We start from the raw sequence: 144179 nt of genomic DNA, 5'->3' as shown, positions 1-144179 counted from the left end.
TAATCACCTCTTACGTAGGTATAGTATACCTGTATCTAACCTATCTGGACACATGTTAACCTATAAGCCACTCCTATGGAAGGCCTCGACAATAATAATAATAAATAAATCTTTATTCGGTTTGTTCACAATGGAAAAACCATAAAAGAACACAGAATATCATACACTGTAAAAATACACATATTACAAACATTTCAGATAAAATTCATTTCATAATTAAGAAGTTATTCAAAATGTGCAAGGTACCGCTTGTGATGAATATAACATAATTTTTTAGAGATTTTTTCTATGTTTCATGATACACTTTAGGAAGCTACTAACAAAATAACAGACATTCACTGTTTCCAGCATTTGCAATCTTAAAAGAGCGGGTCTGCACTGTCTCAATCCCCAAGATTTGAGTATCGGTAAAAGCCAGATCTTTCTATGGGCTTGATGGTATTTGCAGAGCAGGATCACATGCAAGTTCGACTGCGCTGATAAACCGTCACAGGGACAAGGCGGCAGTATAGCGTCCCAACAGTTTTGTCACGGAAAAGTGACCATTCTAAAAAAGATGTTTAGCCTAAATCTTGTGATTAACATTCTCTCGTAAGTTGATAATTGGAGTTCCAGGTACGGGTGAATGACAAAGGCTACTTGGATCATGTTTGCGTGGATCACTGACGTTTTTGAGGAATTGGATGCGAGTCTTAACGATTCCAGGTGACTTAGTGCTTTCTGTTTAAGATCTCTTTTTGAAATGTCCGTAATAGATGCCGGGTCTAAATAGTAATTCTCAAGGCCTAGGTCATTAAAAAAATTCCTAACATATAAAAGCCACTTTATTTTTGCAGAATTGTCCATACTCATTGAGTCTGCAATGATAGCTTGTGTCAGAGAATTTTTGTTTGACCTCCAAATGCGGCGCCACAACATCAGAGGTTCTATTTTAATTAGATCCTCTAAGTAAGGAATGGCTAATTCTAGGTGCATTGCGTAGGTTGAGGTGCCTTTGGGGGTAGCTAACAAAAATCTTAAGAAGGTGTTTTCCGCCTTCTGGATGGGACTGATGTCTGTATACCCCCAGACTCCTGCACCATATGTTGCAATTGCCTGGCATTTGGCATTATAAATCTTGAGGAGCTCTACTGGTGGTCTTTTGCCTAGTCTCTGGGAGAAAGTTATTAGGGCGGCAATTGATCTCCTAAATAGAAGTGCCCTTGTGTTTACTGCTTGCTTCCAACTGAGTTGATCATCTATCATGACCCCCAAATAGGGATAGTGGGGGGTACGTTCAAGCTTTTGGTTGTTCAGCAGTGTGGGATATGTTCTTTTTTGGCCTCTGCCAGCTGTCATAACGAACGTTTTTTTCACGTTCACCTTTAAGTCTAAGTTGCCCATAAAGGACGTGTATCTGCTCACTGCTTTCTGGAGTTCTCTGGGAGTTCGTGCTAAGATAACGGCATCATCCGCGTAGAGCAGGGCGGGGATCAGGCGGCGATTTATGCGTGGGAGGTCCTGAGCCCCCCTCAACATCTCCTCCTCCAGGCCATTAGTGTAGAGTGAGAAGAGGAAGGGGGCCAGGACGCATCCCTGCCTGACCCCACGCCCTACGCTAAACTGGGACGTCAACTCTCCGTTTACGCCAAAGCGTACTCTGGCTGTCGCCCCGGTATAGAGCTCTCTAAGAAAATCTAAAAGGGGTGGATCTACTCCCAATTGGGCTAAGACCTTCCACAGTTTTGTGTGTGAAACACAGTCAAAAGCTGCGGAAAGGTCGACAAAGACCATGTATATCTTGGTAGGGAAGGCCTGTGTGTATTTCCCCATTATTAAGGTAAGGTTGAGGACCTGCTCTAGGGTGCCAAAGCCTTCTCGGAAGCCGAATTGGATATCCGAGATTATGCCCCGGTCCTCAGTCCACTGCTGGAGACGCTCTAGAATCACTCTCCCCACTACTTTCCCGAGCGAATCCAGCAGTGATATGGGCCGGTAGCATTTTACGTCTTGCCGATCCCCCTTTTTAAAGATGGGGACCATTATTGATTTTGTCCAAGAGGTTAGAATTCCCTCGCTCGCTGCCGCTGTACAAACTCTAGTTAAAATGGGGGCCCAAAGGTCTTGGTTGCTTTTAAAAAAGTCCACCGGGACCCCGTCGGGTCCTGGTGCCTTGCCTTATTTGCTACTCTGCAGGGCGTCTACGAGGTCTGGAATGTCAAAGGGAACCAGAATAGGATAGTTCACCTTGGGGGGTGGGGATTCTGTTGGTAGGGTGTTTTTAAAAATTTCCTCGAAGTGGGAAACCCATGTATTTTCGTCGATAGCGACTTCTATTTTCGGGGTATCCTTTTCTGTAAGGTATGGGGTTCTGACTGTACGCCAGAACAGCTCACTGTTTTTTGAAACTGCGCCTTGGTGGAGATCGTCCCATAGCTTTTGCTTAAGTTGGGCCGTTCTCAGCTTTCTTTCCCCTGTATATTGGCGCCTCAGGAGCTGGATCTGGGCCGCATCGCGTGGGTTATTTTTAAGTGCAGATTTTAACTTTGATAGGGCCGCTGTACAGTTATGATTAAACCACTTTGGTTTTATGACGCGGTTCAATTTGGATTTTGGAGTAAGTAGGTCCTTTATAGCATCTAATATTAAGTTAAAATTTCTAAGGACTTCCTTGTGGCTAGTTGTAAGATCCAGGCATTTCACTATGTTTGGGTAGGACCGAGTTATTAATTTTTTCGTTATGTCAGATGGGTTGATTTTGGCCCATTTGATTGTTAGTCCATTATGTTTACCAACCTGGATCTTGTTCTGCGTGAGGGTAGTCGCCATCTCCAATTTATGGGAGGCATTGGTTGGTATAGACAGTGTTATTGTTAAGGCTGCGTGATCGCTGAGGGGGGTGACAATAACCTCAAAATCTTTAAGTTTAGTCATTAGATTTTGGGAGAGAAATATAAAGTCTACTGTGGTCTTGTGTCCTCTGCCCACGTAGGTCGGAATAAATTCATTTGAGTCTGCTTTTAGATGATTGGCGATCTGAAGGTCCAGATCTGATAGGGCGATGTTAATTATATTTCCCAATTTAGTGTGAGCGAGGTGCGCTAGTGGGACGTTAAGTTCGTCCACTATCCCACAACACAGTAAATTAGGGACTGTGCAGGGGTGGAGATTAAAATCACCTCCCCAAATTAGGTAGGTTGCCCTGTTTGCAGGGCTCCGGTGATGAGCTTGTTTCAATTTGTCGGTTAGGGTAGTAAGAAGAATTATGAAATTTTCTTCCGACAAGTTATTATATGTGTTGGTCAGGATAATTGTATCCTTATTGGGAAGGATTAGTGATAAGATTTGGTGGTTAGCGTCCTGGGAGAGTATAACCACTTTGTTAAGAGGCAGGGAGTTTGAGATGTAAGTTGTGAGCCCCCCTTTTGGTCTGCCCATTGTGCTGGTTAGTGCTGGGACGTTATAAGTTTTATAGCCTTGTAGGTGTAGTTCTTCTACAGACCATGTCTCCTGGAGACAGATTATTTGGTATGGGGTTAGGAACTTCTGCGCAGAGCCATCCTCGATTTTATTTCGTAGGCCCGCAATGTTCCAATAGGATGCCATGATGGATAGGGAGTCGTCACCAGATTCTGCTTTTAAGGTAATGGGATCCTTATTACCGATGGCTTGGGAGGTGATAGCGGACTGTAACGGGGAGGATAGTTGGATGTCAGTTGGGGGGATTTCTGTTGGTGGTCAGTCGACCATTTCTAGACCGCTATACCTATTGTTTAGCGGGATGTTATGCCATGGATCCCATCGTGATTGGTCTCTATGTGGGGGCCATTGTATGTAAGGTCTTCTGTCATCCCACCTTCCTCCCTGGTGGCGTTGTCTCACTGTGTGCCAGGAATAGTCTGGCTCGTAAAGGTTAGGAGGACCATGATATCTGATGTTTAATTGATCATCCTGCCTGGGGAATGGGACGGACCAGGGAGGTTCCTGCTCCTGTATGTATCCGTCCACTTGCCTAAAGGGGTAAAAGAAAGAGAGTGACTTGATCTTGATTCCTCCATTTGGGGTGATGTCTTCCCAGGCACAAACATAATCCGCTATTCGAGGGTCCTCGAATGTGATTGTTATGCAGTCCCCAGGAATGGTTTTTCTGGTGTTGCCCACCCACGGTACCCTGGCTACAGATCTGATTCTTCCACGCCAGGAGGATGGAATTGGGCGGTTGGTCTGGAGCCAATGTTGGGCTTTATTTTTTAAAGACCAGACCGGTTCTGGGGTAAGGTCTGGTAATTCAGGAACTCCAGCCATAACCACCACATAGGGTGAGGCCTCAGGAGGAAACTCTGCTGGGAGTCGTGGGGGACCAGGATTCCTCGCAGTATTTCTCTTGGGCTTATCCGCAGGTGTTTTTGGTGGTACGGGTGGGGGGGTAAAGTTTTCGTTGTTGTTTTATTCATATTTTTCCCTGGGGTTTTATTGGCTGAGCTGCTGGGTGCCATCGGAGTCGTGGCAGTAGTAGCAGCCGCAGCTGGAGAGATCAAAGTATTTGTCTGTTGTGGGTTGTTAGTGGAACTTTGAGCTGCTGCTGTTTTTGTTATTTTGGTCGAATTAATGGTGTTCTTATTAATGGGCAAATTTGGAGTGGTTATTCGGAGGGTCTTTTGTTGTGGATTGGGCAAAGATGGATTGACATTAGGTGCGTTGCTATTAATTGGTTTTTTACTGTTATTTCCGCCCGGTTTTTGAGGACATGGCGGAAGAGATGGCTGTTGATTTTTTAAAAAGTTGGAAATTTGCGATTCTATAAGTGCTAACCGGTGTTCTAGGGGTAGTAATGCATATTTGACTACGTTGGCTATGCTAGAGAGAGTTAATTCCTGGGCCTCAACAACATTCAAATCCACTTGGACTTGTTTGGTGGAGTGAGGGTCCAAGACTATCGGGGAAGATGGTTCCTTCTCTACCTGATGGACTGATGCTAGAATCTCAATATGTGACACCCTATCATCTTGGATTTGTGGGATAATTGATGGTATTGTCAGGTTTTCTGGTATTGTGGGGTTTCTGGGTACCCTTTTTTTGCTAATTGCTCCCTCCCTCCTGCCCCTTTCTATTCTTTTTTCTGAAGAGGAGATTTGCACAGGTGTTGTTGGAAGCAGTTCTGGAGTTTTTTCTAAATCAAAGCTAAGTTGAGAGTCCGCTAGCTGAGATACGGACAGATCTACTGTATTTGGTAGGCTGCGTCTCTCTCTAGTCAGCGCTAACCCAGCATTTGAGGCTCCTAATGCTGGAGATCTGGCTTCCGCCAAAGTACCTAATGAGGATCTTTTTGCGAATGCCAGATCTAGGGAGACCCTTTCTTCGATAATTGATATGCTTTCGTCAATAAGAGTGTTGGCCTTCGCTAAAAAGTCATCCATAGGGCCGAGCAATTTGCCAGCTGCGCTGGGGGCTTTGGTTTTGGTTTTGTTCCCTCTCGTAAGGACCATTACTGTAGCTATAGAATTATGGGTCTGGGGTAGGTCGTAAAATGATACAGTGGGGAAGGATCAGATAAAAATATAAATATCAGGGGGGTGGCCCAGTCCAGTCTCTACCAGCCTCTAACGGCCTAAAACGGCCCAGTCTTTGCCCGGGTCTTCGCCCCGGGCTGTGACCCGCGGCGCGACCCGCGGCGCGTTAGAGACTGGCCAGATATAGAGGAAAGTAAGAGGGCGTGGCCGCCGGGGGAAGAGGCTCCGGCTGCAAAGAGCGGTGGTTTCTGGGCCTCGCAGTCCCCCGGTAGGCTTTTCCTGGGCACAAGCAATGCACTGCAACCTGGGCGGGTCGCGCTGAGAGCGAGATGGAAAACTGCCGATTGCAGTAGCGCTCCCACCAGCCGACCTCTACCTCAGGGAATGCGGTAAGGGACTTGAACAAAGCAGAGGGTCCTCAGTTCGAAGCAGAAGAGCAGGTCAGTGAGCGGCACCCGCGCAGCGGGTGGCGCGAAAGGTTTTGTAGCAGCGGTCAATTCGGTGGGCGTGGCCGCCGGGGGAAGAGGCTCCGGCTGCAAAGAGCGGTGGTTTCTGGGCCTCGCAGTCCCCCGGTAGGCTTTTCCTGGGCACAAGCAATGCACTGCAACCCGGGCGGGTCGCGCTGAGAGCGAGATGGAAAACTGTCGATTGCAGTAGCGCTCCCACCAGCCGACCTCTACCTCAGGGAATGCGGTAAGGGACTTGAACAAAGCAGAGGGTCCTCAGTTCGAAGCAGAAGAGCAGGTCAGTGAGCGGCACCCGCGCAGCGGGTGGCGCGAAAGGTTTTGTAGCAGCGGTCAATTCGGTGGGCGTGGCCGCCGGGGGAAGAGGCTCCGGCTGCAAAGAGCGGTGGTTTCTGGGCCTCGCAGTCCCCCGGTAGGCTTTTCCTGGGCACAAGCAATGCACTGCAACCTGGGCGGGTCGCGCTGAGAGCGAGATGGAAAACTGCCGATTGCAGTAGCGCTCCCACCAGCCGACCTCTACCTCAGGGAATGCGGTAAGGGACTTGAACAAAGCAGAGGGTCCTCAGTTCGAAGCAGAAGAGCAGGTCAGTGAGCGGCACCCGCGCAGCGGGTGGCGCGAAAGGTTTTGTAGCAGCGGTCAATTCGGTGGGCGTGGCCGCCGGGGGAAGAGGCTCCGGCTGCAAAGAGCGGTGGTTTCTGGGCCTCCCAGTCCCCCGGTAGGCTTTTCCTGGGCACAAGCAATGCACTGCAACCTGGGCGGGTCGCGCTGAGAGCGAGATGGAAAACTGCCGATTGCAGTAGCGCTCCCACCAGCCGACCTCTACCTCAGGGAATGCGGTAAGGGACTTGAACAAAGCAGAGGGTCCTCAGTTCGAAGCAGAAGAGCAGGTCAGTGAGCGGCACCCGCGCAGCGGGTGGCGTGAAAGGTTTTGTAGCAGCGGTCAATTCGGTGGGCGTGGCCGCCAGGGGAAGAGGCTCCGGCTGCAAAGAGCGGTGGTTTCTGGGCCTCGCAGTCCCCCGGTAGGCTTTTCCTGGGCACAAGCAATGCACTGCAACCTGGGCGGGTCGCGCTGAGAGCGAGATGGAAAACTGCAGATTGCAGTAGCGCTCCCACCAGCCGACCTCTACCTCAGGGAATGCGGTAAGGGACTTGAACAAAGCAAAGGGTCCTCAGTTCGAAGCAGAAGAGCAGGTCAGTGAGCGGCAGTAATATAGTTAAGGCCATGGCTGATGGTGGCTATTTCAGGGTCCTGTGCTACGCTCAATGCATAAATATCACTGTACAAGACTTGCTCAAAAAGAAGACCAAGCAAACAACTTACTGTCCACCTGCAGAAACCTCTGCACTTATTTCAGCCATTCATTTAAAAAGCCCGGAAACTGCTGAGGGTCATTCAGCGTGATAATAGAATGCCTAATAAAGCACCCAAACAGGAGGTGCCAACAAGTTGGAACTCCACGTATTACATGATTCAACGCCTGTTTGTGCAGTACATACCTACCAATGAATATTTCATTCAAAGAGCAGATGCAACTGTAAAAGCATGATCATTGAGATGGACCAATGGGGCCTAGTCAAATGCCTAACAGAGATGCTGCTTCCTTTTGAAGTGTTCACACATGAAGTCAGCAAAGAGGACAGTACCATGGGCCAAGCTATCCCATTGGTGCACATGCTACAGGATCAGCTAAAGGAGGTGTCTGCAATTTAAAGAGGTGTGGAGGAAAAAAAGATGCATATGACTTGGTGGAGAGCTTAATCCTTTGCTTGTCTGCTAATGTAAGGGTAGAAATAGATAGTGTATAATCCAAAACATTACATCTGTGCCACATTCTTGATCCACGGTGTAGGAGAGCAGGGTCTGCTATCCTATGGTCACCCCAAATTTTTGCTTTTTGCTTCACTGGTTTATGACTTAATGTGGCTGTGGGCCTGCTAATCAGACCCACAGCCTGCTGTTATCTCTCTAAATTAATACCGATGCACTTTAGGTGCATTACGAATTGGAACTGGTTCGCCTTATAGGCCCCTGTAACAGTGTACCCCGGGTACCCAGGGCAAAGGTGCATCCAAGGCCTACCAGGGGCTGCAGCATGTATTGTGCCACCCCTGGCCTGGCCTCCATATTTGACACAACTGGCTGACCCGTCAGCTTGGGTAAGTTGGTGTAATCACCTCTTACGTAGGTATAGTATACCTGTATCTAACCTATCTGGACACATGTTAACCTATAAGCCACTCCTATGGAAGGCCTCGACAATGCGGGAGGCAGAGTGCTTGGTTTCATGTGAGATGGTGCTCGGGCATGAGCTGAGCCCGTCTGCAGCTGTCGGGAACAACTCCCTTAGCTGTTCCGGGATATTGCCATACCATATACTCCTAAGTGCATTATAATCCTCGCGGTTATTTGCTAACTTTGGTTTGGCTTTCTCAAAACATGTCGAGTAAGGTGTCATACGAATTGGGATACTACCCCCTCGCCAATTCTGGTGACGGGGGTAGCATTCCACCATTCTAGAGGGACACGACATGTACATAACCTGAACCCCAGTTAAAGTTAAACTCGAGCCTCAGCATCACAAAATGGATGCTGCCACAACAGACACAAGTCTGACCTCCTGCTGCTGGGAGTCCTTCCAGTGAGGGAGGCTTGGACAAAGGGTTTCCTGCCTTGGGAGGTGCAAGCACCACCCCAGACAGGATTTTGTGTATTGGGTAGGACAGGGCTAAATAGAATGAGACATGCCTGGGGCACACAAGGTGTCCCCATGCATAAGCCAGTCCAAACCGGTGCTGGAGCTTTCCAGCCCCAGTCCTGGCGTGGAGCTGGACAAAGGACGGGTGTAACCGCCCCCCTTCCTGGTCCCACCCAGAGGAGGAACCTAGCAGGTGATCCGGCCGCCAGATTTGGAATAAGAGTAGGAGCTGTGTCCCTAGACTTCAGATCATCCTGAACTCGACTTGAAACTAAGAATAAAACTGGACTTCGACATTATGCTGCACAAAAGACTGAAGAGCATCTCCCTTGTGGCCAAGGAGTGACCACCCTATGAATACAGACACCATCCAGCAACTCAACGTCTACTTTGCCTGCCGGAGCCCAGAGCCTGACGAGACCCAGACTCTCAGACATCTCAGAGCCCAATCCACAGTCCCTAAAATGAAGAGATCCGTGGAGGCACCGAGAGACGTGGGACCGGCCATCTCGAAAGACCCCCGAGAAGCTGACTGCGCAGCAACCGAGGCCCCCTCGATGCTGTGCTTTGGGGTTTGAGAAGCCCCACCACCGAGCAGCATCTGCACCTAAGATCAGCCCCCAGCATCTCTACGATCTGCGTGGGGCCCTTTGCATTTTTGCCACTTGACGCGCCATCACAGTGACTAGTCCGTTGGCTAGTGGCCATCTTGGCAACGAAATCCAAAATCAACATTGCTGGTCTGGTTTCTCCAGACTGGCCCTTGCTCCTGTAAAAAGTAGCACCCCCTTTGACCTTGCTGGTCAGAGTGAGAAGCTTACATCGTCTCCTGAGTGGCTTGCTTTAGCCAAGGCCTGTTTGCTCTGATCAAGAAGCCGCCACCGCCATAAGCGAGAGCCTGAGTGGGACAGCTCATGACCGATGCCTGGACGTCCTCTACCTCTTCGTGCCCACGTGGCTGCAGAGACAATCTTCACTTCTTCGCCTGTTTGCACCCAACATCACCTGGTTCCATCCTGGTTCCACGGTAGTCACTGGCTAGTGACTTTGAACATTGTCCCCTCTGCTTTCAGGTCTTCACCTCTTCAGATCCATCCTTGGATCCACCGGAACTCTCCACGACGACCCGCCTGCAGCATCTTCATCTACAGGCTCCATAGACCAGCGCGACGAAACCCAACACACTTTGAGACATATGCACCCGCTTCCTGTGTGTGAGGAAAACCTGGCACTCAGGTGCCCCTGTGTATCAATACACCTCTAGTGTCTATGTTCCAAGTTGCTAGGTTCTAGGTCATCCGGAAGGTTCGCTTTTCACTAACTTTGTAACCTTTACGCACCATTGACATTGCATTGGTGCATGCGTGTGGTTTAAGTGCTGCACCCGAGTCCCGTGGGCCTTTCCCGACTTCTTCACTGTTTGTCCCGAACAGCTCCAGCGATTCTCCAGGCCCTAGGCCTACTTCCTTTCCGATTCGTGGTACTTATACCACTATTTTAGTATATGGTTTAGGTGGCCCCTAGGGTTCATCCAGATTGTGCAACTTTTGTATGTTTAAACTGTGTTTTGTTTTAACGCATTTGCTTCTGTGCTCATAAAGAGTATAGGGGATATTTGTAGTAAATAAATATATATATATATATTCAATATATATCTGTGTGGTGTCCTTTCATTTGGTATTCAAGGGGATTGTGTATGGTAAAACAGCTTGCTTCACATGGCTTTACAGAGTTTAGCCTAAGACTGCTTTGTCCACGCTACTAGGATAGCTGGTCTATAAGGTTGACTTACAACCAATCATCATAAGGGTTGCTTGGCATGGTACAAGGTGATCACTAGAACTGGTGAACATCATATACCAGGCCAACTTCTCACACACGGTACATACCAGTACTTTCAACTTCCATTCCTTTTTCAGACGGGGATGTTAGAAAATACAAAACAGGGATAGCTGAGTTAGACAGTGAGCTTGAAAAAGAACTGCAGGGAATTAGAGGCCCACTAGTCCAGGACACACATCCTGGGGAGCAGTCTTCAAGTTCAGAGCCTGAGGGAAGTGCTGTTGACTCACAGAAGCCAACCCCAATGACAAGAACATCATAAACAAAACCAAGACCAGCAGACTCAGCTAAAAATCTGCCATTGAGTGGTTTCTACTGGCAGGGCTTAAGTCCAGTGCAGAAGCGAAGGCAAAAGAGGTTGAGCAAAGTGGAAACCAGCAATAAACATTGAGCTAATGGTCCAAGCCTATCTGGATGATGCAACAGAGGTCTACTTTGATCAAAACCCATTGGTGTATTTGTATGGTAAGAGGTGCCAATGGCTAGTGCTCAGCAGTCTGTCAAAAAACTAGCTGGCATTCCCTGCAGCCAGTGTCTCTGCTGAGTGTGTTTTCAGTGCTGTTGATGTCATTGTCACAGAGAGAAGGACCAGTCTCGCACCCTAAAATGTTGACAGATTAACCCTGAACGAAATGGATCTCCACTTTATACCACAGGATTACACCATACCTGAAGTACCATAGGAGGAAGATGAGGGAGCCTCCGGTCATGGAAGTAGTAGGTTAGATAACATACTTCTGGGCGAACCACCAGAGTTTGAGGATGATCTCTACTTCCCTGACTTCTAAGCTTTCTCTTGTTGATGCCCCCCCCAAAATATATAGCTAGTGAACATTATTTACTTTATTATTTGTGTTTGGCTGACTGTCTTGTTTACCAGTTCACCCCCACTGACTTACTCATACACATTTGTATTGCCGGATTGGAGTTTAAACTGTGTGCATTAGTGAAGAAGTCCTGACGTGCCATCCAAAGCCATTTCTCTCAAGTCAGACATTGGACAGAGAATACAAACAAATGTGTGCCTGCCTCCAAGCCAAGGCAGTGACCATCTATGCTTTCCTACCCTAGAGGGACTGACCCACATGTGACATATATATTTCGATCATACTGGCAATTATCTGCTCCGTGAATATGGAGGATTTGCATTCTACAATGTAGCATCAGTCGATCAGGGTGAGCGCACTGGAAGAAGAGGTAAATGCTGGCATGTAATCCACACTGAGTCACTGTTGTTTCTTGTGCTTGTGATGTGGACTTGTGATATGTCATGAACATGTGTATTGAGATTGAGAAGAGATGAGAAGATTCATGTGTTGGCAGGCAGTGTGAGACTGGGTGTTTGTTTGTTACAATTAATGTGTTAGTGATGAATTTGAGAGTCATCATTTTGGTGGCCTACCAACAGCTGACCAGTAATTTGTAGTTTTCCCTGAAGGTTATTTTATTCCCTCCCTTTTGAAAGATAGGATAGTGAGATTCCTTCATTGTGTCCAACTCCACTACACACAGTCCGCACTGCTTTAAATATTTATTGTTTTATGCTTTATACTCCTCAAAGCCTTTAAACGCAACCAGCCCGTTAGATAATGCAGAGTATGCAAACACAAACATTCTTGTTGTTCAATAATAAAATTGTACTACTACAGGCCGATAAATTGCATTTTGAGTGGAGACTCAGGACACTGGTAGTACGGACTCGGACAACACCAGACCTACACAAGTCTGTGTAGTTGTGGTGAGTGGTGTGACTGACAGCAGTGCATTGATTTTTCACTTGATTGGGAAAATGCTATGTTGGTGTGTGTATGTGCTCACTGCTTGGTACAGTCTGGCTCAAATTCATCATTTATTTCAAAGCTAAGTGGTTGTTGGGTGGGGTGCCTGTTGTTGAAGAAATTGACATACACAGACACTTAGACATGCCACCTCTGTATCTTCTCTTCTTGTTGCACTCCTCTTGCAGTTTAACTTTTCTCCTTGACTCTCCAATATCATTTTTGTTTGGCAATCTACGCGGCCTGCCTGGCCATACAGTAAAAATAATCTACACTTAATGTCACACTTACCTTACTGAAACACATCTGCCAGGCACCCAAGATTGATGGACAGTCCAAGAGGAATGCAGATGCAACTCCCAATTTGGCAATACAGTATATTTGTTTCTCTTAAGTCATTACAATGTGTGCTGTTTATGTTTGTTTACGGATCTTTTAATTTTATTGGATATCTTTCGAAGCTTGGTACAACAGTTACAGAACATAATGTAACTTGGGTCTCTCTGGGGCAGACAGAGAATTTGATTTGGTTTACCTATACCTACTATTACCTACATGTATGAATTTCCTTTTCCTCCTAACTGATTTATGATGGTTGGCTGCCAAGATGAATGTTTCCCTTCTGAAGCATTTGTCTTTGTCACACCTTTCCCTCAAATCCCTCTTCCTATGCATACATTGAACCCCTAACCCTCTTCCCCCAGGCTGTGTGATTTATGAGATGTGACTAGATTAAATTTACACCTTTAATTGATCACACACTTGGTGAGGCAGATGTGGCAAAAGCAACACCAACTCAAGGCAGGGTAAGGATTTGCTTCTGCTCTAAGTATAGCCCACGCTCGCAATATTATATATACCTTCGTTCATCCAATCAATACAAACTCCAGATTCCTAGGACGAGGAGAGCCAGAATGGGTGGTCAATCTTTTGCTTTTCTGGCACCATCCCTGTGGAACTCTCTCCCTCTATCTATTTGGATTGAACCCAATTATCTGAAGTTCAGCAGAGATGTAAAAACTTGGCTATTCAATCAATAATCTTTTGCGGCAGGCACCTCCCTTGTTGGTTTAGCGCCGGGAAACCTCCGGGTCGCTGCGCGCTCTTTAAAATTAAATATAAAATAAATATATATTTGATTGCCCACCCATGCACAGTATTCAATATTATTTTTTTTTTCAGAGGAACATAATCCATCATAATAATACATGCCAGGATCATCATCCTTCCAGCCCAAAGCAGACTAAAGGCTTGTCCACTTCATAGCTCGAGTAGACTTCAGTTTGCAACCTGTACTAGCCATCTATTCTGATTATTTATTTTACTTTTGCATTGATTATAATGGTTTATTGTTTGGCAGTCTTCTTCTTTTGCACTAATAGTCAATCTTTTCTCAAGTCATCCTCTGATGACTGTCTTATTTTTTTAAATGGCATTAACTTAGTTACTTTTTATTTCAATGTAATAATTTCCTGCAATCAATATTCCTCATTCCTACAGTTTGAGTTCGGCTAGGAGGGAGGGGAACCTCGCTTCTGGATCTGGTGCTTTCACTAGTATTCGACTAGTCCGCTAGCATGCTGCTACTGTCTACTACCATGGTACCACCACCGTGGCACCTTGGGAAACCATGCAGCCATACCTTCGCCTAATCACAGGTCGGAGAAGAAATGTTGGGGATTCATTCATTGTTGAGCTCCAATAATCTAAATACTATATAAAGTCATACACCCACACCCCCTCTGAGTCCTTAGGGGCTAATATAGTTGTAGACTTCAGAGACTAAGAGGAGAGAGTAGTAGGACGAGTGAGGGTACTGCTTAACTATTGGTATGTTACACTAGCTGCAGATTTTAAAAAGGAAAATAAATAGTGCAAAGTAAAAGAGTAACCCCCCCAAAAAGATTTTAAATCATATGTACAATCATAAAAAAAGAATTTCCCTAACAAATAAACTAGAACACCCTCAACACCTGTCCCACTCCTCTCCCTAACCCCAACCAATGTTCAAAGTAAAGAAAGTCCAAATAATTTTTGAAACAAATGTCCATAAATAAATAAGCCGAAAACTCCAAGATATGCCCAACTCCCACATTCCCACCCTCTCCCCAACAAATCCCACTCACCAAACAAAAGTTTAAAGAAGGGGCAAAAGAGAGATCTAGAGGCGGGCTAGAAGCTTCCTTTCGAATCGGTCAAACGGCTACTCTATCCTGGCTTCCAGGCGCGCCATCCTCAGGAGGATGCAGTGCTGAAAGGCTCCATAGAGTCCATGGGGGGGAGATGCAGTGGTTGATGAATGGCGGTAGGCGGCCTACTGACCATGGCGACGTACAACTGATGTCACTGGGGACTGGCTGGGGCCAGGCGCATTGGAGGCTGCAGTTGCTGCCGCTGCCCCCTCCTAATCCTCCACTTCAGCCACCAGCCACTGATATTTGGCCCTGATGGCCTTCAGCATCCTTTGCAGGGACCTGGCTGCTATCTCCTACCTGTTGAGTTGTGAGTCTGAGGATGATGGTGGATTGGGAGGAGTAGCTATATCAAGAAAGAAAAAAGACAATTTGTAACCAAAACAAAACAGTAACATATAAAATTATATAGTGGCACTGTAGCATTAGCTGTACATAACACTTGCTGGTATCCTCCATTCCCCAGCCCATTCGATGTTTATGTGATTGCAGTTCTAGGCCTTAAGCACTACGAAGTACACAAGGATTCTTCCTGTTTAGCTAAAATAAAGTAGGCATGCTGGTTGAGCTTGTGCCCTAGACAGACATACTTGTGTCTTTTTATACACTTTGCTACTGTCTGCAGATGGGGTAATTCAGCTGCACCACACAATTATCTCTTTTCCTATAATGGCCAGGCTCTGTTAAATCAAATGCTCACTTTTACTTTCCCCCTGACTACAACAAGGCAGATGAAAAGTTACTGATATAAACCAAAACTGATCAGAGCGATGGACTAGTCAAGTTGCACCTCACTTAGTTAATGCAATTTAGTGTGGAGATTTGTGCACAAATCTTCCCTTCCAGCTCTTGTCGCACCTTTTGTGCCACTGTAAACAGATTTCAAATTTTGATAAAAGCAAGGCGGTGCACCAACAAAGCAGATTTAGTCCGTTATAATTCTTGAAGAAAATTCTTTATTCAAAATTTCATGCACATTTAATGAACAACCGGCCAACGCATTTCATTTCCAAGATACATTCATGGAACTTTGTCAGGGCTATGTAATGAAAAAGGCTAGTGCCCCGTAAGAATACATCATGAATTGGTTATCGCCATATGATAAAAGGAAAATTCCAGGCATACAGTCTGACAATTTGCTACTTGTCTAAACTTCTCTTCTGTGGTTCCGTGTTGATTTCGATTTCCTTTTATCATAAGTAATGTTAGGGAATCACACATTTGTTTGCAGGTCCTAAATGTATAGCAATTTGCCATTCCCAAATAGCGAATTGGTAAAATTCACTATGTGGGAATCACAAAATTTAGGCTTGATGATTGTGCCCCAAAGGTTTTAAGAACTGAATGGAGTGGACGCAGGTTGCTAAATAACTATTACTAATTACCACTATCTTAGTGGCAGGGCAAAGTAAAGGAGTCTCTCTCCAGTCTTCATTACTTAAGTTCTTATATAATCAGCACAAGCAAGCGCATTTCATCACAAAAATAAGATTTGTAAACCTGCATGTGAGCAGCATGCTTGCTATTTTGGAAAAAAGTATTAGCAATAACATAGAACACCCAAGTGATAATAATATTAAGAATTAGCTACTTATCAAGCCTGTGACCTCAACCCCTAGCAGATCCAGTAGGTCTTACTCTTGGTCCAGGATGTCGGACCACTGGTACGTCAGCTGATTGGGGGCCGCCGGACCCCAGAGCAATAATTTACTGCCCGGTGCATGCTCACCCATCACTGCTGGTGCTTCTGGAGCATGTACCTGGACCCAGGGTTGCTGCCTGCTGCCTGGGTGGAGGGGAGGTGGCGCTGTACATAAAAACCCTGCGCTGCCACCTTCACCTCTGAAAACGAAGCCAGGGGATGCACCCCTTCCGGACGCTGCCTTCAGCAAGGAAGTTGACTCTTCTTTGCTGCCTTTTTAGTGGCAAAGGTCTCTATCATGATACTGGGAGGGGGGAGACAATGCAGAAGTTATACAAATATATAGAGAGAAGAAGGAAGGAAGTAAAATAAAATTAGGAAGCAGGTAATGGAGAAAAACAATACAAAAACTCACTAAAAACACAAAAAGTAGAAAAAACCCACGAAATATACACTTAATTAGACTGGGTGTGGTCAATATTTTAGTAATTTACCTTGATCAGAATTTCTATAATATCAATAAGGTCAAGCATGAAGAGCAGAGTCCATGGTGGTTAGAATTCAAGGGTCTTTATTCAGTAACTCGAGTTAAGGTAGAGCTCCGTCACCTAAGGAGGCTCGGGAATAGTCTCTACTTTAATCAAAGAAAACATGATATTTATACATTCTTGACATAGAAAAGAGGAAGGAGCTCCCTTTGAGCAAGTTTGAGTATTTCGTGTGGTAATCGAACAGAAGTCATGACAGGAGCAGCGTAACTGTGTCATAATCATGAGAAAGTGAAGTCATGGCAGGAGCAGCGTAACTGTGTCATAATCATGAGGAAGTCACGGCAGAAGCAGAGTGTTGAGAAATAACCCCAGGCTGGTTCCTTAGATAAGAGAGAGAGAGAGAGAGAGAGAGAGAGAACTGGTCGTGACAGGATGTCTGGTGTCGTGTCTTAGCAAACAGGCGCTGGTTTCTCGGAATTGGTTGTTGTGTTTTGGCAAACGGGGGCTTATTTCTCGGAATCTGCCTGACCATAAGAGTGTGTGGTTGCAACGAGGCTCGTTTCTCGGAATCGGCTTGGACATAAGAATGCGTGGTTGTACGTTGTACGTTTATGTGCACGGGTTTTCTAGTTACCATCATGGTGATCTCGGGACGTGAAGAGTGGGTGTATAATGGGACATAAATAACGAAAAATATTCATTTTCCACATTCCCTCCTTGTCCCATAATATACCCTTTTAACATTGTCTTTCTTAATCTACCTCTATGTTCATTAGGTTGTCCACTTGTTCCTGTAACATGATCTCGTCCTTCTTTTTCTTTCTAGTTTGGGGTCTAGGAATGCAGGTAGTGATACAGAAACTACAGAGTGCTGGGCCACATTGAATACAGAGGCAACAGGTGAAGCGAATGGCTAGAGCGAGACCTATGACTGTAAGTGCCTTCCATCCCCATGAGGACAGGAGGCCCCAGAGCCATCCCGTCAGGGACCAGGCATCAGTGTCTGCATCTAGTTTTCTGGAAAGTACATGAAGGCGGGAAATAGCAGAATACACCGAGGGTGCATTATCAGGAATATATATACAGAAGCTGGACCCGATCATTTCGCATACGCCACCACGGTCAGCCAATATAATATCTAGAACCATACGGTTCTGCAACGTCATGAGTCTGTTGGCAGCCATCTCAGCCGTGATGTTGCTTAACGCACCAGCGGTCTCGTTTATGGCTCCCTGGCCTACACGAGTTAGTTGTCTTAGGTGGCGGTTGTTGATCATAGGCCCCCAGAAAGGGATGATTCCCTTAAAGATATCGCCAGCCTCTTGGTCCCCTGTATCTTCAGCATCTATGACCCCCCTTCGCCGTCTATTAATTACGGTCGGAGGATCACTTAGATGGTAATCTGCTGGGGCGGTGTAGGTAGGGGGAAGGAGAAATGCAATGTAGCACTTCCCGGACCAGCCTTGAGGTAGCCAAGTACGTGTGTGAGGTCCACAGATAAATAGGTGTTGGGGGCAGTGGCCATCGTTGGGAAATTTAGGTCAGGTAGGGTGTATGTCTTATTACACTCGCTGTCTCCCATTTTCTGACCCTTGCCCTTTCCTCTTACACAAAATAGGCCCTTATGGGGCACAGCCCATCCTCCCTGTTCTGTCTGGCTTTTTTTGATGGAAAACGTTTCCCTAAAGGAGATAGTGTCGTTAAAAAGGGAATAACTGGTATTCTCATTATTATCTGCTCCTCCCCATGTCGCGGTGAAATTTACCATCTTTTCAACGGCTCGTACTGTCTTTGCTTTTATCTCGTTCCAGGTACTAGTGTTCTTGGCCTTTATCTCAGGAATGTTTCTAACAGAAGCGGAGAATATCATAGAGAATGCATAGGTAGATCCAGCATAGCCGAAAGGGAGAGGAATAAAAGGCATTCCCTCGTGTACGGAATGTGGCATTAAACCACAGACCTAACAGTTGGTATTGTTAATAACCATTTGATGTTGGTGGAGTGTGGAGATTATTCAAAAATTATTTTCTTCTATTCTCGAGATGTGGAGGGAGATCTACATGTGAATGCATAGCTGTGTTATTCAAAAGCGTGGAGGAAGCAGGTGGGAAAGCAACATGAAGGAACCAACCTAGGCAAGCCGTGGTACAAAAAATAAGAATCATGATAGAGAGGAAAATTGAAACTTTGTTATGCAATCATTTTACGATTTTAAACATATTTTCCATGGTTTGTCGCTAGTCTGAATCAATTGTGCATACGTGACCGGACACTTCCCAGCAACCACTTCACCAAGACTACGTCTTGGACTTAACCAGCCACCGGTAGGTCGAGGTCAGATGCAGTGTCTCTAGCTTGTTTCTGATCGGATCGCAGCCGTGATCTGTACTCGTCTTGGGCGGAAAGTTCAGGAAGGGGTGAAACAAAGTCTGTCACTTCAGTGTCTATAGTCTCAGGGTTAGCAAAAATGTCAGTAGGAATTGGTCCGAAGAATTTTTTTCAGTGGCTAGCATGGAGCCATCCCTTTCGTCCTTCGACCTTGACTGCAGTCCTTGTCGTGAGTAGCACCAACTTGGGAGACGTCCACCTTCTTTCCAGGGGACTGGCACGGTCAAAGTTCCTTATGAAGATACAGTCCCCGGGTTGGATGGTGTGTTTCCTCTGGCGTTGTTTTGTCTGGAAAGGCTGCAGCCATCTGTGAACGACAAGAACGTAGTGCAGACTAAGCATGGGCGAATTTAGCGAATTCGCGATCTGCGAATTTGCGGATTTGCGAATTCGTAATCCGCAAAATTCGCGAATTTGTGCGAATGTGCGGATTGGTTTTTTGCGAGTCCGCAGGGTTTTTTGCGTGTTCGCGGGGATTTTTGCGTCTTCTAGAGCCGCTTGCATAGCGAAGTTACCCATGCAGTCGTTTATGGGAGAGGGAGACAGAGAGAGATAGATTGATAGATAGATAGATAGATAGATAGATAGATAGATAGATAGATAGATAGATAGATAGATAGATAGATAGATAGAAAGAGAGAGAAAGAGAGGGAAAGAGAGAGGGAGAGAGAGAACGAGAGAAAGAAAGAGAGGCCGACGGTCTGATGGGCCAGATTCCTGAGTTGCCCCTACAGAACATACAGCTTTTTATTTTTAGCAAAATGCTTATGAAAATTGTGCTGTAAAGGTCTCTTTTAGTTTAACCCCTCCTGACAACTCAAAATGGGTGTATTTGCCATCCTCTCCCTTCTTCCTGTTTTTTATATCTGTAAGTGCTTCCTGATGAGGTTTAATTCCTTGGACAGGTGCATCGTTGCCTACTTGTAACTATTCTCTGACCCTCCTTCAAGGGTCAGAGCAGAGTCAGAGAATAGTTGCAAGTAGGCAACGAGGCGCCAGGAAGCAATTAGCAGCAGATGTCCAAGTTGAAGTTAATTTGTTTGTAACCCTTTTGTAAAAGGTTACAAAGAAATTAGGTTCAACTTTTGCACCTGCTGCTGTAACCCTTGCTTGGCTGAAAATGTGTCCCCGCTGATTCGCGGATTTTAACGCGATTTCGCGAGATTCGCGGATCGCGAAATTGCGGAAAATCTGCAAATTCGCCCGCGAAATGGATTTTACGCGCACCCTTAGTGCAGACATCAAGGAAACTAGGTAATCCATCAAAAGATTTGAATCACTATCAGTTAACTTTCTAGGGGATGGGACGCCCCAGATATTCGGAGGTCTCCCATATGTGACTTCGAAGGAGGACAGACCCGTCCGGGAATGTGCCACCATTTGCATGTAGAAGAGAGCAACCAGAATAGATGTAACCCAGTCTATTTGTTTGTCAGCACATATTTTAGCTAGTTTGGTCTTTAGAGTCTGATTATGTCGTTCGACTAAGCCGCCTGCTTGGGGGTGTCGAACACAGTGGAATTTCCAGGTATATCCTAACAGTAAGGAAACAGCCTCCATTAGTTTAGAGGAAAATGGTTGTCCGTTGTCAGAGTATATGACTCTTGGCAACCCGTATCGGGGGAAACATTTCCTAACTAATTGTTTAGCTGTCATTTGGGCACCGTAGTCTGGGACGGGGTATGCTTCAGTCCATCGGGTCAAGGTACAGACTACTACGAGGACATACTTATGTCCTCGACATCTCTCCATTTGTATGTAGTCTATTTGGAGGACTTCAAAGGGGTGATTTGGGGGATGAAACCCTCCTTGTTCAACTGAGACACTTTTCCCTGGATTGAACTGACAGCAAATCATACAGGTTCTTACTTTTTGTTTGGCTGCTGAGCGCAGATGCTTGTTATGCCATACCAAATTTAGGCTGTCCAACATTCCTTTTTCTCTTAGATGTGCAGGACCATGGGCAGTTTATATGATTACAGTAACCATTATGTCAGGGAGAAACCATTTGGACTTATCCTTTGTTACCCAGCCCTGGTCTGTGTGAGAACCTCCCTCTTCTTCCCATTTTCTCTTTTCGGTCTCTGTAGCTTGGTTTTGGATGTCTACGACATCTTTGGTAGGATCGATAACTGGATAAACAGTCTTAATGGTAGTTTCAGTATTCAGTGTTCCTGTCTGAGCAGCGTGTTTAGCTGTGGCATCCGCCAGAGCATTACCTCGGGTGATGGAGTCCATGACTTTTGTGTGTGCCTTGCATTTTAGTATAGCTACTTCTGTGGGTCTGTGTATTGATTCTAGTAGCTGAAGAATAAGATCTCCATGTTGTATTTTAGTTCCATGAGAGGTCAGAAAACCTCTCTCTTTCCACAAAATTCCAAAGTTACAGACTACCCCGAACGCATATTGCGAATCGGTGTAGATGTCAACCCGTTTCCCTTTGGACCATTCACATGCTTGTGTAAGGGCTATGAGTTCTGCTGATTGGGCTGAATGCATGGGTATTCTGGCTGCTAGGAGGACCGTATTCTCTTGGTGACAGCATAAGCTGCTGAAAGTTCGCCTGTTTGGAGGCGCATGCAGGAACCATCTACGAACAGTGTGTGTTCGGGTGTACTTAGAGGTACGTCTACAAGGTCAGACCGGGGCTTTGTGACTAGTTCGGCTATCTCTAACCAGTCCTGAGCTTTGGTTGTCTTCTGGAGCAGTTGGTTGCAGTGTAGCTGGGTTGAGGATATTGCATCATTTGATGATAATGTGGGGTTGGAATAATGTGACTTCATAACCTGTGAGACGAGCTATGGTCAAGTGTTGTGTCTGTGTCCTATTCAAAATTAATTCTACCGCATGTGGGACTTGTACCTCAAGAGGTTGTCCTAGCACCATGGAATCACTTTGTCGAATTGCCAGAGCCGTAGCTGCAACGGATTTTAAACAGGCAGGCAGACCTTGTGCAACAGAATCAAGAGTACTGGAAAAATAAGCACAGGGACAATGTTTATTGGCCTGTGTTTGTGTGAGCACTGACAAGGCTGTGCCTTCCCGTTCCGTGACGAAAAGGACAAAAGGTTTGGCATAATCAGGTGTAGCTAGGACAGGTGCAGAGCATAATGCTTGTTTGAGAGTGTCAAAAGCAAAGGTATGGTCTGGTGTCAATGGCAATGGAGAAGAGGTGGCAAAATCGGAGGTTGTTAATTGTATCAGGTATTTGGCCAAATAGGCGAACTTGGGAATCCACTGCCTACAATAGGAAGTGAGGCCAGTAAAGGCACGGACTTCTTTCTGTGTCTTAGGGACAGGAATGTTAAAAATTAGTTGGATTCTTTCAGGTGTGAGTGAGCTACACTCCTTTGACAGCAGGTTTCCTAAGTTTGCCACCTGCTGTAAACACAATTATAATTTAGAGGGTGAAACTTTGTGGCCATGTTGTGCAAGAAACATTAGGACAGTTCGTGAGGCTTGTTCGCATTCTGGTTCGGAACGTGCAGTGATCAGTAAGTCATCGACATATTGCAACAATGTCGTATTGGAGGGCAGAACAATGTCATCTAACTATCTTTTAAGTGCCTGACTGTAGATACTGGGACTTTCTGTGTACCCTTGAAGTGCTCTTGTGAAACAGAAACTACGACCTTGCAGTGAAAATCCGATGAATGGGTTTACTGAAGAAAGCATTTTTAAGGTCAATAACTGCAAAATGTGTGGCATCAGGATCTATAGCTGTCAGCAGAGTGCTGATGTCTGAGACCACAGGGCAGTGTGGTACCACACATTTATTGAGTTCTCTTAAATCTACCACAAGTCTGTAAACTGGTGCTGCACCGTCATCTGTCTTCTTTTGCACTGGTAGAACTGGTGAATTACATATGTTGGAAGGTACTTCTCTGACTACTCCTTTTTGTATCAAGTCATCGATAATCTGAATAAGGGCTTGTTCCGCATCTGGAGGTAACTTGTATTGGCGGACACGAGGTAGGACAAAACCTTCCTTCAACGTGACTATGTGTGGCGTAATATCCATGAACCCTACGTCAGTTGGATCCGTAGCCCATAATGTAGTAGGAATGTCCCTTAATCTGACATCTAACTCTCGTGTCGTGAAATGACCTTTAAAATCTCAGAGGAATAGTTTGATTCCTTCCGGGGAACAGTATATTACAGCACCCAGCTCCTTTAATGACTGGATGCCGAGTACATTTTCGGGACAGGACTTAATAAGTACCAAATCGGTGGAAGCTGTAAGAGTGCCAACCTGAAGTGATACTGGTTCAGAAACTTTGTTAATGACAGGTGTACCTGAGAAACCCGAGGAAATACTATTTGAGCCAGAGAGGGGTACCTTGGGAACTTCATTGTGTTGTACTGTTGTCCTACTGGTCCTGGTGTCAATCAGAAATTTTATTTCTTTACCTAGGAGCTTAGCATGTACATAGGGACCCTTTTGGTCGACCGGGACCGGGATCAGTGGACGACTATCGTGTTCCTCCCAGCTGTCTCATGAAATTGTAGGGAATTACGGATAGGATGCCACTGGATACTGATAGAGTTGTGTGGCTAATTTAGTATCAGCTGGGGGAGTTGATGTTGGAGCAGAGGGACGAGTGGTATAGGTGCGAGGTTGTGTCTTCCAGTAGCAATATTGTGTTGTAAGACTGGACAGTCACGTACAAAATGGCCAGGATTTTTGCAATAATTACAGGTAACCTTTTCTTGTGTTTCTGGACGTTGCTTATGAGTCTGAGGAATTGTATTGGTCTGTGCTACCAGTACCTTCATTTTAGTATCTTTTGTCCTCTTTTTCTCCTGTTCCTGTTCATCTCTAATTCTGTTTTGATGGTACTGGAGCATCTGAAATGCTTGTGAAGGGGAACTTGCTTGCCTAGTGCTTTCAACCTTTAATACCCTATCTTTGATTTGAGATAATGCATTTTCTACAAGTTTTAAAACAAACAATCGACTATAGGCGTCTCCTCCTGAGGAGAGACCGCTATTGATAAGGAAACATTTCTCTAATCTTGTATAATAGTCCCCTATATCCTCATCTGGTTTTTGCTTGCACGCAGAGATAGCATCCCAATCTTCCTTTTTGGTGGCCAATAACTAGGAGAGTATTTTTGGGAGAAGGTGAGGGAGTTCCAGGATTAGAGGTCCCAAGCCTTGTCCAGGAGTACGAGTAGTTTCTTCTGTATCTAAAGCTGCCCATGCTATTTTTTCCCTTCTACCTCCCAATCTTTCTCTTTTAATATGTCGTATGTTCCTTGAGGCAGTAGGACTTTGAGGAGAATATTGATGTCCTTATAAGTAAAGGAACCCATTTGAAGGATATCTTTGAGTTCCCTATGGAAACCTGTAGGATCTTTTTCATGAGAAGGGACAATTTTCTTCATTTCTAATATCTCTATTTTTGTCTGGGGAGTATAGACAAATGTTTGATGTAGCTTTCCTGCACAATCTACAGCGGGGTGTACTTCTCGGAGAGGAAATTGACCTTGGCCATACTGAGGGGGATTGGAATCATAAACATTAGAAAGGTATTGGACATAGCGTTGTCGTTGATCTAGGAAAATGTTTAGGAATTCTTGTCCCCTCGTCACCCACCTCCCTTCTAGACAGTCTCGTAAGAGAGGATGTAACATTTTGGGTGGGTAGTTAGTGTCTTCATACAATGTAATGAGGTGTTGAACCATATAGATACTGGCTAGTCTTTGAGATGTCATGGGGAGCGATAAAAACTTTTGAGCGACTATGTCAGGGCCATATTTAGAGTATTGGGACACCCAATGGGTGCTTGATTGAACAAGTTATTTTTCTTGTGTGGTGAGTGGAGGTTCGTCGTCCATCCAATCCTCCAAATCTTCTTGTGTTATTTGGAATGATCTATCTGAAGAAGTTGACAATTTTTTAGTCTTATTCCTAAGTTGTCCGCTACTTTGGGAACGAGGGATACGGAAACGTACTGACCCTTGAAAAGCAGTTCCTTCTTCCCTGTCTTCGTCTGTACCCCTTTTCTCAGTCTCTTCGGTAGGGGCACTTTTTTGGTGAGAGTCGGAAACCTTACTGGTAAAGAGAGGGATGAAGAAATCTATTTCTTTTATTTTATTATAATTCCCTGCTATCACTGCTTGATCTAGCTGAAGTAAGTCGTCTGGAACCTTTTTCCCAGCACTTGAGATCATACGGATAAAACAGATAATCATAAATCGTGAGAGACATTTTTTATGAGCGATAGGTCTATTTTTAATAGCCTCTTGTAGGACTTCTAAATTTCCTCCTGTTTGGAGAGCTTTTAGGGAATTTGTGATATTTGGTACCGTAAGCGATAGGAGACATCTGCTTGTGGACCTTCCCCTGGAGTCGGGTCGTATTCACATTCTAAAATAGGTAGAACATCATCTGAAGTATCAGGGATGGGTTCTGTCTGGGTAACTATCCGTCTGACCGTTGTTTGATTAGTATAGGCAGGAGGTGGTTCCATTAAATAGATGGTAATGAAGTCTTCGGATATGGAAGGAACTTTAGGACATGGAGGTGCTGTACGAATACAAGGGTCTGGACTACCATCGGACTCTGTCCTTTGAGAAAGGACGGGTTATATACCCCGTCATGGAGGCCGAGACCTCCCTTTTTCTTTGTTCGAAATTAATATCATCATTCTGATCCCGTAACTTTCTCATCTTACTTTGTTCTAAAATTCTGTTTGCTTTGTCTACTTTCCTTTGCTCTTTCTGTTCCCTTCGATGTGCTTCCTTTCGCCATAATTCGATACTCTCGAACATCGAGGGTATTGCTTTCTTTTCCCAACATTTCTTTTCAAGTGCCATGATACAATTTAAATCCCATGTGCCACTCTTGGTCATCTAATTGCAATTTCTAAATCTTGAGTATAATCTTCCCAAAGATCTAAGTACAAAACGGCACCAATTCCATATTTCGTATACATGAAGAAACCAGGAGTATCCGTTGGGGGGACTGGTACATCTTGTTCCAGTAACCCCCTCCGGGTACCCAGTTTACACAACTTAGAAAACAAAGGCATTGCGTTAATAAACAATAAAACTTACACGTGATATCTTGATATATCCTGAGTATCAGAGTACATACATACCGTTTTCTAGAAACCTAGAACCCGTCTCGACCGTGCTCTGAAAAATCAGAACCCGTCTTGATAAACCGCCAGCAGTACTCACCGAGGTGCAGAGAACTTGAAGACCTTGAAGATCTGGACACTGGACTAGTTACGCGGCGCTCTTGATCAGGGACTTGTCGGGGTTCTGAAGACCTCGGACTCGGCAACTTCACAAGATTATGGCTCTGGGTCGAGACTTCCACTGTCGTCCTCACCGCCTCGTATGGATGGCTAGGCCACAGCTCGGTCCCTCTTTGACACGAAGGAGTTCATGCAGGAACACCCTCTAGTGTGCACTTTGAAGTCCGTCGGTATCTGGAGAGACAGGTTTGGGTCCGCATCACCGGTGTGTGGGGAGAAAGGGAAGTTCCTGTTCGGGCGCCAAATTTACTGAGGTAAATATTTTTGTAATTTACCTTGATTGAATTTCTATAATATCAATAAGGTCAAGCATGAAGAGCAGAGTCCGTGGTGGTTAGAATTCAAGGGTCTTTATTCAGTAACTCGAGTTAAGGGAGAGCTCCGTCACCTAAGGAGGCTCAGAAATAGTCTCTACTTTAATCAAAGAAAACATGGTATTTATACATTCTTGACAAAGAAAAGAGGAAGGAGCTCCCTTTGAGCAAGTTTCAGTATTTAGTGTGGTAATCATACAGAAGTCATGACAGGAGCAGCGTAACTGTGTCATAATCATGAGAAAGAGAAGTCATGGCAGGAGCAGCATAACTGTGTCACAATCATGAGGAAGTCACGGCAGAAGAAGAGTGTTGAGAAATAACCCCAGGCTGGTTCCTTAGATAAGAGAGAGAGAGAGAGAGAACTGGTCGTGACAGGATGTCTGGTGTTGTGTCTTAGCAAACAGGCGCTGGTTTCTTAGAATTGGTTGTTGTGTTTTGGCAAATGGGGGCTTATTCTCGGAATCGGCCTGACCATAAGAGTGTGTGGTTGCAATGGGGCTCGTTTCTCGGAATCGGCTTGGACATAAGAATGTGTGGTTGTGGTTAGAGGAAGAAGTGCGTTGTGTGCAATGTTACGTTTATGTGCCCGGGTTTTCTAGTTACCATCATGGTGAGCTCGGGACGTGAAAGAGAGGGTGTATAACGGGACATAAATAATGAAAAATATTTATTTTCCACATTGGGGAAAGATAATAAATAAATAATAAAATAATAAACACTTTTGGGAAAGAATGATTGAAAAGATTTAGGGAGGATTGAAAAGTAGGCCCCAGCACCATAACAGAGAAGAAAATAAGATGGCCGCACCCATGTGCGACTGAGTGGTGCAGTTCTCAAGATATTTCCCCCCGAAGACCCAATCTGCATTGCAGTACGGCGGACACATCACATGAACAGGTGGGACAAGCAACTCTGCCTGCTCCCAGAACTCTGAGCAGCACGTCAGGTTTCGTTTTTACCATTTCACAGATCTTCAAGTAGCACTGCTACACAAACTCCGACTAAGGTTAGTCATGAGTGCTGTGCATAGTATTTCACTGCATCCTTCCTACTGCAAGATCCGCTTGCCTCAGTCCTTCTTCAGACATTCAGTAGTAGGTTGTTAGAATCCACTTGTTCCTAAAATGTGTTTGTCATGTCCCTTTCCAAGATCATTTTCAGGAACAGCAGGTTCATGATTTGCCTCTATGGTGACACATAGGTTCTCATTAAAGTGTCTTTTGAGGTATTTCAAGTATCATCTCCTTTTGTGTGTAATAATCTTTACACCCTCAATTTTAAATGACTTAAGGCGTTTTGAAATGTACTATGCTGCCATGAAAAAACCCATACATCCTTCTAAGTGATTTCAAATAATGAAACCATGGTTATCTAAGATGTTATAGTTTGAGCTGCAATGTTCCGTCATAATTAAGTTGTGCCTTTTTCCCCAATAATTTTCATATGCAAGTTTCTCTCTGCTTCAGATTAGTTGTTTCCCTGGATTCAATGATGGTTGCAAGCTGCTCTCTTCGGCTAGCCAGATACTGGTTGTGCATTTTCTTAATGGACTTGATTGCAAATTTCTGTTTTACTTATTGAAAACCTCGACTTGTATGGTAATGTAGGGTATTGTTAGTTTTTGTACTTATTTAATTTGATTAAAGTTTATTGGGGCTAGTGGTTATTGTGATCTAAGAATTGTGACATTTGTATTTGTTTTTAAATATTCATAACTTAAATAAAATTGTGTGCATGATGCAGTCATTTTTGCACTTCTACTGTACAATAATCCAGAAACATAACAGCTTGGATAGAACATCACTCTCATCCTAAATTGCTTAGAAATGTACACAGAAGTAAAGGGTATTTCTTAAAAAACACATTCTCCTCGTAGGTGGCATCCAGGCATGATTGGCAGATAATGAATGTTTATTGTTATCCACCTCAATGGTACTGTTATTGACATCCGAAGTATGGCATACCTAGTGGAGCTGCCAGAGCATGCACTATCCTTATCCTGTGTGATTAAAGGGATCAAGTGGATTTCCAATACTTTCGCTCAACTTTATAATACTCTCTTGTATCCCGGTTAGAATATCAAGCACATCCAACAGCAGTACAGGAATATATATTATCAGCAAAATATGTAAGTTTTTTTTAACTTACAATGAATTCTCTAATCAGAATATTGCTATCATACCTTGTGAGCACCATTGTAGGGCGTGATGGTTTAATTCCTTCATGAAGAGGTTTTTAAATCACCTCAGGTTGGTGTGTCCCGTCAAGCATTGAAGAACCACTTGTAGTTCCATGAGATTACTTATACCCAACAGCTGTAGAAAATTCTAAGTTTACCACCAAATGATTTCATCATAAATAATGTTGCTTTCTTCAAATCAAATTATCTTTATTCGGTTTTCCATTGTTTTTGAAATACCATAAAAGTTCATAAAATACATCAGTTTCATATTCATATATAAAAATCTGTTAAAAGCATAATAAAAGTTAACATTTTTAAGTTTCAAAATATTAAAAACTATTTTTTACCAGTGTTCATATACACGTAAAACAATTTGATCCACTTATCACAGATTAGTGCGATGTCTAATGCAAAATTTAAGAAAATTTAATATAGATTTTGTCATAGGTTCAGTTTCCAAGAACTGTAAGGCCAGATAAGCTGGGCGACACTGACGCAACCTCAGAACCTTCAAAAGTGGTACTATCCACCGCCTGCCTGGTGGAACAGAAAACGTACAGAAAAAAGTACGTGAATAGTAGATTGTAAAGAAATAGAATCACAGGGGCAGGGGGAGAGATTTGTAGACCAATCATTTTGGGAAGGGAAGGAAATCATACGATGAAACACGTTAAACCTGAAATGGGTCAACAAAAATTTACCATACTGATTTAAATTGAACTGCAGGTATGGTTGGATAGTAGGAACAATTTGTATTAGCAAACATTGCTGTACAGATGGTTTCCCTATTTCATTTAACAAACGTATTTGGAACAAATGTGACAAACATGCTGTTTTTAAATCTTTTTTTGAGAGGTCCAATACTGATGGAGGGTCATCAAAGAATCTTGCAAGTCCAATGTCAGTAAGGAATTTTTTGACGTAGACCAGCCACCTGATATTCCCCATATTGTCGAGTTTCATGTAGTCTTGGACAATTGTTCTCGTGAGGTGACATTGTTCCGTTGCCCAAATCCTTCGCCACAGCATGACTGGTTCGATTTTAATGATGTCCGAAATATAGTCCAAACCTAGTTCAAGATGCCAACAATACTTTTTGGGACTGCCAACAAAAACCTTAGAAATTAGTTTTCAATTTTTTGGAGCTGATCTACTTTTGCCCCACCCCAAACCCCTGCTCCATAGATCGCAATACTGAGGCATTTTGCAATATATATTTTGAGCATTTCAGTCGGGAGTCTCTTGCCTAACCGAAGTGCAAAAGCCTTCAGTGCACCAACGGCCCTTAAAAAAGCCAATTTGCGGGAATTGACGGCTTCCCTCCATTTAAAAGCCTCGTCAATTAAAATCCCTAGATAGGGATATGTTTCCGTTCTTTCAAGGGGGGATTTATCCACATAAATTTTCTTGGGTTTTTTACGCTTTATGCCAGCATGCATCACATACGTCTTTTTTATGTTTACTTTAAGATTCAAGCTGGCCATAAACGAGCAGTACTTGTTCAAAACCCCTTGGAGCTGGACTGGGGTTCTGGCGAGGATCACCGCGTCGTCGGCGTATAATAAGGCTGGTATCTGCCGACGACCGGCTGCAGGAAGATCTTCTGCACCCTCTAACATAGTGGCCTCTAACCCATTGGTATACAAAGTAAATAAGAAAGGGGCCAGCAGACACCCTTGTCTGACCCCCTTCTCTATCAAAAAACTATCAGTTAGTTGGCCTCCAGTCCCGAATCTCACTCTTCCCGTTGCCCCTGAATATAGTTCACAAAGGAAATCAACTATTGGGGGGTCAATTCCCATTTGCAGCATAATTGTCCATAACCTTGAGTGTACAACGCAGTCGAATGCTGCTGTTAGATCCACATATACCATGTGTAGAGATGATCTTTTTGCCTCTACATACTTTCCGGCCAGTAGTGTCAAGTTTAGGGCCTGGTCCACCGTACTCAATCCTGCCCTAAACCCGTATTGCAGATCAGAGATTGCCTCGTGGTCGTTCGTCCACTCCTGGAGACGGTCGAGAAGAATGCACCCAGCCATCTTCCTGAGCGAATCCAGGAGTGAAATGGGACGATAACAGGCAGGACTGTCTCGGTCTCCCTTTTTAAAGATGGGAATCAATATCGATGACGACCAAGAATCGACCAATCCAATCTCTTTGGCCACATTCAATACGTTGGTGCGTAACGGGGACCACAAATCCGGATTTAGCAGTTTTTATTGCCTTCTCTGTCTCATTTAATGTGAAGTGGAGGGCTAATGGATATTTCACTGGAATCAAGAATTCTAGGTGTTCTGATTCAGGGACTTTTTTCCCGCTAAAAACCTCAGAGAAGTATTGCACCCATTCTCCTGCATCGATAGCGACGTCTAGAGATGGTGCATCTGCTGTATCTGTTAGGAAAGGAGCTTTCACTATCTGCCAAAAGGCTGTACTATCCTTTAGGATGCTATTTCTCTGAAGTTGGGCCCATAAATTAGCTTGTAATTCCTTTTTCCTGACTCGCAATGCGAGCGCATAGGCCTTCCTTAGTTTTATGATCTCCTCTCTGTCTCTCTCTGCTTTAGCTAAAGCCTTCTTTAGGTTGGTATGAACTTTCGTACATTCTGTACTAAACCATCCCTTTCTAGTGCCCTTATTTTGTTTACAGTCCCTGGTTAATTCTTTTCTAATATTTTCTACAATGTCACCATATCTAGCCAAAATCTCAGTTGGAGTTGTAGAGGGATCTAGACATCTTTCCATCGCGTTTCTGCTTGATTTTACTATTTTTGTGGTTATGGCTTCCTGATCTAACTTGCCCCATTTTAATGTAAAACCATTTACCCAGTCCAATATTAATGTCTGTTGATGTAACAGGCTTAACTGGACCATATCTCCTCTATTTTGTGTTTTTGGTTCCTGAAGTGTCATGCTAATAGGGGAATTGTCACTTAGTGCGTTGTTAAGTACTTCAAAGGTCTTGATATTTGAAGCTTTAATGGTGGACACTAAAACATAATCTATCAGGCTTTTGAGGCCCCTACCATGAAAGGTTGGCATAAATTCAGTTACAGGTGTTTTTAATTTATTGGCGAACCCCATGTCTAATTCGACCATCATCGTCTGCATGATGTTACCCTCAGATGTATGTGTGAAGTGGGTTAGACAGTTTCCATCTTCATCAGTGATCCCACAGTTAGGGGTATCGCTCTTGTTGCATAAGTGCAGATTAAAATCTCCTCCCCAAATTACTGTGTGGGATTCCTTTGCATATTTTATTGCAAGATCGTGTACCAGGTGGGAAATCTTGCTTAGGACCCTGATTAACTCAGATAGAGTCATGTTATTTTAGAAATTGATGATCGTGTAGACCTCTTGCCTACTTCCACGAAAAATAATAGGCTGGTAGTTCTGCTCTAGCTTTAAGGGGATTATTTCGCAACAGGGCCAGAGATTTGAGATATATGTTACTAGCCCTCCCTTGCTCCTACCTGCATTAGATCTTATGGCTGCGGAAAAATATGTTTTGTAGCCCAGGAGATGTATAGGGTCATTAAGCCAAGTTTCCTGGAGGCATATTAGATTACTTAAATTTGCCAAGTAAAGGAAACTATTTTCAGAGTGTTTGGAGGCTAAACCCGCCACATTCCTAAATAATAACCTTAATTGAGGGTTAGAGTTTGTAGCGATTAATAACCTACTCTGGGTGCTATTTTCTCCAGGGTAACTTAACTGTACTTCACATTTCGATTTTAGAGTACTCCCCAGCACCTCTAGGTTATTTTCTGTGGGAAAGACAATACCATTGGAATCCTCGGGAGAGGCAGAGAGCTTGTGTGTTAGATCTACCATGATTGAGTGAGCAGTTGAATTATTTAATGCAATTGATCTTTTAGCTCATGTGCGGCATCCCTCATGCAAACAATTGTTTGTAGGGCTTTCTGATATATTTGTGATTATATCCCCGGTGTTTATTAAGCTAATCATATCATGCTCCCTTTGTGATGGTGGTCAATCGACCATCTCTAAACAGCTGTAACTACTAAAGGTTGGTATTTCACCCCAAAGTTTCCTTTGTGATTGTACTCTCCTGCCATTGGTTTTCCAATCAGCCCAGTCCCTACTTTCATGCCCCCATCCTCCCTGGTTCCAACCCCTTTGCCCGTTATCTGGCTGATTCCAGGACCAATTTGAGCCTTCGAGATATTGGCATATTGGGGAGTAAAAAAAGGATAGACGTTTAGTGTTTATACCTCCATTCTTGTCCACTGTATCCCAGGAGCAAATATGGTCCACTGCCCAAGGGTTTTTAAAGTTACCTATAGCACAATCACCTGGGATTGTTTTTTGTTGATGTCCTATCCATGGAACCCTTCGTGCTGTAACGATTCTGGTAACATAGTTTTGCTGGTTTGGTCTGTTGGCATTCAACCAATGGCAAACTTTATTTAATAGGGACCAAGTTGGTTCCTCTGTGTCATGACTCAGTTCAGGCACCCCTGTCAAAATAACTACGAACGGGGTTGCTTCAGGGGGAAGGTTTATGGGCTTAGTCCATCCTTTCTTTGTCCGTTCTCCCTGAGTGTTATACCTCTGTATCTGTACATGATGTGGAGTATTTATTGGGAGTGACTTCGAATGGATGTGTGTTGAGGGTGGGTTTTTCTGTAAGTCTGAAACTTTCTTAGGGAGCTTTTGGGGGGACTTGGTTTTTGGAGTTGCGGGCCCTTAGTTGAGTTTTGGGCCGTTTCCCCTACCTTAGTAGTAGGAGTGTTACTTGTAGTAGTGACATTTGTGGAAGATTGTCCTGGTATTATGTTAACAGTTTTATTTTTTGGTCCTCCCATATTTGTCAGCCCTAGGTTCTTTACATTTGATGGATTTTTTAGAGTGGCGGCTAATACTGCTATTTGCTTCTCTATGACTGCCAGGCTCCTTTGGATGGGCTGTAGCTGATGCTTTATTAGTTCAGCTATCCGAGCCATCAGATGTTGATCTGTTTCGCGTATTTTACATCCTTCGTCCAAGTCTGGGCCTAGGTCTTCCTTGTGAGCGCTGTTATCATTACTTTCATTGACGCTGAGATCCAGAACAGTATGATGAGAAGTAATGTGGAGTAATGGAGAAGTGTGGCTCACTGGTTAGAGCAGGCAGACCCTGAAGCAGAGGTCAGACCCGGGACCAGGGTTCAATTCCCGACGCGGCAGGGTCTTGAGCTCAAATGTCCATGGACTCGATAATTCTCGCTTCGGTGCCTGACCTAATCATGGGTTCACACTCTGCAACTCTGGGCATTAAGCTTGCTTAATCTCCACAATGGCCCCCCGCGGCGGGATGCCTGGCTTTCACCTTGGGGATGCCCTGTAGGGGCTATCTCACAGGGAAAAGCCAGGACGGGTTCCCAAGGCAAGCGCGGAGATACCCCTTCGGGGGTCGAATCTGGCGCTATATAAGAACATAATAATAATAATAATAATAATGGCACTGTTGTCTACTCTAGATTCGTTATATTGTTTTTCTGCCTTTGCTCTTTTGTTTTATTTCCCACTGTCTGGTTCTTTGGACGTGGCGTGTGTTGTAACTTACTTGTTTTTGGAGCTTTAATGTCTTTCGTTTTTCCTTGTACTCTTCTGTTTCGAAATTGCTCCCTCCCTTAGCCCCCTTTGTTCATTCTGGTCGAGGTCGTGGTCCTGTAGAGGAGGACTCGAAAAAATATTGGGCGTTTTTTCAAGCGCCTGAGTCAGTTGTGAGTCCAACAATGACAATGACGCGGACAGATAAACCAGGTTTGGGATGCCATGGATATCCGCGCGTGTTTCCGGAGCAGCTAGCTTCTCCGGTTGAGTTAGAGGTGTTTGCGCTAGTATCAGGGGTCCCAATGACGATCGTCTTGCTTGTGCCAGTTCGTATGATACTCGGCGATCTAATAGTATTATACCTTGATCAATAGTTTGATTAGCTTTAGTGATGAATTGATCAATTGGACCAACGGTTTTAGCCATGTTTTGGAGTGTTTTGCTTCTAGTACCTCACGGCGACATTTAATATGGAGCAAGATGATCGAACAATAATTGGAAGACAGGGGATGGCCAATTTTAGTCTCGTGTATTTTATGTTATAATAGTAGCCTGTCTGAGCAAGATGGTTGTAGTATAAATATCGATATATCAGGAAACGTAAGGGGGTTACATTGTATAGGCTGTTAGAGGGGGAGCCCAGTCCAGTCTCTTCCCGTCTGTGACGGGATAGGACGGGCCCGCCCTTGGCCTGGGCTTTGCCCGGCGTCCCGCGAGACGGGTCTGGTGACGTTTTTAAACGCCTCCTGGCGCTTACAGGTGACGCGGATCACTGCAAGGGCTGCTGGGTAGTGTAGTCCACCCCTCACCGGTCTCCTCTCGGCGGCCCCGCTCTAAATGGCAGAAGAGCGGCTGGGCAGCGGGAGACAGGCGGGCGGGTCCGCGATAGGATCAGGAGGTCCACAAAGGGTTCGTGGGCAAAGGATTCCTCATACAGCAACAAGGGCAAGTAAGGTTCCCCCACTCGATGGGGCTGGTGATGCTTTTAAGCGCCTCCTGGCGCTTACAGGTGACGCGGATCACCGCAAGGGCTGCTGGGTAGTGTAGTCTGCCCCTCGCCGGTCCCCTCTCGGCGGCCCTGCTCTAAATGGCAGAAGAGCGGCCGGGCAGCGGGAGACAGGCGGGCGGGTCCGCGATATGATCAGGAGGTCCACAAAGGGTTCGTGGGCAAAGGATTCCTCATGCAGCAACAAGGGCAAGTAAGGTTCCCCTACTCGATGGGGCTGGTGACGCTTTTAAGCGCCTGTTGGCGCTTACAGGAGACGCGGATCCCCGCAAGGGCTGCTGGGTAGTGTAGTCCGCCCCTCGCCGGTCTCCTCTCGGCGGCCCCGCTCTACATGGCAGAAGAGTGGCCGGGCAGTGGGAGACAGGCGGGCGGGTCCGCGATAGGATCAGGAGGTCCACAAAGGGTTCGTGGGCAAAGGATTCCTCATGCAGCAACAAGGGCAAGTAAGGTTCCCCCACTCGATGGGGCTGGTGACTCTTTTAAGCGCCTCCTGGTGCTTACAGGTGACGCGGATCACCGCAAGGGCTGCTGGGTAGTGTAGTCCGCCCCTCGCCGGTCTCCTCTCGGCGGCCCCGCTCTAGATAGCAGAAGAGCGACCGGGCAGCGGGAGACAGGCGGGCGGGTCCGCAATAGGATCAGGAGGTCCACAAAGGGTTCGTGGGCAAAGGATTCCTCATGCAGCAACAAGGGCAAGTAAGGTTTCTTATGTTCAAGTCTCCATTATTCCATAAAGCTACAAACAATCTGTACAAACTAAGAACTCTGATCCTGGAAATTTCTATCCACATGGCATCTGGAATTTTACAAAAGGACTCTTGATATTACATATGTGAATGTCTTTCTCCTTAAAGTACTATCCTTTAGGACTTTTAACAAACTATGATGTTCTCCAGTTGTTTCCAGAAGACTGCTGGGTGCTAACTGCAGATGAAAGCAATGGGAACACTGAGACCATGGTGAGACAAGAGTTGACTGCAATTGAGTCTTTTCCAGAATATGTATTCTGAATTTATGTGGTTTTAAATTATGAACCGCACCCAATGTCGTCACAAAGGCTTGAGTTATCACTAGATGTCATTGTACAGCACATCTCACGAGAACACAAGTGTGAGAAATTGGCCTGGCATATGCTGCTCACTAGTTATAGTGGGCACCTTGCACCAGTCCAAACAACCCTTGTTGATGATAGGTTTAAGACAACCTTTATTGAAAACTATCCTAGTCATGACTATGGACAGCAGCCTTCAGGCTAAGTATTGAAGGAGTGTAAAGGAGCTTTTTTTACCAGATTATAACCTATTGAATGTCTCAATGAAAGGAGAACCACACAAGGTATATATATATAAAATATATGTATTTATTTCTAAACACTCTCTAGTAATCTCTTAACCCCTTCGATGCTCATGACGGAACGGTTCCGTCATGAGCGTCGGTTGGCCTGTGCTCATGACGGAACCGTTACGTCATGAGCCCGTTGGCTCATAAGAACGTTCAGCACAGTGCAGGAATCTGCGCCGCGCTGATGTGGGTAATGAGATTACAGAGCAAAGTACACAAATAAAATGCAATAACACTTCAGTAAACAGCTCATTATACACTGGGTCCCAGGGGGGTACCAAACCATATATTTAGAAAGTGGTATAAGAACCACAACTTGACTAGACACAAGACCTAGAGCCTGTAGAATCGCTGGGACCACAAAGAACCACCCAAGGTAGTAACACAGGGGACCCATGGGGGACGTGTGCAGTGTGAAAAAACATCCGCGAGACGCCGTTAGTTTTTATGGGGAAAGTCGCGGTTGGAATTTTAAAGATAAAGGACACTTAGGAGAGGACTTTGAGCCAACCCCTTTAGACTTAAGCAGTTCTAGGGCCAACACCCACTGGAGCACCGGAGTACTCGAGTTACCTCACTCAGGGAAGCTGAGTGCATAGGTGTCAAATGGTGTCTGGAATCGTCGATGATTTCAAATGCGATCTGCTGCAAAGTACTGCTACAGTGGAGGAGAAAAGTGTCTGGTGTGATCGAGGCCTGGATCGAAGATGTGAAGAACCTGAAAGCAATGGGGACAGAGTCTGGGTCACTTGCCAGTGACCAGGGGCATGATAGACGGACTTCCACCGATGTCGGGTGATTCAGGTGCGAAGAGGAGAAACTTGACTCTGCAGCCACGAGAACCAGGAGGAGTCGACGATGACCAGGAACTGAATTTGAGCTGTCCCACAAAGTATGTCGAGTACTGCGGCATCGGTGCTTGGATCGAACACAACAAGCCTTGGCAACAGCAACCCACGCAAAAAGAGAAAAGTTGCTTTGGTGTGGACCAGCAAGGCCTTGTGGATTCCCCATGTAGTGGAGCATCAGGGCACATCTGGTGCAACCAGGAAAGCCCAGGGAAAGTCAAAGCTGCCTTCTCAGGGACCCACCAGTCGACGAACCAGAGATTGCAATGGTACCTCAAATGAACGCACAAAGGGCCGGTTCACAGTGTAGTGTTTTTATCTAGGAATCTGAATCAATATTTCCATTTTATGCCCTTACACGGCTATAATCAATAAATATCCCAATAATGGCATATGAAACGGATCCATATTTCAGTAAATGGCCCTTGCAGCCCAAGGCATGGCAAAAGCTACTTCCTTAGATTCCTAGAAAGCACAACGAGTTCTTTCAACACACCAAACCTCCAGCAACCTGGGAAATCCCCGCTTGCTTTGTTTTGATTTGTAATAGAACTCCTGCGAGCACTGTAAGAACGGCCAGTTCTTAGTGACATCTTTATTGACGTCTTATGTCCAAACCTTACGTCAAACTCTGCACCTTTCAGGTATAAATATACCAACGTTGCCTTAAGCAAACACACGGTGGTGGTTCTGGAGCAGAGCAGCTAATCTACTTGCAGAGAGCCCAGCAGACGCGGAGAGCCCACAGACGCTGCCCCTCCTCTGCCGAGAAAATCCATCTCTGGCGTTTCCAGCCTACCCTTGCGGGTGACTGGGATATCGAGTCCTGAGAGAGAGATACCAGACCTCCTACATTCTATTCCAAAGGTACAGTGCTGACTAAACCCTTAGAGAGAATTCTTGAGTCAGATTCTAGGCAAAAACCTACTTAACTTAAACTGCTACTTACTTACTCCTTCCCACGTATTAGGCTTAGGTCAGGTACACCGGGGTAGGGGTATTTTAGAAGCACCAGTTGAGCATGTTAGCCTATGTATATATGCATATATATTTTATCCATTTTAAAGTGTCTTATGGCTAAGAAACCATATCAATGCTTTTACAGTATTATTTCATAATACTCCTTTTACTGTATGTTCTTTACTTTACATTTAGTATTGCAATTGTGGCAATTCATTTCTCTTGCATGAGAAGGAAGACTGCTCAATAAATAATACCTTTTATTTAAAATGCCCGTCTCTCTATTCTCTGCACTCTGGTGAAACTAAGAATGCACATATGACTGAGTGAAATAGCTGTCTATTGTTTCACACAACTCTTGAGATTGACTCTTATTCTGAGGGAGTGAAGTTGTCATGCTTATGCGGTTGTCGGTAGCTGAATCCCTTCTTGTCTGAGCCAGTGAAGCTGATCCCTTCCTATTCAGTAAAGAAAGTTTCCAGTGACCTCTGAGCTAGCTGGCGCAAACCTAAATTAAGTCTAACATAGTCAGTTGAGACCTAGATGACCTCAGTCCTACGTCTACACTGCTGTTTATGTTATTCCTATGCGCAGGGCCTATAGGGAAAATAGGAACTACACTACATGGCGCCCAACGTTTGGTAAGGCGATAAAACTAATTCAGTAAAGAAAGTTTCCAGTGACCTCTGAGCTAGCTGGCGCAAACCTAAATTAAGTCTAACATAGTCAGTAGAGACCTAGATGACCTCAGTCCTACGTTTACACTGCTGTTTATGTTATTCCTATGCGCAGGGCCTATAGGGAAAATAGGAACTACACTACATGGCGCCCAACGTTTGGTAAGGCGATAAAACTAACGCGTTAGTTAGAGTAACTCAGTCGTGCTTTTTCACGCAGACCCTTTCTCCCGTAAATACTCCAATAGACGTCTGGAGTGGGTAAAAGGTTAAAATCCGCCGGAACTTAGTAGGAAGAGATTCCTATGTAGAGTTTTTGGTTTAGTCAACGTTGAAGGATACAGTGTTCTAAAATATTGTGCACCTAATCTTTTGTCTCCTTGAAACTTGATCTGCAACAAAAACCTTTCTGACAGTAAAAATGCCAGGGAGCGAAGACGAAAGGGAAGCAGCTAGATTAGCAGCCCAACTAATGGAGGATGACACAAGTCTCCTACAGAATGACCAGAATGCTATCCTTTTCCGGTCAACATAAGAGAAACTATAACTTTAAAACTTATAGAAAACGGACTGACATCACGAGGAGGTACAGTCATTTTCGTGATAGAGGCACACGAATATCGGCAGACAGAGGTATTCTATTCATGGATAAACTTTCCAGCGGCAACCGCTAAAACACACAAATTTCACTATTACAAAATAGAGGAACCTCCGGATGAATATACTCCTTTCGAGGATATTGAAATCTCACTAAATTACCAAGAGCACCTGCCCTGGTTTAAAGGCGCCCTAAAACATAATGATCACATCACCAGTCTCGGTCCACTAGGTAGACCAGGAGCAACGTGTCCGGTTCTAGCCAGCTACACACCACATCCTGACATTGATAAAATGTCAGACAAGGAACGTTTAGCCCAGCTAAAATTACTAATTAAAATTCACAGACAGTTAGTCCAATATGTAATGCGGACTGCAACAGTCCAACCAGCTGTAAACATTCCACAGCTGCCCCCTCATCAGGGGAACACAAATACAATTACACCACAGAACATACAAGCATGTCGCAAAACGGGAACAAATTCCATTCTGGCTAGCACAGAAAATAACTCAAATAGAGGCAGTATTCCCGAATACTACCCCTATTGAGAAACACAGAATTCTGACTATCTGCCTTCCGATGGGGGTTGCACCACATGTGGAGAACTGTGACACTTGGGGCACAGTCTTTGCTTCCATTTACACAAAAACACATGGTGTTCCGTCTCTGGTGGTAATACCAGATGTGCTAAAACAAATTCAGAATGAATACGGTCCAGAACCTGCTTTAACTCTTGGTATGAAATTACTGAAAGACTTCAAGCAGGTCTCGGCTATATTATTAGCCAACATAAAAGGAGAAGCAGCATCTGTGGCGATCCGCCAAAAATTGAAAGAAACAGATATAACAGATCAACCCCAATTGAGCTTGCCAGAATCATAGAAAAATCCTATGAAGAACTAGGTAGAGATAGTGTGAGAAGTTGGCCTGATATGCAGTGCTCACTATTCTAGTGATCATTATGCATCAGTCCAAACGACCCTTATGGTGATTGGTTGTAAGTCAACCTTAGACCAGCTATCCTCGTAGCGTGGATACGAGCAGTCTTCGGGCTAAACTCTAGAGGGCGTGTTAAGCCAGCTGTTATACCATCACATACCCCTTGAACACCAAGTGAAAGGACACCACACAAGTGTTATGAAAATAAACAGTATATTTATTAGAATCACAACAGCCCTGTACTCTTTATGAGGACAGGGTACTAAACACACAACGAAACTCTTAGGAAAATACTTCAAGTGCACAATCAATACAAGTGCCCGAGGGCACGGAAAGTTTAGTGGTCTCGGGCGGACCCGATAAGGCAAGTCGGAAGCGGTGGGGACTCGGGACCCTTAAATAAGGAGGTTATGCAGGCACCAAAATGCCGAAGTTACCTAGCCCGAGGGCTGCGGCTGCACAAGTCTTTACAGACGTCGGGAGTCCTCGCTGACGAGCCAGGAGCCGGAAGGAAGGAGTTGCTGGCCGGCGACCAGTTGAAGATAGTTCGTAGAGATCCAAGCCTGGATCAGGGATGGATGACACCTGAAAGCAGAGGGGACCAAGTTCGTACTACTAGCCAGTAGTCAGAGGGTACCAGGAAGGCACCGGATGATCGTCACCTCGACTAGGTGAGTGGGCGACGCTAGGCTCTGCAGTCTCACGGACCAGGAGGCGCTGTCGGCGACCAGGAAGGAGGTGCGAGCTGTCCCACGAAGGTTGATGCTGTCGGCGTCGCTGGGCCCAGGATTGGGGCAACAAGCCTTGGCAAATTTCAGTGCCACGTGGTGGGCCTAAAATGGCGTCTGGAGTGGACCAGGAGGGTCCGGGGTGCTCCTCTCTCAGAAGGGAGCAAAGGCCAGTCTGGAGCAACCAGACCAGCAGCGTTGGTTGTCGGGTGTCATCAAGAAGGTCACAAGCCAGCGGCTAGTAACCAGACAACGTGATGAGCGGCAAAAGCAGAAGGGCCGGGAGGCTGCACTTCGGTGCTGGAGCTGCTCAGGGTCGGGGCTTCTCGGACCCCAGAGCACTCACCAGAGGATCCCTCGGCGGTCGTGCTGGTTAAGAAATCGTGCAGGTTTTGATGATGGCCGGTCCCTCGAGGTCTCGTCGCACCCACGGATCTCAGCTGAGCTGACGATGTGGGTAGAGGTCAGAGGTGCCAGGGAAGCCGGTTCTCGTCGAGCTGGGCAGTCGGATTCCTGAGGAAGGAATTGCAGCAAACCACAGAGTTCTTAGATGGTGCCTGCGGATGCAGGGTGACTACTCCTTAGCCACAAGGGAGAAATCTTGAGAAGAGTCCCGAATGTCCTTTCGTAGAAAGTAGTTCTTGATTCAAAGATGATCTAATTTGAAAGGGTCCCCGCTCCTGCCTTTATCCTAAAGAAAGGGGTGGGTACATGACTAGGTCCTGCCCTAGGGGTGGGACCAGGAAGGGGGGTAGTTACACCCCTCTCCCATGCCGGGCTTTCCCCAGGTCAGGGGCTGGTGTGCCCCTGGAACTGGTTCTAGCCGGCAGATGCGTAGTAAGCACCGGGGTGCCACTCCGCAGTCACCTTCCTGTAAAGCCCTGCCTACCCAGGATACACAAAACCCAGTCTGGGATGGTGCGAACACTGCCCCGGACAGGAAACCCTTTGTCCAAGCTCTCCTCGCTGGGAGGACTCCCAGCAGCAGGAGGTCAGACTCCTGTCTGTGGTGGCAGCATCCATTTTGTGGAGCTGAGGCTTTAGTTAACTTTAACCGGGGTTCACAGTTACGTACATGTCGTGTCCCTCTAGAAGGGCGGAATGCTAACCTCGTCGCCAGCATTGGTGAGGGGTCGGCATCCCGATTCGTATGACACCTTACTCGACATGTCTTGACAATGCGATACCGAAGTTACCAATATGGTACGCGTTATCATGGAACAGCCATTGGGTCTTGGTTCCGCAAGCTGCAACCGGGCTCGGCTCTTGCCAGAGCCCAATTCACACGATTCCATGCACTCTGCCTTCAGGATTGTCAAGGCGTGCCATAGGAGTGACTGATAGGAACTCGGGTGTCCATTTTAGGGTTAGATATAGGGATACTATACCTCCAGCAACGGGCGAGTACGTCACGTTGCCCCAGCTGTCGCGCAGCCAGTTGTGTCAGATTTAGATGGCCATCCAGGGGTGGCATAATACATGCTTCAGCCCCTGGTAGGCCCTGGGTACACCGATGTCCTGAGTTACAGGGTCTGACAAGGTGGCCCAGTTCCAATTGGGTAATGCACCTAAGGTACACACATCAATTTAGCGAGAGAACAGCTAGGCTGTGGGTCTGATTGGCAGGCCCACAGCCGGAGAAAGTCGTAAACCAGTGAAACAAAAGCAAATACTCCGGGTGATCATAGGATTGCAGACCCTACTTTCCTACATGACCCCTCCCAAACTTTGGGACAATAAACTAACCTTGACCAGGTGAGTCTTATTGTTCTAAGTGGAAATACCTGGAGAGCCCATCTTCATTGCCATGATCAGTGCCAGGTCTATGCTCCACTGTGAAGTCCATCCCCTGTAGGGAAATGGACCACCTAAGCAGTTTGGGGTTTTCACCCTTCATCTGATTTAGCCATAAGAGGGGCTTATGGTCGGTCTGAATCTTGAAATGAGTGCCATCTGTTTGGACAATGAATGGTTTGGAGTAGTCTGGACTCTTGAGGATAGGTGCCGTGCACATGGCCTGTTTTAGGTCATCGAATGCTTTTTGACAGCTCGCTGTCCACTGAACCTTTTTTGGCATTTTCTTGCTCGTCAGTTCGTGAAGCGGAGTCACAATCGATTTGTAATTTCTGACAAACTTTCGGTAGTAACCAGTCAGGCCCAAGAAAGCTTGAACCTGAGTCTGGGTGGTTGGAGGAGCCCAGTCCCTGATTGACTGTATTTTGCTCTCCAGTGGTTGAACTTGGCCTCCACCGACAAGGTGGCCCAAGTATACAACCTGTGTCTGCCCTATCTGGCACTTGGTAGCCTTGATAGTGAGACCTGCTGCTTGCAGAGCCTCTAACACTTTCCGCAGGTGGACCAGGTGATCCTCCCAGGTGGAGCTAAAGACAGCAATATCGTCAAGATACGCCGCACAGAAGTCGTCCAGCCCAGTGAGAACGTGATTCACCAACCTTTGGAAGGTGGCAGGTGAATTTTTCAAACCAAAGGGCATTACCACAAATTTATAATGCCCACCAGGGGTAGAAAATGCTGTCTTAGGCTTGGCGTCCTCAGCTAACCTGATTTGCCAATACCCAGCTGTCAGGTCGAATGTGCTCAAGTAGTTGGCAGACGCCAATCTATCTATAAGCTCATCCGCCCTTGGTATTGGGTGGGCGTCAGTCTTAGTGACTGCATTGAGACCCCTGTAGTCTACGCAGAACCTCATCTCTTTCTTACCACCCTGGGTGTGAGGCTTCGGCACTAGAACTACGGGACTAGCCCAGGGGCTATCCGAGGGTTCAATGACTCCCAACTCCAACATTTTCTGCACTTCAGTTTTGATGCAGTCTCTAACGTGATCAGGCTGCCTGTAGATTTTACTCTTGACGGGCAAGCTGTCACCAGTGTCAACCTCATGGGTACACCAATTGGGTTGACTGGGTGTTAGAGAGAACATATGCCGGAAGGTTTGAAGAACCTGTTTACAATCCTCCTGTTGATGTTCGGAGAGGCTGCCACAAAAGACAAAACCATCTACTGATCCATCGTCAGGATTCTGAGTGAGCAGGTCTGGGAGAGGGTCACTCTCCTCCGCCTGTCCCTCATCTATGGCCATGAGCAAGCTCATGTCCTTCCTGTCGACATATGCCTTGAGCCTGTTGACATGAAGCACCCTGTGGGGGCTCCGGGGAGTTCCAAGGTCCACCAGGTATGTGACCTCTCCCTTTTTCTCCAGGATGGTGTAGGGCCCAGACCATTTGTCTTTGAGTGCTGCTGGGGCCACTGGCTCCAACACCCACACCTTCTGTCCAGGCTGGTAAACAGTAAGGACAGCCTTTTGGTCATGCCAAGCTTTTTGGAGTTCTTGGCTGGCCTTAAGGTTTTCAGATGCCTTCTCCATGTACTCAGCCATCCGCGAGCAGAGACCATGGACATAGTCCACTATGCTGGTTGAAGGCTTTTTGAGAGGTCTCTCCCATCCTTCCTTCACCAAACACAGGGGTCCTCTTACAGGATGCCCGTACAAAAGTTCAAAAGGGCTGTAGCCAACCCCCTTCTGTGGGACTTCTCTGTAAGCGAATAAAAGGCAGGGAATCAGGACGTCCCATCTGCGCCGGAGCTTTTCAGGTAGTCCATGAATCATCCCTTTCAGGGTCCTGTTGAACCGCTCAACAAGCCCATTGCATTGTGGATGATAGGGTGTAGTGAACTTGTAGTTGACACCACATTCCTTCCACATAGCAGTCAAGTAGCTCGACATGAAGTTTGCACCTCTGTCAGAGACAACCTCCTTAGGGAAGCCCACTCTGGAGAACACTCCAACTAGGGCTCTTGCCACAACAGGTGCTGTAGTGGTCCTAAGGGGAATAGCTTCAGGATACCTGGTGGCATGATCCGCTACCACCAGTATAAACTTGTGCCCTGATGCTGTTGGGGGTTCCATTGGACCGACAATGTCAATCCCCACTCGTTCAAAGGGCACCCCCACCACAGGCATTGGTATAAGGGGGGCCTTTGTCGTGCCACCTGACTTACCACTGGCTTGGCAAGTGACACAGGAGCGACAAAACTCCTTGGTATCTTCGTTCATGTGAGGCCAGTGAAAATGCGAGACAAGCCTGTCCCACGTCTTCGTCTGGGCTAAGTGACCTGCTAAGGGAATCTCGTGGGCCAAGGTAAGAAGGACACCACGCTGAGACAAGGGGATAACCAGCCTCCTGGTCATGCCAGGCTTGGGGTCTCTTGCCTCAGTGTACAGGAGTCCATCCTTCCAGTATACCTTGTGGGTACCTGTGGCGTTCCCAGCAGCCTCAGCAGCAGCCTGCTGTCTGAGGGGTTCAAGGGAAGGGCAGTCTAACTGGTCCTTCCCCAGGTCTTCTCGTGTGGGTCCCCCTGAGCCCAGAAACTCAACTTGATCAAGTTTGAGCTCTTTAGGTTCAGTTTCCCGCAATTCCTGGAGGTCAGCCTCCTCTGAGACTTGATCCTCGACCTGGGGCAAGGGGGAAGGCGATGCCTTAACCCGACTGCTCTTCTTCTTGGGAGGTGTCTGGTCCATTGTTCCAGGATCCAGCACCGGTTCAGTGGGGCATCGTCTGACCTGTGACCTAGTCACAGCAAGCATATGCGCTGGCAAGCCTAACATTTCCATGTGAGTCCGGTGCTCCACTTCTGACCATTACGATGACTCCAAATCATTGCCCAACAAACAATCCACTGGGAGGTCTGAACTAACAACAACCTTTTTCTGGCCATTTACCCCTCCCCAGGAGAAAGCAACAATCGCCATACTATGACTGGTAGTGACGTTGCTGGCATTGGTCACCAGGAAATCTGTACCTGGCATGATCTGTCCAGGGTCCACAAAGTTAGGTGTCACCATGGTGACACTGGCACAAGTGTCCCTACAGGCCTGAGCCATTCTTCCATTTATTAAAGGCGTCTGTCGGTATTTGCCCAAAGTATTGGGGCTGACATCAGGGGATATATCCACATCCCCTGTACAGACAAGGACAGCCTGAGTGAGTGTGCCAGCTAAGCTGTCACACCCCTCAGAACCCAAGGTTAACCCCACTAGTCCCTTGGGAGGCGCACTACTACTGCTGGCTGTACTAGGGGGCACAGGTGCCTTAGGGGCTGCAGTAGCAGGAGTCTGCCCTCCTTTCTTGGTGCACTCACTAAACCAGTGAGTTTTACTTTTACAGTATTGGCACCATCTTTTCGATTGGCCTTCTTGATTCTTCTTTTTCTGGGAAGCCTGACCTCCCCCTCTTTGGGTTGTTGGGGACCTGTCGAAGACTTCTGGTCATTTTGTTCCCCTTTTGAATCTTTACCCTTCTGGTCTGTTTTCTTCTGACCACCCTGGTTCTGGACCTGGCTTTGCTTAACCCTTGTTCTGACCCATCTGTCTGCCTTCTTTCCCAATTCTTGGGGAGAGGTCAGATCCGAGTCGACAAGGTGCTGATGCAACAACTGGTTCTGACAATTGTTTAAAATCTGTTCTCGCATGATCAAATTATACAATCCTGTGTAATCAGTAACCTTACTGCCCAGCAACCAGCACTCCAAAGCCTTAGTGGCACAATCAACGAAATCAGACCAGTCCTGAGACTGAGTTTTCTGGGTATCCCTGAACAGCAACCTGTACTGCTCAGTGGTTAGGCCGAACCCATCAATCAGTGTGTTCTTCAGGACCTGGTAATTGTTAGCATCCTCGACTCTAGTAGTGAGGAGCTTATCTCTACCTTTACCTTCAAAGGAGAGCCACAAGATAGCTGCCCACTGACTCTGGGGGACGCACTGTACAGTGCAGGCCCGCTCCAAAGCAGTAATCCATTTGTGGATGTCGTCCCCTTGCTTAAAGGGGGGCACTATCTTACTCAGGTGTCTAGTGTCTAAACTCCTGTTTTCCCATGGGGGAATGCTGCCACCAGTGGGATTGGTCCCACTCAATTCTTGCTCTCTAGCAAAGGCGAGTCTTTCTTTGGCCAGGGCAAGTTCTTCCCTTTCGATCCGCAGATTGACTTCCCGCTCCTTCGCTTCGTACACTCTCCTCTGAGGGGATGTCATCCCTCTTCGAGCAGAGCCTCAAGAGCCATTGGTACGAACGGATCTGTTAGAGCCTCTCGACAGAGACCTAACTCGTCCGTTCCCAATGTTAAGCTGGCCTGAGAGGGGCCCCAGGGGTCTCCTAGTACCATTCTCGTGCCGGCTTAAGTTGTCCCTAGTTAGCTGGCTAACCACTACTGGACCTTTGTCTGCCTCGTCCCCAGATGTCTCTGGCTCCTAGTCCTCCTCTTCACCTTCTGCGGAGAGATGGATCAGGTCAGGGTCACCTGCGGTTCCCTCGAGGGGGGGCATACTCTCTTCTGGATGAGAAGGGTCGGTGTTACCCGCCCTCCAAGCATCATAAGTCTCCAAGAGACCAATCAGAAACGGAGTTGTAGGGTTTGAACCCTGTTTTAGCTTTCGAGATGTACAGACTTGTCGCATCTCTTGAAAGCTAAGTGCAGCATATCTGGAGGTGACCTGTGGAAGGTCGACTGACACAAGGGGAGACTCAGAGTTTCCTCCTTTGTCTGACATGCTGCTTCTAGTGTGGTGTAAGTGATGCACCTACCTACACAATATGTTTACCTACTGATCCCTTGCTAAGAGTTGTAGCCAAGGTGTGCTAAGCCTTGAGGAGCTACAACAGCTGGTTCAGTAGAACTCAGAGTATTCTAAGCTAAGTTATATGTACCTGGAGTACTTATGCGATCTTTCACAAGATATTCTTAGGATACGCGTGATAAAACAACAGCAAGCTCAAATCCCAACCGCTGCTCACCAATGTGAGAAGTTGGCCTGATATGCAGTGCTCACTATTCTAGTGATCACTATGCATCAGTCCAAACGACCCTTATGGTGATTGGTTGTAAGTCAACCTTAGACCAGCTATCCTAGTAGCGTGGATACGAGCAGTCTTCGGGCTAAACTCTAGAGGGCGTGTTAAGCCAGCTGTTATACCATCACATACCCCTTGAACACCAAGTGAAAGGACACCACACAAGTGTTATGAAAATAAACAGTATATTTATTAGAATCACAACAGCGCTGTACTCTTTATGAGGACAGGGTACTAAGCACACAACGAAACTCTTAGGAAAATACTTCAAGTGCACAATCAATACAAGTGCCCGAGGGCACGGAAAGTTTAGTGGTCTCGGGCGGACCCGATAAGGCAAGTCGGAAGCGGTGGGGACTCGGGACCCTTAAATAAGGAGGTTATGCAGGCACGAAATGCCGAAGTTACCTAGCCCGAGGGCTGCGGCTGCACAAGTCTTTACAGACGTCGGGAGTCCTCGCTGATGAGCCAGGAGCCGGAAGGAAGGAGTTGCTGGCCGGCGACCAGTTGAAGATAGTTCGTAGAGATCCAAGCCTGGATCAGGGATGGATGACACCTGAAAGCAGAGGGGACCAAGTTCGTACTTCTAGCCGGTAGTCAGAGGGTACCAGGAAGGCACCGGATGATCGTCACCTCGACTAGGTGCGTGGGCGACGCTAGGCTCTGCAGTCTCACGGACCAGGAGGCGCTGTCGGCGACCAGGATGGAGGTGCGAGCTGTCCCACGAAGGTTGATGCTGTCGGCGTCGCTGGGCCCAGGTTTGGGGCAACAAGCCTTGGCAAATTTCAGGGCCACGTGGTGGGCCTAAAATGGCGTCTGGAGTGGACCAGGAGGGTCCGGGGTGCTCCTCTCTCAGAAGGGAGCAAAGGCCAGTCTGGAGCAGCCAGACCAGCAGCGTTGGTTGTCGGGTGTCGTCAAGAAGGTCACAAGCCAGCGGCTAGTAACCAGACAACGTGATGAGCGGCAAAAGCAGAAGGGCCCCACGCAGATCGTGGAGATGCTGGGAGGCTGCACTTCGGTGCTGGAGCTGCTCAGGGTCGGGGCTTCTCGGACCGCAGAGCACTCACCAGAGGATCCCTCGGCGGTCGTGCTGGTTAAGAAATCGTGCAGGTTTTGATGATGGCCGGTCCCTCGAGGTCTCATCGCACCCACGGATCTCAGCTGAGCTGACGATGTGGGTAGAGGTCAGAGGTGCCTGGGAAGCCGGTTCTCGTCGAGCTGGGCAGTCGGATTCCTGAGGAAGGACTTGCATCAAACCACAGAGTTCTTAGATGGTGCCTGCGGATGCAGGGTGACTACTCCTTAGCCACAAGGGAGAAATCTTGAGAAGAGTCTTGAATGTCCTTTTGTAGAAAGTAGTTCTTGATTCAAAGATGATCTAATTTGGAAGGGTCCCGCTCCTGCCTTTATCCTAAAGAAAGAGGTGGGTACATGACTAGGCCCTGCCCTAGGGGTGGGACCAGGAAGGGGGGTAGTTACACCCCTCTCCCATGCCGGGCTTTCCCCAGGTCAGGGGCTAGTGTGCCCCTGGAACTGGTTCTAGCCGGCAGATGCGTAGTGAGCACCGGGGTGCCACTCCGCAGTCACCTTCCTGTAAAGCCCTGCCTACCCAGGATACACAAAACCCTGTCTGGGATGGTGCGAACACCGCCCCGGACAGGATACCCTTTGTCCAAGCTCTCCTCGCTGGGAGGACTCCCAGCAGCAGGAGGTCAGACTCGTGTCTGTGGTGGCAGCATCCATTTTGTGGAGCTGAGGCTTCAGTTAACTTTAACCGGGGTTCACAGTTACGTACATGTCTTGTCCCTCTAGGAGGGCGGAATGCTAACCTCGTCGCCAACACCTTACTCGACATGTCTTGACAATGCGATACCGAAGTTACCAATATGGTACGCGTTATCATGGAACAGCCATTGGGTCTTGGTTCCGCAAGCTGCAACCGGGCTCGGCTCGTGCCAGAGCCCAATTCACACAATTCCATGCACTCTGCCTTCAGGATTGTCAAGGCCTGCCATAGGAGTGACTGATAGGACCTCGGTTGTCCATTTTAGGGTTAGATATAGGGATACTATACCTCCAGCAACGTGCGAGTACGTCACGTTGCCCCAGCTGTCGCGCAGCCAGTTGTGTCAGATTTAGATGGCCATCCAGGGGTGGCATAATACATGCTTCAGCCCCTGGTAGGCCCTGGGTACACCGATGCCCTGAGTTACAGGGTCTGACAAGGTGGCCCAGTTCCAATTGGGTAATGCACCTAAGGTACACACATCAATTTAGCGAGAGAACAGCTAGGCTGTGGGTCTGATTGGCAGGCCCACAGCTCGAGAAAGTCGTAAACCAGTGACACAAAAGCAAAAAGTTTGGGTGATCATAGGATTGCAAACCCTACTCTCCTACAGATAGTTTGGGTGGGAAACCGGTAAAACCCCAACTACTTGAAAATCCTGAAAAGATATTTATTAAAAATAATCTAAACACTCCAAAAAAGAGCTGGGATGGAAATAAACAATCCACTCCCAAAGGAAAAAGTTTCCAGTCCAGAGGAAGGTCTCCTTAGCGGAGAGAATGAGCTCAGAGCCTAGAACACCAGTCTTCCCAAAGGGAGTCCTCTGAGAAAAGATACAACCTTAGAAATAGGGATAAATTGAAAAAGCCTGATAGATATCAAGATATTGATACCCGTCCCTCTCGATCTTTTTCGCAGAAATCAGAAAGAAGAGGACGGTCAGAACACAGGGAAGAGCACGTCAAGTCCAAAGACAAGAAACCTGGTCAAAGTAAAAAACTACAATTTCCCAAAAAGAAGGTAGCCAGTATTAAAATATTCGAACATGCCGAGGATACTGAGGACACAGCTGAAAAACGGAGAGTGGGCACAGACAATGCTAGACAGCGCAGCAGAAATCACCATAGCTTGCAAGATCCTGATCAATCATCTGGAGACAGTGGACACAAATGAATACATTCAGGTGAAATGCAGATACCAGAGTTAGCGAACCTCATAAAATATACAAAATAGCACTGCGTATAGAGGGAGATAAGACTAGGAAGGTAAGAGGTCTGTTTTGGGATAACCTCTCAAAAGGCTATGACATCCTGTTAGCCGAGAAAGACTGGCCCCCAGAGTTTGTCAGGGAGTGCCCTCATGGCGAAGAAATGATTATGCCTGCCTTCTCAAATCATATTCCAATACATAGAAAATACATATATGCCAGAAAATGGGCGGTAGCTCAAGCACCTGCATTATATAAGAATCATGTAGGATGGGATGAGGACTCTCCTCCTCACAAAATCCAATTAAAAAGTCAACCAACTGCACAAAGGCAGTACCCAATTAAGCAAGAAGCTAAAAAACAGGTCAGGGAGATCTTAGATCAACTTGAATACCAAGGGGTGATTGAAACATGCACCTCTCAAATGAACAATCCTTTGTTTTCTGTCTCCAAACCAGACGATTCATATCGTCTAGTCTTGGACTACTGTCATGGTTACAAGCACTCTTACCTGTAGGATGCTTGTAGATGGATTTCGCAGAGACGTTATGGACCAACTTCCCCGAATTCTAGGCAACACCCAGTGATTTAATTGTACACTTAGGTAATTAAATTGAAAAAAGGGAGGTAGGACGGATCGGGGACGCTACCTGTTCCTTGGTTGTCGACCTGCGAGGCAACAAAGAAAACTTTTGTAATCTTTATCTCTTTTTTCCTGTAAACAAATACAATCTAAACTGCTCTATATTATTCCCTTTCGTTAAACCCTAAGAGAGCCTACCTGCGACTTTTAGAAGCTAAGCGTCGCGTCCATGTTGTTGTTGTGAAGAGTCTTGTATCTGTGTGGGTTGTTGTCGAGTGAGTTGAGGCCAAATGGGTAGTTTCAGTACTCCTAAAGAAAATAATTACATAGAGAATAAGTTACTATCCTTTCCAATGTTGCTTAACACCACATCATATTATCTACAATTCTTGGTATCACTTACTTTATGTATTCACTCAAGTCTTTCTCGTTCTTCACAACCTAAGTAGAAATATACACTAAACAGAAAAGCAAATAACAAAACATAACATCAAATGTATTTTCCCAAGATTTCTCTTTGATTATTCTCAAAGTCTTTTCGTTTATTTCAGGATATCAAATATCAGGATGTCTCCTTTACCAGGATTCAACAAATGTCTTCGAATGTTCTTTCTAAGCATGGGTGAATTTAGCGAATTTGCGATCCGCGAATTTGCGGATTTGCGAATTCGCGATCCGCAAAATTCGCGAATTTGTGCAAATTTTTGTTTTTTTGCGTGTTCGCAGGGTTTTTTGCGTGTTCGCTGGGCTTTTTGCGTCTTCGCGAGCCGCTTGCATAGCGAAGTTACCCATGCAGTCGTTTATGGGAGAGGGAGAGAGAGATAGATAGATAGATAGATAGATAGATAGATAGATAGATAGATAGATAGATAGATAGAAAGAGAGAGAAAGAGAGGGAAAGAGAGAGGGAGAGAGAGAGAGAACGAGAGAAAGAAAGAGAGGACGGATATCTGAAGGGCCAGATTCCTGAGTTGAACCTACAGAACATACAGCTTTTTATTTTTAGCAAAATGCATATGAAAATTGTGCTGTAAAGGTCTCTTTTAGTTTAACCCCTCCTGACAACTCAAAATGGGTGTATTTGCCATCCTCTCCCTTCTTCCTGTTTTTTATATCTGTAAGTGCTTCCTGAGGCGGTTTAATTCCTTGGACAGGTGCATCGTTGCCTACTTGTAACTATTCTCTGACCCTGCTTCAAGTGTCAGAGCAGGGTCAGAGAATAGTTGCAAGTAGGCAACGAGGCACCAGGAAGCAATTAGCAGCAGGTGTCCAAGTTGAAGTTAATTTGTTTGTAACCCTTTTGTAAAAGGTTACAAAGAAATTAGGTTCAACTTTTGCACCTGCTGCTGTAACCCTTGCTTGGCTGAAAATTCGTCCCCGCTGATTCGCGGATTTTACCGCGATTTCGCGAGATTCGCGGATCACGAAATCGCGGAAAATCCTCAAATTTGCCCGCGAAACGGATTTTACGCCCACCCTTAGTTCTTTCAGGTAAGTTTTAGTCTTTTCAACAAATTGCTGCTTGCTTGCATTGGGCGCCTTGTAACAATAAGAAAAAGATTTCACTTAGCTTTAAATTCCGTGTTGTTCTTGCAGGGCTGCGTGAAGAAGAAAAGGATTCCAATCCGGATGTCTTTGGGCGTTGGCTGGCGATCAGACTCCCAGGGATCTTCTGAGGTAAGTTCCTCTCGAGGGCGGCAGGAGGCAAAGCGTCGAGAAACGTCGGGTGTGGCTATTTATAGTCGAGTCACACCCGAGGGACGATGACGCACCGCGCATCTTTTCTTTGCATGCGTGTGCGTCTCTGGAAAGTTCTTCAGCCTGCCGGTCTGCCTCAAACTGTTCATCTGCAATAAGCTTCCCAGAGCAGATCCCCAGAATCAAAAGAGACCACTACTTGACAATCTATACATTAGAACTCAACACAGCAATTGGCAATTCAATGTATCAGAACTCGATTCAGTAATTTACCATGAGTAAGGTTGTGAAGTTCAAAATGATACGCATAGTAAAATAACAGAAGTTATTTATAGTCACACCAAAACATTATACATCATACTTTTCACTATGGCGTGCTGGATGCACGGGACAGGGGTGGGTTTCCTGAAGGGATGAACTGCTCTCTTCTAGAGCTTAATGTGTTGAGATTTACGGATTCATGACAGTACTCCCCTCTCAAGAGCCCTCCCAAAACCTGAGGAACTGGTTTTGGTTTTCCTGGATTCTAAAGATGAAAACGCCTTACAAATCGAGGAGCATTTTGTAGGTTAGAAAGAGGTTCCCAGGATCGTTCTTCTGGAAAGGGGCGACCACTCGGTCCCCCCGAACGTATGGATGAGTGCCTCGATCCCCCCGGGAAGCCATTTTTGGGCGGGAGGCGCGTCTCGGCTGGTATGCCCGAAGCGGCGTAGCCGGGGCGCGCTTTTTCCCGCCCTAGAGTGGGCTGGCCTAGACACCGACGCAGCCAGCCACGCCCTCGGGGCAGGCAGGGGCGGGTTTTCGCCCGCCCTGAAGACGGATAAAAGAAGGCACAAGACCAGAAGACGTCCTCTTGTTCTTGTGCTCCGAAGCTGCACCTCCTCGCTACACGTGAGCTCGGGACGGAACGAAGAGCCAATTTTGAGCGTTTTGATCCTTTTCTTTGTCTTCCAGATACTTCCTCGGAGAGATGCCCAAGAAAGGCGCAAAGAGAATGACGACCGACCAGATGGTGCGGGCCCTTTGCAAAGAGGTGTCCGACATTAAGAAACGGTTGGCGGAGCGAGATGGGGAGGAGGGTTCGGGCCCTGCGCCGGCTGGAGGGAGACCTAAGAGGCCGAGAAGGGTTCCAGCCGGTGGGGACGCCCCGGTTCCCTCTGCCCCGCTCGAGGCGCCGACCCCAGTACCGGTCGAGGGGAATCCAATCCCCGTTGTCGTCACCCCGACACCCAAGGAAGACATGCCCCCCGAGCTGGCAGCACAGCTAGCAGCATGGTTGGGGGATAGCAGTGATGGCGCCACGGCTGCCGAGGCACAGGCGCTGATAAAAGGGCTTCGTGACAAGAAAGAGGCAGCTAGAGTGGCTGCACCGTTGGCGGGGATAGACAAGCCGCAAGCGGCAGAAGCTGCGTCCGGTTCAGGTAAGCGGCCATTGCCGATTGCACGGGACGAGTCAGCACCCTCTCGTAGAGAGAGATTGGGGCAACATGTGCCCTTAGCGATAAAGGAGAAGATCTGGGCAGGGGAATACGTGAATATTTTTTCCTTGCTTGTTGATCATTATGATGTGGAGCATGTAAAAAGTCAGAAGGACCTAATGCATCCGAGTGTTTGGCGCGCAAAAATGGCCGCCTTTAAGGTAAATGAGAATATTGGTAACTGGGGCAATGCGTGGGGTATTTTTACATCGATTTTGGGGGAACGTAGGCCCGAGTTGCTTCCTGAGTTTCCCGTTTACCAATCAAGAATTATGGGTTACTCGACAGCGTATCAAGGTAACCATTGGTTTTGTTATGATAATCTGTTCAGGAAAGAAAAAGAACATAACAAGAGTTTGACCTGGGATTGTTACGATTCTTTAACATGGGATAAAATGAAAGAATCGGGAATGTTAAGAATGCCATTGGTTGGGAGCAATGTTGTTGATTACTCCCGCCAAAATATGGGGTCGCCCTTTCGACCAAGTACGAGCACCGACGACCAGTCGAGGCCCGCAGGCAATACAGGGAGAAAGGGTTTCTGTTATAACTTCAACAGAGGGAAGTGTACCAGGCCTCCGGGATCATGTAAATTTAGACACGAATGTAGTACGTGTGGGTCATCCCATCCTGAGTCATCGTGCAGAGCCAGAACGAGTGAGAATGGGGGTAAGGGAGGCGCCAAACAGGTCTAATCTAGGCCGAGGGGCGCCTTTACCAACTCCGATTGATACCTTGGCAATGATTCCCTGGCTCAGCGAATACCCGGATCGGACTTCTGCCGGGGTGCTGCGGAACGGTTTTACACATGGTTTCCGCATCCCGGTAGGGGACTTTCAGGGTGTAGGGATGTGCAAAAATCAACTTTCCGTTTTACAACATACATCTGTAGTGCAAGAGAAAATTCAGAAAGAGGTCAGCCGGGGACGGGTCGCCGGCCCGTTTAATGTACCCCCGGTACCGGATTTCGTTTGTTCTCCGTTAGGGGTGGTCCCCAAGAAGGACCCAGGTGAGTTTCGATTGATTCATAATCTGTCTGCTCCACATGGTCTTTCGGTGAACGACGCAATTGATCCAGAAGTTTGTTCGGTGCGATACGCATCTTTTGATGAGGCAGTAGCCATCTTGAATCGCCTGGGGCCCGGGAAGTTGATGGCGAAATCTGATATCGAGTCAGCGTTCCGGTTGCTCCCGGTACACCCAGACGATCAGCGTCTTTTGGGATTCGGGTTCCAGGGATCATTTTACATGGATAGGTGTATGCCAATGGGATGCTCTATATCATGTGCTTATTTTGAACAATTCAGTACTTTCCTGCAATGGGTGTTCACTAAGAAAACGGGTTTTCGGAATGTAATGCACTACCTTGACGACTTTTTGTTCCTTGGTCCCGCCCGAAATCTCGAATGTGCCCAGGCCTTAGATGAATTCTGTGTGTTGATGGGTCAATTTGGCGTGCCGTTAGCACCGGGTAAAACTATGGGTCCCACGACTTGCCTCGAGTTTTTGGGGATCGAGTTGGACTCAAGGGAGGGGTGTTTCCGTTTACCAGCTAGCAAAGTGTTGAAATTCAGGACAGCCCTTCGAGTATGTTTGAATACCCCTAAGGTTACACTGCATCAGTTGCAACAATTAGTGGGAAAGTTGAACTTTGCCTTGAGGGTAATCCCAATGGCTCGCCCCTTTTCCCGCTCCATTGCCCAAGCGATGGTTGGCCTGAAGGAGGGTCATCATCGCACGAGGTTATCGGCTGAGGTCCGCCAGGACATGCGGATATGGTTAGCATTCTTGGCGGACTTCAATGGCCGAGTCGTCTGGAACAAGCCAGCCGTGTCCTCAGAAGAGCTTGGGCTATGGACAGATTCAGCAGGAAGCATAGGTTTTGGCGCCATCTTCGGCACGAACTGGTCTGCTCAAAGATGGCCCCTATGGTGGCACGAGAATGGGCTAACGAGTAATATTGCTTTCCTTGAATTATTTCCCATTCTCGTGGCCCTGAGAACCTGGCCAGAAGGTTTCAGAGATCATTCTGTCATTTTTTGGTCCGACAATATGACCGTGGTAGAATGCATCAATAGTCAGTCAGCCCATTGTAAGTTGATTTTGAGGCTGCTCAAAGAAATTGTCCTACTATGTATGCAACTGAACGTGGTATTCAGAGCAAAACATGTCCCAGGGGTGATGAATCAGGCTGCTGACGCACTGTCTCGTTTTCACATGCAGGCTTTCTCGGGTTTCCTCCCTTCAGCGGACCCGGAGCCGGCACCCTTCCCCGAAGCTCTCTGGTCTCTCGGTGCCCCGAACTTCGTCACCTCGTGGGAGAGAGTCTAGCACCCAGGACAAGGAAGGCATATGAAGGGGCGTTCCAGGCCTATTTAGCCTTTTTAGGGGCAGAGAGAGGGGGTCTGTGGGGTCAGGAAGAGTGGGTAGTACTCTTTCTGATGTCTTTACATAGGGCTGGGAAATCGGTGGCTACGGCCCAAAGGCATCGTGCCGCCATTTCCTTTGTTGCCAGGGCCCATGGCATCCTGGACCCAACAGCGTCTTTCACAGTACAGAAAGCGCTGCGTGGGTGGCAACGCCTAGAGGGTCGCAGAGTAGACGTGAGACGACCGATAGGTCTAGACAGGTTGTCCCAGTTACTGGACACACTCCCTAACACATGCTCGTCCCCTTTTGAGACCTGTTTGTTCCGGACTGCATTTACGCTGGCGTTTCACGGGGCTATGAGAGTTAGTGAGCTGGTTGCAAGGAACAAACAGGATGTGACGGGGGGCTTGTGCAGGGAACATGTTCAGATCAGGGGGGATGCGATGATTGTCTCCTTTCTCAGGTCTAAGACTGACCAAGATGGGAGAGGGGACTGCACGATCATTCGCAGGGACCCCGAGTCATCCATGTGTCCGGTACAGTGCTTAGAAGATTACCTAGCACAGAGAGTGGCATCATGGGGGGGGACATTGTTGAGGCATGCAGACGCCACCCCGCTGACGAGGTTTCAGTTTCAACGGGTGCTTGCAATGGCCATTGCCGCAGCGGGCTTGGACCCGGGCGAATTTGGGACCCACTCCTTTCGTATAGGGGCTGCCACTGAAGCTACAGCCAGGGGTCTTAATGTAGAACAAGTGAAACGTGTGGGGCGCTGGTCCTCCAATTGTTATAAGAGGTACGTGCGATTGCACATGTTGTGAAGCTGTAATCATGTACTCACGCCTCTTGTCTTTTGTTTGTTTTCAGTTGCGCAAGCCTACGCGGCAGGGCAGACTGAGCAGTCGACCCAACACCAGGCCAGCGGTCGCACGTCACCGGCTGTGAGGAAGGAGGTGTGGGTCGTGGGCCACTCATACGTGAGACGGGCCGCAGACGTATTCAAATCAGGTGACATGTTTCACATACCTGGGGAATACGGGTACAGAGTGTCCTTCTACGGAAGGGGCGGTCTCTGTATTGACCAGTTTCAGGAATTTTTTGAGGGTTTGTTAGAGCGGATGAGGTCACCGCCGTCCATAGTCATAGTACATTTAGGGGGCAATGATTTAGTCACCACCGGTAGACGACTTCTCCTGGAGGCTATGCTTTCCACGGTAAGTTGGTTAGCGAGGAGAGTTCCGGGGTGCCTGATTGCGTGGTCTCATATGATCCCACGAAAAGTGTGGCGGGGGGCTATCTCGATCCCTGCTTTGAATCATTCGGTTAAAAAATTGAATAACAAAGTGAGTAGGTTGTTCCGTTCCAAGACATTGCATTCGATCTCGCATAATTGTATTAATGATGACAGTATGTATCTGGGGGATGGTGTGCATTTGTCAAGGGCGGGGAATGAGTTACTCATAGGAGACTTCCTAGCCTGGTTAAAATCTTTAAAACATGACCTTTAGGTAGGAGTTTTGTGGGGGGTCCGGATAGCCGGTCAACTATCCGGACCTGTGGCGGTAAGGTCATGATCGGTGAGCACTAATTGGTAGATCCCTATGAGTGGGCGTCACCCAACACGGATGGGAGCGCTCGGGAGAGGTGGCCATTGGCCCCTCAGTGGGGAGGCGGTCCCGTCTAAGGGCGGGACGCCGGAAGTAAAGGAAAGGCGGTCAAGGCCCCTTCCTTTGTAGGAGGGGTTACAGCCCCCTCCTGGGGAATTTCCCGGGGCCAGTGTCATCTGCGACGGCAGATGCGGTAAGTTGTGTGGGGTGGGGAGAGGTCAACGATACCTTCTAGATACCACACACAAGTGTTCGAACGACCTTTAAATGGCGTCGAGTCTTAAGTGCCCCCGTCAAGACAAGGGAAATTGTTAGTAGTTGCACTTGAGGTAAGCCTCTGTGCTGTCGCCCCTCCCAAGTGGGAGGGGTAAGTCTGGTTAGGGATCTTGACACCGGTTATGACCTTGCCGTTGGCCCTTAAACGTTAGGATGTACAATTTCAGTGTTCTTAGAGAATGTTTTTTGTAGGATGCTAGTTCGGCTAGGAGAACCTCTGTATTAGAGATTATGTTAAGGTTAGCCAAACTCGTAATGTGATAATGAAATTGTACATAACATGAAAACGTTTAATGTTTTAAATTTTTTGTTTTAATAAATACGGCCGGGATGGTCACTCCATCCCACATCCAAAAAACTTTAAGAACTGTTTCCGGTTTCCCTCCTTTTGGGGATTGTGTTGAGAGGGGGTGGCGGGTATCTCAGCCATATGGAAAGGGGCGACCACTCGGTCCCCCCGAACGTATGGATGAGTGCCTCGATCCCCCCGGGAAGCCATTTTTGGGCGGGAGGCGCGTCTCGGCTGGTATGCCCGAAGCGGCGTAGCCGGGGCGCGCTTTTTCCCGCCCTAGAGTGGGCTGGCCTAGACACCGACGCAGCCAGCCACGCCCTCGGGGCAGGCAGGGGCGGGTTTTCGCCCGCCCTGAAGACGGATAAAAGAAGGCACAAGACCAGAAGACGTCCTCTTGTTCTTGTGCTCCGAAGCTGCACCTCCTCGCTACACGTGAGCTCGGGACGGAACGAAGAGCCAATTTTGACCCACCCACCAGCCCCTGAGGACAGCAAGTTGTTGTGCAATAAAGTGAATTTATATGTTTGTTTTTCCATCTCGTTTACAGGCTGTGACAGTATCAGTTTGTGGTTAAATCATAATAAAGAATGGTGAATCTCGTCTAGGTTGTTACGATTAAAATGATTTGATGTAGTGTTACATTTCTAGCATGTTCTTTCGGTCGTAGCGACCAATGTTTTCATAGGTTTGAGTAAGAATTGTCGTATTTATTTTTGGTAGGCGGTAAGGTCATGATCGGTGAGCACTAATTGGTAGATCCCTATGAGTGGGCGTCACCCAACACGGATGGGAGCGCTCTGGAGAGGTGGCCATTGGCCCCTCAGTGGGGAGGCGGTCCCGTCTAAGGGCGGGACGCCGGAAGTAAAGGAAAGGCGGTCAAGGCCCCTTCCTTTGTAGGAGGGGTTACAGCCCCCTCCTGGGGAATTTCCCGGGGCCAGTGTCATCTGCGACGGCAGATGCGGTAAGTTGTGTGGGGTGGGGAGAGGTCAACGATACCTTCTAGATACCACACACAAGTGTTCGAACGACCTTTAAATGGCGTCGAGTCTTAAGTGCCCCCGTCAAGACAAGGGAAATTGTTAGTAGTTGCACTTGAGGTAAGCCTCTGTGCTGTCGCCCCTCCCAAGTGGGAGGGGTAAGTCTGGTTAGGGATCTTGACACCGGTTATGACCTTGCCGTTGGCCCTTAAACGTTAGGATGTACAATTTCAGTGTTCTTAGAGAATGTTTTTTGTAGGATGCTAGTTCGGCTAGGAGAACCTCTGTATTAGAGATTATGTTAAGGTTAGCCAAACTCGTAATGTGATAATGAAATTGTACATAACATGAAAACGTTTAATGTTTTAAATTTTTTGTTTTAATAAATACGGCCGGGATGGTCACTCCATCCCACATCCAAAAAACTTTAAGAACTGTTTCCGGTTTCCCTCCTTTTGGGGATTGTGTTGAGAGGGGGTGGCGGGTATCTCAGCCATATGGGCCATAGCCCTTCCAATGTATCAAATAAAACAGTTTTCCACGAATTCTTTGTGAAACCATAATATCCTGAACCTCAAATTCCGGAACTCCATCTACTTGTATAGCTGCGGGAGGTTTCCTAAATCTGGTCATAGGATTGCAGGGTTTTACCAACGATACATGGAATACCGGATGAAATCGATATTTGGTTGGTAAAGTCAATTTAACACTAACAGGATTTATCAGCTTTTCAATAGAAAATGGCCCGATAAATTTAGGACAGATTTTTATCTTTAAATTTTTTGTGGATAACCACACCTTATCTCCAATGGAAACCTTGGGTTGTGGTCTCCTGTGTAGATCTGAGGCGCTTTTTTGTCTCTCTTTTGCTTGAGCTAAATGATAATGGGCCAGGTCTTGGATGTGAACTAGTTTCTTAATATGATCTTCCAATGATGGAATTATAAAAGAAAACTGTATTGATCCAGGGATATTTTTAGGATGAAAACCATAGGTACTAAAGAATGGTGATAGAGTAGTGGAGGAATTATCCATGTTGTTATAAGCAAATTCCAAGATCCATAATATATCCGACCATTCTTACTCTTCCTCTGCTAAAGCACATCTTAAAAATTGCTCTATGGTTTGGTTGGTTCTTTCGGTTAGGCCATCAGTCTGAGGATGATAGCCAGAAGATGTACGAACATCCATGTCTAAAGTTTTTCCTAAATTTTGCCAGAAGTGAGAAATGAATTGAGGGCCTCTATCAGAAATTACTACTGAGGGGATGCCATGCAGGCGAATCACTTCTTTTGAGAATATTTGTGTTAACTCTTTAGCAGAAGGAATTTTCTTTAATGGGATAAAGTGAGCCATACGAGAAAAATGGTCTACCACGGTTAAAATAGTGTTAAAACCATCCTTAGTTTTGGGGAGTTATACTATGAAGTCAAGGGATACTGTATGCCAAGGTTGAGGTGGTATTGGAAGAGGAAGTAGAAGACCACTAGGTGCTTGGTGTTATATTTTATTCTGGGTGCAAACCACACAGGTCTCGATATAAGTTTTAACATCTTTAAACATAGATGGCTACCAAAATTTTCTTTTAATTAAATGACTGTTTTTTGTTACTCCTGGATGTGCAGACATTAAAGTATCATGATGTAAGTGTATAACTTTTCTTTGTAGTTCTTGTGTTCATTCATATACAAAAAGTCACCTCTAATTTGCAATAAAGGATACTGATTGTGCCATTCTTGCACAGTTTTTTCTTGTATCTTTTTTTTTTATTTCTTCCACTACATCGGTTAGAACAACTCCAATCTTAAAACAGTGATCAGACAATACCGGCTGAGTTTTTTCAGGTGAACAATCTTTTTCTTCTGTGATTCCCATACGTGACAAAGCATCAGCTTTTAAGTTCTCTCTTCCTGGACGATAAGTGATTATAAAGTTGTAATCATTAAAGAATAGTGTCCAACGCAATTGTCTAGCCATGAGAGCTTTAACAGAGCGTAAAAATTGTAAATTTCTATGATCCGTATAGATTGTTACAGGATGTCTAGCACCTAACAAATAATGACGCCATTCTTCAAAAACTGCTTTGATGGCTAACAATTCCTTGTCAGCTATAGCATAATTTTGTTCAGTATGGGTGAGTTTTCTTGCGTAATATGCTATAGGATGCATCTGACCAGTTTCTTTATGCCTTTAAGATAGAATACCTCCAATGGCAAATTGGGAAGCATGTGCTTCGACTATAAAGGGAATGGAAGGATCTGGATGCATCAACATTGGTGCTGAAGTGAACTGCCTCTTTAGATCTTGAAAGGCTTTTTCTGCATCACTATTCTATTCAAATTTTACATTCTTTCGTAGTAACCTAGTTATTGGGGTTATAATTTGAGAAAAGTTACAAATGAATCGTCTATAAAAGTTAGCAAAACCCCAAAAACTTTGAATTTGCTTCACAGAGGAGGGACTGATCCAATCGAGAACTGCCTGAATTTTCTTTGGATCCATCTCAATACCTTTGGGACTTAAAACATACCCAAGAAATTCTACTCTTGTAGTAAGAAAAGTACTTTTTTCTAGTTTTATGTACAAGGAATTGTCAAGAAGTTTTCGAAGAATAGCTCTTACTTGTTGTACTTGTTCTGTGGTGTTCTTAGAATAGATGAGAATATCATCTATGTAAACGATGCAACAAATGTCCAAAAATTCCCTTAAAACTTCATTTATAAAAATTGGAACGCTGCTGGAGCGTTGCAGAGTCCGAATGGCATGACCTGATACTCATATAAACCGAATTTGGTACGGAATGCAGTTTTCCATTCGTCTCCGCTTCGAACCCTTACCAAATGGTAGGCTCCTCGCAAGTCCAATTTGGTATAAATGGTAGCATCTTTCAATTGGTCTAATAAGGTTGGAATTAGAGGAAGTGGATATCTATTCTTGATGGTCACATTATTTAAAGCTCAGTAGTTAATACAAGCACGCAATTCACCTCCCTTTTTTGGGGATAAAAAAGAGAGGTGATGATACAGGTGACTTAGAATGTCGAATAAAACCGTTAGCCAGATACTCATCCAAATATTCCCTCAAGTGTTCGTTTTCTTTTTCGGTGAGAGCATATATTCGACTACATGGTAAAGTAGCCCCTGGCACTAAATCTAAATCCCTATGAGGTGGTAGGGTATTGGCCTTTCTTTTATCAAATACATCATGGAGATCAGAATATTCTTTTGGGACTCCTTCCAACAGTAATACACTTTTAGAGTTCATGGGAAAATTACTACCTTGTATTGGTAACTCCGAAATTTGGGGTTGAAAACAAGAAGAATGACAAAATTCAGAATCAAATGGTACAGTTTTCTTCACCGAGTCTATTTTGGGATTATGCTTTACGAGCCAGGGTATTACTGGAATCAAACAAAATTGAGGGGCATCAATGATGTCAAATGTAATGTTTTCTTTATGTTTGTTTAAGCAAGTCATTTGAAGAGTCTCAGTGTGAAATTGAATTAATCCAGATGATAATTCTTTACAGTCAACTGATCTGCCTACTTCTGGGTGCTCTTTGGACTCTGTTTTAAAATCTAATTCCTCCGAAAACTGAGTGTCAATAAAATTGCCTGTTGCCCCTGAGTCAATCAAAGCGTCAACAGACCAAACTTTTTCTTTTCTAGAAAGAGACTGTAAGAAAACTTTTATACTGAGATGATGAGAAGTTACGTCTGGAGTTGTGGAGGCCAAACTAGATAACATACTCGACAATCTGACCTCTTGATTTGTCGAGCCAGTTAGTTTTCCGACTGTTGAACTAAACCTACCTCAGCGGTTTTTTTTTTCAGGTTTATTTGGGCGTACTGGACACTCTTTAATGAAATGTCCTGGTTTTCCACAATAGAGACATTGATTTAACTTTCTACGTTGTCTTTTTTCTCTTTACTCAGAGGTCCTTTGATGGTACCTATCTGCATAGGTTCTCCTAAATCTACCTTAGGTGTTGGTTCTGTCTTGACACTAATTCTATCTTTGAAAGAAAATAGCTTTTGTTCAGATTTTACTTTTTCCCTTCTGCGTTCAGACAAACGATGATTTAGTTTTACCACTAGATCAATGAACTCCTCAATATCATCAGGTGGATCTAAAATTTGTGTGATCATATCTTTTAACTCATCCTTTAAGGCCAGCGAGCTTCTATTACTAATCTGTTAAACTGAGATATATAATGTAGTAAGTCTGATGAACCTTGTTTTAAATGAAGTAGTTCATGATCTGCAGATTGAACAAAAACATGTTTAGCAAACAATTTCTTTATTGTATTTTTAAAACGTCTAAGGTCATAAAGAACGGGGTCATCACGTTCTACTATCGGTACTGACCACAGGGCCGCGTCTCCTCCTAAATAGGATAAAATGAAAGCTATCTTAGAGGAATTATCAGGAAAAGCTGAGGGTTTGGCAATAAAATGTAGATGACATTGATTTAAAAATATTGGGAACTTGTTACTGTCCCCAAAAAATCTTTCAAGTTGTGCTAAGGGAACTGGTACAGGAGTCACCACTTGAATCTGAGTTGGTGCTGTAGGGGAACTAGAATGCAAGGTTTGAAGTCCTGGTTGAAAAGTTGGTGGTTTCAATACTGATCTCTGAGTTGGGGAAAAACTCCAAGTACTAGGGCCAGATTGAATACTGTTTTCAATCACAGTAACATCTCTACGAAGGGCGGCATTTTCGGTTTGTATAGCAGTCAACATATCTGCTATATCTTCCAGAGAAATCGAGGCGGAAGGATCCATAACGTGTGGGCGAAATAATCGTCGTGGGCTTTGCCTTCTGTCAAGGTTACAAGCACTCTTACCTGTAGGATGCTTGTAGATGGATTTTGCAGAGACGTTATGGACCAATTTCCCCGAATTCTAGGCAACACCCAGTGATTTAATTGTACACTTAGGTAATTAAATAGAAAAAAGGGAGGTAGGCCGGATCGGGGGCACTACCTGTTCCTTGGTATCGACCTGCGAGGCAACAAAGAAAACTTTTGTAATCTTTATCTCTTTTTTCCTGTAAACAAACACAATCTAAACTGCTCTATTTTATTCCCTTTCGTTAAACCCTAAGAGAGCCTAACTGCAACATTTAGAAGCTAAGCGTCGCGTCCGTGTTGTCGTTGTGAAGAGTCTTGTATCTGTGTGGGTTGTTGTCGAGTGAGTTGAGGCCAAATGGGTAGTTTCAGTACTCCTAAAGAAAATAATTACATAGAGAATAAGTTACTATCCTTTCCAATGTTGCTTAACACCACATCATATTATCTACAATTCTTGGTTTCACTTACTCTTTGTATTCACTCAAGTCTTTCTCGTTCTTCACAACCTAAGTAGAAATATAAACTAAACAGAAAAGCAAATAACAAAACATAACATCAAATGTATTTTCCCAAGATTTCTCTTTGATTATTCTCAAAGTCTTTTCGTTTCTTTCAGGATATGAAATATCAGGATGACTCCTTTACCAGGATTCAACAAATGTCTTTGAATGTTCTTTCAGGTAAGTTTTAGTCTTTTCAACAAATTGCTGCTTGCTTGCGTTAGGCGCCTTGTAACAATAAAAAAAAGATTTCACTTAGCTTTAAATTCGGTGTTCTTCTTGCAGGGGTGCGTGAAGAAGAAAAGGATTCCAATCCGGATGTCTTTGGGCGTTGGCTGGCGATCAGACTCCCAGGGCTCTTCTGAGGTAAGTTCCTCTCGAGGGCGGCAGGAGGCAAAGCGTCGAGAAACGTCGGGTGTGGCTATTTATTGTCGAGCCACACCTGAGGGACGATGACGCACCGCGCACCTTTTCTTTGCGTGCATGTGCGTCTCTGGAAAGTTCTTCAGCCTGCCGGTCTGCCTCAAGCTGTTCGTCTGCAATAATCTTCCCAGAGCAGATCCCCAGAATCAAACGAGACCACTACTTGACAATCTATACATTAGAACTAAACACAGCAATAGGCAATTCAATACATCAGAACTCGATTCAGTAATTTACCATGAGTAAGGTTGTGAAGTTCAAAATGATACGCATAGTAAAATACCAGAAGTTATTTATAGTCACACCAAAACATTATACATCATACCTTTCACTATGGCGTGCTGGGTGCACGGGACAGGGGTGGGTTTCCTGAAGGGATAAACTGCTCTCTTCTAGAGCTTAATGTGTTGAGATTTACGGATTCATGACAACTACAAACACCTTAACTCATGTTGCAAAACATTTGCGGTACAAAATTCGCACAGTGCGGCACTAATGAATAACATAGTTAGCAAAAAATACAAAACAACATTAGACATCTCTAATGGATTCTTTTGTCAAAATATTGCACCAGAAACAGGTATTTAACTGCTTTCTCAATAATGGGGTCACAGTAAATTTCTGTCGACTCCCACAGGGATTCAAGTTACTACAACTGTATGATGATGAGGCATTATCCTATGTCGATGACATCTATCTCACAGACGACGACTTGGATTCTCACTTGAAAAGAGTGAACACCATAATACTTGGGTTTGCAGCAGAGGGTTACAAATTCAACTTTAAAAAGTCACAAATTGCCCATCTAACTGTCCTATTTCTAGGATACGAATTATTAAGTGAAGGCAAAAGCCTATCAGACATCTTCTTAGAGAAGTGCGCTGTACTCCAAGCACCAAAAACGCTGAAGAACTTACAATCGATACTAGGCTTCTTGAATTTCGGAAGAACTTACATTCTAAATTATGCATAGAGGGTTAAACCTCTCTACGAATTACTAAAACCTGATTTCAAACCAATAAATTGGACTTAAAAACACACAGAAATTTTGAGATCGCTGCAAACAGACATGTTAGCTAAAACAAAATTAGAAACACGCGACAATACATGTAATCTTGTAATCCGAGTCATCCCAGGAAGATGCGGATTCACGTACCTGACCTCTAAAGAGGGAGAAACGGTACCAATAGCTTACAAATCACATTAGAACACAAAAGTAGAAAAAACATTCAGTCTTACTGAAAATACTGTGAAGGCGGTTCAGACCGCTGTAGCAAAAGAAAGAGTCCTAGCCCAAGGCAAAAGAATTGCTGTTTTTACAGCAGAATCAGCCTTTGAGGCATTATTCAGCCCAGTTAATCTAAAAACGGTGGCTCTAGACCCAAAATGGATACAGTGGGAAAATTCTCTTGCTGCAGAAGACGTGACATACTATTTTGTCCCGAACATGAAAAAACTGAATGATTTGGAATATGAAGAAGAATATCCCCTGCCAATCAAAATTTTGCCTCTCCAACAGTACTCTTGTATAATCTATACGGACAGATTTGTACAGCATTACAATGTAGATGATAAATCCTACAATGCAGCCTGCACGATTGTTAAAGGTCGCTGGCTCTGCGGTAAATTCAGACCGAAAATAACAAAAACGGAATCACTGAGAAACTGTTCGGCTCAGCGAGCTGAAATCAGATCTTTAAAGATGGCGCTTGAAAATGCCGATCGTGAATTCCCGACACTAATAGTGTGTGATTCGCATTTCTGCGTCAAATCTTACAATTATGATTTGCAGAACTGGGTTCAAAACGATTACAAAGATGACACAGGTGCCACAATCAAGCCATTTCTGTAGTTAGCATACGGCTATCTATACATAAAATACAGCGTCCTATTAATTCCTTTTAAGACTATATTCACTTAAAAATGTGGCCCCAGTGCTCAGCTGACACAAGAACTGTTATAAAAGATTTGCGAGTCTTTATCGGCACATACGCAATTGCCATGCTACATTCTGACCAGGGTTCTGCTTTTAGTTCTCGAGCTTATAAGGAGGCCATGACCAGCATGGGCATTGGGTTGCGGTACTCTTGTCCCTTCCATCCTGAGGGAAACGGGATTGTGGAAAGAAAAAACCGAGACATAAAGCAATCTATAACGGCATAGGTACTAGGTTCGGGTGATGGGTGGGTCCAGCATTTAACTAGTGTCCAACGTAGTCTCAATAATCTGCCAAGAAGTTAAAACAGCAGCCAACAACCACTGAAGACACACCACCTGTCCCAGCAAGACCTGTCTGGATTCCAAAGATTGGGGATCTGGTCAGAGAGGAAATAGCGGTGAAGAAGGAATTTGGACCTTCTTACAGAAAAGCAGTACCTGTCTTAGCAGTCAACAGAACGAGATCAGTTGTACTACCGCCCCTTGCTGGTAAAAAGGAGAACCAAGTTGTATCCATCGACCTGGTTAAACCACAATCATGTGGCCAATAATAAGTAGTAGGCCAAGTGGTCAAACTGAGAGACTAATCACATTTGAAAAAACCTGCAGTGAATACAAAAGGACTATGCAAAAATGCCATGGAACTTGTGCCTCTTGAAACCCAAATGGAAACAGTTTTTCAAGAAACACCAGTCTACAAGTATGTAGCCTCAGACTGTGCTAAAGAAAGACAAATTGAAATTGAAAATGCAATCCCAACAATTGACAGAACTGCATCTGGCTACTTCATCAATTTCGATAACTTTTCTGAAGATCAAAGCGACCCTGAAGTAACGCCAGTAACAAAGACTTTTAAAGAAAAAGTAACAGAACTCTTTCATGAACTCAAAGAAACCTATCTGATTTCTCCATGGATTGAATTTTGGACTGTGTTAGGTGTACTTTTCCTCCTGCTTTGGCTCATCATGGTACTTTGCTTGGGAAAATTCCTTGAGGGAAAATACAGTACAATGGACACAGCAAGTCAGAACATCAACTTGGTCCTAAAGCCACATCTCACATCGAGAAAAGAGAACTTTCATCAGTAAATGTCACAGCCATTCCCATACCTGGGGGGGGGTAGTTTGGGACAAAACGGATTACGAAATCTATGGACCGGTCGAACTCTTGAAATATCCTCATCAGTTTAAGGTTTCTTTAAGTGATTTTGTAAAACCAAGTACATTCTCTGATGATTGGGACTTTGAAAGCATAAATAATATGATGTCAGATTTAGTAATGTCAGCAAAATTTACAGAACATGCAGCCTGATTCATCATACTCCCGTTTTGCGAGCCCCTAATAGCGATTCATAGCGAATCGCTATTAAGGACTCGCAAAACGGGATTCATGTAGGAATATGCAAAAAAATGCGATTCCTACTAATTCCTTATTTGCGATTAGCAAATTGCTAATCGCAAATAAGGAAAAACTCCCCATTCATTCCTACTGGCCAAAAGGCCCATAGGAATGAATGGGGAGTATCGCAAGAGTAAACAATTGCGAACACGTAGATGCGCCGCACAGATGACATCCACTCGAGCATCGGCTTCTTGCGGCACTTAGAACCCCATTGCGGCAATTCCCGGGGGCTACATTTGGGTCCCCGTTCTAAGCAGACCTGCATTGGCGGTCTTTGCTATTGAATTCCTTAGCGGACTCCTTCACAGATGTGAACCGCGTACCACTGTGTATCTAAAAAGGCATGAATGTTTAATGTCCTGATGATGATCCCGCTATACTTTAAGGGGATCGAAACGCCGACGACACCTTACACTGGATGATTTGATTATATCATTTGCTTAATCACAACAGTGTATTCTTTGTAAATATTCATCTGCAAAACTTAGAATACATGCAGACTGCCTGCTCTTGCCTCACTTGTCTATGTATGTCACAAATGTCTTTGTACAGTAGTAGGACACAAGTTGTGTTCCACTTTGATATTGTACTTAATTGATTGACTATACTTACATTCCTGTTATTAAACCCTGTCCGGCTGGACAGACTATATAGATTTCAATCTTGATCTATATGTATTTTTATTATTCTCCACTTGTTATGGACCACTGTTCCTTGAAATAATATATGCACCCAAGGTCCCTCACCTATTGCTTCTTTGGGTATCCCTTGCACTATATAACAGCACAGCTGACATCCGGCGGGAGATACGAGCAGCTCGCTTTCTCAAAATAGCAAAATGTGCAATTCTGCACAAGAAATCTATCGCTGGCAGCATAAACCTTCTGAAATTGATGATTTGGTTCAGAATAACTCCTCAGATTGATATTTGGCTGCACTTTTTTGTGCAAGGAGTGCATTTTTTGGGGAGTTGGGAGGAAAGAAGTGGCCCAAAGTCTCCAACTTCCTGTTCCTTTCCAGCAGGCTCCTCCCAGTGCTTTGTCCATGTCCTAGTCACTCTTCATTTGGATCTGGAGCTGGAAGGATTACTCTTTGACTGCTGCTGGATATGTGTATTTGAGGACTTTTTGTTTGGATCACTTTTGGAGTTGATATTTTACAAGTAAGTTGATGTTGTTTGTTTGGGGCATTGCAGTTGCAGCAACTACAATTTATGAACTTTTTCACAAGTTTTATAAAATATATTGTGTGTAGCCACTAGCAACGGTATCTAGTAGGCCCAGGGTTAGTCATGGGTGCACGATACAACTGTTTCTGTGAGTTTTTTTAACTTAAATATCATTTATGGCATGGAATTGAATAGCTCACTGTTATTATATCTATGTGGATATATTTTGTAATTTTTTGGGGTGCGTGTTAAAGCCACACTAGGCAGTACGCCCAGGGGTAGTCAGTGGTGCATGGGCCATGTTTGTCTGTGGGGTCTCTTGAATTTAAACATCATTTAGGGCATGGATGGCATAGGATTGGGGTGATTTTTGTGTGTATTTCTATTTTTTGGGTGTTGTTGGGGCCTGGTCCAGGGCCTGGCCATGTGGGTGGGGGTCATTTTGAGGCCTGGTCCAGGGCCTGGCCATGTGGGTGGGGGTCTAGGGACCATTTTGAAGCCAGGTAGTGTGCTTTTTGCCATAGGCCTGCACCCAGTCTGCCTTGCTTTCATCAATTATGCCCAGGGGCAGTCAGTGGTGCATGTGCCAAGTCTTTCTGTGTGTTCTCTTGATTTTAAACATAATTTAGGGCATGGATACCATTTGATTGGGGTGATTTTTTTGTGTATTTCTTTTTTTTGGGTGTTGTTGGGGCCTGGTCCAGGGCCTGGCCGTGTGGGTGGGGGCCATTTTGAGGCCTGGTCCAGGGCCTGGCCATGTCGGTGGGGTCCAGGGGCATTTTGAAGCCAGGCAGTGTGCTTTGTGCTATAGGCCTGCACCCAGTCTGCCTTGCTTTCATTCATTATGCCCACGGGCGGTCAGTGGAGCATGTGCCAAGTCTTTCAGTGTGTTCTCTTGATTTTAAACATTATTTAGGGCATGGATTCCATTGGATTGGGGTTATCTTTGTGTGTATTTAAATTTTGTGGGTGTTGTTGGGTCCTGGTTCAGGGCCTGGCCATGTAGGTGGGGGGCATTTTGAGGCCTGGTCCAGTGCCTGGCCATGTGGGTGGGGGTCCAGGGGCATTTTGAAGCCAGGCAGTGTGCTTTGTGCTATAGGCCTGCACCCAGTCTGCCTTGCTTTCATTCATTATGCCCACAGGCGGTCAGTGGAGCATGTGCCAAGTCTTTCTGTGTGTTCTCTTGATTTTAAACATTATTTAGGGCATGGATTCGATTGGATTGGGGTTATTTTTGTGTGTATTTCTATTTTTTGGGTGTTGTTGGGGCCTGGTCCAGGGCCTGGCCATGTGGGTGGGGGTCATTTTGAGGCCTGGTCCAGGGCCTGGCCATGTGGGTGGGGGTCTAGGGACCATTTTGAAGCCAGGTAGTGTGCTTTTTGCCATAGGCCTGCACCCAGTCTGCCTTGCTTTCATCAATTATGCCCAGGGGCAGTCAGTGGTGCATGTGCCAAGTCTTTCTGTGTGTTCTCTTGATTTTAAACATAATTTAGGGCATGGATACCATTTGATTGGGGTGATTTTTTTGTGTATTTCTTTTTTTTGGGTGTTGTTGGGGCCTGGTCCAGGGCCTGGCCGTGTGGGTGGGGGCCATTTTGAGGCCTGGTCCAGGGCCTGGCCATGTCGGTGGGGTCCAGGGGCATTTTGAAGCCAGGCAGTGTGCTTTGTGCTATAGGCCTGCACCCAGTCTGCCTTGCTTTCATTCATTATGCCCACGGGCGGTCAGTGGAGCATGTGCCAAGTCTTTCAGTGTGTTCTCTTGATTTTAAACATTATTTAGGGCATGGATTCCATTGGATTGGGGTTATCTTTGTGTGTATTTAAATTTTGTGGGTGTTGTTGGGTCCTGGTTCAGGGCCTGGCCATGTAGGTGGGGGGCATTTTGAGGCCTGGTCCAGTGCCTGGCCATGTGGGTGGGGGTCCAGGGGCATTTTGAAGCCAGGCAGTGTGCTTTGTGCTATAGGCCTGCACCCAGTCTGCCTTGCTTTCATTCATTATGCCCACAGGCGGTCAGTGGAGCATGTGCCAAGTCTTTCTGTGTGTTCTCTTGATTTTAAACATTATTTAGGGCATGGATTCGATTGGATTGGGGTTATTTTTGTGTGTATTTAAATTTTTGGGGTGTTGTTGGGGCCTGGTCCAGGGCCTGGCCATGTAGGTGGGGGCCATTTTGAGGCCTGGTCCAGGGCCTGGCTATGTGGGTGGGGGTCTAGGGGCCATTTTGAAGCCAGGCAGTGTGCTTTTTGCTATAGGCCCGCAACCAGTCTGCCTTGCTTTCATCCATTATGCCCATGGGCAGTCAGTGGTGCATGTGCCAAGTCTTTCTGTGTGTTCTCTTGATTTTAAACATCATTTGGGGCATGGATGCCATTAGATTGGGGTGATTTTTGTGTGTATTTCGATTTTTTGGGTGTTGTTGGGGCCTGGTCCAGGGCCTGGCCATGGAGATGGGGGCCATTTTGATGCCTGGTCCAGGGCCTGGCCATGTGGGTGGGGGTCTAGGGGCCATTTTGAAGCCAGGCAGTGTGCTTTGTTATGCCATATGCCTGCACCCAGTCTGCCTTGCTTTCATCCATTATGCCCAGGGGTACTAAGAGGTGCATGAAACAACTCTCTCTTGGTGGTCTCTCTTCTATTAATTTAAACATCCATTTTTGATTAGAATTTCTGTTTTTATTTAGTGTCTTTCCGTTTTTGGGGGTGTTGTGTTATAATAAATGCCTAGTTGCAAATATTAATTGAAGCACAACATATGCAACATTTATTTAACTGATGTTCCTCTGGTTTCCTTTGCTTTAGGTGCACAAAAACTGAAAACCAGGAATCATCCTCATCATCATCACTTGTTGTAGTGCCAGGAAGAAATCCTGCTGTGGTGTATGCAAAACGTCACGTGACGTCACGTGTGGTGGCCACAGACAACTCTGCAACTCGAGCAACTGCGTCCTGCTGTTCTGACATCTGAAGAAGATGGGCCCAAAGACTAGAGGCCGTAGCTCCCCTACGAAGAAAGTTGCCAGTGCCACTGCCAGTAAGAAGGAGCAGTAGAAACAAGGAAGCAAGTGTTACCACTTACCAAGGAGACTAGTGTGCCGACAGATTCTTTTTTGGGGGGAAAAAAACCTACGCCTGCAGCAGCGGTGTCCGCCGGGGACCAAGCGGGGAGCAGCACCTCCTCTTCATTGATCTCAGTGCCACTACTCCAAGTTAGGCCCAAGTCCATGAGTGCCGCAGTCGAGTCTCTTTAATTGCTCTTTCACCATCGACCAGTGATGTTGGCGTTGACTCATCGCAAAGTAGCATCCAATCAACGCAGGGTGTAACTTATCTGATGAGTGTTAAACCACAGCCGCAACGACAGCTACAGGTGCAACAAGGAGAGGCGCAAGGAGAGGCACAAGGAGAGGCACAAAGGGAGGCGCAAGGGGAGGTGCAAGGAGTGGCACTAGGAGAGGCGCAAGGAGTGGAACTAGGAGAGGCACAAGGAGTGGTGCAAGGAGTGGTGCAAGAAGAGGCACAAGGAGTGGCACAAGGAGTGGCGCAAGGAGTGGCGCAAGGAGTGGCAAAAGGACTGGTGCAAGGAGTGGTGCAAGGAGTGGCGTAAGTAGAGGCGCAAGTAGAGGCGCAAGTAGAGGCGCATGGAGAGGCACAACTGCCCACAATGCTTGTTCCTCCAGAAGTAGGGGCACATCAGGAAATCGAGATTCAAGATGAGGTATCATCCGAGCTAGCCACTCCTCCTGATGATCCATTGTCTTCCAGGTCCCCAGCAAGAAAAAGGTCAAGGAGGGCTAGTACAAGTTCTTCAAGTCCCCCTCCTTCTGATGATCTAGATATTGATTGGCACCCATCAATGCAGTCTGAGAGGGAAGCATGCCATGAGCCGACAAAGCTAGCTTGAAGGAAGGTTCCCGCAGGACTTTCACTTATGGGTGATGACGAAGAAGAAGTAGAAGTGGTGTATTCTGCTGCTGATGAACAGTCTGACAAAAGCGACCCAGTCATCACGGTCGTCACTCCAGCCCCAGCGGGCATTCAGCAGACAGACATTTTTACCCTATCCAAAAAAGCTGCTGTGCAGGATGTGTGTGGCGTGGCACCACTGGTGGTACCACCACCAACACAGGTAACTACTACACCAACACGATCTACAGCTTCCATATTTTCTTGTCAGAAGGGCCGGCAGGGAACTCCATCCAGCTCGACCTCCATTACCTCATGTAGTGGTGCTGTAAGTGCACAACAGAGTCAAATTTAGCGACGCCCATCCTCCACTTCATCTGTCATTGAAAGTAGCACCTCCACCACCACCAGAAATCTCCAGTCCCCAGTTCGATTTGTAAACACGTAGTTAGTCGGGGTAAGCTTGTTACCAACTATGGTACTGGAGGCCAGAGAGGTCATCTAAAAAAACATCACATTATCCAGTGGGGGGCGCACCTAAGTAACAGCCAGAAAACCAAAATTACAAATCCAAATGTAGACATTGATATTGCATCTGATGACGAGGAGGAGCTGATCGTGCAGGGGAGAGGTGAACAACTGAGAGATATTTTTTCTGCTACACACAGTGCCCCTGGCAGCAGCACTGCAGTGGTAGCGCCCACATCCTCCTCTACCCCAGTAACATCAAGGAGGCACAGTAGTCTGGTAGAGACACCAATGCAAAAAAGTACATCAATGAGCCTAACTGGGTTGAAGAGGTCTGCATCCTCATCACATCTGAAAATGTTCCAGACCACCATTAAAAGCATGTTTTGGTCGGAGGCGCCATTGGAACGCAACCACCCAAAAGGCACGTCTTTATAATGCAATGCTGGCTAAAATGTTAGCGCTGGACCTTCTCCCTTTTTCTTTCATGGAAGGGGTGGGTTTTCTAGAATTTGTGGCAACAGTCTGCCCTAAATGGAAGGTTCCTAGCCGGTCCTATTTTGCCAGAGTTGCGGTTCCAGCACTACATCAAGATGTGCTGGAGGTGATTGGGGCAGCTTTGCAGAAGAGTGCTGTTCACACTATCCACCTGACAACAGACATATGGACCAGTTGCCAAGCCATTGATTACATGTGCATCACTGCACACTGGGTCTCTTTTGCGAGGGTTAGAGACAAGATAGCTGCAGGTGATCACAGTGCCAACATTTTTCAAGCTACTCGGAACATGCAACAGTAGCCATGTTTGCCATGGAGAAATCTCATACTGCAGTAAACATTTTGGAGGAGTTTAACAACAAGGTCTTTGAATTGCTGCATCCAAGAAAGCACATGATTGATTATGTTTCCACGGAAAATGGCCGTAATATAGTTAGGGCCATGTCTGATGTTGGCTTTTTCAGAGTGCCGTGGTTGGTGCACAGTAAAAAAAACAGAGTCAGCAAGTTACTGACCACCTGCCGAAGAATCTGCACACATTTTAGCCATTGTTTTAAGGCCCGGAAGCAGCTGAGGATCATTCAACGTGTCCGTAGAATGCCAGTCAGAGGACTCATCCAGGAGGTGGCAACATGTTGGAACTCAACCTTCTACATGCTTGAGCGTCTGTTTGAGCAGTGCTTGGTAATCAAAGAGTATGTCTTTAACGCACGGGGTGCTTCAATGAAAGACATGAGGCTAGAGGTGGAGGAATGGGACCTAGTTAAAAGCCTGACAGACATGCTTCGTCCTTTAGAGGTTTTCACGTGTGAAGTCAGCAGGGAGGACTGTACTTTGGGTAAAGCTATTCCATTGGCGCACATGCTAGAAAACGAACTGAAGGCAGTGTCTTCAACATTCCAAGATGATGCTGATAAGCAAGACGCATATCAGTTGGCTGAGAGCTTATTACCCCGCCTACTTGACAACGCAAGGCTTAAAGGAATACATTGTGAATAACATTACATTTGTGCCACTATTCTGGATCCACAGTACAAAAAGGCACTGGCCAGCAATACATTCATTCATTTTAATGAAGCAGATGTTTCAATTTATAAATATTGGCTAGCTCTGACAGCCACTCGGTTCGAAAAAGAGCGGCAGAAAATGGAAGGAACCGCCACAAGTGCTACTGAATCAGCAGGGCCATCCGGCGCCAAGGTCCACTTCTGTGGCCGAAGGCAGTCACTTTCCCTCAGAGCTGTTACCGACACCAGCAACCGTATCATCATCATCACCTGCACCAGGCCCAGCCAAAATATTGTCGGAAGCGGATTGGATAACTCATCAAGGGTTTGCTCGTTCCAGTGTTATTGCAAAGGCCACAGATGGTACTCAAAGTGGAGCACCCCTGCATGACCTTGAATGAATGGTGCTGGCCTATCTGGAAGACCCAACAGAGGTCTTCATTGATCATAACCCATTGCTGTATTGGTATGGGAAAAGGAGTCAATGGCCACTGATCACCAAGTTGGCTCTAAATTTTTATTCTTGCCCACTCGCAAGTGTGTCTTCTGAACGTGTTTTCAGTACAGCTGGTGCCATTGTAACTTCAAAAAAGACCAGCCTTTCACTCAAAAATGTAAAGAGGTTAACAATGATCAAGATGAATCAGCACTTCATACCACCAGTTTACAAAATACGTGAATCCATGCAGGAAGAAGAGGACACCGACTTAGGTGACGGAAGTTCTTCTCTGTTAGCTGACCTACTCCCGTTTCAATTCACAGAGTTTGAGGACGAGCTCTACTTCCCTGACACCTAGGCCTGAAATATTGACTTTCTTTTTTTTCGACTTTTATTCACTTTTATTCCTGTGTGTCTTTCTTTGTTTTGCAACTTTTACCACAACAAAACTCTAATCACAACAAATCCATCAGCAGCACTGTCTTCGTCTTATTTCCTTATTGAAGGTGCCGCTGTCTGCATTCCTGAAGTTCCCAAATTCACACAACTCAGTCATGCTTCTCTATCCTCCTCCTCCAGACTCCCCCTATCCATTTCCCTCAAGGCAGATGGCTGGATTATGCAGAATCAAGAAACTGTCGCTTCATAGACGAGTCCCCTCAAAAGAAGTGGGAGTGGAATTACTGACTATGCTGACTGTTACTTCTGAAATTGACGCACGAGAGGCTGGCCTGTGGTACTTCAGATGCTGACAAAAAGTGGAACAGGTAATGTATGAATGAATGGTGAGATGGCATGCACTGGGCAGCACTGGCTGTCTGGCTCTGATGAAAGCAATTGCTGTTTGTTTGTTGTGCATGATATGAATCCTATGTGTTCTGTTATTATTTAATCTTTTACATACTAAATGTAACTCAAGTCTACTCTGTTTTTACCTTGTTTATTGCAAATTGTACTTCTACTGCAGGGGCCACTACGTTGTATTTTTTAATATGGAAAATGTCCTTGGACGCACTGTGTGTAGACTGTGATTGCATGAACAACATTGAGTTTGCCAATACCATGATGATGATGATGAGTCTTGATGATCAAAGTTACATAATATCTTTACAGTCACTCACTAGGATGGCTGGATCATCATCGTTGGTTTACGGAAGAACTATGGCCATTTTGTGAGTTGAAAACAGGTAAACATGTCAACAACAACCATAGCATAACTACATGTCTGTCTAGTCTTTGTCAAGAGGTATGCTACATGGAGGTTGGTTCAATCAGTGGTGGCTGCCTTGAGAGTCTGCATGGCCCTGGCCTGCTGTGTGCTAATTCATATCCTGGAAACAGAGACTCAAGGTAGGCACTTTAGAAATGATGCATGTAGGTAATACTGTCGCCTCTGAAAGTGAAAGTGTTATTTTTGAACTACACACTGTACCGTATATTTTTCCTCTGGGGTGTCTTAATGTCCCTTCTCTTTCTGTTTTTCCATCGACAATTACAGGTCGGCACTTATCCTGTGCGATGTGAAACACATTACTTACCATAGCAATCCGCAATTCCGCATCCACCAGGCAGGCAGTGGACAGTGTGGTCACCAAGATTGATCAACAGAGCGCCCGATGGAATGGAGGAGTACCACAAATAAGAGGAATAGCTGGATGCATGCAACTTCCCAATTTGACCAGGACAACTACAACATACAGTTACAGTATGCACTTCACTTGTCCTTATCTTTTAAATAATGATATTGTTGCTTGTGAACTTCTATGAGTGAGTGACTTGGTGCGTTTGCTCTCTGCTTTAAATTCATCCCTACAGCTAAATGATAAGTTTCTTTGCTATTTGTAAAACTAGTGTAATGTACTTTGTTGTTTCTCCATGCTGGGTTTTCTTTTTCTCTCTCCAAAAAACTTTCGCAAAAACCCCCAATCCCATCCATTTTTCAAACCCTAACCCTCTTCCCCAGGGCTGTGTGGTTTTCATTTAGGTGTGTGAGTAAATGACAGCAATAATTCCACATGCTTATTGGGGAGTACAAGGTCAAAGCAACAGAAAATCAATTTAAAGGCAGGTGAAGGAATTCGAGGATTTATTCCTATTCTGCTTGACACACACCAATGAGTATTTGCAAATCATTTCAGAATTTCATGTCCGCCGTCGAGTGGATTCATCAACATCAACCTCCTCCTACATGTTTACACTGCTGTGTCTTTCAGTACTAGTTCTTGTAGTAGCCATAATCCACGCAACTATTAGTTAACTAAACTTTTGATTGAATACTTTAGCATTGATTAGGCTACAATTTAATTTATAGCACTCTTCTTGTGTACTGTACTATCGTACTGTCAATGTCTCATTTCCTTTTTTTTCATATGCTGCTACTGCCAGTGTGTACCACTACTACTACCACCCCAGCGATGCCATTTCATCCATCCAGGATTCCATTGCCACCCTTAATCGCCATTTGCCATGCAGCCAGCCCTGTGCCTAGCCCTATTCTCAAACACTAATGACAGGTAAGATAAGTATTTTATGGGAGGAAGTATAATGGAGTAGGAGGAGAGGAGAAACTGATGGTAGTACTAGTAAATTAGTAGGACAATTGAATTCACTAACTCTGTCAGTGGCACTTTTATAGAAATTTTGGCAATTAATTAGACAATTAGAATCAAGTAGCCAGTTAAGTTTCAGGAAAACAAATGTACAGTTGAGTTAACCCCACCCTGCCTACCCCAATAACATAAAATGTGTATGCTATATTTAAGTAGAAAATAAATAAATAATTACTTTGTCCCTAACAAAAATAAACTATCCCGCTAGATCCAACCAACCCCCTCCCTAACCACAACCAAAGTCCCTGAAATCAAAAGTCCAAAAACCTGAATGCCCAATTCCCACCCCCCCCAAAAGTCTTTAAAAAAGGGGCAATTGACAGTCTCTCTCCATGATCTACTTCCGCCAGCCGTGTCCTAAGTCCAGGTGGTCGCGGAGCTCTCGACGGAGGGCCTTGAGCAGGGTTTTCTGCCTCGACAGCTGGGCCACCTGCTGCTCAAGGTAGGCCACTCGCAGGGACAAACGGTGCATCCTTGCCTTGCAGGCACTGTGGGGGGCAGCTGTTGTTGTTGCTGCTCGGCGGTGGCGGGTGGCTGCCAGACCACGGCACCATACCACTGGAGGATTGCGCTGACCGTATGACCCAGGGGCAGTGGAGGAGGATGCAGCTGTTGTCGATGTCGACTGCAATTCCTCCTCCTTCTGGGCAACCAGCCGCCGATATTCAGCGACAATTGCCTCCAGCTTCCGGCGCCTGGCCCATGATAGCCAACTCCTTCCAAGATAGTTAAGAAGAAGGAGTATCTACATGAAGGAAAAGAAAAATACTGTAACTAAGTCCAATACTCTTTAAGATTAACACAAAATAATTCAACAGAAAGTTGTGTCACAGCACTAGCAACTTGCAAGCACAGTACATAACATTTGTGTGGCATGTATCTATCAAACCTCCAACTTCGTCGGCCTCTGCTCTAACATTAGTGGGAGTTTCAGGAATTCTAAAAGCACTAATATGGACTCACTACATTAGTCTCAGACAGTACACCATTCTTCTTCTCTCTTGTTTAGCAAAATTGGTATATAAACTTGTGGAATTCAGGACGTTTGTCCTGCCAGAATAATAGCTCGGCTAGCCTCTCTGTGGAGATTCAAGAACTGTTTAATTGCTCAATCCAAACAGGCCTAATTTCTATCCCATGGAAAGAAGCTTATGTCCGCCCAATACTGAAAAAGCCAACAGTGGACCCCCAGGTACTTGGTAACTATCGTCCCATCTCGTTACTCCCCGTACTGGGCACGAAATTGGAACCAGCCATCAATAGCCAATTAAGCCACTATCTTGAAACCAATAATTACCTAGACCCCTCGCAATCTGGTTTTCGCCCTCGTTTCAGCACAGAAACTGCCATTCTAGCAGTGACTGACTTTGAGGCAGGTAGTGGACGCTGGAGGATCTGTTGTTCTGATCCTCCTGGATCTCTCCGTGGCTTTCGATACTATTTCACATCTAAAGCTCGTGGAGAGACTCCACTCCTCTGGTATCCAGGGCACGGCCCTAAAATGGCTACAGAATTTCCTGACCGATAGACATCAAATGGTAATGTTGGGACATTTTCTCTCCAAGAAAACCTATCTGGACAGGGGTGTACCCCTGGGCTCCTGCCTGAGCCCGACATTATTTAATGTTCATATGGCCCCCCTGGCAAAAATTGAGGAACATTTAGGGTTTGAAATAATCTCATACGCGGATGACACTCAGCTTATGTTCACAATTTGTCCTAATTTAGAATCGGAGAAAGCTCGCTTTGAGGCGGGCATGGTCACTATTTCAAACTGGAAGTCTGAGAATTGCCTCCAATTGAATCCAAGTAAGAAGGCTGTAATGTTGATGGGGAAAGCATCAATGTTTTGGACAGATGACTGGTGACCATCCCAGCTTGGATCGGCCCCCATCGAAAACAATCAGTGAAGAGCCTGGGAATAATTCTGGACCACTCCTTAATGATGAAAGATCAGATTGTGGCCGTAATTAGATCATGCTACTACAGTCTCCGCCTTCTGCTTAAGATTCTACCCTACTTACCGATTAAACATCGCAGAATCCTGGTCCAAGCCATGGTGACTAGTCGCCTCGACTATAGAAATTTACTTCTGGCTGAAGTCGGAACAACGCAGCTTGCCAAACTACAGGTTATCCAAATAACAGCAGCAAGAATGATCTTGAATCGTCCTGCTGGCTCACCATCGAACCCCTTACTGAGAAAGCTTCATTGGCTTACAACAAGAAAGCGATCTAATTTTAAGATATGCTGCCTAACCTACAAATTGCTTAGAGGAAAAGGTCCTGACTACCTGCTAAAAAAAGCTGTTCAAACATACTTAGAACAGGGCACTTAGATCCAATTCCTTGGCCCTTTTAAAAGTCCCCAGGATACGTCGCAGTCATATTGAGGCATTGCTTTTTATTTTCTCGACCCACGCTACTGGAATTCTCTGCCCCTTGCTTTGCGAGAATTTCCTTTCTATAATATATTTAGGAAAACGTTAAAAGCATTTCTATTCTAGTTAACATAATGTCCTCCCTGTGTCCGCGACCTCTTAACCCTAAGTAAGCACCTAGATGCCTCCGGGTGAGTCGTGCGCTATATAAGTGTTTTTAACATAACATAACATAACATAACATAATGCCAGCGCAGTCAGCTTGCACCCAAGAAAAACAGACGCAAGCCATGATGACGCAGACTTGCATTACTGTTACCAGTCCAGTACAAGCAGGTGGTGACGCTCTTACTTTTCTATTACGGGTGGAACTGGCCATACTCTGTTACAAGGGCTACTGCTCAATTAATTTAACTTTAACCCAGCCCTGCCCCTGACTACTACAAATAGAAAATTAAGAAGATAATATGATCATATATCCCTTCACAGGATATTTGCTTATATAAGGGATAACTTTACATGTTTTGCTTTTATTGATTGAGTGAACACCGATAGGCAACACATGAATAACAGAGTTGAAAAAAAAATATTAACAGAGGTAGTGAGTGGTCCCCGTAATCGACGGAGGAAGGAACTAAGTTGTGACTTGAATTGATAATGTGAACTATACAATAGATACACAATATATGCTGTGCTTTAAAACTACTGTTAGCCAAGGGAGTATTCTGAAAAATTACAACTACTTTCCTCGAGTTTACTACTCTGTCACGGACGTGCGGCGTTACATGCTCTTCAAAGTCTTCATCCAGTGATCGTCTACTCTGTCTACTCTAGATACACCTATGCTATCTATGAGGAAGATCCCATCCAGGCATCCATAAATTCAAAGTAAATATCAATCATTCTTCTTAATGGACAACTCTTACTTTTTCTCACCAAAAAACACCCTTTTTGTTTGTTTTTTGAACGCCGCCAGCCATGCACCCGTGCTTGACTTGCATTTAAATTTGCACCAAAGGATATATTGAGCACACATACATTTTCTGTTTCACCCACCCAGACAGTCCTCTTTTCTTTCTCCTTTCAACCATCCTTGCTTCAGCCTTCAACCGGCCATGCATCAGATTCCCAGCCAACTGTGCCCGCATTCAAAAAGAAGCATCATTCTTTGCCAGTCATTAATTTAATTCGCTCGTCCTTCCTTACACCCTTCTTTCCCTTTTTGTTCAGAGTTCATCCCATCCATCAAGTTAATCTCTGATCTGACTTGGCTTCTCGATAAAACGTTTACAGCTGAGTCAAATTTGGAGGAGGCCATTGGTTACTCGTCAACTCCTGCCGCTAATGCTATTGCTAATGCGAACTCAAGGGGGACTGTCTTCAGTTCTAAGTTCTACCTGGTTGACAAAAACTTAGTTCTAAATTTGTAAGTCTTCTTAACAGTAATGTGTACTTACTGTTACTGTCCAACATATACTACACCCCTGCAGCGAGCCTACTCTGCAATCTCAATAGGGAAGGAATAATATATTAGCTTACCACTGTCTGCCACCAATGTGGCATCCCCCACAGCAGTTCCTGCTGGCACCGCATCTGCCCCTGGAGTGACCGCCTCCGCGCTGGCCCCGGCACTGGTGGTTGGCTGAGCCAATGGTGTTACACCTAGAAAATACATGTGAAATTTTTAGATGCCATACACCACTCCCTATTTTGTCTAAGAATTAAAAAATATGTTATTTACTACATAAACAAATTTGATTATTTGTGACTCTCTAGTCTAAACTAAAAATTCCTCTTTCGGAAGGGGAGGGTGTTTCTTTTTATGCTTAGCCATGATAAGAGGCTAAACTTTTTGGCACAACTGATGAATGCTTGCTTTTTAACATGCACCATTTTTCTCATTACAGACAGAAGTTTCCCTTCTACGAACAAGAGCTATATGTTATGTTAATCATCATCATCACCACCAGTATTTTAAGTTCCAACCAGGTGATGAGTCTCTTATTGTGTAAAATCACCACTGTTCAGTTTGAAAGACTTCACTGTTTACCTTTTATGAATGAAATTGATTGTAATACATGTTTTTATATAATGCACAATTGAAATGTAATGTACTGACTACTGAGTACACACAGAGCTAGTTGTTTTACTTTTAATAAAGCTTTAAAACTTACATAGACTCTGTGTTTTTTTTGGTCATGAGTGAGTGAGCGAAAGGGTATGCATTTGCAAGCATGATTCCGTGACTCTGAGAGGTCGGGAGTAGACTCTGGCTCCGTAGTCTAATTTTCTGGGTTGTATATTCATTGGGGATCATAACTGCATTCGGGAGCTAAATAATGACTTTGACACACTAGCTAGTCTCAGTATAAGGAGATTGATGGTTCAGCTTCTGTTATGACTGAGGTATGTGGAAACTGGAAAGTCTTACTGCGACTATTATCACCAATGCCCTATTTCCTGTCCATAGTTCTGTATGTGCAGAATATTCCATGCAACAGTAGTAGTATGTCCTCATATCAAATCAAAAAGTAAACTAGTATCTTATTCTTGGTGGCCACTGACATTTTATTGTTGGGAATTGTCAAAGCATAAACATTAAGAAGACTTAAATAGACATTTTGGACAACCCAGAGGACTGCACGAACTATCTACGTTGCAAATTTTAATGAATTCTATCGGAAACACGAATAGACTAACAGGCCTACAAGTGGAACAGAACGGCCAATGTGGGCGGCCAGCAAACAAAATCATTTTTTATGTTGAACTGTTTATGCTTATTGTACTATAGCATAGAATTGATTTTAAACGCATGTTTTTTATGAGTATTTTAACTTCCTTATTGCGTGTTACTGTAGCGCATTAGTTTTAATTAACTGTGCAATAAACTATAAACTGAAACAGAGGACTGCACTCAGTGCATAGAGCTATTGCTGAATAGGAGTTTTGTTTAACACCTTTTGCCAACTAGCTACACAGACAGACTAATAAAAATATTCTAGTAGTAGCACAGAGAGTCATAGTGGAGGCAGGATACGAATTTAGAAACAGTCTACAAGAAGATCAAAGACGGTTTAGGAAAAAATAGAATTATGAGGAACGTTTGGAGTAAATAGGTGCTGTAAAAGATAGGGAAGTATAATTAATAGTATTAACAGGAAAACTTACTGGGGCCAGCAGAGGAGCCCTCGGCGGACCGATCCTTGCCTTCCTGCTCCGCCTGTGCTGCTACCTCCTCCTCTGTCCTCTTGCCCCTCGGGAGAGCTGATGTACAACATGAAAGAAAGACACAAACATGGATGATTGTTGTCAGCCAAATCAAACATTTCAAAAAAACAATAACAAATTATTTCGGGGAATAGACAACAATTGCACTAAATTTATTGACCTATCTGATGTGGTCTACTAGGATATTAGTATTGCTGGATTCGCGGACCGTCTACTTGGAAAGTTATGTAACTCACTAAACCAACTAGAAAAAGGTTCTACTAGGACTGGTAGGCAGCACTCCGCAGCACGTGAAGCGACAGACACAGTCCGTCATGATTGCAGACCAGTAAAAAGTTTCCTACTAAATAACCAGTCATAATATACTCAAACTATCAATGCACCACTACTATCTCTTCTTAGTGGGAGGAGTACAAAGGTAGGACTGGACTTGAGTCTCTAGTGTCTAGCATTACCCAGTTCTGTAAAGTACACTCATACATAATAATCACCAAGGACAAATGAGCACAAAATTGAAAACAAGTAAGCATAGTAGTACTGCCAGTGAGCAGGCGAGCACCTGCAATCACAGAAGCTTTTGAAACATAATTTCCCTGAAATGTAATCTCTAGTGTCTAGCATTACGCAGTTCTGTAAAGTACACTCATACATAATCACTCCGGCCAAATGAGCACAAAATTGAAAACAAGTAAGCATAGTAGCACCGCCAGTGAGCAGGCGAGCAACTGCAATCACAACAGCTTTTGAAACATAATTTACCTGCAATGTAATTGGCAGCATTCTTGCTCTTCGGAAAAAACAAATAATTCCAATATCATAACACAGAGCAGGAGAAAACAAAGTAGTGATTAAATAGCTACTAGTACTCACCAAGCCCAGGGATCTCGACGCCAAGCAGGTCGGGCAGGTCATGTTCCCTGTCCAGGATGTTGGACCACCGGTGCATCGCCTGGTTGTAGGTGCGCCGGACCCCAGACTCCCGATACACACCTTAACCCATAGCTGGTGTCGATCCCGGAGCCCGTACCCGGTATCGGGCCTGCCGCCTGCCGCCTGCTGCGACGGTCACCTCCATCGCGCTAAAGATGTCCCAAGCAGTTGCTGCCTCCCCCCTTAAGCGCCCGCAAGGGAGCCGGCTACGGGGTGCGGGACCCTTCCCCTTCAGGTTTTTGCCGGCTCCCTTTACCATGGTCCTGGGTCACAGAAAGGAAAAATAGGAAAGAATAGGGAGAAAAAAGAAAAGAAAAGAGAGAGCTAAACAAAAAACTGTAACTAAACTAAAGTAACAAAAAGTTGAAAAAAACACAAACTATAGATGTAGAAAAATAGAGAGATAGATAATGAGTAAAAAAGATTTTAAAAAGTTCAAATAAACAAAGGATTACAAAGATTAAAGAGGACTGAAAAAGCATTCCCAGAACCATAGCAATGATTGAAAAATAAGATGGCCGTGCCCATTGCGACCACGTGGGTAAGTTTGAGCGATATTTCCCCGCGAGCACGCAAAAATGGGCGCGAACACGCAATTGCGCCCATCACGTAGGAAATGCACAAAGGGAGCATGCAACTAGCCCTCAGAAACGGAAATACTCAAGGCGAACACTGAAAACAGGATGGCCACGCCCATGTACGACTGCATGGGTAACTTCGCAGTAGCCGCGCTATCTGAGGGTTCAATAACTCTCAAATCCAACATCCTCTGGACTTCAGTCCTGTGACAGTCCCTGACATGGTCAGGTTGCCTGTAAATCCCATTTTTAACAGGCAGGCTGTCCCCAGTGTCCACTTCATGAGTGCACCAGGTAGTCTGACTTGGAGTCAGAGATAACATATGTCTAGACTGATTGACCACCTGTCTGCAATCAGCTTGCTGCTGGGCAGTGAGGGTGCCTGCCTGCCAAGGCTGCATCATTCACTGGCCCATCATCATGGTTCTGTTAATGCAGGTCAGGGAGTGTATCACTCTCTTCCTCTTGCTCCTCATCAGTAGCCATGAGCAAGCCCATGTCTGCCCTGTCAACATATGGTTTCAGTCTGTTGACATGGAACACCCTGTGGGGACTTCTGGGAGTTCCAAGGTCTACCAAGTATGTAACCTCTCCCTCCTGTTCAACAATTGTATGGGGGCCTCTCCATTTGTCCTGGAGGGCTGCTGGGGCCACAGGCTCCAACACCCATACCTTCTACCCTGGCTGGTAAACAGTCAGTACAGCCATTTGGTCATGCCAGGCCTTTTGCAATTCCTGGATAGCCTCAAGGTTTTTGGTGGCCTTCTTCATGCCATCCTGGAGCAGAGACCAAGTACATAGTCAACAATATCCTGGTTGGGGGGTTTGAGAGGTAACTCCCATCCCTCCTTCACTAGACACAATGGACCACTAACATGATGTCCAAACAGAAGCTCAAAAGGGCTATAACCAACCCCCTTCTGAGGAACCTCCCTGTAGGCAAATAGAAGGCAGGGCAAAAGGATGTCCCATCTGCGCCTAAGCTTTTCTGGGAGACCTTTGATCATGCCCTTTAAGGTTTTGTTGAATCTTTCAACTAAACCATTGCATTGTGGGTGATAGGGCTTGGTGAATTTGTAATTCACTCCACACTCCTTCCACATAGCAGTCAAGTAACCAGACATGAAGTTTGCATCCCTATCTGATACTACCTCCTAAGGGAACCCCACTCTGGAAAATACTCCCAGGAGGGCCCTTGCCACCACAGGTGCTGCAGTGGTCCTAAGGGAAATTGCTTCTGGGTACCTGGTAGAATGGTTCACCACCACCAGGATAAACCTGTGCCCAGACGCTGTCTGAGGATCCATGGTACCAACTACATCCATTCCCACTATTTCAAAGTGAACCCCCACCACAGGTAGTAAATGTAAATGTAAATGTACAGGAATTTATATAGCGCAAATCACCGAGCGGTTTCTAAGCGCTGGCTTAGGGAACCCGTCCTGGTATTCCCCTGTGAGATAACCCCGGCAGGGTATCCGCAGGTGAAAGCCAGGCATCCCACCGCGAGGGGCTGTTGTGGAGATTAAGCAAGCTATTGCCCAGAGTCGCAGAGTATGAACCCGTGAATCGAGTAGGCACCGGAGCGAGAATTGTCGAGTCCATGGACATTTTAGGACTCAAGACCCCGCCAAGCCGTGAATTGAACCCTGGTCCCGGGCTGACCTCTGCTTCCAGGTCTGCCTTCTCTGACCAGTGAGCCACACTTCTCTGGTATCAGGGGTGCCATTATAGTACCACCTGCCTTGCCACTGGCTTGACAGGTGACACAGGAGCGACAACACTCCTTGGTGTCTTCAGACATATGGGGCTAATGAAAGTGAGGGACAATCCTGTCCCAAGTTTTCTTTTGGCCCAGGTGACCTACTAAGGGAATATCATGGGCTAGTGATAATATGAACGCCCCTAAACTTCAGAGGTATAACCAACCTCCTGGCTGCACCAGGTTTGGGGTCTCTACTCTCTGAGTACAGGAGTTCATCATCCCAATAGATCCCATGGGTACCACTAGCATTCCTGGCAGTCTCAGAAGTAGCTTGCTGTCTGAAGGGTCCAAGAGAGGGGCAGGTCAGCTGCTCCGGGCTTAGATCTTCCCTGGAAGGCCCCCCTGTCCCCAAGAGCTCAACCTGACCAGGCTCAAGCTCATCTGGGACAGTTCCTTCTTTAGGACAAAGATCATCTCCCTCAAGAGACTGATCTGTACTCTGAGTCAGGGGGAAGGCACTGCTCTAACTCTACTGCTCCTCCTTTTGGAAGGCACCTGGTCCATTCTTTCAGAATCCAGGGCCTGTTCAGTTGTAGACATTTTGGCCTGTGACCTGGTCACAGCAAACACATGTGCAGGGATTCCTAACATTTCTGCATGGGTCCTGAGCTCCACTGCAGCCCAAGCCGAAGTTTCTAAATCATTGCCAAGCAAGCATTCAACAGGGAGGTCTGCACTTACCACAACTTTCTTAAGACCAGTTATCACTCCCCCGGAGGAATTAACAACTGCCAAGGAATGGTCAGCCCTGACATTGATACCATTGGTCACTTGGTACATTTCACCAAGTATGATCTGCTTAGGAGCCACAAGGTCGTGTGTCACCATTGTGACACCTGCCCCTGTGTCCCTGAATGCTAAAGCCTCTTTTCCATGAATTAAATGCTGCTGTCTGTATTTGCCCAGATTACTGGGACTGACAAAGGAGGACCTATCCATGCCTCCATCACAGATCAGTATAGCCTGAGTTGGAATCTGACTAGGCCAGAGTCCATCTCAGAACCCAGGGTTAACCCTACTATACCCTTATTCTGGGTACCACCACTTTGAGCTGAAATAGGGGGAACAGTTGCCTTAGGGGCAATGGTGGCGGGAATTGAGTCTTTGGGTTTAGTACAATCACTAGTCCAATGGGTTTTCGGTTTACAGATTTAACACCATGGTTTCTTTTGGCCTTTTCCCTTGTTAGATTGGAACTCCCCACCAGATGCAGATTGTTAGGGACCTTGAGAATACTTCTGGTCTTTACCCTTTTCCCCACCCATGTCAGAGTTCTTAGAATCTTGCTTCTTAGGGTCACCTTGGTACTGAACCTTCTGCCTCACCCAGGTTCTGACCCATTTGTCTGCCTTCTGACCTAATTCTTGGACAGACGTCAGATCAGAGACCACCAGGTACTTATGCAACAGCTGATTTTAACAATTAATAAGGATCTGCTACCTCATAATTAAGTTGTATAGTCCTTTTAAATCACACACCTTACTGCCAAGTAACCAGCTCTCCAGAGCCTTAGTAGCACAATCTACAAAGTCAACCCAGTCTTGAGTCTGTGCCTTTTGGGTATCTCTCAACTTAATCCTGTATTGTTCAGTGGTTAAAGCAAACTCCTCAATCAGATCACTCTTCAAGACTTTGTAATTATCAGCATCCTCTTATCTTACAGTGAGGAGCTTGTCTCTACCTTTGTTTTCAAAGGAGAGCCACAAGATTGCTGCCCGCTGCTCCTGAGGGAACCTCTGTACTTTACAGGCCCTCTCAAGTGCAGTTATCCATTTGTGAATGTCATCCCCACTCTGGTTGGAAGGGACAATCTTGTTCATGTTCCTATGGTCATGAGTATGTGCTCTAACTCTAGGGACACAGATTCTGCTCCCATGGAACTCTAGTCCCAAATCTTTAGATCTCTGGAGCTCCAGGGCTTCCCTGTCAAAAGCTAAATGTGCTCTTCTGATTCTGAGCTTTTTATTCTCAAATGCAGGCAGTCTGCTATTTCTCTCCGGGGAGGACTCTCTCCTGTAGGAAGCTGAGGTCCTATGAGAGACAGAGGCCCCAACAGATGAACCTTAATGGTTGGATTCCAGTGTGGGAGTTCTAGACCTCCTAGGTACACTGTGAATTCCACCTAAAGGGGTAAATAGGAGACCCCTGGGGTTCCTTTCTTCATCCACAGGAAAAACGTGGTTATCCCGGTTAGATTTATCCTGATCTCCCTGGTCAGCATCAAGGTCCAGGTCTTGGATGTTTTCACCTCCTTGCCTTTCCTCTTCTGCAGCCCCACCCAACCTGCCTGCCTCATCAGACCCTGGGGTCTTTCTGAGGTTATCTAAAATCAATACCTCTATGAGGCGTTGAGTATCTGGGTGTCCCCCTGTCCTCAATTTCCTAGCTGTACACATGGCCATCAATTCTGGAAAGAGGACATGGTCATACTAAGTTAATCTGGAGCCACTGGCTCCAACCCTTGAAGACATACTAGTGTAGTGTTGTGCCTGCACCTACCTACTATAGTGGAACTAGTAAACTCTCTCTTGAGTTGTAGAAAGGGTGTGTTAAAGCCTCGGCACACAACTCAAAGTTCAGTAGAACTTACTTTATTCTATATTTATTTATATGTATCTATGTACCTATAGTGGTTTTCAGTTAGTCACTCAAAGAGATTATCTGGTAAAGCCATAGCAAGCTTAAATCCAGCCGCTGCGCACCAGTGTGAGAAGTTGGCCTTGCATATGCTGTACACTAGTTATAGTGGGCATCTTGTACCAGTCCAAACAGCCCTTATTGATGATAAGTCTTGAAGGAGTGTAAAGCAGCTTGGTTTACCAGATTATAACCTCTTGAATGTCTAAATGAAAGGAGAACCACACGGGGTATGTATATAAAATATATGTATTTATTTCTAAACACTCTCTAGTTATCTCTTTATGAGATTACAGAGCAAAGTACACAATTAAAACACAATAGAACTTCAGTAAATAGCACAATATACACTGGGCCCTAGGGAGGTTCCAAACCATATATTAAGAAAGTGGTAGAAGAACCATGACTTGACTAGACACAAGGTCTAGAGCCTGTAGAATCGTTGGGACCACAAGGATCCACCCAAGGTAGTGACACAGGGGACCCATGGGGGACGCGTGCAGTGTGATAACACAGCCGCGAGACGCTGTTAGCTTCAATGGGGAAAGTCGCGGTTGGAATTTTAAAGTTAAAGGACACTTAGGAGAGGACTTTGAGCAAACCCCTTCAGACTTAAGACGTTCAAGGGCCAACACCCATGGGAGCACCGGAGTACTTGAGTTACCTCACCCAGGGAAGCCGAGTGCATAGGTGTCGAATGGTGTCGGGAACCGTTGTTTATTTCAATTGCGATCTGCTGCAAAGTGCTGCTGCCGTGGAGGAGAAAAGTGTCTGTTGTGATATAAAAAAACTTCAAAAGACCAAGGCAGCAGACCAGGTCAAGCACTACGGATCCTTTAGTTCTTGATTTTGGATGGTGCAAACTTCTTCCTACACCTGCTACCGTTAGGTGTATGGATCAAAGATATACGAAAAAGAAACGGAAGGTGCACACAATTAGAGTCAGTAGAAATAATGTATTAAAGTATCTTCTTCTTTATTCAATAATATTCATCGGACATAGGCACAGACAACGCGTTTCGTTCCATTTGCCTTTTAGGAACTTCGTCAGGGCTGTAAAAAGTTACAAACATATATATACATAAATATACATTTAAAATGACGCATATAAACAAAGAAATGATCACAATAGATTAAATACCACTGGCCCAAACACACACAGACTAACAGTACTTACTGTCTATAAAAGACTAATGACAAAATGTAGTGACAAGTGACAAAATTTACAAATTTTAAAATACAGCAGCTACACTAACTGCATAGAATTTATAAAAAAAGTGTTGTACCACTTATGTGAAGAAAATTATATACAAAATTATTTACAAACATTTACAGCTAAAGAGGGCTGAAGTAGGTTGTTTCTAACAGCAATAAAGTGCATGTTCATGAAAAGAGAGTTTATTAAGCAATTTTCGGAAGGGGGATGAGTTTTCAGGGAGAAAGGAAGACCACATTACCAAGATTGTTTGTTTTGGAATTAGTCCAAAGGTATTAGTATGACTTACTAGTTATAAATCATGATCTAGTGGCTTTTAAGTATCAAAACCATAGGATTGGATGTCACAGTTGGTGCAGAGATATCTCAACCATTCACATATTCAGTAAGTAATGTAAGCTTACTGAGTTAATGTAGTTTGACCTGACACCAATTTTGGTCAGAGAGGTAAGGATCAGTGGCGACGACAAGTTGTGGGTCAGAATCACATAACCTAAAGTAGAACACAAGCGTAATTCAAACTTTTGAAGTAAGAAGAGAATGTATAATAAAACCATCGCTTCACATACTAGGAAGAAGTGTACCGGCAACAATTACTATTGATGTAAAGTCGGGTAAATGTTGGGGGGTCTATTACACCCAACAGTGACCAGAAGTTTACAAGTGCATACACTAGCATGATATGATATAATAAAGGAATGAGGAAGATAGTGCATAGATCCCATTTCATTTCCTATCCTAGTTTGCATAGCATACTACATATATAAGTATACCTTCAGACTTGTGAAGATGAGGCCCACAAAGGGCGACCTTAGGTTATTCCAACTGGTATCTTAAGGTCATATTCGAAGTTCGCAAAGACTGTTAGAGAAGTAAAGAAATAAAAATCCACAATAAGCGACAAGATTCCTAAAGATACAACCACAGCCAAGCCAGTGAGAAGCTGAGTTTTTTACAGTTTTAAGCAGCACCTCATCTATTGTACTTTTGATTTTGACAATAAAAATCCCCACATGGGGTAAATTTTCCACCTTACTTATTTGTTTGATATATTTCCACAAGTGTATGCTAGTGATGTAGGTCATAGATTATACTGGTAGGTCTCACGTATATGTGGCAAGATCCCAAATATCCCATCCTTACCTATAGTCAAGTTCACGGTCAAGTGATGTTTAAGGTTGAAGCTTTCTTCCACAGAAATTCTATAACGTTGGAAAAAAATATAAAAACCGAGGAGTGAGGCAGGACCATTATAAGTCCAACTGGCTGGTTATAGATAAGCAAATAACCAAGTATAATTGCATTTAAAATGGCCTAGAGTAAACTATATATGAGTTTCTCAATTGTTGTTAAGGCAGCCTGAGGGGGCGGAGTTATTTACGGAACCAACATATACCCAGCCATTTATTATTTATAAAAAACCAGGGGTATATTGAGTATACCAAACCACATATGCCTTTGACACGTATTTCCTTTGCATGATCAAATCAAAAGGTAGGCTTCTCACAATTTTCAAAAATGATACATATCAATTTAGTATTGAGAACGAAGAGACCAATATGTCTATCTAGCTATATATTGACTACCTAGAATAACTAACATGTTAAAAACTCAAGTAATATCGGAACTAGTACCTAATGGTTTCATTCAGGAAAGTCCCTTCGATACCCGCAATGTCGTTCTCCAAGGTGGAGGAGTTGTATAGACGTAACCGCCACCAGTCCGCAGTGTAGCTCAGTGTTCGTGGCAATAACCACAGAGCACCTAAGACCAGAGGCAGAAATGCCATTATAATGAGCACTCAATCCAACATCCTAAAAACGGTAATTGCCGACTGAATGGAATATCACATAATGGGCCGTAGAATGGGTGGGCTTCGGCCCATTATGTGATATTCCATTCAGTCGGCAATTCGAAGGGACTTTCCTGACTGGAACCATTAGGTACTAGTTCCGATATTACTTGAGTTTTTAACATGTTAGTTATTCTAGGTAGTCAATATATAGCTAGATAGACATATTGGTCTCTTCGTTCTCAATATTAAATTGATATGTATCATTTTTGAAAATTGTGAGAAGCCTATCTTTTGATTTGATCATGCAAAGGAAATACGTGTCAAAGGCATATGTGGTTTGGTATACTCAATATACCCCTGGTTTTAAAAAAAATAATAAATGGCTGGGTATATGTTGGTTCCGAAAATAACTCCGCCCCCTCAGGCTGCCTTAACAACAATTGAGAAACTCATATATAGTTTACTCTAGGCCATTTTAAATGCAATTATACTTGGTTATTTGCTTATCTATAACCAGCCAGTTGGACTTATAATGGTCCTGCCTCACTCCTCGGTTTTTATATTTTTTTCCAACGTTATAGAATTTCTGTGGAAGAAAGCTTCAATCTTAAACATCACTTGACTGTGAACTTGACTATAGGTAAGGATGGGATATTTGGGATCTTTCCACATATACGTGAGACCTACAAGTATAATCTATGACCTACTTCACTAGCATACACTTGTGGAAATTATTATTATTTTATTTTGAGTATTTATAAAGCGCGACTGATACCTTGCAGGCTTCCTGGCGCTGGAGAATACTCCATGGAAATATATCAAACAAATAAGTAAGGTGGAAAATTTACCCCATGTGGGGATTTTTATTGTCAAAATCAAAAGTACAATAGATGAGGTGATGCTTAAAACTAAAAAAAAACTCAGCTTCTCACTGGCTTGGCTGTGGTTGTATCTTTAGGAATCTTGTTGCTTATTGTGGATTTTTATTTCTTTACTTCTCTAACAGTCTTTGCGAACTTCGAATATGACCTTAAGATACCAGTTGGAATAACCTTAGGTCGCCCATTGTGGGCCTCATCTTCACAAGTCTGAAGGTATACTTATATATGTAGTATGCTATGCAAACTAGGAAAGGAAATGGGATCCATGCACTATCTTCGTCATTCCTTTATGATATCATATCATGCTAGTGTATGCACTTATAAACTTCTGGTCACTGTTGGGTGTAATAGACCCCCCAACATTTACCCGACTTTACATCAATAGTAATTGTTGCCAGTACACTTCTTCCTAGTATGTGAAGCGATAGTTTTATTATACATTCTCTTCTTACTTCAAAAGTTTGAATTACGCTTGTGTTCTACTTTAGGTTATGTGATTCTGATCCACAACTTGTCGTCGCCACTGATCCTTACCTCTCTGACAAAAATTGGTGTCAGCTCAAACTACATTAACTCGGTAAGCTTACATTACTTACTGAATATGTGAATGGTTGAGATATCTGTGCACCAACTGTGCCATCCAATCCTATGGTTTTGATACTTAAAAGCCACTGCATCATGATTTATAACTAGTAAGTCATACTAATACCTTTGGACTAATTCCAAAACAAACAATCTTGGTAATGTGGTCTTCCTTTCTCCCTGAAAACTCATCCCCCTTCCGAAAATTGCTTAATAAACTCTCTTTTCATGAACATGTACTTTATTGCTGTTAGAAACAACCTACTTCAGCCCTCTTTAGCTGTAAATGTTTGTAAATAATTTTGTATATAGTTTTCTTCACATAAGTTGTACAACACTTTTTTATAAATTCTATGCAGTTAGTGTAGCTGCTGTATTTTAAAATTTGTAAATTTTGTCACTTGTCACTACATTTTGTCATTAGTCTTTTATAGACAGTATGTACTGTTAGTCTGTGTGTGTTTGGGCCAGTGGTATTTAATCTATTGTGATCATTTCTTTGTTTATATGTGTCATTTTAAATGTATATTTATGTATATATATGTTTGTAACTTTTTACAGCCCTGACGAAGTTCCTAAAAGGCAAATGGAACGAAACGCGTTGGCTGTGCCTATGTCTGATGAATACTATTGAATAAAGAAGAAGATACTTTAATACATTATTTCTACTAACTCTAATTGTGTGCACCTTCTGTTTCTATTTTGTATATATGTTGTGATATAAGCCTGTATCGAAGCTGTGCAGAACCTGAAAGCAGAGGGGACAGAGTCAGGGTCACTTGCCAGTGACCAGGGGCACGATAGACAAATTCCCACCAATATCGAATGATTCAGGTGCGAAGCGGTGAAGCTTGACTCTGCAGCCACAAGGACCAGGAGGCGTCAACGACAACCAGGAGCTGGATTCAAGCTGTCCCACAAAGGATGTATCGGACTGCGGCATGGGTGCTCATATTTAACACAACAAGCCTTGCCAACAGCAACCAATGCAGAACGAGGAAAGTTGCTTCGGTGTGGACCAGCAAGGTCTAGTGGACTCTCTAAGTGGTGGAGAGTCAGGGCACGTCTGGTGCATCCAGGAAAGCCCAAGGAAAGTCAAAGTTGCCTTCTCAGGGACCCACCAGTCGACGCATCAGGGATCGCAAAGGTACCTCGAGCGAAAACACAAAGGGCTGGCTCATGGGACACTCGTGGAGTGTACGCCAGCAATCCTTGGTGGAAATGGTGCTTGGGATCAAGGCTACAAGTAACCCAATGCATAGCCTCAAGGAACGTCAAGAATCTAATGCACTTACAAATGTGCACGGGTCCAGGGCTACAGGTCTCAGCTTTGCTGGGGACTTGGGATAGCCTCTGGGAAGTCTGGAAACCCACCTCCTGTGTTGCAAATACTTCAGAGTCTGGCAGGAGCTTCAGAGATGCAAACTGGTCAGATGTGTCTTTGGTGCCTGCCATGCAGGGGAGTAACTCATTTACTCCAAGGGAGATCCTTCAGTCATCTAGTGCCTTGTAGATCATCGAAGTTTCAGGATTCAGTATCAGAGTTTTGTCCAGGTGTAATCTAAAGCCCTGTTGCCTGGGTTCTGATCTTATACCCAAGGAAGGGGACAAACTCTGGGGACCCACTTATGGGAGGGTTTGGAAAGAGGCATGGCTACACCCATTTTCTTTGTCCAGATTCACGCCGGAGCAGGGGCTGGTAGCCCCTGTAACTGGTTTGAACTGGGCTATGCACAGTGTCACCAAACGTGCCCCCAGTGCTGACTTCAAAGCAATTTTGGAGTGCACCAACCCAGCCCCAATACACTAAAGCCTGTCTGGGAGGTGGTGACACTTCCCTGTGACCTATTGTCCAGGCCTCCCCTGCCGGAGTTTTCATCCAGCAGCAGGAGGCCAGACTTGTGTCTGTGGCATCCATTTTGTGATGCCGGGGTTCTTTTAAACTGGTACCGGCGTACCGGTGTGTACATGTCTCTCCAATATGGTGTACCATATACTAGGGACTTATAAGGGTACCCCCAGTAACCAAACTGGAGTGTACCTAGGGTACATGGAATCATTTTAGAGAGGAAGCAGCTAGGCTGGGGTCCTGGATAGCAGGGCCCCAACCAGACTTAAGTTGAAAAACAGTGAAACAACAGCAAAGAGTGGGGGTAACTATAAGAATCAGATCCTACTCTCCTATAGCGAGTGTTCAGATGCTGACACCTCTCATGGGATTGGATATATGGAGACATTGTCTTTGCCTTCTAAGGGCCACAAGAGAAATATCTGTGGCTTGGGGTGAGTGTGGGGATCAGGGGGAGAAACATTCACACCTCTGACCATAGGTCGTTATTTTTTTTAATGTTTTTTAAGCTTGTCCCAGTATGACGGTGGGCGTGGAAGAGATAATCTGCTGGTATTATATTCAGCTTAATGTTATAAAAAAAAAAGTCCTGACATGTGACTCAAATTACAATAAAAGTTGTAAATCTGAAACCTTAAAATGACATGAGTGCAGATTTCTCAAATCTTTCCCGAAGAATATCTGGTAAATTAGGAGACTCCCAGGTTTCCAGGTATGTTTCTAGAACAGTTTTTTTTTTTTACAAAGACGAGGCATACGTCAATGTTCTGTACACGTATGGCTAGTGCATTGGCACATTTAGAACACACTTCCCACCATATTTCTCTATGGGGAAACTCATTCTCCCACATCCGTACTGCAATTACAGTAATTGTGTGGGTGTGTCCGAGCCCATCCCATGTTTAAAATCAATTCACTTCTGCTCTTGGCATGAATACATGTTCAACATTTTCATGATGGGGAGTGTTCAGAGATGAGTTTAGGAATACCCACAAACTATCCAGATTATGAATTTTGCCAAACTCAAGTTGGTAATCTAATTGACGGCGCTACTCCGCAGTGTTTGAGGGGGATTTACTTCTGCTCAATATTTCCACTATTGACAGGTGAATCAAATGAAGTGCAAATGAAAGTTCACTTTCGGTTATACTTTACACTCAGAAATCGAGGCATTCGTTGTTTTAAATCAGATTTAAAAGCGAAAATGACTTTGAGATTTAGACCTATTCTCCTTGTCTCTGTAAAGTAGGGGACATAAGTAAAAACAAATTGTCTGTGTTTTAATGTAAGGGTTAATGATGCATTGTGGTATGAAAAATAAATATTCACCAAGAAATTTAATTCAGTAAAAAAAATTAGTAAAACCGTTTGACTTTGACAAGGTTAATGAGAACGTCATTTATAACAAGATATATTTAATGACAATTTGCCTTCCTAAACTGATTTATTTAATTTCATTTAATAATTCGAAAATAATGTCTTACATTTGTCTGCAATGAACCAATGCGTTTGAGAGTCACACTATTTTATGCGGAAACCAAATATCCACAGTAGAGACTAATTAGCATAAATGTAATATTTTATACTGACATTTTTCTCAGGGTCAATTTCACATAATTGTCATGAGCCATTTAAATCATTTAACATTGTCTTCTACTGGAGTATAGAGGATACGTTCGCGACATCACACACGATGTACTCCTTCTAAAATACAAAAGGGTAGCTGAAATAAATACAGTGTAAACAACAATTATATTGCCTCGTTAATATTTTTTCAATTTACTTGTAAAACGATCCAGTTTCCATGTAGAGTGATTGTATTATGCAGTGCTTAACAAAATAGAGTTTGAGCTGTTTTAAAGTACTCTAACTATAATTTTCTTGAATTTTCACTTCTGAATATTTGAAATTACTAATTAACATGGCAAAATGTTCAGTAATACATCCATTTAGCACATGGAAACCCAGAAAATAGCAATCTAAGTATTTCTCAAGATCCACGTTGACATCAACTTACTTATACACGAATTAAAGTGCTGTTGGGTGTTTGCTGCATTTCCCATTGTAATTTTCCCTATGGCAGTCTAACTTTGCACATGTTACTATATAAACATGCTTTCTTTGTGCCTCATTGTACTTTCACACAGAAGTTCCTGGGATTTAGTCTGAACACTACAGAAAAGGACAAACAACAATATCCCTTGTTCTTCTTTTTGGCCAGGCACTAGCACCTAGCCATAACACAAAAATGCAGCTGTTGTTTATGTGCACACTTGTCTTGTCATATAGATGAGCACAGGAGTTAAAAATAGGATACACATGGAACGAGAGTTCTAAGACAAGATCACTGCATCTGCTGAGATGTAGAGCATCCATCTGTTTTTGCTAATGTAGGGGGTCCGACACAAATCCTATAGATCCTTAATATATAATCTTTTACCTTCAGTAGTAGGGGAGGTCTAGGCTACTCGGCCTTATATAATGTCAGAGCTTTTCAGGGTATATGGTTTATTAACCATGCTTACCTGTATGTATTGTATGCATTTGTTTTGTAATTGTAGCACAGATAGTGCATTTCAGAGCATGATATTTTAAATAAATATAATAAACGTTATTCATGTCTCCTATTTATCTTATTGTCGATGAGTATAAGTGAGAGAATCAGAGGGTGTGTCCTGTTGCCACCATTCCTAAGAGGGTCTAGAGTATTGTGTTCTAGAGGGCCAATTCACTTGTTTCTCTGGTGAAATTAGGAGGGCAAGTAAGACACTATTGCTAGTCAGACTTAGGTTCATAGATACCGAGGTAGTATGTTACTCAGTCCCTACATACCGATGTTCTCTGGTTCCAAGCAGAGTTCTGTTGCAGAGCAGAATCCCTACAACAGTATCACATGGCAGGTTGCCCTCATTACCTCAATAAACACACAGAACAGGAGCGTAATTCAAGCCACGAGGACGGCTTTCAAGAAAGATGTTCCTAATGCCAAGGGGGAATGGGACATCTGACAAGCTAGCGCTATGCCATACCCACTGCTGTTCTTTCAAACATTGACACTTGGATTCAAATAGCTGGTCTTGATTACTACCTATTACTCTTGTCTCTTTCTTGATGCTTTATTTATATACATTTAGCTCTCTTTTTATAAAGCACAACTTAACTGAGTAGGTGGTAGTATGATGTACAAAAGAACAGATGGTAGGGTAGGTTAACCCTCCTTTACATACCACCAACAAGTAACCAATGGAGATATGAAGTCTAAAAGATAATAGCAATGACCAAGCTAGTCTCAATATGTTGGAAAGAGAACAGTGATTAAAAGTAACACAGCAGGCTAATGTCACAGGTTAGCAAGAGGGCAGAGAGAGTTTGAGGAGATGATGTATAAGGGGGCTCAGGTGAAAGTATAGTCGGATACGAGGACAGGGAGTGATGTGAGGGTTTGGGTGGTATCCTAGAACTTAAGGAAATATTTTGGAGGGGTGTAAAGGAAGACTGAGGTAGAGAGAAACATGCACTGGAGCAGCAGCACAGTGAATGGAGAACTTGGAGTGAGAGCCTTCATATAGAAAGGAGCTAAGGGTTTACAACAACAGAAAGAATAGAAGTAGATTAGGATGTGGAAACAGGCCAAAATGAAGGATCTGGAGTTAGGTGTTTGGTCCAGTTTAATGATAAGAAGAAGTTCAGGAAGGTAAGAAAGAGACTAAGGAGGAAGTAAGGGAAGGCGAATAACTCTGGTTTTAATCAACTGCCATTTTAGTCCTTAACATAATTGTAGGAGGCATTTAGAGAATCTCAAATCAGCTTTGTAGACAGTGAACGAGATTAGACTTACTGGGATAAATATGCTGCAGCTAGAATCATATCTGAAAGCAGAATTTTGCCCATATATCATCTGTATTATAATAATGAACTTTAGGTTAGCATTCATTACCTCAGTACTTAATGTTGCCATTTCAGTGGGGTAGTAACCCATCCCCTGGAAGACTGCGAGGGTTAAACCTCTTTTAAAAAAACATTCTCTGGACTCTGTGGAATTAGAGAATTACCGCCCGATTCATGAACCTAAATTGCGCTCGCAAGGGGCCGGATTCTGAGAATCCGCCCTTTGCGAGAGCGATTTTTGCATTTGGGATTCAGCATCCCAAATGCAAAAATCGCTAATTGCGATGTCGCAAATGTGCGAGGAATTACATTTAAGGAATCTCTATTAGAGATTCCTTAAATGCAATTCAACATCCAATTTAAATTTGCGAATTCGCAATTTCTTGCCGCAATTAACCGCGAGGTCAGACCTCGCGGTAAATTGCGAAAACTCAGAAAAATGCATTTAAATGCATTTTTCTGAGTTGCATGTTAAACACACACATGTCCTTTGGACATGTGTGTGTGCAACACCTCTGTGAAATTTCATTTGAGGGGTGCTACAGGGTGTCCTGTGGACACCCCTGGCACCCTTCAAATCGCAATCTTATTTGCGATTAGCTAATTGCTAATCGCAAATAAGGAATACTCCCCATTCATTCCTATGGGCCTTTTGGCCCATAGGAATGAATGGCGAGTTATTCCTTATTTGCGATTAGCAATTTGTTAATCGCAAATAAGGAATCAGTAGGAATCGCATTTTATTATGCGATTCCTACATGATTACCGTTTTGCGAGTCCTTAATAGCGAATCGCTATGATTCGCTATTAGGGGCTCGCAAAACGGCCCGTTGATGAATCAGGCTGTATATGCCCAATGTCCCTGTTACCAATTCCAGACACAATTTTGGAGAAATACTTGAATTCTCAATTCAATGCCTATTTAAGTGAGTACCAGCTGCTCGAGGGCTCCCAACATGGTTTAAGAAGTAATGACGGCACAGAGACAGCGCTAACCTCAGTACTCAATAATATTTGTGTTCAGGTTGACACTGGAAACACCACGTTGTTGGTTCTTTTTGACCTTACCATACCCTTTGATACCCTATCTCTTCTGAGACTGGTGTAACTTCTCAAGGAGGTAGGGATTGTGGGCATGGCCCTCAAGCTACTTACCTCCTTACTCAGTGATTGGGCACAGATAGTGAAAATGAATAAATTCCACTTGGCTCCTAATCATCTGTTATTTGGAGTCCCAGAAGGCTCCTCTCTAAACCCGTCCCTTTTCACTATTTATGTCGCCCCACTGGCAAGGATTGTAAGATCCTTTGGATTGGAGGTACTATCCTACGGTGATGACATACAAATCAATGTGCATATTACTCACAGGGTTAGGGAATCCGCTACTAACCTTAACAACTGCATGCAAGTAGTCTCCTCTTGGATGGTTGATAAATATCTTAAATTTAATGGGGAAAAACAGAGGTTCTGATCTTTGGAAGCCAAGAGAGTATCTGGTCAAACAGTTGGTGGCCAGATACCCTTGGTTGCTGTCCTTGCCCTATATCCCATGGTACATTTAGGGGTTATTGTGGACAATTCTCTCTCTTTGAGTCTGCCGATTAACAGAACAGTGTCCACTTGCTTTTGAAATATCAGGATTCTCAGGAAAACCTCCCATAACCTTTAGTTCACCTAAACTCAGAGTGTAGGTTACTACTAGTGGTAAGTCAAGCAGTATATATGGCCAACCACAGGTACTGAAACACCCTCCCATAGAAAATAATGAAAGTAGGGACTTATAGTAAAATCCCATAGGCAATAATGCTAAATTAAATTAAGTTAAAAGATTTAAAATAGTGAAATAGGAAAACGAGTCTTGGGACCTCCCCCCCCTTTGTCTCTGCCCCTTGCTTGATGGATCACCCCAAAGCTCTCCAGGAAGGAGCTGAGATAGATGATATTTTATTTTGGAACATTCGTGAAAATGTGTCAAACAGCGCTAAAGTTAAAAAGCAAATGAAAAAATTTGCTTTGTGTGTTTTTCTGCTATTTTCACATTGGACTTTAACAATTCATAACTCCTGTTCTACAGATTGGATTATTCTGTTTTGGTATCATTTTATTTATTAAATGATTTCCTATGTTGTATTTTCACGTATTTACTGTTTAAGTGCTGCATAAATATTTTAAACAGTGCCTCTCAGTTAAACTTGACTGCTTTTGTGCCAGGCAACCAGGCGGTTAAACACAGGTTTCTCTAGAGACTTTTGTGGTTCACCCTGACAAGGATCATGTTCATTATTTGAGTGGCTCTTCCACTCCTCTCAACTAATTACCCAATGTCTTACATTCCACATACAGTTTTCAAATAGTTACATGCTACTGAACTTCGCACTAATGTATTCATGTGAAGGAAATGAATATGTGTGCTTTACAGGGTAAAAATATGAACACCTCCGTAATTAACCCCTTCCCTGCAGGGCTAATTCCCTTGCTGTGCTGGGGGAAGGGAGAGCTCGCGCAGCGCCACCGTGCTCATGACGATCTCGGCTTATCATGCATCACAGTGGCGCTGTGCTCATGATGAGCTGAGCTCGTCACGACCAGGCCCGTTCCAATGGAATGCCCAGAACAGCAGGGGAATTATCCTGCGTGGGCGCGGTGCAACGTTCATGACAAGCTCAGCTCGTCATGAGCACAGCGCGACCATGAGCACGGAACGGGTTAAAAGGTTTGGCTACAGGGTCCCTTCATGAGGAAAAATATTTTCTTATGGAGAAAATCGAACAAGTTATATATGGTACAACAGTTGACATTTTTACTTTGGCAAAATTCTGCTCGCATAATGTTATGCATGTAAGGAAACCTAATACCAATGACTATGGTAATTGTCCAGGAATACTCTTGTTTAGTATTGCATAAAATTTGAAAACGTGTTCCAAACATAGCAGTATTCCTACAGAACCAAACATCCATCTTCATTTTCCAAACCTTTGTGAATCAGTTGAATTGTTAAGTTATTAAGGGCCTATTAATTATGGCTACTAAATTCTGAACAACATGTTTGGAAAAACTACACGAGCTTCTAGAGAATCATTTGTTGCAATTCAGGTATATCGCATATCATTTTATGAGAGCAGAGCATATAACTTTTATATTACCAGTGCATCCCTCCTACTTTATGCATCATTCGAAAATGCATTGTCCCAAAAAGACACTGCAAACTTGGTCACCAATCCCAGCCAATGAATTTTGAGTAATCAACCGAGGCCCGCTGTCATTCAAATTCTGTACAACATGTTTGGAAAAACTACACGAGCTACTAGAGAATCATTTGTTGCAATTCAGGTATATCCCATATCATTTTATGAGAGCAGAGCATATAACTTTTATATTACCAGTGCATCCCTCCTACTTTATGCATCATTCGAAAATGCATTGTCCCAAAAAGACACTGTAAACTTGGCCACCAATCCCAGCCAATGACTTTCGAGTAATCAACCAAGGCCCGCTGTCATTCAATACTTCATCTTATTGTTCTTGTTTTTCAAGAATCAAGGTCATGGGGGTGTATCTTTAGGGCCGATGGATGATGGTGGTCTTTCTGTCAGCTCCGTGCGGATGTGGAGCGTAACTGCTGTTTTTGCCTCTTAATGGCAGCCTTATATGTCTCCGGTTGTGGCAAAATTCTCATGAGTTTGCACGCCATCTAAACACCATCAAGATGCTTTTATGGACCTATGAGATGTGGCGGAATTCTCTTCATTAACCGCTTTGGTGCTTATGATGAGCTGAGCTCATCATGAGGCACAGTGGAGCTGTGCTCATGACAAGCTCGTCATAACTGCCGCAGAACACCCATGCAGGGATATGAGCTCAGCTCGTCATGAACACAGCTCCACTGTGCCTCATGACGAGCAGAGCTCGTCACTAGCACCGCAGTTCCATGTGAGGCCCCCTTCACCCCCGCTCCGTGTGGGAATTAGCCCCACGGCAAAGGGGTTAAACCTCAGAGGACACCTTTTTGAGTTGCGTCGCTTGCGCTACAAATTTCTGCCTGTTTTCTCATATATTGTCTACTTTTATCAAAGTTGGAGGCAATGTAGCCCTTATTATTATAGACTATGAGTCTTGTGGTTACTATTTATGTTGAAGGTACTTTTGTGTTCCTATCTGATTTTAATTGATATGATATAGTGTGGAATGTTCTTTTTTAAGACCTGTTGGTGTATTGGTCTTTATTCTTTGCTGGCAACTGGCTGTTTTCCATAGTGAAGCTCCTTCTCTTCAACTGGGTTGCCTTCAAATTACATTTTGTATTTGCTCCAAAGGCCAAAGTGTTGTCACTGACTTTTCTGGATATCGCCAAGTTTTCAAGATTACCTATATTTCGATGGTCATTTCAATTGAATATTTCTTTCTTATTGCATGGGCCAGATTCACCCTTCCGTATTGCCTGCTCGTCGTTCTATTAATTACAGCATTATGGCCAGTGACTTACACACATTTTCTAAACCAATGTCTTCGGGGTGCAAAACCAAAAAGAGTGAAGAATGATTTACCTTCTCCAATTGTATGTTCCCAGAATCCATGTCTTAGATTCTATTTTGGAAAAGGTACGTGGTCTTCAACAATTTATGTGTACAATGAATGAGAAGCTACAACAAATTGAAGATCGCTGAATTGTTATGGAGGGAAAGGATTTGGAATTAGAACATTGTGTGGGAGATCTTCAAGATATAGCTCCTAAATTAACTATGTTAGAGCAAGAAATACAAAACTTAAACTCCACACCGAAGACCTTGAAAATCAAAATCAGAGACATAATCTTCGTCTTTACGGTCTTCTGGAGAATATTGAAGGCTCTGATATTCTGTCCTTCTTGAAGAAGTTTCTCCCGGATCTCCTGGATCTTCAATCTTTGCTGTCTCTCAACATACAACATACACATCGGTTGGGTTGTCTTCAACCTAACTCAAATAAGCCATGTGGTATTATAATGCTCTTTTTGGAATTTACTGACCTCATGCATGTCCTGAGGCTTTGAAAATTAAACCTTGTCTTAGTTGGTCTGGTCACAATCTTTTTATTTCACGGAATGTCTCTAATGTAACTAATGCCTCTCGAAAATAATTCTTAGTTCTTCGTCCCCAGATGAAACACTTCAACATTCAATACGGCATTCTTCATCCACGTCTCTGCAAGATCACGCATGAAGGAAACTCATGTTCTTTCGCCGATCCGGCTAAATTGAAACTTTTTCTACGTAGTATTTCATCTTGCACCATGGAAACTAACGATCAAATTATTTTTCAGTTTGCTGATGTCTTTACGCTAATACATACTTCTTTTTGTTTCTATTAATCTTCTTTATCTTCTATTCTATTATACCTTTGTTTTTCCTTTCTTATCATTCTATCATTCTATATGTCTCCATTCTTTAAGAGGCTCTTTACTGTTTTATTTTTCTTAGTTTTGTTCTTGGTGCCATCCTTGTTCTCGGTGTTAAAATGTTCTTTGCCTACCTGTCAGCCGTTTTAAATCAGATCTGGATTTTCTCCCTTGATCTGTCTACCTTTTCTCTCATTCCTATTTTTTCCCCTCTTTCATATTCTTTTTTGTATTGGACTTTCTTTCTCTCTACCCTTTTCAACCTTTTTTCTCACATGAGTGTGTTTATATTTCGCTCTTCAAGCCAGTTTTTTGCTTTGAAATTATATTATGTTGTGATTGTTGTTAAATGGTGTCCTTTTGTCTCTTTTATTGTATTATCAGCCCATTATACCTACTTCCATTTTCCCTCCCACAACCCACCACAAGTTTAATGGTGTTTCGTACAATGTCCATGGTTTTGGTCACCATGTAAATCTCCAAAAGGTACTATCTCATTTATCTAAACTTAATTCTCATGTAGCTTTTTTTTATAGGAAAACGCATTGTAATTATATTGAATCTCTCAAACTCAAACATCAATGGGTCAACCAGAATATTTTTTCTCCTGCTGCTAATAGTAAAGGAGGTGTTGCCATTTTATTTCATAAATCTCTTAATACTCACATTGTATGCACTGAATGTGACACTAATAGATGATGGGTTTTGGTTGATGTAAATATATTCCAAAACAAGTGACTTTTTTTCAAAATGTATGGCCTAGTTAAAGCTGACCCGGAATTTTGGCATAGTATCAAAGTGAAACTTTCTTCAATTTCTAATACCAATATTATTGTTGCTGGTGACTTGATTCCCATAAAGATTTTCAATCTGCCATTTGTTCTCATTCATTGTTTGATGTGTGGAAAACTTGTAACCCTTATAAATGTGAGCAAATTAATTGTGCATAATATTATGTCTTGTATTGACCATGTTTTGATTTCTAAATATCTCCTTCCCACTATTCAATTATCAGAGATTGGTTCTATTTTTATTTTCAACCATGCACCTGTCCTATCTTCCTTTTATATGTCCCTCATTACCCCCAAACAGGGCCGGCGGCACTTTAATAGCCCTTTATTATCTGACCAATCCTTTGTCTCAGAAACAACTTTGTTTAATAATGAAGTTTTTTCAAATTATTCATACTAAAGATAACTCTATCCCTAACAACTGGGATGCTTTTAAAACTTCCTTCAGGGTCTTTACAACCACCTACTCTGCCAGAAAGAAAAAACATTAAAAACTAAATACCTCTCCACCCTTAAACATATAACAACTCTCAAACATGCCTACTTTACCTTCAAATCTTCCTTCAGTTTACAAGATTTGATTAAAACGAAATCTACTTTGAACAAAATTGTCACGACTGATGCTTGTCAAGTCCTCCCTAAAATTTAGTCTAAGTATCATGGTGGCCAAAATAAGGCTGCTAAAATGTTAGCCAACTATTTAAAAATTGAATCAGAGAGGAAAACTGTTGGTCTCATTCGATGTGAACATACTAAAGAGATGATGTCTTAAGATCCCAACATAACTAATGCTTTTCAGTCTATGAACAATTATATACTGAGGATACAGACCCCTCTGCAGATGATATTGAATCTTTTTTTCGGGGACTCCCTAGCCCTACTTCCATTCCTGACACTCTCTCCTCCCTAGAAAAAGATATTTCTCTTTTAAAAATTACTGATGCTCTTAAATCCCTAAAAAAGCCAAAGATCCTGTCTCTGAAGACTTCACTATTGAGCTTCTCTTATTTCGTTCCATAATTTTTGCTCCCAAATTACTTGAACTTTATACTTCATTTTAGTCTAAGGCTAAGGCTAGTGGTTATTTGTATCCCTAAACCCAATAAAGACCTTAAATAAAAATGACCTGCCAATTTTGATAATCAACTATGATTGTAAGGTTTTTGCAAAAACTTTAGCATCCCCTTTGAATGATATCACCCCCCTTCCTATAAACCTGACCAAAGAGGGTCTATTAAGGGCAGACTTGCATCTGACAATTCCAAAATGTTTTTCAATATTCTTGCCCTTGGGGAAAAGTATCCTTATCCCCTAGCAGCCTTATCACTTGATGCTGAAAAAGCATTTGATCGTATATTGGCAATTTATGTTTTTTGCCCTTCGTTGGTTTGGTTTTGGTCATAAATGTATCTCTTTAATCAAATTGTTATACACTGACCCACGCGCCTGTGTGTTTGTTGATGGCCATTTTCTCCTCTTTTTTAAACCACATAGAGGTACTAGACAAGGTTGTACTTAATCTCCATTACTTTTTCCCCTGAACTTGGAGCCTTTCCTTGAGCGAATCATATGCAACCATTATATAACTGGATTTAAGGTCAACTCTAAAGAAGTAAAACTTTCTGCTTATGCACATGATGTTTTATTTTATATGTCTAATACCTCTACGTCCATCGACCCTTTTTGCCAGAGATTACTTTTTTTCCCAAGATCTCTGGTTACATATTACATTTTTCTAAAACTGAAATCCTACCACTAAATTCATCTTGTTATCATTATGTGTTTCATAAGATTAATTTCACACACTGTCCTCAAAAGATTAAATATTTAGGAGTTTGGTTTTCTTCCACCATACCTCGCACACTTGTTCATAATGTTACTGTGCTGAAATCTGAACTCCAAAAGTTCTTACCTTCCTGGTATCCCCTATTTTTATCTTGGTGGGGTAGGTTAGATATCAGCAAAATTATGATTTTTCCTCATGTTCTTTTTCTACTTTATATGTTACCTTTTAAAATTCCTAATTATTATTTCTCACAAATAAACTCCATCTGTATTAAGCTCCTTTGGAATTACAAGCGTGCTTGTATTGCCTTATCGAAGTTAATTAGACTGAAAACTGAAGGGGGTGTACGATTTCCAGACTTTAAGCTATATCATACTGCCTTTTTAATCCATCAATTTTTTGCCATGTATAAAGATTACCATGATTCTCCTTTACCTAAATGGGTTGTTTTTGAATGTTCTATAATACATGAATTTTCTCTTTGAAATGTTGTTTCTATGTCTAATTGCACCTTTATATCTGAAAACCCTAATCATAACCCGCTCGGTGCTCGCATCGGCCAACAGCCGTCGCGAGCACCACCTCGCTAGTGCCACGCACGTCCGTTGGCCGAAGCAGCCCTGCCCATTCATTGATTCTCCCGCACTGCGGGAAAATTTGCGCTGCGGTTAAGTAGTTAAGTACCCCCACTATTTATTATGCACCCTGTTTAACCAAGGATCTGATTCTAGTCAATCCTCTATTTTGTGCAATAAATGTATTAAATTACAGCACAAAGCATTTTACTTCAAACATTGGAAGGAAAAAACTGTATGCTTTGTGTTCATCATTTGACCTCCCATAATTAAATGTTATCCTTCCCACAATGGAAGGAGAAATATGGGTTCCTGATTCTTGTCTCCAACCATACAATCAATGAATTCCTGTACTTCATACTTATTTATTATACAACAACTTTACACCTGATGCTACACCATTTATTCCTATGACACCTTTGCATGACCTCCCTACTGACTCCACTCCAAAAGTCTCCTTTATTTATGAATCTCTCATCTCCCTCTCACTATAAGAAATACATCACTTACTGGACTATTATGGGAGAGAGATTTATCTCAATCATTATCTATCCAACAATGGGACTTATTATGGAGTAAAATATTTAAAACCTCTAAAGCTGCCAATATAACCCAATCTTTATTTTGTATTTATAGTAGGGCGTTAATTACCCCTTATTCCTTCATAAAATTCAATCTGTTTTCCCCTGCTTTATCATTGTCCTAAAGTTATTGTATTTTGGAAAACTATTTGGGCAAAATGTTTTTCTCATGTAATATTCCACTTTCTTTCCAAAATGTTTTTTTCGGTACCTTGTCTGCTAGCTTTGATAACATATCTCCAAGTCCTGTTTTATATTTATTGCTCTTGCTTTTAAAATGATGTTATCATGTTGATAAGATAATTCTAAGTTATCTATTATGGCTTGGTGGAACCTTATATGTGATGAACACAGAATATTTACTGTTTCTTCTTCTTCTTTATCTTGGAAAATCAAACCTGACTTACTTTGGCTCCCCTTTACTACCTTTTTATCCTCACACTCATCACCTCCCAAAGAACTCAGTATATCTCTTTTTCTTCTCTTTCTTTTGTTTCTCTCTTTTTCTTTCTTATTTCCTCTTCTCTTCCCTTTTGTAAAAAATTAATACACTGTATAATTATCCTTTCATGTTTTTATTATGTTTATTAATACACCTGGATTTCATATTCCTATGTTGTTCATGAATTTCTGGTTTAACTAAATCCATTAATGTTATGAGTTGTTCATAAGGTATATTTCCCTTATTTTCTGTAATGCTTACAATTTTTAATCTTCAATAAAGTACTAAACTAAAAAAAAAAAAAAAAAAACGATGACAACTTGAGAGCCCAAAGCCTCAGATGTAAAATTATAATACCATATCTACCCACATGTAAAGCTGGACAAAATATGTAAATTGAAGACTCATTCCAATAAAATGTGTTCAAGCTCAAAAAGCAGAATCAAGGACATAGGGTCTTCCAGACAGCTACACTCTCCCTACATATCCATCTGCCAATTTCACTTCCCAAAACATTCTTTTTCGTTTTTAGGTAGGTGTTGCCAATTAAAAATGTTTGTAAAAAGGTATTGATCACTTATCTTATACATGGCAATTTTAATTTTCAAATGTGAATGATTTCATTGTTTTCGTTTGCATTTATAACAACCAAACAAATAGCAAAGAACGTCCACTTCTTTCTTAAATGAACCCTTTCTGATATCCAAAAATTATACTATGGCAGTTAAACTTTGTATCTAAGCATTTTGCCAGTGACGTAGTAAGGCTGCTTGAGCCCTAATGCATTCAAGGAACCCACCTCACCACAGAATGCTAGTTACACAGTAAATGGCAGTCACAATTAGGAAACGTTGGGCCCATCACACCTCTAAGTTCCAGTGCTATAAATGATAGCTATAGCACTCTATTTAGGCTGTGGCTGCAGTGGCGTACCTAATGGAGTGCGGGGGGCGGTCCGCCCCAGGCGGCACCATTTTTGAGGCAGCCGCGCGTCACTGAAGGATCGTTGCGGCCGCAGCGGCCTTTATAATTTATTTGGGAACGGACACAGTGTCCCCAAATAAATGATAAAGGTGGCCGCGGCCGCAACGGGCCTTCAGTGACGCGCGGCCGCCAGTAGAGTTTAAAAGTGCAAAGCCGCCGCGCTGCAGCCTGCACTCCTTCTCACCTGCTTTCGGTGCACACAAACGCGGGACTTAGTTTTTGGTAATTTGATTGAAAGAAAGCACCGCTGCCGCCTGCAACAACAGTGCTTTCAATTATATTGCCAAAAACTCAGGGGCATATTACAAAGCAATAGCGATAATTATCCCTATTTATTGGTTAGAGACAAAAATTTACCGCTGAGCTGCGGCGATTTTTATCGCAGATAAACCTTGGTATTACCAAGGTTTATCGCAAATGCGATAAAAAATCGTCCGCAATGCATGAATATCGCTGAAAAGTCAGCGATATTCATACATTACCGAGCAAATGCTCTTAGCCATGTTATCCACCTCGCATTGGATAACATGGCTAAGAACTGCTCAGGGCAGGTGTTAGCTTTTGGAGATATTCGCGCTTAGCGCGAATATCTCCATAAGTTGTTAATAGGAGATAGCGATGTTAGCGACTGTTTCCAGACGCTAACATCTTGGCACGCCCACTTTGCATGTCATTAGTGATAAATATCACTGACATGTAAAGTGGGGCCCAAGATGGTCGCTATCTCCTACTAGCTGTCGCTAACTGGTGTTAGCGAAAGCTAGGTAATAGGGAGATAATTTTATCTCCGCTTTCTTGGCTTTTAAAGGCAAAAAAGCAGAGATAAACCCCCTTGATAATATGCCCCTAAGTCCTACGTTTGTGTGCACCGAAAGCAACCCGCAGTGCCTACACTTCTTGAGACGGCTCAGCTGGCATGAAGACAGGCCATGCATTTACTCTTGCACAGTGGCATAAGAGAAAAGTCTGGTTATTCCTGGCTCCACACTCTTGCTGTGGACCGAGTCTACTTGTTCAGAAGCAGCCAAATTCCACTACCCAAGTCTGCATTAGATAACAGGTTTAAAAGGTCACTTTACATTACACTCATTTGGCTCGACATATGGGCTCTGTGTGCAAATATGGCATCAGTATGCAATTGGAGCACTCCTCAACCTCTCAACTCTGGGCTCTAAAGTTGCTATACGTTGCTTTGAGTTATATTTTATTTTATTTATTTATTTATTTTTGGGAGTTTTATATAGCGCATACATGACCGGAAGGTATTAGAGTGCTTTACATGAGCACAAGTTGCATTACAGAAGGACACATTCATTTTATTAGGCACAGGGAGATTAAGCGATTTGCTCAGAATCACATAATGTTGAGTGTCCCTTGCCGAGACTCCAAGCCCAGTTCCCCAGTTTCGAGGTCGACTGCTGTAGCTGTTAGGCTACATCCTCTGCCCTGTAGTAGTATCTATAGTATGTTGTTGTATTTTACATTATATTATGGTACATTAAATGTCTTTTCCCCTGGATTTAAACTCCATTAAAGCCACATTGTGTAGAAATTGGCCAAGTATAGAGACTGCTTTCCTGGATCCTAAACCCCAGCAACTACAAGGTGGGGTGTCTTTATGCAGCATGCACTGTGAGGGCATGGACCAATAGACCTGTGGTCTGTATGATTTTTCATAATTCCAGTTCCAGATTGAACAGACGGAGTTTCAAGATTTTTCCTTCATTGAGGTGGGTTCTGCACAGAACATGTTGATGTTCTCAATCACTTGTCCAGCGGCGTTTGAAATACGCAGGAGAATCTCCTACTCTGCAAAAGAGAAAAACACTGTTTACGTTAGGAAACAAGATTGGCTTCAGCTTAAAATGACTGAAGTTGTTCTTGTTCTGTCTATGGTCTTACACACTCCTCTGCATGCGGAATGATGGTGCAGTGCTCAGTGCTTCCATTACTGGTTACTGCACCAGCTTGTGTAGGGAGAGGAAAAAGTGTACTGCACTCTCGTTCTCTCCTTGAAAAGCATCCATGTAATCACTAGTACTACAAGTTCTATTTTTCAAGAATTTGAAGTCAGGTTCGTGGTTTATTGATATTTTTAACGGAGGACGCTTGCTAGTAAATTGGTGTGTTGCTTAGGTGAATGGAGCTGCTTGATTCTTCTATCACAATTCTCAGGGGCTCTATATGCAAGCTGAACATTTAGGAAGTTAAGCTAGAATCCAGTCAGACACAAACTTGATGTGGGTAGGGTAAGAGAAGGAGTTCCCTATTCTAACCAGCTGTTTAAGGTCCACAAGGAATGAGGTAAACCTTCTTAGTACCCACCCCATGAACCCCATGTGTGTTCCTCACAATCGACTGTATTAAAAGCCATACAGAGGTTGAAAAGAATGAGGAGAAAACAGCCACCTTTGTCCAAGATTCAGTGCATTTCACCAAATATTTTCCAGGTGGAACATTCTGTGCTGCACTTTGTGGAATCCAGTTTGATATGGTATTAACATAAGATTACAGTTGTGTTTCATTATGGTCACAGAGATGATGTTGTTCTAATAGAATTCTTGTTTGAACTCTTTGATTAGCCTTGTGTTTCTGAAGTGGGTAGAAATGTGTCTCAGCTATGTAGACAGCATAGGGCAGTGTAGATTGTTAATCTTTCAAGTGCTCACCGTCCTTATTCCCCAGCAACCCCCCTCCCCCCAGGGGTGGCAATCTGAGGGATAGCCACAAGCTCTAGCTACGCCCCTGTATGGCTGTATGTGGAATAACGTAGGTTTATCACATAAATGGATTTGTGAATCACACTCTTTCTTTGCTCATTGAATCTGTGCCTTAGCAGTTCCTGCCTCTGCATTTAAAGCTCTGCAGTTTTAACAGTCCAAACTTGGTCAGTGATTATAAGGTCCCTCCCGCCAACAGCATCAGAAGTCTGTCATGGATCTATTTCGAGAATACAGTATATAGAGTAGGCTTTGGATGAATCCCTGACTCATGATGATCTTCTGTATTTCTGATTAGTGCTCTTGGAATTGTTTTGTTTTTCTATAGCCGTAGTTTTTGCTTACCCTCTGAAGCCTACTCTAATTTAAGAATCAGTTGATTCTTACAAAATCTCCACTTCTATCTTTAGGATATCAGTGTATCATTTCTGTTTTTGTTCACCAGTGCTTAATTTGAGCTGGGGGTTGCTGGTTGGGTTTACTGAACTCAGTTTAGGTGACCAGTACCTATTTTTCCTCATCAGATATTGACCGCAAACAAGAGAGCTAACAACACACACACTGAAAAAAAGAGGAGGAGAATGGCAGAAACACCTGCATAAAGGGAGGGGCAGCAGTGTCTGGTAGCGCATTAAAAAGACATGAGGTGACCTTTAGGCTAGGAAGCAATAGTATTCAGCAAACCGATTTTTAATGTCACCGCCAGACTAGAGGTTTGGGCACTGGAACTCATTCTTTTACAAATTAAGGACTGTTCCTCTTCATGCAAATGCATCACTTACCTCACTCATTCCTCCCAAGATGTCCTCCTATCTGTTCCTGCACTCCATGCAAGTCGATTACTTTCCTTTCTCCACCCCTTCCGTCTCCGCTTGTCTGGCCTCCTAACCACAATATTGTATGTATACCCAGTTAAAGCCCCACCTCCTGCATGCCAAATGAGTACCCCATCTTAATTTCTTCATTTTTTTGTATTTGTTTTATGAGGTTCCAGCAATAGCTCGGTGCTGCTGGGCCACTCCTTTTTCCCCTTTGCATTGAATCCTGCACCATCCTTCCTTTTTAATTTACCGTTCAAAAACCTTCAAACTATAAATTAATAATAGAGTACACCAAAAAAAAAGAATTCGAAGATGTCTGCCATCGATATAGATGAATGCACACACGTGTTTATTGTGGCCACCATGGACTTTCTTTTAACGCAAAAAAAGAAAAAGCATGCACTCTCATGGTGTCATTTTTAATCAATCTTTTAGAAAAATCACGAAAGGTGGCCACTGTGCAAGCATGTGAATGAAAAACAGGATCTTGGAGTAACTTTTCTTTTGTTGTCATAGACGAGACCAATTCAATTTGCCAACGATTGGTTTTTATCTGGTGTGGGAAAACTACTGTGAAATTACGATTTCTTCACTGCCGTTTGCAAGAGGTATCTATGTGACCTCTCTGATACCTTTTTCTTCTACATAGTTTGTTAAAAATAACGTCTTGTTTGCATTGTGTATTGGTGAAAAACATCTGTAAGACTGGGCTGGAGGGAAACGATACTACAATGCAATATCACGTGGCCGATGAATGCTTCAGTCAAAATGTTGAATCGACATGATGCAAATTGGAAATTTCGACTACATTTGAAATCTCTACAAACCCGACTGCACCATTTGGATTGTGTTCATAATAATATAAAAATTAGCACTTCTAACAAATCATTTCCATACATAGATATATACTTTATCTATATTAAAAATAAAACTTACAGTACAGAGTTTTCCTTTCACTGGCAATACAGTGAATGCCATGGAAATGCTATTCCAAAATTAATAATACCATGTTGTGTTTTTGCCATTGCAATAAAATAAATGTCAACAGCTGTCATAAAAATCACATTTGTGCATACACAAGTACATGATGCGTAGCCATATTTCTATAAGAGAGACATGAGGTGGCCATTTCCTCGGAGATTTAAAGAAGCAATGCCACGGTCTCCAGCTGCGATGATAACAGATGTGAGGCTAAGCACTAACAGTCACTATGTTCTTCAATGCGTCCCTGATGTTGACAATGAAACCCACAAGCAGGGCAAACTGGAGAGCAAATACAGGAAAAACAAGAAGTACCTATTCCATCAAATTCAAATGTAGTCTGTCAGACTTTATTCAGACTCTAAACATCAGAGACTTTATTAAATAGATGTTCAAAAAAGCTTGGCCTTGCCTGAACTTTAATTCCATAAGAATTGCAGCATGATATTACGAGTACACATCCATACGCATGTGAATGTGTCAATAAATAAATATGTATATATATATATATTGACAGCTGGTCGGTGGCGGGCCTGCGCCATCATACTGCTGTTTTACCCCCACCATATTATGATGGCGGGGGGAATTGTTGAGTTCTGAAAGGCAGTCTTTTTCTGACTGCCTGTCGGAACAGAAATGTAGCCCACATTGCGGCCGTCGTAGGGATTATGATATCCCGTTCCTACGATCGTTTTGCAGTGGACAAACTGCAGTGAAACACATGGTGGAAACTGATTTGGGAGCCCGTAGCGGCCCCCTTTAACCCCTCGGGCCTGGAGATGTACCCTATGGGCACCTATGGTGCCCCCTACATATCCCTGCACAATGTGGCAGGCCTGCCAAATAGTGCAGGGATGTGTCTGCACCTTATATTTTGCTTCGGGCAGGGGCTGCTGACCGCACCCCACCACAACGCAAAATGTAGGTGATGGGACCAGAGTGGTGATGGTCGCATTGTGATTCGGATGTGGGGAGGCCACCTCACAGGGGGCCGGTCCCAAATCCATCACAATGGTGGATGGACTGAAGTCCGTCAGCAATCGTAATAAACTCCCTAGTTTCTATAGGAAAAGCGATTTTGACATGGTTTTATCTTTGAATCTTCATGAAATTTTCCCCCAAAACTGTCAAGTTGGGTCTTGTTGTGCATAGAATGTTTCGGGTTGATCTATCAAGTGAGGGCTGAGAAAGAGCGAGGGTCAAAGTGCATTTCTGATGTTTATTCCTATTGGGATTTTGGACACAACTACATCCCGAACCGCTGAACTGAATTCCTCCAAATTTGGCAGAAAGCTAGCTCTTGGTCCAGAACGTGTGCTATTTGTGATTTGGTGTAAATCCATTAATTCGTTTTTGAGTTATCAAAATATATATCCAAATTTGGATATCTAGGGACACAAAGTCTACCGCAAACCCCCCTGATCTCGTGCTGATATCTGATTGGCTGCCAACACTTCAAGTGCGAAGTGTTGGCAGCCATCTTTATACGTGCAAAACAGAAAAGGGGGTAGGGTAGGATTACCCTGAGCCATAACATCTTGTCCTGGGGTCCCATAGGGACCCGGCTAAGGCAAAAAAGTACTTTCTGCAGTATTTTTTTGCTACAAAAATCAGGCAGAGTCATGAGTCTGTGGGAAAGATTTTTTTTTAAAAGCTTGATCTGCCATACTTGTCTTTAAAAAAGCCTCTGGTAGACCATATCCTAGGAACATGCAGATATATTTAAAACATAAAGGAGTTGGGTCGCATGGAGCCCCCTCCTGAGGCTCCTATTAGCCCTAAGGACCACCAACTCCTTGGGGCTTTACTGAAACAACATAGGGGGAGCACAGCCCATCATGAGGCTTACATATGTGCCAGGTACCATGGGACCCGCAGATCCCCCCTGGGCCCAGGGACCACAAGCTCCACAGAACCAGTCCATGCTAAGTAAAGGAGGGGGCCCCTACTAAAGCAAATTATGGCCTTGGGGACTGCCACCCCCCAGGGCTAGCTCCTGATATGTCTCGGGTTGCCCACCCCTGGGTACATAGCAGTTTGTTTTCACTCCAGCCAAGCAGGAGCACTCTGCTCCCAGCAAGCAAGAGCACACCTGCTTGCTCAGAGAGGAGTTTTCGCCTGTTTACCTGTCCACAGATGAAAGCATTTCTCTCACACGGAGAGAGCTGCATGTTTAGCCGATCCCTGTGTGTGAGAGCAATATGGGCTACTGCTGGAAGCGAGGAACCTGGAGCGACCACCGGAGGATTCAGGCTTCTCCCATGGTCTTCAGGGGTGCTGGCTGGGTCCCCTGGGTGAATTACAGCTGCAAAATGAACAAATGTTGGAGAGAATGCAGAACAATGTCATACATTCACCCTAGTACATAGAACTGGGCCTAAATTCATTGTTTTTTTGCTCACCATGCCATTCCAGTTTGGACCCAGACATATGCACATCAGTCTTGACCCTTGCGCCCAATGGGAACAGTCCAGCCCGAACTGCCAGGCCAGGTCCTCCCTGAACTGGAGGCCGAAGACCCGAAGACCACCCTCAGAGGCACCCTGATCTACCGACCCCCGGGACCACGCACACAATTCAGCAAGGACATCGCCGACTTCCTCAGCCCGCATGCCCTCCCCTCCGCTGACTACATCCTCCTGGGGGACCTCAACTTCCACCTGGAGAACAACAACGACCACAACACCACCACCCGCTCGACAACCTCGCCAACCTTGGACTCAAGCAACTGGTGAGCACCCCCACCCACCTCGCCGGACACACACTCGACGCCGTCTTCTCATCCAGCAAAGACATCGCCTTCAGCCACGCCACAGAACTCCACTGGACGGACCACAGCTGTGTCCACTTCACCTTCGATAGAACGACGATCCACCACCACCAGCAACAGGCCGCTCGAAGAAGCTGGAACAAGATCACGGCCGACCAGCTCGCCGCCTCCCTGAGCCAGCACCCTCCTGCCAGCTCAGCGAACCCCAGCCAGGCCGCCGACAACCTCGCGAAGTGGATCAGCAACTGCGCGGACGAACTCGCCCCTCTGAGGACCCCGCCCAGCAGACCCGGCAGCAAGAAAGCCCCATGGTTCACCGACGAACTCAAGAGCTCCAAGAAGAACTGCCGAGCCCTCGAGAAAGCCTGGAGAAGGGAACCAACACCGGACAACATGACCACCCTCAAGCTCGCCACCCGGAAGCACCACCAACTGATCCGCACCGCCAAGAAAATTGCATTCAAGGACCGGCTGGACAACAACGCACACAACTGCAAGGAACTCTTCAACATCGTGAAAGAGCTCTCCAACCCCAACGCAGGAAGCAACGACATCACCCCTTTGCAAGACCTCTGCAACTCCCACGCCTCCTACTTCCACAACAAGATCACGGACATACACAACAGCTTCAGCATTCAACGACGCACGCCACGACCGCAGCAACACCGCCCACCACCAGCCTCCGCGCCTGGACTCCGGTCAACACCGAAGACACCGTCCGCATGATGAACTCCGTCCACTCCGGATCTCCGACTGACCCCTGCCCTCACCACGTCTTCAACAAGGTGGACGCTGTCATCGCACCCCACCTGCGGGACATTATCAACACCTCCTTCGACACCGCCACCTTCCCTGAGAGCTGGAAGCACGCCGAACTCAACGCTCTACTCAAGAAACCCACAGCAGACCCCACCGAACTCAAGAATTACCGCCCCATCTCGCTCCTCCCGTTTCCAGCCAAAGTCATCGAGAAGACCGTCAACAGACAGCTTGCCGCCTTCCTCGAGACGAACGGATCCCTTGACCCCTCACAGTCTGGTTTCCGAGCCAACCATAGCACCGAGACCGCCCTCATCGCCGCCACCGACGACATCCGAGCCCTGATGGACAACGGAGATACAGCGGCCCTCATCCTCCTTGACCTCTCCGCGGCATTCGACACTGTCTGCCACCGCACCCTAGTGCAGCGCCTCAGCAATGTCGGAATCCAGGAGAAGGCACTGGAATGGATCATCTCCTTCCTCGACGGAAGAACACAGAGAGTCCGCCTACCACCGTTCAAGTCAGAAGCCACCGAAGTCATCTGCGGCGTCCCTCAAGGATCCTCGCTGAGCCCCACCCTCTTCAACGTCTACATGAGCCCCCTCGTGGCCATCCCACGCCAACACAACCTCAACATAATCTCCTACGCCGACGACACCCACCTGATCCTTTCCCTGACCAACGACCCAGCCGCCGCCAGAGCCAATCTGCACGAAGGGATGAAAGATGTAGCCGAGTGGATGACGACCAGCCGCCTGAAACTGAACTCAGACAAGACGGAGGTCCTCATCCTGGGCTCCTCGCCCTCCGCCTGGGACGACTCCTGGTGGCCCCCCGCCCTGGGCACTGCACCCAAACCGACGGACCACGCACGGAACCTGGGTTTCATCCTGGACTCCTCCCTCTCCATGACCAGGCAAGTCAACGCCGTCTCCTCGTCGTGCTTCAACATCCTACGCATGCTACGGAAGATCTTCTGGTGGATCCCCACCGAGACCAGGAAGACCGTCACCCAGGCCCTCGTCACCAGCCGACTGGACTACGGCAACGCCCTCTACGCCGGTACCACCGCCAAGCTCCAGAAGAGACTCCAGCGGATCCAGACCGCCTCAGCCAGACTCATCCTCGACATCCCACGAACCAGCCACATCTCCGGACATCTGAGAGACCTGCACTGGCTCCCCGTCAACAAAAGAATCAACTTCCGTCTCCTCACCCACGCACACAAGGCCCTATACGATCAAGGCCCGAGCTACCTTAACAACCGAGTCAACTTCTACGCTCCCAAACGCCACCTCCGATCAGCCAACCACGCCCTCGCCGCCGTCCCCCGCATCCGAAGAGCGACAACAGGAGGAAGGTCCTTCTCCTACCTGGCCGCCAAGACCTGGAACTCCCTCCCGACCGACCTGCGCTTGACCCAAGACCACCTCTCCTTCAGGAAGAAGCTCAAGACCTGGCTGTTCGAGCAGTAACGGCACCCCCCCCCCCCCCCCCCAAGCGCCTTGAGACCCCATGGGTAAGTAGTGCGCTCTATAAATGTCTTTGATTGATTGATTGATTGATTCTAGGACGGATTTTAGACTTTCAGCCCTCATCAGCTGGAATAGCTTGACTCCAGTGGCATGGAGATCACGGGACCCATGAATGGGCATATCTGTCCCACTCGGGTTGACAAATACAGAAAAAACAATTGATGGACAGAATGCAGAACAATGTCATACATTCACCCCAGTACAGAGATCTGGGCCTAAATCCATCTTTTTTTGTGCTCACCATGCCATTCCAGTTTGGACCCAGCCATATGCAAAGCCAGGCTTGACTTTGAACTCAATGGGAACAGTCCTGCCCAAACTGCCAGGCCAGGTCTTCCCTGGACTGGAAACAAACATCCTAGGACTGGTTTTGGGGTCTCAGTCCTCATCAGCCGGGATAGCTTGATTCCAGTGACATGGAGAGCACGGGACTCACATCTGAGCATACCCGTCCCACTCGGGGTGACAAATGCAAAAACAACAGTTGATGGACTGAATGCAGAACAATGTCATACATTCACCCCAGTGCAGAGATCTGGGCCTAAAACCATCGTTTTTTTGCTCACCATGCCATTCCAGTGTGATCGCAGCCATATGCTAATCAGTCTTGACCCTGTGCCCCATGGGAACAGTGCAGCCCGAACTGCCAATCCAGGTCCTTCCTGGACTCGAAACAAGCATCCTAGGACCCGTTTTGGGCTTTCACCCCTCATCAGCCAGGATAGCTTGACTCCAGTGGCATGGAGAGCACAGGACCCAGGTCTGGGCATACCTGTCCCACTCGGGGTGACAGATGCAAAAAGAACAATTGATGCACAGATTGCAGAACAATGTCATACATTCACTCCAGTACAGAGATCTGGGCCTAAATCCACAGTTTTTTAGCTCACCATGCCATTCCAGTTTGGACCCAACCATCTGCAAATCTGTCTTGATCCTGCACCTAATGGGAACAGTCCAGGAGACCCAGCATTTCAAGACCAGGCTCAGGGATAGGGTCCCTAGGGCCAAAATCAGCCCCTATTAAGACTTGGTCGTGCACTGAGGGATGAGGTCCAGGGACCACAATTGTCTCCTTCCATTGTTTAACATATATTGTGCCCTCAGGAGGTGGAACCTGGTTAGAACCTGCTGTGTGGCCGCCGGATCCTTTGCTGCTTTTGAGGCTCCTGGCCCCTGACTGTGCTGCTTTGCCCCGGGCTCCTGGTCCCTCGCCGCCGCTGCACTCCGCCGGCCGCCGAGGAGGGAAACCACAACACCCAGGCTCCCCCGCAGGTCGCAACGTCATCTGTGCGCCCGGAGGCGCGATAAAGACCACAGCGTCTCCAGCTGAGCGGGTGGAACCTGGTTAGAACCTGCTGTGTGGCCGCCGGATCCTTTGCTGCTTTTGAGGCTCCTGGCCCCTGACTGTGCTGCTTTGCCCCGGGCTCCTGGTCCCTCGCCGCCGCTGCACTCCGCCGGCCGCCGAGGAGGCAAACCACAACACCCAGGCTCCCCCGCAGGTCGCAACGTCACCTGTGCCCCCGGAGGCGCAATAAAGACCACAGCGTCTCCGGCTGAGCGGGTGGAACCTGGTTAGAACCTGCTGTGTGGCCGCCGGATCCTTTGCTGCTTTTGAGGCTCCTGGCCCCTGACTGTGCTGCTTTGCCCCGGGCTCCTGGTCCCTCACCGCCGCTGCATTCCGCCGGCCCCCGAGGAGGGAAACCACAACACCCAGGCTCCCCCGCAGGTCGCAACGTCATCTGTGCGTCCGGAGGCGCGATAAAGACCACAGAGTCCCCGCGACGCGGGTCTGCGCCGGGCTAAGCCCGGGCAAAGGGCGGGCCGTCTGTGGCCGTCCGAGGCTGGACTAGGTTGGGTTGGGCTAGGGACCCTGCCCGAAAAACTCCTGCGATTTCCTCCTGGACACAGACTGGCTTGGACTACATTGGGTAACAGAAACAAGTACAGAGTACTGTGAGTAAACATATTGTTCTGAGTGTATTGCCCATCCTAATTATGCCCGGGAAAAAGCAAACTCCAGTCAATAACACCATGCACAACTATCTCTTCCAAGTTGTGGCAAAAATAAATAGCGACTGGAGATCCTCGTTGGGATTGGATTCATCTAACCAATCTCCCTTGAATGATAAAGAGATAGAGGATCCTTTTGCACTAGATAACAGCAGTACATCTGGTGCGGTACATGATTCTCTTAATGATATAATAACTATCCAGCCTAGTGGCATAGTGGCTATTACTGAACACAGTAGTGACAGTGAAGTGGAGACAGTGATATCCACCAATAACGAGTCTCCTCTCCCTGCCCCAGCCCCTGTTCCAGCCCCGAGGGTTACTGGGGGCAAAAGAAAGGTTATGACTAAACGGGGGGGTTTAAGGTCTGGTAGAAATAAAGTTGCAACCCCACCAAGGAAAATACTTGAGGAGGAGGAGGTTGATCTGTCAAATGAAGCTTATGTGACCCTCTCCAATGCTCAATTTCATAAATTATGGAGCATGATGGATATAAAAATTAAAGGCATAGTCAAACCCCTGGTTAGTAAAATAGACAAATTAACCGCTGAGGTTAATAGATTGGGTGGCTTATTAGAGAAAACATTGGTGGAGGTATAAAAACTCCCTGAAGAAGTTGTGACTTGGGTAGAGTCATTAATGAGTAAACCACCCTCTGGCGAAAATTGTGGACCTACTCCTATCCCTGTGCTAAATCCGCTAACGGTTCCACTGATGAATCCAGTTGGTAGTGCTTTAGGTGTTGTACCCCCCGTTCCTACTACTGCTGATTTCAATACTGGGAAAGGGTCTTTTGAGCTCGTGGTAGAAGCCTCTCCATTAGTTCTCGTTCTTGCAAATGTCCCTCCATTGGCATCTGGGGAGGTTGAAACTACATCATCTTTAATACATAAATCTTTATCGTGGCTTACTAACAACATGGTAATATCTCCTTGGGGAAGGCAGCAATTATCTGAAGAACTTGTAAATGCCAGAAGGGTAGAGTGGATTGGTAATAGGGTCAAGAGGTATTAGGGGGATTGTGTTGTCCTTAACTTTTCTGACCCTGAGGTATTGTCAAACATCTTGCCCAACATCTTACCTCCAAAGCGAAGATCAACTACGATTGTTCCACTGACTTTGGATTGTTTCTACCCTCGGAAAGGAAGAGGTCCGAATCCTAGTACTTTAAGAACAAAATGGAATGTGGTGACCAAAAGGGGTAGTTATGATGTTGGTTTTACTGAGGGGGGACTAGGCTTGGAAAATAGATTCTCTGCCCTCTCAAACCTGAATGCCTGTGATTGACTACCATTTAACCCCAAGCCTTTGTTGCAAACTACAATTGATGCATGCACTACAAGGGAACTTGGTGATCTAGTAGGCGCTCGAACTGAGAACGCCAACCCTGTGGACACGGTGGGACCAATCAATGAAAATGTAAAAACCAATGGTATTAACAACATGGTGTTGAGTGGGATTGTCTCTAGCCCTAAATTTGAAACGGCATATGGTACTGGGAACTTATTATCCTGGAATGTGGATGGGCTATGCTCCAAGCTGGTCTGTGGAGATTGGTTTGGGTTTGTTAGCAAGTACGATGTTTGTATTTTTCAGGAGACATGGGCTTGTGATCCTGTTTTTGCTCTGGGGTACTTAAATTTCTATGTACCAGCCATCAAGGGCCCAAAAGGGCGTCCGATGGGGTGCCTTACTATATGGGTCCGACAGTCCTTAAAGGCTGTAGTAAAAAGTGTGGCGCTCGATCAAAAAGATATCCAGCTCATTAGGCTCATGAGTGATACATCCATTCCTCTTGATATCTATAACATATATGCCAGAAGTGGAAATACAGGAAAATCTGAGGTCCTTCTTACCCTGTATAATCTTCTTGAGACACATTCTAGTAGTAAGAACATAATATTTGCAGGCGACTTAAATCGCACGTTTGAACCTCTAGATACCGGCGAGGCTTTCTTAGGTACATAGGAAGATAAGCAATGGGATATTCCCATATTAGATACTACTCCAGTAACTCGCTGGACTGAGGATATTTTAGGTCTAAATGCAATGTGTCTCGAACATGGGTTAAGAGCTCTGAATGGTAGGACAAAGTCAGATAGAGTACCAGCTATGACTTTCAATAATGGGAGACACAAAAGCCGCATTGATTATGTTATTTGTAGCATGTCCCTTTGATCAACTGTTAGTGACATGGTTGTAATGGAAAGGCTTGAGAGTGACCATGACCCTCTATGTGTTTCTCACAAATGGTGGCTGTCCGATGGTATTGTTTCTAATACCCGTGATGATCTTCTACCCCCACTTATTGTACCAACAAATGAAATGCGCAGGTTGAGGTGGACAAGTGTCAGGACAGACCATCTGGTCTTAGAAAAAATAGGAGTTGCGACTGACAAGGCTATCATGGCCTTAGAGTGTGTGGCAGGGGATCCTCCGGGTCAAGATGACACCGCAAAAGTACATGAGAATCTTTTTAAAGAAATTAAATGTTACTTTTTAAAACCTGTAAATAGAAAGAAGGTATGTGCTTATAGAGCTACTAAGTAGTATAATCATGATTGCAAGGTGGCACGAACCTCTCTGGGAGCCGCAATTAAGAGTAAAAATTTGGGGGCTATTCGATCTGCCAGGAAGAATTATAAAATCTGCATTGCTAAGGCGAAACGAGATTGGGACGAGGCCCATTGGAATAAGCTGAAATGTGCAAGTGATCGAAAACATTCTAGATTATTTTGGCACATTGTAAAATGGGGTCAAGAAAGGTCTGAAGAGTCAAGTAACAACAATGTCCCACAGGATGCCTGGGTCACATTCTTCAGAGACCAGTATGCTACTAGGGACCAGATTGTAACTAGTACTTGCCCTATTCATCTATTTGCAGAAGACAATGTCTTCACGCAGAGTGAAATACTGTCTGCCCTCAAAACTGTACATAGCGGTCGTGCTCCAGGCACAGATGGGGTCCCAGCGGACGTTTTTCTAAATGACACTGGAAGGTGGTGCAAATATATATACTTGTTAATAAACCACATTACTAAGGGTGCAGATATCCCGGTGTCATGGCGGGGGGCTGTAATCATTCCGGTGTTCAAAAAGGGAGATCGTGCCCAGCCTTGCAGCTATCGCCCAATCAGTTTAATTGATACTGTCCAAAAAATTGTGGGACGAGTGATTGTAAACAGATTGCTCGACTGGGCGGAGGAACACAATATTCTATCTCCCTTTCAGGCTGGGTTCCGCAGGGCAACTAGTACTGTGGATCAAGTCTTTCGATTCCTATTGATCCAGTGGAGGACCGTGGTGCTAGGTGGAGGCAGTCTTTATGCGGCATTCGTCGATTTGCGGGCTGCCTTCGACCTGGTACCAAGGGCAAAGCTGTGGGAAGTGCTTGCGGCTTTACGGGTCCCAGGGGTCTTGCTGACCTTGATCATGAGATTACATGAAGGTACTTATGCCAAAATTCAATGGGGTGGGTATGGCAATGACACTGCTGAATTTCCTGTTGAGCGTGGGGTTCGGCAAGGATGCTCAATGGCACCAACATTGTTCACCCTTTTTTTTTAACGGTATTGTCCCCCGCATGCAATCACAGGTAGTGGATGCTCCTTCTCTTGCAGGTGTAAAAGTTCCTATTTTAATGTTCGCCGATGACACGTTAATTTTATCCAAAACCCCAAGTCGTTTGCAAAAAGCATTGGCCATTTTGGATAACTCATGGTTTTTAATCCACATAGAAATTTTAAATCCAAAATTGTCATGAGTGGACGCATTCTTGAGGTTGTAAAATCATTTACTTACCTGGGGATCCATATCTCTAATGATAATAGGTGGAACCAACATTTAAATATTGCAACATTAAGGCACAAGCAACTAGCTGGTACGATTATAAAGGAGCATAGGAAATCGCTGACCAAACCGATTAAACCACCCCTGGTTATATAGGAAGCAAAAGCAATTGGGTCAGCACTGTACGGGGCCGAGTTGTGGGGGCATGAAAATCTGCAAGATCTTCAAATTTCAGAGAACAAGTTTTTTAGGCAACTTACAGGTACTCCACAGAGTAGTCCGTTATTACCTCTGAGATATGAGCTTGGCAGGAAAGAAATCTCGGAAATGGGAAAACTACGACCGATTCTATACTGGCGTAGGCTCTGGACTACGCCTGAGCTCTCCCACTATGCGGATGGGTTTATTGATGTCATTAAAGCAGATCGCTTTTATAAAATTAGCTGGTTCAAATCATTAAAACTTGCACTATTTGAACTAGGGCTAAATGCATTGTGGTTTGATCCAGCTGGGGCATCATTTCCCACTAAGACAACCCTAATAAATATCTTTTGGGAACGGGTTGTTAACAGGAGTTTGCTCAGTACCAACTGCGGGTCCATGACCATTAGCTTCCTTGAGGTTAAACTGTTCCCTGTATATGAATTGTATTGGGATTACATATCCAACCCTATGGATAGGAAATTGTTTTTTCAACTGAGGGCTGGCTCTCTCCCTCTCCGTAATCTAACATCTAAGTGGAGGGTAGGAGGTTCAGCTACTTGTCCAGTCTGTGGGGAAGGAAACGAAACCCTTGGTCACTTTTTGTTTTCCTGTAAAGTATATTCTGCTCCAAGGCGAGTCTGGTTGGCACCTATGTGTAAGAATTTGGGTACCAAAAGCAGTATGGTAGCTTTGCGTATTGTTAGGTCTACTACTCTGACTTGGATCACAATTGCCACCGCAAAGTACCTGGGGTGGGCGTGGGTATTAAGGCAGAGATTGCTAGTAGGGTAACTACTCTCTGATCAGTTGTTCAGAGACTGCTAGACTATTGTCTATTCTCTGTATTGGTATAATTTCCGTGTCATTTTGAATGAAATTTTGACGATTTTAGCTCAATGATATTGTAATCTTTTTTAACTGTTTTTTAATAGTAATGAACTTTACACCTGTGATTATGTATATTTTGCTTGGTAGATAACTGTTTTTAATGTGGTATGTGCTTATGTCAAATACGACTTTTGTAAATTTAATTGCCTTTTTATTACGTGTTTGTATGTCTGTTTTTATGAGTAACAACTCGAATAAAGCACTTTTGAATTGAATTGAATTGAATTGAATTGGTGGTAGTCCCCTGGCCCCTAATGTGGTTAGGCTGGTTACAAACCTCACCTCACCCCCTGCATGTGTTGGACCAGCCATGCTCACAGGTCACCCTGTGCCTCTCCTGGAGGTATTTTGCTTTGATGTCTGGTTGTGTTTTGTTGAGTTGTTTGTGTCTAGAGCTGCTGAGAGTGTTTGGGACTGGTCCAATTAGTGGCTGGGCTAGTGAATTTCCTCATCTCACCCCATGTAAGTGTTATATCAGCCATGTTCACATGTCACCATGTGCTTCTCCTGGTTTTGTGTTTGCTGGTGTTATGTGTGGTGTCTGCTTGTATTGTGGTGATTTGTGCATGTCTGGAGTGTGTGTGTCTAGAGCCGCTGACAGTGTTTGAGACTGGCTAATAGTGTGGTTGGGCTCGTAACAGGCCTCATCTCACCCCCTGGGTGTGTTGGACTGCCCATTTTCACGTCACTCTGTGCCTCACCTGGTGTTGTGTTTGCTGGTGTTGTTTGTGGTGTCTGGTTGTGTTGTGGTTGCTGTCAGCAGTGCTTGTTGCTGGGTTCATGCTCTTACCCAGGTGTCTAACCCCCTCTTCTTCTTCCTCCCCCCAGAGCTCCCTACCCTCCTGACTGGAGAAGGCTGATATCCTGTAAATGATGGTGAAACACCTCTGGGGGCTGCAGAGGGCACAGATGACTGGTGAGGCGCTTGATTCCTTTCAAGCATCTGCCACAATTTACTGCCTTGACTGTGCTCTGTTCCCATGGTCTGAGAGTAATGATAGATGGGCCTATGAACACCTTCTGCTCTGGAGCAGAGGGTGATGGGTTACTCACAAGACTTATCTGGAGGTCTCTGATCCAGACAAGGTGCCATCTGGGTGGAAATCGATACCTTGCAGCACTATAACTTCCTTCACGCACAGGACCAGCTCTGGACCTTATATCGTACATGAGTAGTGGCTGTTTTAAAAAAAATGAATATAGTAATATGTTTTTTTCCCATCCATTTCTTGGCTGATATGTTTTGTTACTAGACTCAAATGTCACCATGCCCACTTCACGTTGACTGTGACACCTTCTTATGCTGTGACTGTTGTCTGCCCTCCATGTTCAATCGAATGGGACCTTTACATGGAGTGCCTTTTGTGTCTGGCCCTGAGACAGGGACCCTTGCTTATGTTCTAGTACTTCCCCACCCTCTTGATCCATAAGCACTCACCCGACATGCACACATATAACACTGTCTCCTTTGGTCACTAAGGGGCTGTGACCACTTGTTGGAAATGGCCCTTTTTTCAGGATTATCCCCAAACGTTTTGCTTTTTCCTCCTATTGCACCCTGGCCTGTTTGTGTTAGTTTTAGGACTCTGGGCATTTTACCACTGCTAATCAGTGCTAAAGTGCATATGATCTCTGTGTAAATTGTGTTATGGATTGGTTTTTCCATGATTGGATATTTGTTTTATCTGTTAGCCCCTAGTAAAGCGCAATGCCTGTGCCAGGGCCGGTGAATCGAATGCTACTCGGGGGCCTGCAGCACTGGTTGTGCCACCCCATGAGTATCCCTGGAAACGGTAACTCAGACTTGCCATTGCAGAGTCTGCGCGCAGATTCTAATTGCCATGGTAACTTGGCCAGTGCACACACTGGCCGGTCCCCAACCTTCCCTTTTCTTACATGTCAGACACACCTCAGGTAGGCCCAAGGTACCACTGTGTGCAGGGTGCAGTGTATTGGAAAGGTAGGACATGCCCTGGTGCATGTGGCATATCCTAATAGTGAATTATAGCCAATTTCGTTTTCACTATTGAAAGGCTACTAGTTCCCCATGGCACAGAATGGGAGGTTTTGTTTATAGCATTTTAGAAACATTACTGGCCCAGGGAATTCGGTAAGAAAATGAAATTTAGTATGCCTTAACTCAGAATCTAAAGATGCATCTTTCAGTGAAGGTGATTTTTACATTCTGCGTTTCAAAATTCCACTTTTACAAAGTGGGTATTTTCTTGCTCAGTCCTCCCATGTGCCTCTACTGGAATGTGGATTGCCTGTCTAGGTTTTGGATGACAGAAGGCTGGGGGGTCGGAGGGGTTCCAGATAGTCTAGGTAGGTGAGGAAAGGGCTGAGTAGACCTGGGCTATGATGGGGGGAGGGGGATGAGATTTCCTTGCACCTCAAAGGGCATTGTCTGCCTCTGACAAATGCGATCTCCACCTCCTGCCAGGAATTCTCACAAGATAAGGCCTAATTAGTTCTGGCCGGGCACAGACGCCCTCTGCCTGGAAGATCAAAGGAATTTTGGACATAAATACTGGGTCACAATCCCCTGAACTTTAGAACTCATCTGGATCCAGAAGACTGCCAAGAAGAAGAGCCGGAGAAGCTGCAAAAAGGAACAACTGCTTTGCTGGGCTGACCTGCAGTGGCTGCTTCTGTCTTGGGCAGTGAAAGGCCTGGACTGAACTTTCTGCAACCCAATTTGTGAGTCTTTCCAAGGGCTTGAGGTAGAGCTTGCCCCTTGTTCACAGAGTCTCAAAAAAACCAAAGACTTCAAGCTCTTCTGCCCGCAGCACTGGGGACTGTGTGTTTTGAGCTGCAAACAGAGGAAAAGCAACTGGACAATGTCTACGATGCCGCTGCCGACTCCGTGACCAGAAGGCACCACAGAGGGCACTACCATAACCTTGGTCTCACCGACGATGCCTGTTGACGAGCTTGCACTGCGACCTGTGGGCATTGCACTCTGCACTGCCTCGCTTCAAGCCGAAGCGAGGGCACTGCCGATGGTACTGCCGCAATGCCGCACTGCAACCATGGTCTCACCGATAACGCCTGTGGATGCCACCACAGAGCCCCTGCTTGCACCGCACCCTGTGGGTATCAAACTCTGCACCATCTCAATTCACCCCAAAGCTTTGGCACCTCCGCGAAGCCGCACCGCAACCCTGTTGTCACCGACGATGACTGTTGATGCTGCCACTGAGCTGATGCTTCCATGGTAACCTATGGGGACCGCAGTCTGCACCAGCTTGCTTCACGCCAATGCTTTGGCACCGCAGAGAGCACCGATGCAATGCCGCACCGTAAAGCTGGTCTCGCTGACGACACCTGTTGACACCACAACAGAGCCACTGTTTGCACCACAACCTGTGGGCACCAGACTCTGCACCACCTGGCTTCACAAGGCCGCCTTGGCCTGCCTGACGCCACCACCCCCTACCAATATCATGCTGCACCACCCTCATCCTGCACCACAGCCTTGGCCTACCGACGCCGGCGCCATCGACTCTAGTTCGTCAGCCAACGACAGTACTTCAGGAATGACGACACGGTTGCTTGCACTTTGTCCTGCTAGCACCGTGGCGAGCACCGCCTTCATCTCGCACTGCGACCTTGGTCTCACCGACAACGCTAATTGATGCCGCCACCGAGCCGCTGCTCGCACCGCAAGCTGGGTGCACCGCACGCTGCACCACTGCCCTTCACACCCCAGCACTCGACGCCTGCCAGCGCTCCTGATTCCATCAGAGAGGAGCTCGACCTGCAACACGAGTGACTTCAAGGGACCCTTCGCCCTGCATTGCTCACAAGTACTGTTTTGCTGTTATTCCCGACATCGTAGCTGGCCAGCAACCCTGCAACCAGCCAGAACAGTTGGATTTTGTTGTTCACGACTCCATGGTAGCCCAGACAGAACTATCCACACAAGGACATCTTTTTAATCAGCTTATTTTTGGAACTGTGAACTTTTAAGTATAGGATTTTTATCGTTTTTGGTCTTGTCTTAATTATATAAAAATATTGGGTATTTTTCTAAACTGGTGTGGTGTCCTTTTGTAGTGCATGCACTGTATTACTGTTGGTTATGTGCAAATGCTTTTCACACTGTCTCCAAGATAAGCCTGGCTGCTCGTGCCAAGCTACCAAGGGGAGGAGCAGGGGTTATTTTAGAAGTGTAACTCCCTCATCCTGACTAGGGTGGTGGTTTTTGCCTGGCTTTGGCCCATGCCCTAGCCTACTAAAAATCCAATTTCTAACACCACTGAAATGTGCACTCCGGGGTCATGTGGATTTCCAATGTTTCGAAGTGCAATGTTGATTAAACTCATAACCCATTTCTTCTCTTCATCTGGACTGAACAGGGGCCTCTCCATCCTAGACAAGTACCAGGCCAGTTTCAGCGAGTGCTACAATTAGGTGACCTGCTTCCTGTCCACCTGCATGTGGGTGACCCCCGATGTATGCACCCGGCTCCAGGGAAACTTGGCCAGCTGCATGACGAAGACAAATGCCACGAACTTCTAGCCCCAGGGGCAGCTGGCAGTTCCCACACCCATTAGGATAGACCATGCTCCAGCTGCCAGGAGCCACTCCTGTGGGCACCATGAGTTCCCTTGGGTCTGCGGGGACCTGCAAGCTGGTCACACATGTCGTAGGCTCTGCCTTGGTGTACTATTGGGGCTTTCAGATCATGGCAGGCTGAGATGGACAGTTCGCCTTTCTTATCCCCAGTTCGGTATTTGGGCACAGTGGCCACGCTGTGCCAATACACCCTGGTACTGAGGTGCCCACTGTAGTGTTTCCTGGGACTCCTATTATGGTCACTGACTTTGTGTGGAGGCCATGATGAGTGGAGGGGGGAACTGATGTGAGATCAGTTGGGCCCACAGAGGCTCTAGTGATGACAGAGGGCCGGGGCTTGCTTTGACAAGACCCCATGTGGAGTCCTAGGGATGGCACAAGCACCTTGGCAGGGGTCTCTATCTTGTGATCTCAGTGAAGGCACCCATCACTCACTGTCATGCTTGGTGTAGCAGCTACTCTGAACGTATACAAGGCCATTGCAAAGCTGGTGTCTGAAGGTCCACTGTGATTGATTGCATTAGTGAGGCCCTGTGGGCCATGGAGGGCACAGTTTAGGTAACTGTATGGAGGCCCTCGTGAGAGCATGCTGTGGACCTTGTTGGGTACGCCATAAGTAATTGTACAAAGGCCGTGGTGAGGGCACACTGTGGGCCTTGGGAAGGGAACACTGTAAGTAAATGTATGTAGGCCCTGGTGAGAGCATGCTGTGGGCCTTGCAGGGCCCACTGTATGTAACTACATTTAGGCCCTGGTGAGGTCAGAAGGTCTATGTATGCTGGGTCCAGATGAGTCCTGGAGGTCATCCCCCTTCTGTAGAGGCTAAGTAGTGAACGCCAATGCACTGTTTGTTTTTGAAGATATTTTTCCCGATTACGTCTTTTCAAATTCAGTTTTATGAAATGATTTTGTAAACCAGATTTTTATGTATTCTATGTGACATCAAAGACACATTCGCTCTTATCAATAAGTTCTCCTTCTGAGAAGGGATATTTGTTTAATAAATAAAGTACAGCCACTTCACTCCCACAAAGCTACAATTGTTTTATACTTCACCGAAAATTTCTTAAAATCCACAGAGCTGAGACTGCATGGCTGTCATTAAGGATTCATATTCATTACCTTGTTCCTGTCCATGCCAGGCCTCGCATCCCTGCAGCGCTGAGCTCTTGGTACCTGTAGCTGGTCCCTTGAGGGCCAATGGGGTGGTAAGAACTTTAACCTGGTCCTATTCTTGGTACCAGAAATCTACAAGCCCCTCTCTAGATCTTCCAGCAGGTGCAGTCTTGAGAAGTCTGGTAAAGAAGACTTTATCTTCAATCTTCTGTTTTTATGGAAACACAAACTTCCCAGCCATAAAACATGAGGGGCCTTGACCTCCAGTCCATTTAGTGTTAATTATTCTTGTACCGCAAACACACTTTGATGCTTGAATGTTAGGGAATAAGGAGTATTTCAGCAAATTGCATGGGCCTCATTTTGAAGAGCATAACCTCCTCACCCTGTTACGTCACTGACCATGTCATAAGCTCAAATAACTATAACTGCTGAATTTCTATGGTTATGTATGAATGAAATCTGAGCCGGGCTATATCATCCATGCAACCTTGGTTTTTTTGTGAATATGTATATATATACATATATATATTCACTAAAAAAACATAGGTTTCATGAGTGTTATAGTTAGCAGGACATTTCACTCGTACAAAACCATAGAAATTCCTCTGTTATAGTTAGTTGTGCTAACTATAACTCACGTGCCCGCAATGCACTGCTGATGATGTCCCATATTACATCATTCATGACACGGTCAGTGACATAACTGAGGATATCACTGATGACATCTCAAATGGCATCACTGATGACATGATCCAATGAATCTGGTTTTGTTTGAAATTTAAATATATATATATATATATATATATATATATATATATATATATATATATATATATATATATATATATATATATATATATATATATATATATATTCCAAAAGTTCCAACTGACGGTGCTCTCAGACCACAAAACAACGCGACTCCAACTGCAACTCCAAGGGTGTTTATTCACCTAACAACATGTTTCGGCTGCCCACAGCCTTGATCACGTTAGGTTGTGTGTCAGTTTCAAACATTGATAAAGACTTCAAATGAAAAAAACATAGAAATGGGACTTCCACATGTGGTACACATCGCTAGTCAAGAAAGCTATGAAACCAATGTAAAATTAAGATCAAATTACATTTTTGAGGTCCAGCAGGCTACCCAAATTATATTGTAAAATAATGAGGTAAACAATACGTTAAACGCCAAGTTGCAAACATTTTCAAATTGACGAAAATACGTACCTCTAAATGATGTATGCCCTTGGTATAACATGAATACCAACAAACTCTGCATTATCGAGTTAAATAAGAAGTACAATGCTAAATTGCGTGAAACAACAGTATAAGGCACATTCGGCGCCATGTTTGTAGTTTCTTACGCGCTAGCAATTGAGCACATGAGGGCAACGAAGCGCCGAAGTCGTGCGCGTCATTCAGCAAGCAGCAACAATTCATGCAGCAGAAAAGTAAAATACACGTAAAAGTCAAAATCCTGAATGCAAGGTGCAAGAGACAACATTAAGTCATGGTGTTTCCTGGCAAGATTAATGACGGTGCAATGTGTAGAACTAACTACTACACCATGTATGTGTGTGAAATACACATAAGGGTACAGGACATGCAAGTGTTACCTGCGTAAAATGCAGAAGTGCCTGAAGTGACTGTGAACCTAGGTAATTGTCAAATACATTGACAATACAGTATATAATATAACTAATTGAAAGGACTGGTGTCCCGAGTGACCCAGAGTGGCACAGGAGGGGCCTGCAAAAGGACACATCCTAGCGAGAAGTCAGGAGTCCAAAAGAGAGAAAAAAGCCCCCATTCAGGGCTTACTGTGCTCATAAGAAACTGACGTGCTGACAGAAGAGTGAATGGCCGTGCTCGTGAATGAAGTCAATGATTTCCGTGTGACTGGAAACCTCAAATAAGTGCAGTAGTGACGAGATCCGGTACTTGGTGCCAATCTATAAAAAACATGAGAGAACAGAGTCAGAACTCCACATGTTGCATAAGAACTCACTGCGAGCATCAAAACGAGAATAAACAGTGCATACATGGAAGAGAACACAGAGAAAATGCATGTTGTGACAATTACAAACAGTTACAAAAAGTACCAGCAAAGCACATGAGTGTCAGGAAGTGAGTCATTCTCTAAGATGTACTGCCAACTCCTCATCCTGGTTCAACCCTCCTGGGGCCTTACTTTGAAACTCAATAATATACTTAGACTCTTTTTGTCTTAGTTTCAAAGTCCTATCTCCTCCCCGGGGGTTTCTTTCAAGTTGTTCAAGAACATGGAAACTCATCTGGGCTGGGTTGGAGAAATGTTGTTCTGCAAAATGTCTAGCTACCGGGTATTTCTCGTTTTTGTTGACAATGGCCCGGTAGTGTTCGAGAACACGATTCTTGGCCTGTTTGGTACTACTGCCTATGTACCAAAGGCCGCACGGACATTCAATGACATAGACAACAAATGTTGTACTGCAGGTTAGGAATTGTTTGAGTTCCTTTTTGACCCCATTGTACACAACCATTTTGGAGTGGGAGGAATTTAGGTATCTTAAGAACGATCACCCCATACTCCCGGTGTTGTACCTACTCCCCAAACTCCATAAAAATGCAGTAGATCCACCGGGTAGACCCATTGTATCTTCAAGAGGGTGTGTCTCTGAACACATATCCAAATATGTCGACTCTCATGTGCTTTGCTGGTACTAAGACAAAAAGAGTCTAAGTATATTATTGAGTTTCAAAGTAAGGCTAGGACAATGGCGCTTTGTATCACACGTGATGACACGTGTGTGTAATCAGCTCTCTGATTACCCGAGAGTTGATTAAAATGCGTAACTTTACGGGTACAATTCCATAGTTACAATTAAGGGCTAAGTGCCCTACGTCCCCAGTACTGACATTTGCCCACGACTTATTTTGAATTAGCTTTTTCGGCACTGTCAAAAGGAAAGAGAATTTTTCTCAATACAAATCAACTTGGGTAACTGTGAATAGTACAAAAATGATTAGTTGGCTTGGGTCATTTGTTAGAGTCTTTCATGGTCAAAAGAGGATGACTATGTATGTCCTAGCTAACTGGGGACACGCTTAAATGCAGTAACGCCCATTGTCGCCCCAGTACTGCACAAACCCAGGACTTAAACAAACTATGTATGGGCACATATATTTTTGTTAACACTACATGTCCCAGCATGCCTCAAACAAATGTGGGCGTGCCTAAGGCCAATGTGCATTGAAATAATGGAGGGACCACACAGTATAGCTACCGTGAACACGAACTACGGTTCGAAACGCGTAGGTGTTTGTCACGTTTTGAAATAAAAGAAACTGCAATTTGACATCAAGGCGTGTGCGGTGAATTATTGGTATTTCATATATATATATATATATATATATGCCACAAACACGTGCACATTCGGTCACGTAAGCCAGACCACACCAGCGATGCTGTCAAAGAAATATATATATATACCAATCTTTATTGAAAATTGAGTGGATATACAACTGGATGGAGGGTTTGTCTGACTGTTTGTTTAAGTGTGTATTTAAATGTGTCTCACAAAATATATGGGTTAGTAACCAAACTATGTGAATGCGTGTATCACTGTCTCAGTTGTTGTATAACATGCTGCATCAATTGGTCACTAACTACATGAGTGTCTATATTAGTTATTGATTAGTTGGCTGAGTATTTGTAAGTGAGACTGAGTGTATCTGTGGTTGGGTGGGGGAGTTATAACTCTATGCATAGATGTGTGAGTGGTTGATTGTCTAGGCATATGGGTTTAGGAGTGTTTATGGAAACAATTGTTTGGGTGTCTGATTGTGTTTATTTGTGTGTTGGTAAGTGAATTCATATGTGTCAGTTGTACATCACCAATAAAGTAGAAAAATAAAAGGCATTGTATATGAGAGTTGGTGTAAATAGAGTCAGTGATTGTGAGAGTAGCAGTATGAATGAGTGTATAATTGTAATAGTGATTTTGTAACATAGTAACTATTATTTACTATATGTATGTATAGATCAGGTGTGTGTATAACTGTGTAGGTGAGTAAATGTAAGTGTGATTAATTCCATTCATGAGTGAGTAGCATCCCTGCATAACCGACTAGGATGACTGCTGATGTGTCAATGTCTATATAGGTGTATGAGTACATTTGATAGTGTTACCATGATCAGTGACTGCACGTCTAAGTGATTCTGTGGGTAAAGGGACAGTTGTGTGTGTAGACTAAGGAATCAGTGAGTGTGCATGTAGTAACTGGTATGTGGGTGTTAATGCTTTCAAATATGGTACTCTATATTTTACAGTGAGTGATCAAAGGTTATACTAGTGTGTGATGAGGTGTATCAGATTGTCACATGAATGATGTCATCAGTGATGTCATCAGTGATGTCATTTGAGATGTCATCAGTGATGTCACTGACTATGACATGAATGACATAGTATGTGAAATCATCAGCAGTGCATTGCGGGCGCGCGAGTTATAGTTAGCACAACTAACTATAACGGAGGAATTTCCATGGTTTTGTACGAGTGAAATGTCCAGCTAACTATAACACTCATGAAACCTATGTTTTTTTCAGTGAATTTCAAAGGTTTTTTAAATGCTAATTCCTAACTATAATGTCTCTGAACCTTATGGTTTTTTCAGTGAATTTTAAAGGTTTTTAATGCTAATTTCCAACTATAATGTCTCTGAAACCTATGGTTTTTTCAGTGAATTTCAAAGGTTTTTTAAATGCTAGTTTTAAAGTGCAATAGTATTTATACCTATTTTTTGTCCTGAATTTCGATTGTTTTTTAACGGTTTGTTCATAAACATTTTATTTATTAAACAACATTATATATTTTTATGAAAATTGCAAAAAAAATAAAAATAATTGTAAAACTGAAATATTTTTAATTATCTTGTTTTTTTTTGTATTTTAATATATTTATATAATTTCCTTTTTTATTTAAAAAAAAATTCCTTTGGGAGTTGCGCACCCAAAGTGTACCTACCGCACTGGTCCGCGTATTCTAGCTGCCATTTTGGAAAAGTCGTGAAGGATCGGCTTATGGTGAGAGACGAGTGCGTGTTTTTTTTCAGTTACATCATATACGTACAATAATATGTGGTGTGCGGGACTCGTATGCGACCTGTCCGCGACTCCTGCTCCTGCGCATTCTCGACACATGCGTATTATGGTACGCACGGTGGTGGGCCAACATGACGTCATATACGTGGTGGGGCGTGCTGGGTGTGCGACTCCCGTGAAATTTTGTATGTTCTAAAATGATATGTACTTGTCTTTAATGTACATATTAGGTTAAATGATTATCTAAGGTATTCATAAAAATATTATATTTCTACTTGTAATAAATGTATATTATTTTAAAATATGTTTTTGCGAAAGTCACTTTGGTTGATCGCTTTGTGAGCGCACGGTGCGCGGATCCCATGTGACCTAAAAAAAAAAGATTTGATTGGTTCATTACATTTCCCACTGTAACTATTGAAGGACCCCACCCATTTTAATTATTCTATTTGGAGCAGTTGATGAGACACATCTCTTTTTCTTCCAGAGCAAGTTTTGGAATTTTTGGGGTGTTTTTAAAAAATTGCATTGAAGAAATGGCATCTGGTTCGCAAGCTCCTCATCATTCTTCAGAATTAAGATATCTTGGAGGAAGATCCACCCAAGCAGAGGCCTGAATTAGTGGTATGGAAATTTTTCACCTTTCCTGCCGAAGAAAAAAAGGTCAACGCAAGAAAAGTGACATGCTTGCTGTGTGACAGGGTCCTGTCGTGAGGCAGTGACAAGAAATACTCCTGTGGAACAGCGAGTATGTATAAACATCTGCAGACCATTCACCCAAAGAATCTGGCACAAAACTAAATAAGGCATGCAGCAAAAAATCCACCACCAGGCAATGCTTGCACCTCCGGAACGTCCACTTCAGCACCACCAGTAGACATTCGCCCAGAATTTGCTTTTCTGCAGCAGCACTGCACTATGTGCAAAACCATCATCTGTTATGGTGAACAGTCAGTGGACTGTTGTGCAGCTCAACAGAACCACAAATGCAATTTTTTGGTTTTTGGAATGATGTGGAATTCCAAAAGCTAACTGTTTACTTAGTTCCAAGAACAGAATTGTTAAAAAACTACAAAAAAAAAGAAAACAAAAAATGAAGAAAGAAAAGTTCTGAACTGCCTTATCTGGTTTAAAAAAGAACTATAATTGCGTGGTAATGTCTGAAGGTTTGGTTGAATGTATGTGTAGCGCATAATTGACTGAAAGAATGCATTAGTACTGTATGGTGAATTAATAGAAGCCCTTTAGAAGCACCTCGCTGCAGCACTTCTGAATCACAGGGCTGTGACTATTTACATGAATATGTCACAATTCTGTGCTCCCTCTGCACTAGCACACAAACTGCAGCCATGCAGTGACACAGGCACCCTTGCACCATAGTGCAAGGATATCTGTATTGTGGGGAGATTGTTTTTGTGCAGAAAGGGACTATTTCCTGCACAAAAACAATCACTAAAGGCATTTTCCTCCTTAAATGTGTGCTGTGGAATGCAGAATGGATAGAAAGAGGAAAAAACGAGGAGAAATGAAAACATTTCTCCTTGTTTTGGCTCACTACACCACCTGTAGGGTGGTGCAGCATTCACACGTATTTACAGATTTACACTTTCTCATAAGTCTTGAGATGTTTTAATCCATGGGTGTTGTGTGGGAACAGACAAATCATCACCCATGGAACGACCCTTCAACGCAAAGTCCTGCGTTTGAATGGGTCGCATTTTCAAGGAGAGCAAAGGCCACGCAGCGTAGCTTTTCCTCTCATTGGAAATATGGAGTAGTCCCCGGCGCCATTACTATGTTACAAAAAGTGATATACTTGTGGCGCAGGGGGGTTTGTAAATCTGCCCCATAAGTTCTTAGGTATTGGCACAGTGATACAATAAGAACATAGTGCTGGATGGCTGATTGACGAACTGCATGAGACTGACAGGAGGTATCCTAGGCTGCATGAGTACTAGTTCAGTATTTAGTGGAGTGTACCAATAGTATGTGTCTGCTAAGAGGTTTCTAGAGATTGTGCACAGAATATTGTATGTGTACTTGTGTTGGTGCCTAGGTCATTCTATAAGAACATCACTAGTAACTAGAATGATGACAGTGCTGCAAACAGAGTGCTCAGTTAATTTATAAGTGCTTAGGTATTGTCTCAATGCCTGAGTCATTCTGCAAGTGCATAGACAGTGGCTGGGTTCCTAGAGTGCTAGTAGTTGACAGGAGGATACGTGTATAAGCACTTATGTTTCAGCAGAATGATTAGATAAGGACTTGCTTCTGTCAGGATGATTGTAGGAGTGGACACAGACTCACAGTGTGATTCCAGACGAACATGACTATTACCTGGACTTTTGCAGGACTGACTTAGTAGTCTGCAAGGGGTTAAGGGACCGCATACATTGTGCACATTTGACCGACCACTTTGCCTGACGACATTTGCACCAGAGACAGGGGCGCTCTGAAAATTCTTACTGGGGCAAAGCTTTTCACCTACCTGTTCTCCACTGTGGACGCTGATCTTCTCGGTCCCCCCTCCTGCCGCCGCAGCTCCATTGATCGTGGCCGCCGAGCGGAGGAGGGGACTACTAATCCCAGGCTGCTTAGCGGCAAAAGCCGCCCACGCCATTTTTCTGCCCGGAGGCGCATTTAACTGGAGGACAGCACCGGCAGAGCGGGCGCTCTGAAAATTCCTACTGGGGCAAAGCTTTTCACCTACCTGTACTCCACTGTGGACGCTGATCTTCTCGGTCCCCCCTCCCACCGCCGCAGCTCCATTCACCGTGGCCGCCGAGCGGAGGAGGGGACTACTAATCCCAGGCTACTCAGCGGCGGAAGCCGCCCACGCCATTTTTCCGCCCAGAGGCGCATTTAACTGGAGGACAGTACCGGCAGACCGGGCGCTCTGAAAATTCTTACTGAGGCAAAGCTTTTCACTTACCTGTTCTCCACTGTAGACGCTGATCTTCTAGTTCCTCCCTCCTGCCGCCGCAACTCCATTCATCGCGGCCGCCGAGCGGAGGAGGGGACTACTATTCCCAGGCTCCTCAACGGCGGAAGCCGCCCACGCCATTTTTCCGCCCGGAGACGCATTTAACTGGAGGACAGTACCGGCAGAGCGGGCGCTCTGAAAATTGTTACTGGGGCAAAGCTTTTCACCTACCTGTTCTCCACTGTGGACGCTGATCTTCTCAGTCCTCCCTCCCGCCGCCGCAGCTCCATTCATCGCGGCCGCCGAGCGGAGGAGGGGCTACTAATCCCAGGATCCTCAGCGGCGGAAGCCACCCACGCCATTGTTCCGCCCGTAGGCGCATTTAATTGGAGGACTGCACCCGCGTCACGGGGCCGCGCAGGGCTAAGCCTGGGCAAAGGGTGGGCCCTCTGTGGCCCTCAGAGGCATAACGGGGCAGGGCTGGGCCACACCATTTACTCCTATCCTTTCATAAGCCTGATTCTCAACATAACTGGTACAGTGGACATATCACTCTACACTATATGTATACAGTTATTTACTATATACTTCTGTACTTTTAGGTTGTACCCTTACTAACCCAACTGCTAATAGTACATCTATCATCTTATTACATAGCTGAATATGCCTACAAGGGGTAAGAAATCACTAGTGGGGGGCTACGGGAGGGGTACCCTCGATCATTTTATTAAGAAAGCGGAGGCCAGGCGCGAGCATGAGATTATCATCACCGAGCGCCGTATTTCAACCGAGCTTCAAAACAAACGCTCTTCCTTAGGCCCCCTGCAGTTAGTCACCTCCCCCGTATGTGATTCAGATAAAAAAGCTCTCTGCTTAGTAACATTAGTACCCCCCGCAGTTAAAAGACCTTACGTATATAACAGAACCAAACAGCTTAAAAAACAGCAAAGATTCTAGTTTAGACCATCTCCTAGTAATTATTCCTGACGATCCGCCCACCCAGGAACTTTCAAACCTGATAGTTTCCAAGCAACCCCATGTCCAAACTTCAACTAAAGGTAACTCACTTAAAAGAAAAAGGGGTTCCAAAAGACATGGGGGTAGACAGGCGAAAGCACCTAGGACTAATATATATTCCCCCAAACACAACATCCCTGGACAGGAGCCTCCCACAACAGATTTAAATTCCAGTCAGCCGTTAACGTCTCCTCCCTCATTACTACAGATTACTGGAAGCATAGGAGTCTTGGTAAAATACCTAATTCTGCCAATTGTTGAAAGAATGAGAAGGCTGGCTGCCCAACTGGATTCTATTGAGGCAGCCGTTAACCTAAACTCAGGATTACTAAGGGGTGTATCAAAAAATGCCGCCACTGAAGTTACTAACACTGATCAAGGGAGACCGAATAACACCACATCGAAGGGGAAAAACCATTTAGACAACATACTACCATTAGTGGAGACCACTCAGTCTCCAACTTCTACAATAACAGCGACAAGAGCAGTGGGTGTTGAGAGAAAGGAGACTAGGACTGTGGCATCAAAGTCTGATGTAAACAGAATGAATCTACAAAGAACAGGGGGATGAGTGGGAGGTGAAAATGACATACTGACAACACACACTAATAATCCAAGATCCAACCCTGAAGATGGTAAAAGTACCCGCCCGAATATTCAAATTGACCTCCCCCAGACTCAGCCCCTTATGTTGCCGTCTTGATTGGGGTTCCTGAATTACCAACAGGGCAGTTTAAAGGGTACAGAGGACTTAAAAATAAGGTCATTCACTGGCTCAAAACTAACAGACCGCTCCCCCCAAACATCAATGGAGAAATTCTGTTCGTAAGAAGAGTGAAACGGGTAGGTCAGAGGCCTAAGGGTATTGATGGTGATGCCGTAATAATTAACTTCAAAAACCCTAGAGTCACCATGTACCTAAATGATTGGTATCATGAAAGTGGAATTCCTGGGATAC

The 144179-nt window shown here is 44.7% G+C and overlaps 1 pseudogene; it reads left to right on the top strand.

The window, feature by feature from the left end:
- Positions 1-31834: 31834 nt before the first annotated feature.
- LOC147718572 (transcription factor HES-1-like) lies at positions 31835-133341 on the top strand (annotated as a pseudogene).
- The last annotated feature ends 10838 nt before the right edge of the window (positions 133342-144179 follow it).

This window comes from Lissotriton vulgaris, chromosome 4_1 (assembly GCF_964263255.1).
Source record: "Lissotriton vulgaris chromosome 4_1, aLisVul1.2, whole genome shotgun sequence".
Lineage (NCBI taxonomy): Eukaryota > Metazoa > Chordata > Amphibia > Caudata > Salamandridae > Lissotriton > Lissotriton vulgaris.
Note: the sequence above shows the minus strand (reverse complement) of the source record. Positions and strands in the feature narration are given on the sequence as shown.